This window comes from Agelaius tricolor, unplaced genomic scaffold (assembly GCF_023055355.1).
Source record: "Agelaius tricolor isolate 1412-34295 unplaced genomic scaffold, bAgeTri1.0.p SCAF_17, whole genome shotgun sequence".
Classification (NCBI taxonomy): domain Eukaryota; kingdom Metazoa; phylum Chordata; class Aves; order Passeriformes; family Icteridae; genus Agelaius; species Agelaius tricolor.
Window position 1 is genome coordinate 11,096,551 of NW_027269277.1, and position 129,466 is coordinate 11,226,016.

Sequence of the window (129,466 nt, forward strand, 5' to 3'; positions counted from 1 at the left end):
AAGTGTCATTTCTTGGTACTTCAATATAGATTTATTTAATGGACATCTATAAAAAATTATGAGTTATTTATCAGGTGGTTTTGTTGAATTAGTGAAACTGTAATTCCCAACGGAAACTTAAAACTCAACTAGAAAAAAATTTGTTAAGGGAATGATGATTTCCATTTGTGTGCCAGTGACACTCGTGATTTCTTATTCATTAATCATTCCACTAGCATGTCATTTATTCAATAGAAAGCAAATAAATTACTTATTTTTATATATAGCTAAGGCCCTGATACAGTGAACTACTCAGAACAGCCATGAATTGGAAAGAACTGTAGGCACTGAATCTTATTACAAGGTTCTTATTAATATTACAGCAGCACCTTGAGACCCCACCCAACATCACAGCCCAGCTCACTTAGTGCTGCCATCACCCAGAGATAAATCTCCATCCTACCCCCAAAGGAAATACACATTAACAGACCTTAGCAGAGGAAAGAACAGAGTCTGCAGAGGAAGGAGCTTGCTGCAGTCCCCAAGGCGACAGAACAGCCTGGCAGTGTCCCAGCCCAGAGCCCAGGCTCTGCTCTCCTGCATGGCCTGACCCAAATCCTGCAGGCTCAGCCAGGGACCCCAACAAGCTGCAGTGACACCATTGCATTCTTAGCCACGTCCATCCTTACTTGAGCCCATTGTGTGTGTGAGAACAGAGGCTCTCTGCTGCTTCTCGGTGCTTTTACCCAGCTCAGGGGAACAGGATACCTCACACTTGGAAAAGGAACTGTCAGTCCTACATCAATGTTGATATAACATCTAGACACCATGCCAGTCCTACATCAATGTTGATATAACATCTAGACACCAGAAGCTCAACTCTCTACAGCCACACCAGAGAAATCCTGCTGAATTGGACCAAAGAAATGATTGGAAAGAACAGGAAATCCAAGCCAGTCTTGGTATCTGTCTGTATGCAGAGCTCCAGGGAAGCTGGGCACCAGCCCACCAGCAGTGAGCACAGACAAAATGGGCTGGACTGTGTCACCACACTTCAAAGTAAAATCCTGGGTCCACTGTGAAGTTCTGCTCAACACTCACACCAGTAAAGAGTCTCTCCAGTGCCAGGAAACTGCACACAACACCTCTGACAGCAGCAGGATAATGAAGACTTGACACAGCAGCCAAGGACTTTCCCCAGGGGTCTTGGGTTTTAAGAGTCACTTCTATTCCAAAACACTGATTTTTATGTCATTCTAATGAGATGAATGGCTACTAGGTGACTAGGGAACTGGAAGAGAGTGTTGTCTTCATTTTTCTATTTGGAAAATACAGCAAACCTTAGAGATAACTCCAAAATCTGCCTCAACAGCTTAAACATCTACCAAGCTCCAGCACATCAGTTCATACACACTTTTCCTTCTGATTCCACCGACTCTGACATGATCTCCATATCCATTTCCACCTATATAAGATAGAGATACAAACTACAGGCCCTGCTACAACCTGCAGTTACTGCTGCTGTGAATGATATAAATCCTCTCATGTCCCACAGCAATGCGGTCCCCTTCTGACAAAACCATCTATTTTGTCTTTTATTTTAATCGGTTTCCTGCCAGCTGGGGTCTGTATCCATCTGATCAAGTGAACTATGTCCTCAATCAACCCTTCCTGATTTTTCCCTCTCTATTTTTAAAAGCAATGGCCCAAGACCATGAAAGCAGTAAAAAATATTGCATTTTCTCAACTTTTAGATAATTCCTGATGAGGAAAACAAGCCCTCAAAGCCCTTTAAATTAAAAATAATTTATTAATGCAGAGAAACTGTCATTGCTGCCAGTTGTTGCCAGATCTCAGGTTGTAGGCACCTTTGTTTAACCAAGAGCAAGTCAGAAAAACAAGGTGCATAACCCAGGAGCAGAGTCTGAGCAAGGCTCACTCATCTGCTGAATTTGACCAAAGAAACTCACACTCATCCTGCTGCACTAATCACAGAGGAACCCCTCAGCTCTCACACACACAGGCAGGCTGGGAGTGACACTCATCACTTGTTCTGGCCCACAGCAGAACAGCCAGCTCTGAGCAAGGAATGGCACAGCCACCCCAAACTCTGGGGACAAGTCAGGAATGGCACAGCCACCCCAAACTCTGGGGACAAGTCAGGAATGGCACAGCCACCCCAAACTCTGGGGACAAGTCAGGAATGGCACAGCCACCCCAAACTCTGGGGAGAAGTCAGGAATGGCACAGCCACCCCAAACTCTGGGGAGAAGTCAGGAATGGCACAGCCACCCCAAACTCTGGGAACAGGTCAGGAATGGCACAGCCACCCCAAACTCTGGGGACAGGTCAGGCATGGCACAGCCACCCCAAACTCTGGGGACAGGTCAGGAATGGCAATCAATAGTTTCATTCAGACACAGAAGATTGTACTGATTTGCATGGGGTGTATCAATAGGGTGTTATTGGCTCCATATTATTTTCAGTTTCCTCCAGTGAGGAAGACTTTCCTTCTGCCCCACTCAGTTCCACACTGAACACTGCAAGGAGCCTTCTGTGCAGAGCCATCCATTTCTGCCTGTGTACAACATTCATGGATGGCACTGGGACCTGGCATCAGACAGCAAACCAAACCTTGCACCCCAGGCCTCTAAACAAACTTTTAAACCAGTGGCTGACAGCCAGCATTTTAAGAAAATCCTGCAGCACCCAAGAAATAAATAGGCTTCCATTACTCTTGTGATTCTGATTCTGCCTCAGGTTCACTACAAAGTAACTTGCAGCTCAATAAATTTTGACATGTTTTCATGTTATAAAAACAAAGACAAAAACTTATTTATTCACTTTTTACCTCATACATCCCAAATCAATAATTGCATCTATTGATCGATGACAAATTCAAAACTTTAATTTACATTGAGCACCATAACCTAATAAGATGGCAACAACTGAATTTGTTGAAATCGATTTTCGTTTCCAACAGAAAATCTTCAGGCCCATAGCATAATAAGATGCAGTACATGGAGCAGTTAATTACCAGTGAGTATCACAAAAAGCTAAAATTAAATTTCTTTTTGAATATTGAAAGAAAATGCTGAGTCTCCAAGGCTGACACTTAAGAAAAAGAAATTTCTTGTACCTCTTCCACATGTTCAGTCACGTAACATTAATCAACCCTTTGTAACATAAATAAGTAAAATTATTTCAGAGATATGTATGTATAGGAGCCATAAATTAAGGCTGACACACTTGAAAGAGTAGGGGTTTTTGGTTTGTTTTTTTTTTTTTTAATTACAGTGACATAATTTCAAGTCCCTGAAGAAAAGTCCTGCTTTTGTGGTGCAGACATGCCTGCCTTCAAGCAGCCACTGAATGGGCTCTAACACAAAGCCAACACAGACCGTGCAGGCTGGCTCTGAGCACCACACCGAGTGCCCCATTGGCGATAGCTCAGCTTAAACTTTGAGAGAGGCCTTGTAAGTTGAACATGATGCAACTTCTGGATGGGAAAACCTCCTCAAATCACCTCTTACATGGCAACTAAGCAGCCAGCCAGGCAGTTTGTGTGTGTGTTTGGAAAGGAATGGCAGCTCTGAGGAGACAGCTGCACTGCAGCCCTGTCAACACAGCAAGGGAGGAATTGCACGGAGCTCCTCAGAACTGCCACACCACTGGCCTTGCTCTCAGAGCCTGGAGCTTCTCCAGCTCCACATTCCCTCCTTTCAGATCCAACACCACCACCTGGGGTCCGAACGGGTAACAACAGGGGAGCGCTGCTGGAGGAAAGGCAGAGGAGCAAAGCCCAGGCAGCTGCGAGACACAGGGACAGCTCCAGTGCCTGCCGACCTCCCCTCACTCAGCAGCAAGTTACAGTGGCTGTACCTTCAATTTCCATTTACTAGCAATAAAAATAGACAGATTTAGCCATCAATCTACAGTTAATTACACACAGATTTTCCCAGCCCAGCTCTCACCCCTGCCCAGCACAGCCAATTTTTTCCAGGATTCAGCCTTTTTGCTCCCCATTTCAAATGTTGGATGGGGAGCCTGCTGTGAGAGCAGAGCTTGCACAGGGATGGGGCACTGTGCCAAAGCACCCCATCTGTTAGTCTGGACAGCTTTCCAAGGAGCCATGACAGCATGAAAATACCCATGATGTTAACTGACACAGCAAGACTTGAAATAAGGCCTAGAAGCAAAGGCTTAGTCCCAGCTAAGAGCACATCCCATACCTGTGCATCTTCCTGCTCCTGACTTCATCCCCTTCCATCCCAACACCAGCCAGGACTTAAAGCAGGTTGTAACAACAACTGGCAATCTCTTGTCTTGCTATCTGCAGAGAGCAAAGCCATCTGAAACAACTATAGCTCTTGAGTGAACCCAAAAATTGTTTAGGCTGTTACTGAGGACCAGGTAAGGTGGAACCACACATCTTTTCCCAGCTCCTCCATCCTGGTCTAGGTACCTCACCTGAAAAAGACTGAGGTCTAGCAAAAGTTCACTGTGGAGCAGACAGAACTGCTACCAGCCAAAACCAGAGAAACTGGTCCTCCAGTCTGTCCTTTTTTTTTAGGTTATCCTGAGGAAAAGAACTGAGCAATCATTTAGGGCATGCACCTCCCCAAGCACAGTATCTACCAAGGCTACAACTTGCTTGTGATCAACAACTGCAAGAAAATTCATGGTTCCTACCATTGTGTCAGCTGGACTTAAACTCCAGAGTATTTCATTTTATGAACACACCAGAGGGATGAAAGAAAAGGGAACCAGCAATACACTTTAATATAGGATCAACATACATTGTGTAACACTGTACTAAGAGACAACACAGCAAGACTGTCACAAAAACATAGGCACTACTAGTATTGTTTTAGATTACAAAAAAATATTTGAAAGCAGATGTGGAACAGCCACACACCCCCTTACATTCAGCCACCATGGCCTGAAGGGTATGGGAGGCACAAGAGCAACAAAACCAAATCAAACTATCTTGGAAGTATCTAAGGACCAGAGCCCTGTGTACCAGAACGACCAGAAGACATCAGGTTCATATTAACTTTTATTTCCATGTATGTACAACTTAAGAAACAAATCCCAGATTGAAAAAGTTCAGAAGTCATCTTGAACAACACGACACTGACATACCTTTGAGGCAGCAAATATTACTCCTATTAAGGCTCTCATGAAAGGATGGATACCATGCAAATACAATTAAAGAGTACATTTCAAAATATGCAAACTAAGTTCAACTTTAAGTCTTTCAGAAAAAGAACATATCAAACATTAGAACTATGAGCCACAAACATATTTACATACATGCTTGGAGTATGTGTGAACCAGATAAAATTAAGTGAAATGTAACAATTGTCAACCTCTCTTTAGTCAGATCAGAACTACAGTTGGTGATCAATCCCTTCCAGCATCACAAGTGCCCATGTGTGCACCAACCTCATCATTTTGCATTCACATAAACTGGTACTGACTGCAAAACTCCACCTTTTTTCAACCTGTGCTTTGGCATTTATTCCTCATCACTGAAAGTACTTAATCCCCCTGCTGAACATGGGCAGGAGGCATGTACAGAGTGCCTGTAACACAGCAGCACACAGCAGGCACTGCACAACAAAGTTACTTCCATTGATGCCAAAATAACTTTTGCTTTTATATATCCTCTATATAGCTACAAAGCCACAAATATATATGCATATATAAAAGCTAAAATCAGCTTGACAACACCATCAGGCACTTAGAAAGATTCTGATTAATTTCTGTATACTCCTTGCTCATCATCTCAAAGAGTGATAGCTGCTTTTTTTTTAAACCCTAACCAACATTAGCACTAAATCAAACAGCAATGCTAATCTACAAGAAAAAAATTTTACGTAATATTTTAGTATAGTAACACCACTTGTGCAAACCAGCATCTAAAGATGGTCTAATATTACCAGCAAGAAGACAGTTCATTTCTTCTCTGTGTTATTGTAACAAACTGAAATTAAATACAATGAAGGTGGCTAGCAGCATTAGTTTTTTGGTGTCATCACTAACATAAATCAAAAATAAAAGGACTAATAAGTTGGAAATTATGAATATGTGAAAAGGAAACCACCACAATTGCTGTGACCTCTCCCAGGATGTTATGTGCACTGCTGGGGAGTCAAAGGTGCTAGGTGACTTTCTTCAAGCCTGATGTGTACACAAATTTTACTTGTCCACTGAAAAGGAACTAAACTAGCTTTCAAAATGTTTTATCTTGCAGCATTTTTGGCAACTCTAAAATTGCCTAAAGGCTCAAACTTTTCAGAAGTTTTCTGTCACATTACATTCAGCACTTACTAATTTCTTACAAACAGTATTCCTCGTCTAAGAAAATAGCAGTTAAAAGTAGAAAGATTCTTTCATTTCTGTCACCTAATTTTGAGTCACAGCAGCATATAATTTAAGATACTGCTAGGCACACACTGTGTGGGTATTGGCAACTGGAAGAATGAAAAAGGGAAAAGAAAGATCCATTTTCCTTTAATCCCAACCAGCAGCTGTTAGCAATTTTCTTTAGTTATCACTGTAGGACATGATGGATGGGAAGGCTCAATCTGCTAGGAACTGGTGTACAGTGTCCAAATGCTCTCAAGGACTGTTGTTCAACAGCACATTCAGTTTAACTGGGACTACAGACTGCAAGAGGTAACAGATAGCTCCTGGGAGAATCTATCATTCTTCAGAGCAGCTGTCTGATCAAGGGGTGAAAGAACTTGAAAGAACCATTGCATGATCTTCTGCTATATGGTTTGTGTATCAAGTCATTGAGAAGAAAGAACATTAACTCAAGTGGTAACTCAAACCAAAAAATCTGCATAAAACAACATGTTGAGATATTACCACATTTTAAGACTTTCCATACACTTTGCAACACAGAGAAACTGGATACACAAAAAACGTGCAAGTCAAACAAAGCTAATCTACAATAAACAAAACCAGAATACACTTATTTCAAGACTTAAAACATTAAAATATTCATCCAGTGCTAAATAGGACCAATAGAATAAGCTCTAGACCTAGCCATGTAATTCTATAAACATTTCAATTGGCTCTTTCAGCCTTTATTCCCCATGTCTTTTAAGTTGTTTTTATCATTTCAGGCCATAAACTTAGTGAGTGGCACATGAGCCAAAATTCAAATGCAAATAAGGCATCTTCCTCTCTCTATTCATAGCAATCTCCCAGGATTTGTGGTTACATATGCATGTAGCTGCACAGCCCTTCCATAATGACATGGGACATCCTCCTCCCAAGGATAAAGCAGGATGTTAACTGCTCCAATTGCACATTCTGAGGACACGTGCCCCTTCCTGAGCACACCTATCCCACCTGGGCTGCACACTCATTTAAGAGCATGCTCTGACTCCTATGACCAATCTCCTGCCTGGAAGTTGTGCCCCATCATTATCAGATGTACCTACCAACTCATCAGATGAAGTTTAACAGACAAATACCAAGTCTTACAAATATAAGCCCAGTGAAATAATTAATGTGGTCCCTGGACAAAGGCTACATTCCAAAATACAGAATCTAATATTTTGAATTATCTTTTGAAATGCTCAACCAGTCATCACACCCATTTTGCCCCCAACCTTTAACAGACACTACAAAAAAGCTGGAAATACCTCATCAAACTTAGAGATACAAATCCCAGAAAACTTCAAAGACATACCAATATATTTTAAATGACATAGAAGAATGTGGGCAGAGCTCGAGAACTTTATTTTATAAAGTCCTACGTTTTACAAACACAGAAGAAGGTAGCCAATGCAAAGCACAAAATACAAAGAGTAAAGAGGTTTCTTTATCTAAAAACACCTCAAACCACTGAAGGAAGCAAACTGCACTAGAAGAAGTTTACAAGTAGTCTTCAAGGGAAGTACCATGTAAAGCACACTGCATTAATCTAGACCTGACATTATGAGGGCATGTCTCACTGTAGCAAGGTCTGTACTAAACACCAGATCAGAGACAGAACACTAAAGTAAAACATCAGATGTCACAGCCACTGTTCTACTGATCCGGGAAAGGCAGACTCCAAAGTGAGCAGGAACTGTGAACCTGCTTAATAAAGGCCATTCTTGCAAAGTCAAAAAATCATACATCCAACACTTTCATCCCTTCATTAAAATAGAAATACTAAAAAGGAGCACTCCATAACATATCCCCATTGCTTCTGACTGACATGTTGAATAAAAGGTAAAAGAAGAACTTTCGCAGAGATAATTAGAGCAACGAAGATCTTTCAGCACAGGGCAGCAGAGCTGAGGAGCCTACCAACCAGAGAGTGAACTATTTTGTTTGCTACTTAAACAACCAGAAGCTGTGAGCTGACTACTTCCTTTTATCAGGCATAGAAAAGTTTTCATCTAGAGGCCATTGTGAGAAACACCTCACCCTGTGGTTAAGCATGTAGCCCAGCAGAAATCACTGATAAAGCAAAACAAAAAGTGCGTATTTGCTGGGTTTCCTTCTGAACATTTCAGAGAAAATGTCCATTTAATGCAGAGAGCAAACAAGGATGTCAGTCTAATTAGATTTTGTTCTGTCATGCTCCTGATCCTGTCTAGTACTCCTCTGAAAAAAATCTGATTGATGATGAAGGCACAATTATACAAACCTTAACATTCTCTCTAAATGCAGCTATGCAAAAAAGGGAGAGAGGACAGGGAAAACAAAGGTGAAGTATATTTCTCTTCAAATAATTAAGTCAGTTTATTTTCCAACAGCCATATAAATTTAAAATATGAAACAACAATAATACAGCTATAGAATCTAGGGTTTTTTTCAAAGCAGCAGCATATAAAACATATAAAAGCTAAAACCTCAGCACAAGCTTCAAAAAACCAAGGACTGAGTGAATTTTGCCAAAGACATGAAACTCACAAAATACAGTACACAAAAATACTGGAATGCGTAAGATATAAAGCTACACATTTTAGGTAAAGAAAGGCGTTGTAAAGGATACAAAATTTGCAAAATTAAAGCATGGGACTTGGGGAAGAGTACCATGAATACAAAGAAGTTGGCAATTAATACACATAGATGGAGTGAAGAAAGTGGCAGTTTCATATTTAGCATTCAGTTTTCAGGTTCACGACTTCACTTTCTTAGCATCTTTTTTTCCAGAGTTCTCAGCAGCCAAATCTGCTTTTCTCTTCTGTGACTAAAGAGAAAAAGTAAATATAAATTTTACAAGATAGTGGCATTACAAACAAAAAACTTAAATACATAACTGATTATTCAGGAGGGAATGTACAACGCCAATGCATTCTGGATTTCAGTTCATTTTTGTAGGATATAATGGAAAGGCAAACATTAATCCCTGACATAGACACTTAATTCTCCTACACTTTTTATATCCTTAAAATCATTACATGGTCTCAGTGGTGCAGGCACCACACATACCCTGAATTGCATAAAAAGATCAGGACCTTGACTTATACACAATTCTGCTCTAAAGATGACAACCCTTCAAAACAAAAAAAGCACTTTCATTTCTTCTTCCAGCAACTGCTATGTAGGGGAGGAAAAAATCTCTGAGAAGAAACTGAAGCCACACATGATGTACGAAAGTAGGCAGAAAGTAGGCAGTGCAACTTTCTAAAAAAAGTCTTCCTCTGCTACTTAAACAAAAGACTTCTCAAAAAAAAAAAAAAAGCCCTCAAATCCTATGCATTGGGAATACCTACCTAAGCAAATCTAGGAGAGCTGTGAATAGACAAATATTTCAGTTTAATCTCTCACCTCATGGTTTCTACTAACACAATCACTGCCTACAATTATCTTTTACATTTTTTAAAAAATATGTAATTGAATTCTACCCCACTGGAAGTAAAGTAAGTGCTGCTAAACATACCGCTGTAACTTTTGCTCCTCTTTTCTTCTTTTCAGCTCTTTCTTTTTCCTCAATTTCCATATTTTCTTTTTCTATTAATGATATGAGAGTATTGCAGCGTCTCTGAAACTCCTAAGGAAAGAGAACACATCAAATTTTTAAGCAAATTATACAACTTCTCTTGCTTACATAACTATGTTCATAATCCTTTAACTTCAAAGCACTTACATTTTCCCCAAGTATTCAATAATACTGATCATTAGCTTGGTTACTATTATCTGTCTTTCCCTCAGTGTAACCTTTAGAAACAGGAAAGGATTTACTGTCCTCCTGACAAGGAGTTTTCAGGATTCTGTCTTCCAAACTGACATTCCAAAGACTGATGTGATCTTTCATCTTGGTTAATGAAGCAAATTACAGCCTACCAGCACAGTATGCCAGATTTTAGGAAAGAGGTCTTCAAATATATCTTTAAAGCAGAGAAAAAAGGGAGCAAAGCTATCTTAAGCAACACTTTTCTGTGGCACACAGCCTAGGGAGGTTTTTTTGTGAAGAGACAAAAAGTAGAGCTGCAAATTGGCCAAAAATCTATTCAGTCTTAAATTGTAAACTCACTGTTGTGTTTTTATTCAAACAGGTCCTAAATGCTCTAAATGCTTTTAGCATCAACACTGGCAAGCCATCAGGACTAAATGCCATCAGGTTGTTTACACATTAAGAAGTATTTCCAATACAACTCAAAATATCTGCATTGCAGTTACTAATGGCTGGCTTGCTTAATAGAACTCACTTGACTTGGACAGTTTCTTGTACCCCATTTAAAAGATCTCTTACAAAACACCTAACAGTACCTATTTTTATTATAATTATTCAGTATATTCTATGTATTATTGAGAACAGGATTGCATGGGCTTTTCTTTCCAACTCAAAGCAGGAAGCTCTCTTTTGAGGAAAAAAAAAAAGCCCAAAAAATATGTCTAATCTCTGCTAAACTCAGTGAAGCATTCTTGAAACATAGGCCACCCTAGAATTACCTAGTAGCATGTATCTTAACCTACAATGGGTCCATTTGCAGTGAAGGGAAGAGGTGACCTTTTTGTCCAGAAATTAGTCTCTATCTTCTCAGCATCTGTAAGCTGGATATTCCTTCAGCCATCATGGATATGACAGCCTTGGTGCTTTCCTGATCTGAACCTTCCCAAACAGGCAGGCATGGGACTCATCTTTGAGACATTCAAACCCTCAAGCTTTACCAGTCTTAAAGTTCTACAGTTTCCACAGATTCCTCTACAAAGGATGCTCCATGGCCTTGGGCAAAAGCCATGTAGTTCAGAATGGACACAGAGAATCCTACCACCACCTGAATTCTTTTTATCAGACACACACACATAAAAATCCTCAGGACATTTTTCTTTACAAGTCCCCTCCAGAAATGTTCCAGTGTCATGCTTGTATCTTCACCACAGAGTACTGTAATAAGTGACTTTTATCACATCCCTGGAGCAATAACCCCACTCCCTCCAGTAAAGGTGAAACCATGAATTAGGGTGCCATGCTTGTGCCCTGCTTTGTGACAGTCCTTCTGGAGCTAAAATACTCTCACTTCAATCTTTAAACTCCCTCAAATTCCACCCAAACAACAACGTTTAGATAAAAAAGCAACAACTGAGCAAACTTGAGTTCAAGCCATCCCAATATACACTGCAACCTCAAACAGAACAAAAGAGAGCCTCTGTCCCTAAAAGCTACCCTCTACAGATGAACAGAGATGAAAAAAGACCAAAACAGAACAATGACTGTCAACATGCCACAAGTGTTTTACATCATTTAAATTTGTGAATATTGCACTCAGACTTAGGAGCTGAGGTAAAGAGTGGTGACATCATAATTTGGATTTTTTTCTAGCATATGAGAAATGGGATTGTGTTAAACTCAAAACAAGCAACTGATCTGAAAGGACTAAGAAAGGACTAAGAAATAACCTTGATCCACTTGCCTAAAGCACTCACAGATCTTCCTCTTTCCTGAGGACAAATGCTTGCATAAATATATGCATTATAAAGTGTTTCAGGTTCATGATTAGACTTTCCAGATGGACTACTGCTCCAAAGCATCTGCTGTGGACAGAGGATGGACTCAAAAACAATTTTCTCTGGAGAATCACAGTATCAGTTGACAGCAAGATGTGACATGCACACAGGTTTCTTGTACATCTACCATGAAAATAATCTGAGTGAAAAACTCTGCACTAAGCTATTGAAATTTCAATATGGACTGCTGCATTCCATTCTAGTACACTTATTTAAAATGCCTTGCACTTTCAGATATGACTTTTTATTCTGTGTGGCTTGATACTTTTCTCTTTTGGATGGAAAGAAAGAAGATAGACTTTGTTCACCCCCTCACAGCTCTAAGGACCTGGATTGCAATAAATAAGATGGGAGCACTGAACCATTGCCTTGTGCATGGCTGGAGGCAGAGATGCTGACTTGGGAGCAAGGGCTCCCTCAGCTCTGTCCACAGGCCTGGGCATTCCTGTATTTACTAAGAAGTCATTTCTCTTATGCTGGGGAGTGTTTGCAGAAAGCTAAAAGAGAATATCCATAATTTATGACTTGAGAGAACAGATACATGCTTCACTACTGCCATGATATTTTGCATTCTTCCTGCATGGACAGAAATTTTTTAAAAAACCAACCAAACAAATCTGTGCTCAATACAGAAAGCAAAAAAAAATTACAATCTTAGGCACTCATGGTATCTTTAAGAATTTACATTTTGGGTAAACCATTTGATTTTGAAATAATTTAATGAAGCAGGATTTGCTTTTCGAAATCTTCAGGAGAACAAACAGAAATAGTAAGATGGAAGATAAATTAGCTATTTATGTGGAATTCAAGAGACATCTAGTGGCTAGAACACAAAGCTTTCTCAAAGAGCCTGTTAAACCCTTTTCTGAATTATGCTGCCCTTTTTATCTTGTTTCGTATGAGTTTAAATGACCACATGTGAATTTCAGCATTTCAGGAAGCCTTCTCCACTTTCACTTATTTACTCCTCTATAAATATTTGTATTTATACTCCATTCATTATTACTGTCATGTGATTTTCCAGCACATTTGTTCACAAAAAAAAAAAAATCACCAAACCAGTGCAAAATGGACCCATAGAAATTAAGACTTCCACAAATCTCAAGACAATAGATTATATCAGCTATATAACTACACCACACAGAGCATGATAATTCAGAACATTTCAGAAAATTAAATGCACACTGAAAGTGAAAGATGGGTTTAAGTTTGTATTTCCATAATCTTTTTCAACCATATAGTAGCAGAAAAACTAAAACAAGGGAGAGAATTTTAAAAGAAAACCTAAGCCAAAAGATTCACTATATTCCCAGTGTCTCAGTTTCAACATTAAGACACCACAGAACATATTTCTACACTTGAGCAAATGATTTCTATCCCCTTTAAAAAAAAAGTATACTGAACATAAGGATCTGCAAGACTTAAACTGAACATTTAACTCTACCCCTGACAACTATATATCAACTAATATTAAACGCTGAGCTACATTTTTAATTTCTAGTACCCATTTCTGTGATTTATTTAAATGGATTCCTGCACTGACAACTTAAAGAAACTTCTTAATGTGCTAAATACTGCAGGCTTCTCTCTTTATAGACATCATTTTAAAATGCAGTATTTCTTCAAACAGACATTTTAGTAAGAAACACTTAAAATTCTTTTTAGTTAAGGGCTAACTGCTGCACTATCCAGAAACACTTCAATTGCTGAAATATCAAGTAAAAAGTGTATTGCATAATTATAAGTAGTACTGGGAAAAGCAAATATAGCCACCTATTCAAATACATATTTTAAATATTTTATTTTATGTTTTATTTATTCTTAGTACAGTACCCAGAACACTGAAAGAACATTCTTTCAGACAAACAAATCCTGAGGTCAGCAAATCAAGGCAAACAACAAGTAGAAAGAATTGAGCAAAAATTTTGGGGCAGATCCAACAGCTTTTTATCATTGAAAGAGTCCCATATTCTGATGTTGGTACCTACGTACCTTAATATTTGCAACCACCAAAGCTTCTGTTAGTGTTATCAATTCCTGCTTAATAACTCAATTAAAAATGAATGGCTCTGCTCTAAAATTCTGAGTACTAGACTACTTGCCATTAACCTCGTATTATATTGTCTAAATTCAAACAAAATTGTCAGTAAAGTATACCTCAAGAAATGTAAGCATTTTCATGGGATAATCCACACTCACAAACTACAAAGTGCATTTTAAACCTATTGCTTCAATGATTAATTTCTATGTGAATCACTAACTTTCCTCATGCTGTTAGAAATTAAATACTGCATTAGGAAAGCTGCTCCCTTCTCCAAGTATATTATTCAGATGTCTTCAGTCTTTAATGTTATGCAACAACTCTAAAAGAGTCATATTTTAAGAGACATTGTTTGGTAAAACACTCAGTTTGCAATAAATGTAACAAGGATATTTGTAAGTCTAGTCTACCTCTGCCTTAACGCCTTTGGGTAACATGGGATTTCAGCCTGGCAGGTTTTCTAATCTATGTTTCAGCTGTATTGCATTTTTTTCTGTACTAAGACAAAAGGTTACTATTAAAAAAACAGCAATGAAAATAAACCCCAGGTTATTCTTTCAGCACTTGTTTAAAACAAATTTGATGTGGTGGTGCTTAAAAAAAGAACAAGATGGCTCATGTGAGGCCTGGTCCCTGTGAGTGGTACCTACCATGGCAGTTCTGGATTTGATGAACCAGTCGAACCTGAACTGAGGAGCGTTGCGCACGCACTGCCGCAGCTCCTCGTACACGTTCTCCTTGTCGAAGCCCATCTTGTGTAACATGCAGATCAAAAACCTGTCTTCTTCTTCGGTGTAATTCTTCCCTTTGTTTGTTCCATACTGAATACGCAGCTGATGAAAAGGTGCTTTGTACCTTGCAATCTGAATGCAAAACAAAAATAAAGATTAATAAACGTACAATGCTACATCAAGGAATCATTACATGATACTGCAGAGATGGTATACCACCTATGCTGCATAAAAAGACAGAACTCTCATCCCCAATTATTCCTTTTCTGAAGGAATTTTTGGAAGAAGTCAGCTGCAGAAAACAAAAAACCTGGAATAATTACTTTGGCATCAAGGGCTTTCTTGATGCTGATCCTGCGTTGAATTCTGGCCTCTCCTCGTTCAATCTGAGCCATAATCCTCTCAATGTCCTGTAGTTCATTACAACGTTCCCAGAAAACAGCTAAAAACACAAAACAAAATTGTTCAATATAATATTTTCCTCTGTTCTTATGACTTTACTGTTAAGATACTCTGGCAAAAAAAAAAAAAAAAAGAATTTAGCTTGTGGTTCCATTAATCTTAAATGAGCTAATGCTCTCCAGCTTTCTGTGCTAGCCAAAAATTAAGCTTGCACTGACTCTTTATTCAGAATCTTTAAAAGTTAACTGTAAGTAAAAGCTTAGTAAAAATTCTAACAGAATTTACATGCAACATAATTAATTGTAAAATAAATTCAACACTAAAGGGAACTCTTGTGGAGCGCTTCCTTTTTAACTACAGGAAACAACATTGCAAAGTTGATTTTATGAAGGTGTTTAGTAAAATTACATCCAAAGCTGAAAGAGGAAGAAATCTCAAAAGCACTGTGTAAAAAGATACAGTTGTAAGAGGTAAAATAGCAGAGATACAGCATAAAGAATCACGTTGGCACTATAAGGCAAATGCACAGTTTCACAATTCCATGTTGTCAGTGAGAATTAACTATGTCAAATTCTAAATCTTGACTAAGGAGGGCTAAAGGCAGCTGCAGGTGTTAGTTATATGCTACAAAACCAACCTTTTATAGAATTTAGTCTTCTGAAAAAAAACCCCATGTTGCATACTTTAACAGAAAAAAAATTCTTAAATGCACCCAAATTCTCTACCTTCTAATTTTAAAAGAACATGTGGCAAAAATCATGGTAATACTCTGGTGTTAGGAAATAAATACATTTCAGAATATCACAAACCTGAGTACTCAATGACCTCCTCAGGTGACTTTCCTTCCACCTCACGGGCAATATTGTCTATATCATCACGACCATATTTCTCATTAGCTTTAATAAACTGGTTAAAATCTCTTTTATTCCAGTTTGTAAAACCCTGTAAGCAACAAGAGATCAAGAAGGCATTATCAGGTCAAAGAGAAGCATTTTCCAAGATTCTGATTTATATATGTACTATTTGCTCCTCTGCAACATCACATAATTACAGTGGCTAATGGTCTTTCAGGATTTCCATCAACTTGTGTTATCCAGGGCTTATTACTGAACCTATAACTAAACAGTTACTTTTGGCATGACTCCACGTGCATTAGTACCAGCTTTTTACCCTTTCTTTTTAAAGTTTTTGTGATACTTCTCCAAAAAAACAAGCTCAGTGACAGCTGCACTCCTGCAGATACAAGCACCACACTTCAGAGCAGTACAAAGTGCAGCAATGCCTGTGTCATCACAAGTTCTTAGAGCAGTGCAAGTATCTAAAGCAAGAGCTCATACTTCAGACATTTACAAACCTGGAACCAGACAAACAGCTGGATGAAAGCATAAGTATGTCAAGAAAAGATCTCTAGTCCAAAAAGATGCAATCAAATGGAAACTCTAAAGCACTGTCAAAGAGAGAATTTGTTATGTACCAAAGAAATCAATCCAAAACTGAACAAGCGAGATGCAATGCACAAAAATATTATCCAAGAAAGAGACATTACAATTTAAAGACAGGGAAAGCAGAAAAGGACAAGAACAAACAAGACAATCACATGCCAGGGCAATAATCTATAGTGCACTGAGTTTCTTTCATCACAGAAATGTATTTACAAGGAACTTTGTCAGTTCAGCTAAATAAACTCAGTCCACAATTAGCATGCTCAGAATGAGTCTAACATAGACAATACAACTATTTCTTTTTAATCATTAACAGCAGTACTGATATGCATATCAGCACCAGCTGAAGTATTTCCTCTGCTATACATAAGTGAAATTAATAGTGAAATTGTGACGTTGGAATTTTCTTCCAAGGTACACCAATCCCCAATTATTCTATAGAAAATTTTCTGAATCAAAAAGTCCTGTTACTTTGAACACACCTTTCTCTTTAACAATCAGCTTTTAATAAGTCCACTCAGCAGGATAATCAGCTAAAAGGTCAAGAAACTAGTCAGAGACAGAAATTCAGTCCCAGTGACAGAAATTCAGCCCCAGTATAAAAAGAACATGCCTAACAACTCGACTGGGACAAAAATTAATGGGTGTGACATTCCTTAGACACCTGCATAAACACCATGTATGTTGACACAGGCTTCTCCTGATTCAAACCCTTTTTGATTTAAAATCAACACAGAAGCTTTATGCATGTACAAGGAACCCACTGATTGGATTTCTGCATGTATTGTTGGGTTGTACATCTACTATACAAGCTGTTGCCTCAGAAATGTTCAAGGACTTTCAAGGAAACAGTAGATGACTAAAATGTAAACTTGTTCAAGGACAGGAAAGGTCCCTCAAAGCAAAACCAATCAAAATCATGATGTCTTCTATGCTTTCTTCTTTCAATAACATCAGCATAGCTTTCCTGTGTGTATTTACTATTACTTATATTCCACACCAGCAAAAACATAGGATGAAATACTTCAGCTCATTTTATTTTACCTGTGTTAGAAGCTTTTCTTTCTCTTCACTTTCCTCAGTATTCAGAGGCATAGACTCATCTATCTTCTTTTGTTCCTCCTTTTGTACCTGAGCTGCATTTGGAAGGTCAGGATTCCTGGGGACCTAAAATCAAGGGTATCAAAAAGCAGTAGTGGAGCAATGTTATTTCAAAGACTGCATTTTAAAAGCAGTAATCTGCACAAAATGTGTTCTACCTAGATTCAGATCTTATTGCTTAAACCCCTCCTCTCAAAAATAGGACTGGCTTGGAGTTCTAAGTTTGTCATGCCTGAACCCACCACTCCTGCACACAATGACCTCAGATACTGTGAGAGGCTGAGCTGTCACAGCTCACTGATTCCAGTGGAACTTTTCACCAGCAAAGGATCTGCTTTCCTACATTCACTGGTTTACAATATTTTGTAACTATAGTGAAACACTAAGCTCTGCCAGGTTTACTGTAAAGCCATGCACACTGCCCAAGCAAGGATGAGACACAACACGATGTAAACAAGAACAAGCAACATTTTATCTGTCCCTTCCACACTGACCAATTTAGTATTTGTGACCTTTGAACTGTGCTCCAATTCCACAGCAAACAAGCCAGAAACCAGTCTCCAGTAAAGGTTTAGTATACCTTACTTATTCCTGTAGCAAAAGCCAGTGGAAGATAAGAACTGTTAAGCTGATTTTAAAAATGAGAAATCTTTTGACTTTACTGGTTTAAATTAAGACTGACACAAAGCTTGGTCTCTGCCTATTGGTTATCTTCTGATATAGTTCATGGCCATTTTCAGTATTTATTATAAACTCTCTTCAGATTGGAAGTTATACTTCCATTTCAAAGCAAAACAAATTTAATTATATTTATCACCTTCCCCACCAGTAAACAGTCATACTAACCTTTTAAGATAACAACTATTCATGTTCAAACTTTCCAGGCTGACAGGTTTCCATAACTGGTCTGAAACACCTCTTTTCACATGCATATTGTCAACATTAGCAATTCTCTCATCCTTCTTTGTTGGAGCATTAATTGAATAAATTCTTTCCCTAAACTAATGGCACACTCATCTTAATTCTATCCTGACATCCCCATGAAATTCTTTTGGCTGCAAACAAGATTCTAAAAAAACTTTCTGCTTTTTCTTAAAAAAAACATTTTACTAATATTAATTCTACTCTCACCAATTTTCTATCTGTTGCTTTGTATGACAATTTTATGTTCTCCAACACATTTTTAGGTGATTTTTGTTTTTCTTGCTGCAACCTGTCACAAAACCTGAGGCTTTTTAAAGCAAGTTACAGACATGTCTGGTTGGAAATAGAGAATCCATTTGGTTGACTCAATCAATACTGGTCCAAGTAAGGATAACAGAATTTGTTCATTGTTTGTCCAGTAATGTCAGCAGGGAAAAGGGATGAATTCAGCTAAGGCAAAGTAGGAAGAAAAAAAAAAACGAAATTCCAGAAATGGGTTGTCTGGTTTCCTTTTTGTAGAAGTAATACATTCAGACTTCTCCACACCTTTAAACCTTTTATATCCCACCCAAATCCAAGGAAAACTGATGTCATTTTAATTACCTTCATATCAACACAAAGATATACAAAAAATATCATACTCTGGAAGGTGACTTTATATTAGCCAAATTATTCTCACCTTAGACCACATGTCACACCTTTGGTTTTGAGAATAAGAAGCATCAGAACTATCTTTCCTTTTTCTACTCTATGTTATCATTAGGAATCCACCACAAACAGAAAGCTACACAGATACAGAATTTTTAGTGAAGGAAAGAATGGCAGATTATATTTTTTGCTCCTCAGTAGAACAGAAACAGAAGAATAGAGGCTTTAAGCCATTTCTTTCACAAGAACTGGACAGGTCAAGACTGCAACAAATTTACAAAATGGAATGCAAATACATTTCACTGATCTGAAAAGAAAAAAATGCATTACCTTATATCCTATAGTTTTACGGTAATACAGAATTTCTTTTTCCAGAAGTTCAAATAACCGTGGTGGGAAAAACTGAAAATCTTGAATATTTGGTTGTTTTGGAGGTCGTGGAGCCTTCAAAAATACACAGATAAATCAACATTACAGAAGCTTAACTTTCCTGCAAGTAAACTACCATAATTCAACAGGAGTGGCAACCTTGTAAATACACAGGGGTAGAGCCAGGGATGCAGCATGGGAGAGGAGGAGCAAAAGAACCACCTAAAACCCTTCCACACTTTCCACCTCCTTACCTTGGGGACTTTTGGTTCACTGACACGTAGGGCCTCTCTGAAATAAGCATCCACTGCATAATTGGCTTTGCGTTCTCTTTTTGGAGGCTCAATCCATTCCATCATGCTCAGCTACACACAGAACAGAACAAAAACTACTCAAGTAACTGTTTGCTTCCCTAAAGTCACAAGAATAATGACTAATATGGCACTGCAAAACAGGAATGTATTTCTGCACAGCAAATCTAATGATTGTGCTCAATAATTTGGATACTACAATAGAGCTCAAAATTCAGCTAGAAATTATAGCTGATTATAACAAATATTTAAGCACTTAAAAGATAATACACAAGTAAGGCAGTGCAGTGCCAAGAAGAGATTCTTTTACAGTAGTTTAAGTAATTCAGAAGCCTGAGTAGGGTTATGATTCCATCTACCAAAACACAATGGAAGGGCTGAGGACTTGGGCTCTGAATTCTCTAATTTCTTGAGATATGAATAAATTGCTTCTCCTCTAAATATCACAATGAATAACCTCTATAAAGGCTACAACACAGTCAAAAAAATCCATTAGCAATCAATTAATTTTAACTAAATCCTTAATGTTATTTCATACTATGCAGTATTTAACTCACTTCTTGTAATGGAATCATTAACACAAAGATTTTTATGTGTATATCCACACACTGCACTATATTCTCATCAAACAATTTATTTTTCTAAATGTTTTTTCGAAATCAATAAAAACCTGAGTTAGAAGGGCATTTTGTAGTTAACAAGTAAGAATTCACACATCTGATTCCAGGTAAGACCTTAAGGATATCTTCACTATACACCTTGTACAAAACAGAGATGCAAAGGGAACAGTGTGGGATTGAGTAACACCTCTTTGTATGGATGATCCTTCTATTACTAGGTAAAATCAATGTACAAACTAAAACCTTGTTGGGGGCTAGGTTTCTTTCCTTTTGTTCCCTTTGAATGCTGTGGTTTGTTTGCCTTGTTGTACATACCAGTAAAGAACTGTCAGTCCTATTGTCAGATCTTTGCCTGAGAGCCCCTTAATTTCAAATCATGGTAATTCAGAGGGAAGGGGTTTACATTTTCCATTCCAAGGGAGGCTCCTGACTTCCTTAGCAGACACTTGTCTTTCAAACTAAGATAAACCTTCACTGCAAAAACAGACTCTAGTCCAAGATCCACATAAAAAATTATCAGGCCTGTTTTTTCCCCTTAGTTATGTGACAGCAAAATAATACTGACTGCAGCAGTATAGCAGCATGCAACTCAGTGGTTTTTTGCAGAAGGGATAACATCTGAGCAATGGTATCAGATTTTGCCATAAAAAAAACAGTGGGGCTGAAAGTAGTTTAACAAAAATTCAGAACATTAATGCTTGGGCAGAGCCAGGTGAATTTTTCAATGGTTCCTTACTTCTCTAGGATCTAGGAACCTTCACAGTCATAACATTTATAGTATGGCTTTTATGTTTGCACCTTTAAACTGAAGTCTTAAATACTACAAAAAATTACCTTCTGTTTTTCTCTGTAATCTTCACCTTCAAAGTTGTACAAGCTCATCTCTGTGTCCATAGTGAAATTTCGCAGGGAGCTCTCTCCCATTTTCTGCAATCGTTCATTCATTTCAGCTGTCTAAAATGAAAGGAAGATATTTTTAGGCTCACTCAAGCTATTTAATCTTCTCTGAAAAAAACAGCTTTCATCATTACTACAACATCCTCAATATCTTTTTCTGATTTTAACTTTTACTTACACTTTCTTCTAAAGAGAGATACCCATTGTCCTTTTCAATTTAGAGCAATTTGACTTCAATACTCTCCATTAAACTAAATTTATTATGCTGGGATGTAGTCCTACAACTGTACAATTTAACTTTAAAATTCAAATTAAATTTATGCCCATCTCCTTGGAGCTGAAATGGCAGTTCAGTTTTTCATAGAGCTATCTATTACCTAATGAAGTTCCATAAGGACTTTGTGTCTGTCACAGTTATTGGCATTAAATTTACATTTTACTAAAAGACCACAAAATAAGCAGTGCTTAAGACAGGATGCACACAGCATGAACCTTGAAAATAATTATAATCACTAATTCTACTTCAAAACTTTCATAATATTTAAAATCTGCACAAATAGTAAAGTAACAATAAATTTACATAATCAGATCTCATTCCATTTTGTGCATAGATATTTTGAATTCCATATTAAAAGGTTCTCTAACCTTCTTTTCACCTCTTTCTAAGATAGTGGTTATATCTTCTTCTGTCAGCTCGCTGTCTTTGGAAGCAAACACGTGCGTGGCTCCGTGCCGGATCATCTGCAGCATTTCATCTTTTGCCAGTTTGTTGGACTGCTGGTCTATGAGCCTTCCTACAATCACAAGGAATATGTTGCAAGTTATAATGTGGGAGTTCTAGTAGGACCATGCAAGCAGTGCATTTTTTTACTTCACTGACAGAACGAGAAAGGAAAAACAGAACAACCATACAGAAAAAATACATTTCGCTCAAGATGAGAATTAACAGAAGTCTGGAACTTTGGGGAAAAATAAAAAAAACAACTTTGACTCAAGCCATAACAAAAAACATTTCACATTCATATAATCTGAATTTTACATTTAAGATCTTATTCTTACAAAGTTAGCTGAACTTTTAAGGTCACAATCTTATCTCAAGATGAAAAATTAAGAAGTATTCTATAATAACCACTAAGAAGTGCTTGACATTTTCAACATTCACATCACTGATTTCAACCCAATTTTCTAATTATTCTTCCCAAAATTTAATTGCTGTCCCAAAACTTCTCTTATCCTATCTCTTCTCATGCTATCAAAATTTTGACCATCATCCTTTCAGTAGCCCACCCTGTAGTAAATACAAACAACCCTAAAAACTTAGCTTGAGTACCTTAGTTTTGACAAACTATTCCTCTAAGTGCTTCCAAACAAAAATACACAAAGGTGTTTTATTTTTTTCAGTCAACTCTTCTGTGGTAAGAATCATATCATTATTTCAACTGCCATGGAACATACCTGATTTTTTTCTTTCTATCATATCACAAAACTAAGTAACATCTATTCAGCTGTAGTTTACTTTCCTCATTTAGACTCACTCTAAGTCTATGTCTACATTAATCAGAATTTTAAAATAATTCAGCTGAACAGGTGAATACCTTGCACATCAGGTTGATTTAGTACACTGCTATTATACACAAGGCCTGCTTTCTCTAACACTGTACATTTGTACAGTTATTTAACCATATTTTAAGGGACTGAACAATTCTGTTGCAGACAAACATATATAGCAGTTGATACCTTGTTGTATAACTATAGAGTCCAGTCTCAGTTTTATTTCAGCTCTTTCTACAATCCTCTCTTCAACAGTATTATCAGTGATAAGTCGGAACACCCGTACTGGTTTCTTTTGACCAATACGATGCGCACGATCCTAACAAACATAAATCAATGAGTGTTCAGCAACAAGAACTCACAGGCAATAGACAGTTAGCTTGCAGAAATAGCAGCCTCAAACCAGCATTGCACTTCTTGGTCCCTTGCCTATTCAAAAGCACAGATCACTGTAAAACCAGTATTCTGCTACTTACTTATACCTGGCTATTACATTTTTGAGTCATTCCATAGCAATAAATGCATCTCCCTCATTGTAAATGAAAACAAGTGAGTGTCTGTCCAGACTGCAGCTGGGAAGTGGACACACAACAGTAAATACATGCATACACTTGTATTGCTTTCAATGAATTCTGTCACTTGACACAGGTATTGACATTCTGCATCCCTGGCCTGAGCACATTAATTCCATGTGCAGAGTTCCTGAAGCCACAGCTCCAACACTGTGCTTGTAAGCCAAGCAAACAAGGTTTATGACTTACACACTACACTCATTTGTAACAAAACTTGTGTTTATCCTCTCTAGAAAACATGTCCTTTTAAATCAAAAAAAGTTAAACAGCTGTCCTTCAAGCTGTGGATACCAGGATTTTCTCTTTAAACATAAGGTGTTAAATCTTTTACTCTCCTTCATAATATTCATTTCTTCCTGAAAACCCTACTGAAGTTCACAAATCACACAGTCTCCAGGAAGTTGGTCAACTATTGGCAGCCAACCTGCATATCTAAAGGATGAGCTATTGATATTAAATATTTGATGTGCTGAAGTGCATTAAAAGAAAATTAAAAATTACAAACCACTGAACAAATACCTGCCCTACTAATCATGCAAGAAGGCTCACATGAGTTTTATTCCACATTAAACAAATTACAGACTCTATTTTTTTTACATTCAGCACTGAGAAAGAGAAGATTGGAGTAGGTTTAACCCAAAGGTAACCTCCCCCTCCCAGCATCACCACCAAATGCCTTTAGGCTTATGCAGAAACAAAAAGTAAAACCTTAAACTTCCAAAACGACAGAAATATAAGGCTGCATGCTTTTAGTTATCTGTTACTATTTTGAAAACAGTCCTCTATTATTGACTGTTCTCTTCTGAAAAGACAGAATTAAGAATAATTCTATACTTCTATTAACAATATTGACACAGTATTTTGATAGAAGGAATCTCTCATTATGAAAAGAATTAAGACAAATATTTACAGACGAAAAATCTAAAATTTTCTCCACAAATTCTGTTCAAGACCTTTTATTCAACTCCTTTGGTTTTTGGTATTGTCTTGTGTGAACAAAAAGTAAAGAAAAATAACAAAAGTGCAAGTTCTGAAAATGGTTATACAAAATAGAACATTCACAGCTTAAACAAACAAATGTGTATTAGGGAGTTAACTCACCATGGCTTGCAGATCTACTTGAGGGTTCCAATCCGAATCATAAAGAATAACCACATCAGCAGTTGCCAAATTAATTCCAAGACCTCCAGCTCTGGTACTCAGCATGAAAATGAATTTACTGCTGTTAGGAGCATTAAATGTGTCAATTGCTTCCTGAGAGAAAAAAAAAAAAAAGGTGTCACTAAAGTAAGAAATGTATGTCTGGACAGGTGAGAAAATCTGTACTGACTCCACAATATACTGTATTTTTCACTTAGCTGAGGATCAAATGAAACATACTGTGGACTTAGGCTAGGAAAAACATTCCCTTAGCAGCCTTTTAAAAACTGTAGCATTTCTGCTTTACTTTAAACAATGATGTGGCTACATAGATATATGTAAATAATAACTTATTAACCTAACACAAAGGTTTTTCTTGTTTGCATACAACTTTCCCACCTCTCTTTCCTCATGTGGTGTCTGCCCATCAAGCCTGCAGTACTCATAGCCACGCCACATGCAATAGTCTTCCAAAATATCCAGCAAACGAGTCATCTGACTGAACAGCAGAACTCTGGAACCTGACAGAACACAGAGGGTTTTGACATTCATTTCATGTTTTCACACTGATCTTATCACAGAGCTACTAGAGAGCATGACTGAGAATTTATGTGAAATATTCTGTACTATGCCTAAATTAAATAAGTCTTTCTTCTCAAGTTATTTTTCTGGTAGTGATTAAACCACTCAAGAATATTACTTGATAAATTATAGAGGAGAAATATACAACCAAAGAAGGAGAACACTTAAATCCATTGTAAGGAAATCTGTGCTGACTGATGCACATAGATGAAATAATCCTATCATCATGAATTGTCTTACAGAAAGGAGAAGGGAGGCTCTACTCTTCCTTTCCTTCTGCTTCTCCATATTTTTAGTCTTACTCATCATTCCCATAAAAATTCTTTCCCTTCATGTGTTAAGATCTACAGAAAACTAATTTTCAAGAAAAAACTCAGAGAAAGTGATGAATACATTCACTGCAGGAGAGGCTAAACCTGTGCTGGTTTTGAAAGAGACTTTAACTTAGAAGGAGCATTCAGATCACTGCTGTCCACAAACAGTACTCACCCTGCTCTCTGAGTTTTGCCAGCAGCTTATCCAGAACTAACATTTTCCCACTGTTGGTGATGAGATGAGTGTCAGTGGTGTAAGGAGGGCCGGGCTCAGCACCATCAAACAGGTAAGGATGGTTACAGCACTTCCGCAGCTGCATCAGAATATTCAGCAGGCGCATCTTATCCATCTTGCCAGCTGAATTCAGGATATCAATGTCTTTCATCAGGATCCTGGTGTACCTGAGGTTTGAAGGGCAGTTTTAAACAACTTTCTGGTTTTTAATTCAATGAATGAATTAAACCCTGTAATATCACCATTCTTATTTATGTGGGAGTTGGCTTTGTTTATGTAACAATGAGCTACATCACTAAGAAACATCTGACTGATAAGAAAGATTTCCAAATTCATACCTAAATACGAAAGGGAATCTCTCTGCGAGTGACAACGATCTGCCCTGGATTATTTTACACTTCCATTTTAGTAGTACATAGTAGATTAAAAATATCATTTATTTGACAGAAACTGCTACACTGACCTGGCTCCTTGTCTCATATCTCTTCTGGGTATGTAGCTCCTCAAAGTTTTCTAATTTCAGGTTAAGACATCTTGGTGCATAAATACTTGGATCAAAAGAGGGAGCTTAGGAGGCATTTGTTCTTTCACATAAACTTAAGGAAGGAAAAAATTTTCTCCTTTTTTCCTCCCAGCTCTTTTCATTACCCTTCCTGAGCTCTCTGAAACTTGTGCATTTTTTACAAAAGCCCTAAGACAGCTATAAATAAGTTTCTCTGACTGTCTCAACATGCAAATGTAAGGAAAAAAGTATCAGTGTGAAGAGCTATAGTGTTTATCAGAAAAGAATCTTACTTTGATGTAAATAACTCACCATTCTCTCTGCATTTTGCTGAGCCCAAGATAAATTTTCACTTCTTTCTTTGGAGGCAAACTCTTTTCTACTTCACCTTTTATGCGACGTAAGAGAAATGGCTTCAAAACCTACACAAATTAAGATGTTTTACATAGATAAATGTATAAAACTGACTGCTACAAATACACTAACAGATTCAATTATCTGATATTTATCCAGAACTAATCAGGATCTATTGCTGTCATGGTGACTCCATGAAAAATTCTGCAAAACGTTGTCCAGCAATGACTAAACTCACACATAAATATGTGTATCCCTATATAAGGATTGCCAGAATCATCCCAGTTGTTATCTTAAGAAGGGGCAAAACTCTTAAGTTTATAAAATTTAATCCTTTTTAATATAAGCCCTGCTTCATTTCCACTAGCAGGGACAAAACACACCAACATTTCAAGTATAAGCAATGCACGTTGTAGGCTCTCTGACCTCTTTTGCTACTGCAAAAAATGTCTTATCTCACACACAGTAAAACAAAGGTTAAGGCATGCCTTTATTCAGATTAACATGACATGTATCAGTGTACTATTCACAATAATAAATGGTTTCAAAAAGATCTCAAAATTCTTCATTTCCACATCTTATGTTCAGATTTTGTCTGCTTCAAACAGTAACACACAAACAGTAGTACCTATGACAGGAAGCTTAATTAATGAAAATTCTGATAGGCATTCCTGTAACTAAAAACCTTCATGTTCATTTTTTCAACTTTGAGATGAAGGGGAAACTAATCTGGTTTTCTTCTTTACAGTGTGCATGCTAATGATGACACGTGATTACAGCTTTAATTACTTACAGCATGAAGTCTTTCTACAAGTTTCTGATCACCAAGGCAATTTTTAGTGTCAAACCATGAGTCAAAATCCTGTGATGAGAAACAGCACAATTGGTAAGAACAGTTTATCATTTGCACTTTTAACAGACACATATTGACTCTCTTTCATTCCAGCCAAGAGTGGCATAAATCTTGAGACAAATTACGTCTGTGAAAGAAAAACCAGTCTGCAATTCTGTGCCATCTCCCTAGTACGTTGTAACATTTGAGTCAAGTGCATCACACTGCAGACCAAACACCATTATACTCTGTTAATATACAACAACTTTCCATGCTCATCACTGCAGTGTCTAAGTGCTTCCCTTCAGTGCTCATGTGATGATGGGCCAAAAAGTTAAAAAAACACCAACTTAAATCCTTAAGAAAATGAGATGGACAGCAGAGCAAAAATAACATAATCAAGTAATACAAGCACAAAGAAACATTAACAGTAAAAGAGAAGAAAGATTATTCAAGTTCTAAATTTTAAAAAAAGGCTTATGTCTATTTGGATGCTTCATATTCTTGCTACTTCACTGCTTTCTCAAATTCTGCATAATTCTTGATCTATTTAAGATATTGCATTTGCTGTTAATGGTCTGAGGCCTCATCCACACCAGCAGAATGCACTGTTTCAACTAGGTAGAGTAAGAAAAGCAGTCTACAGTAAGCCACAGAGCTTTCCCTGAACCTGGGTCATGCACAATGTCCATCTCCTACTAGGCTGGTCATTCTTCTACTGACAGCAGCCTGGAAATCAAAATAATAACACTGTACTTCCAAACATCAACTTACATCTGCAGAATTGAAGACATCAGGTAAAAGGAAATTGAGTAATGCCCACAGCTCATGGAGGTTATTCTGTAAAGGAGTTCCTGTAAGCAGCAATCGATTTGTTGTCTTGAACTCACGCACAATCTCTGACAGCTGGAAACACAACGCAGTTATCAACACCATCTACACTACAGCACAGGCAATCGGTTTTTGAAACCTAAAACAATGTCAATTAAACTTAGAGACAGTGAGCTACCTATGAAATTCACATTTACCACCCAATAGCTTATTGCTTTTATTTTAAAAAAACACCACAGCTAACACTTCAAATCTGCTCAAATCAAATGCATCTTTTTTTTTGCAAACTAACTCTCAAGTATGAAACAATTTCAAATTTACCTTAGACTTCTCATTCTTTATTCTGTGGGCTTCATCAATTACCAGGTACCTCCAGTTAAATTTCTTGAAGACTGATTTCTCTTTAATTACCATTTCATATGATGTAACACAAACATCCCATTCACCAGGCATCATAACATCACGGATAAATGCAGCCTAGAGCAGAAGAACTGGATTAGTAAGCATTTATAAATATGAACAAATTTTATGGCATTCAGGGAAAGCTGTCTCCATCACCATCACTGATGCTCTAAACTAGCACACAAAATTCATCTGAAACATCTTCTCAGTAACTGAGAGTTACTGTAAAAAAAGCCTTCAATCCTTTGTACTTCAAGCACAGAGAAAGCCGGAGTTAAGCAAAACACAAATTAGCTCCTACTCAAAATTAGCTATTAGCCCTTCAGCATCATTTCTCTGTAATTCAAATAGAGTATATACAACCAAAAGGGGAAAAAACCCTTCTGAATTAACTTGTCCAAAGATACAATCACAGAAGTGTATCAAACCAACTTACATAGTCCATTCCCAACTATCTCCTCTCTTCCCCAGATAGCTCCCCCCTCTGTCCCATCTCTGTTGTGCAAGGTCCTTTCACATCAAAAAACACCATCCCATAGGCCTGGTGCACCTGAGTGAGGCCATTTCCTCTTGTCCTATCACCTACAAAAACAAGTTCCCTCAGCTGCTCCTCCTAAGCTCTGTTCCCTCCTCTGAACACACTCCAGCCCCTCAGTACAAGGGGACAGTCACTGCCCTGGTCCTGCTGGCCTCACCATGGCTGGTACAAGCCAGGATGCCACTGGCCTTCCTGGCCACATTGCCAGCTCCTATTCCCTTCCTAGAACCTTTCCACCCTCAAGCAGTAACAGGCAGCCATGCAATCCATATGAGCAGCTACAGAATTCACAGAAACATCCAGCTTGTTCATCCCCTTCAGTTAGAAAAACATTCTATATCTATTTTAAGGCCTTCACAATGAAAGATGAAAAGCTCTACAGCACAATCCTAGTTACAAGGCCAGGCAGGCTTATAAAATACAGGAGTGGGAAAAGTCATCTGAAAAAAGGTGAAGGAAGAGGTAACAAAGTGAGTGCAATAAAGAAAAATGAGTACACACTGTCACATTACAAATATGGAAGAGAGATAAAAAATAGGTGCAAAAGTCAAAGAGAAAGACAACAGAAAAACAGACAACTCAAAGGGCTGTACTCAGACCCTAGTCTATTATTTAATCTACTGATTTTCAGTTTTCCCTCCTAGTCACAAGCATAACATTTTGCCTTTTCAACATTAATGCAGTAAAGATTACTAAAATATACTGTAATTAAGGAAATAGCTTAGGGAGAATTCCAAGTACCCAACTGATATTTTTTGCCAAATAATGCATAAATTTCTGAAATGTGAAGCACTTACTCTGGCATCTTTATCTCCAATAAGGCAAACAGCACGTAAGGATGGAACCCAGCGCTTGAATTCATTCATCCAGTTATGCAAAGTTGATTTTGGAACTAGAACCATGTGTGGCCCAGGAATGTTTCTGTAATGCTTCAGATAGCCTAATAAAGCTATTGTCTGTAGAGTCTTACCAAGCCCCTGCATGGACAAAGAGGGGGGAAAGAAACTTGCTGAAGTGAAATAACAAAGAAATACTTTCAAACCATTTTTTTACTATATAATTCTGCCATTTGTTTAAAGCAAACTACACAAAAAATGTTTGCAATGGAATTTCTTTCATTACAATTTCAGATTTGAAAAACCAGACTGCTGTAGAATGAAACATACTACTGCATGTACATGAAATACTATAAGCACTTCAATGTTGTATTTTGTTCAATAATTACTACCAAAAAATCCAGAAGATGACTGCTTACCATTTCGTCTGCCAGAATGCCATTAACTCCATTTTCATACAACGAGATCATCCAGTTCAAACCTCTAACCTGATAATCTCTTAGTGTTCCTCCTTTCACATCTGTAAATGCAAGATTCCTTTAAGTAGAAAAATACTAATTCAAAGTAGAACATTTCAAGTGCAATCTGCTCAGAGTTTTGTTACACCAAATCAGAGAAGTGTTAACCATGCTTACATGAAGGGGACTCCTCAAACCGAATGCACACGTTGGAGCTTTTCCGGCTCTCGGACAAGAGCTCCTCATCCTCCTCCTGCTCCGTGCGCCTGTGGCGGTACCTGAACAAAGAGCCCAACACTGATGTGTGAACAAACCGCTGCAAAACACTGCTACAAACTCCAGCTCACAACAGAAACAATCACTGACCCACACTGGCAGTGTTCTGGTATCCTGACCCATCCTGTTAAAATGTTACTCCTCAGGAGTCATTCCAGCTTTAATCAGAAAGGCTGATATGAAGCCCTCTCTTTCAGAGCCACAGTTATAATCTGACAATATTGTGAGTTCTCTGAGGCACTTTTTAATGAGCAACATGGACATACAAGATACATCAGTGGTGGCCTTAGACTCCATTATCTGATAATGACAAAGTTCAGAAAAATCACATATTCGCATTTTTAAAAAATTAAAATTTCTAAAATAGAATGTAATTTTGAAACATTAAAAAAAAACAGTTGCTTGTTATTTCAAGACCTGTCAGAGGCACTACAGGCAGGCTCTGCTGCAATACTAACACAGACAGAGCAGTGGGGAGAGCCAGCTGGGGCTGAGGATCCAACATCCCCACTACATGGGCACTGCCTTGTCACAACCTGGTCTAGCCCCACCCTGCTCCCACTGACTGGTGCACTACCAGCTGGGTCACATCAGGTGGATTTCTGATGCCCCTTCAGCATCATGCAAAAGAAATTCAATTTGTGTTTTCCAAAGTCACCCCACAATACAGACCAAAGCATTTTACATGGCAAGAATCAGGAAACTTGCTTTAAAAGTGCCTTTCCGATCCAAGGTCCCACTTATGTTGATGGAGCAGATGATGCTTTCAAACCAACCAGCTTTTAAAGAAATTGATACCCCACTAATAGGAAATTGTCTGGATTTACTGAAAGTACAATTTCTATGTACAATCTCTACACAAATTACATTAAAAGTCTAAGTTGTTTGAACAAGTAAGAAGCCAGAAATAAAAATAAAACATACTCCCCAGCTGAAATCAAACTCTGTTTTTCATCTTTCTTCATCCGTGGCCGACCCAGCTTGACTTTCAGTGGAGATGTTGGTGATTTTTGTGCTGCAGGTTGAATGAAATGTGCAAAAAGTTCTGTCTGCTTCAGGAGGAATTCAAACCTTTTTGCTCGATCTGCTTTCTAGTTTCCAAAGTGGAGAAGAGAATAAAAAAAGAAAAAAAGAAAAATAAATAACTTTTCTTCATAAAATTGTATTTTTGTTACAAAACAGAATTCAGACACTCATGAGAACAACTTGTATGAGGAAAGACTGACAAGACCATCTGTCAGACAGCTCAGAGGACTACAAGCATTGTGAAACAGAGCTGGAGCTGCTTCATGGCACACCAGCAGTGGTGAAGGGATGCTTTAATCTTTGCCCACAAAAGATAAAGACAAAACTAAAGTTATGACTTGCAGTAAGGGATGAAATCCTAACCTTGCTCATCAGTGGCAGAACTTTCATCAGCTTCAAGGCTAACAGGATTTGACCAAAAACAACACGGTAGTAGCTCTGCTTTTAGAACTATTTCTGAAGTAATGGTTGAACTGCTTTCACTCAAGTTTGTGAATTTTGCTGTCAGATTTCAAATTTTGAGCATTTCAGTTTTGCCATCTCAATGGGGCACACACACTTTACTATGTCATGCAGGAAAAACATGGTCTTCCTTTTACTTAGAAGGTAACATGTTACATCATTTTAAAGAAAAGTATGAAAAAAAATGCAAATTCTATCTGAGAGAATGCAGGTTCCAAGGAAAAAGCTGTGGAGGAAGCTACATTGTGGCAGTTTTGTGTTGCCCTTGGGATGCCTTTTGCAGCTGCAGTGTGCCTGTGGCTCTTCACGTCCCTGTGATCTCATTCACATCCCATGATATCAGACAAAGACAGAAGTGAATCCGTAGTTCTGCATCGTTTCCAAGGAACACCCGACCCCCAGAACGCCTTTCTGCAGGTGGCTTACAACAAGCAAGAATCAACAGCAGCAGGATCGCCGCCCAGAGGGCAGCAGAGCGCTCCGGGCGTGCAATGCACGATGGTGCCACACGAGGGCACCGCGCTTCTTTAACAGCGCCACAGGAACAGCTTTACCGAGATCTGCGGGGGAAAATGACTGCTTTTTATTATCGGATCGTTTCTGCAAATAACTTGAGAACCGAATACAATGTAAATATCAAGTAAAACCTTTATGAAAAAGAAATTATAGAAGGGGGAAGTAGAGGCATTGATGTTTATGATCATCAGTATAAAAACAAATCCATTCAGAGGATTCGTAGTTAACAAATAACACATGATGGTTTTGGCAAAATAATCACTGTTGGTAAGAACCTATGTTGGATGAAACAAGATAATTTTCTGCCTGCAATATCATAGGCTTAGTATAAACAGTATGTCTTGATAAAACAGTAAAGGTCTAGCTCACAACTGCATAATTGATAAAAGGTAAATTTTTTTGGTATCTAATCCCTTTGCCTTAAGAAAACTGAACTAACACTGTAATTTAGGGAAGTTGTAAAGTCATGGATTACTGTGAAACAAGTTTAGCTGTTTACTCAATTCATTCTCAAGGAACAGATTCACTGTGGCTCTTCAGCTATCAATTAGGTGTTCATACATGTAGGTATCAATTTTTCTATGTCTAACAGTTGTATTCTTCCCTGACTTCTGAAATATCCAGTCCTTTCAGACTCTACTGTAATTATTTTGCATCCATTTAACATTAAAGCCTTTAAAAACAATGCAAGACAGAGGTACCAGCTTAAACCAGGAACTTACTACAAATGTCATCCAGGGTGTCCTGCAGGTTTTTGCCTCTTTGTACCACAGAAGTTACCCTGTTACATGCCCTCTCCAGCATTACAAGCTCCCAGCATTGGTGTCATGGACAAATCCTCTTTTGCATTGTTATGGCACACATATTATGGGGCATTGAAATATTTAAAGCCTTGTTTTTAGATGAGACAAACTGGCAGCTTCAGTGTTTCAATTAAGTAAGAAGCAGCTTAAGGATGCCTCTGACATGACCCAAGGAGTCACCAAATAAAACTGGCAGAGACAATTCAAAACTAAATGGGGAGAGCTGTAAATATAAAATGTCATTGAACAGTAACTCCTTACCACAGATGGGTGTGGATAACTAAAAAAGAAACCACAAAACCAAAAATCCACTGACAACTACTGAGTATAAAAACCACAGGGTACAACTCCAAAAACCATGCAGACAAAAGCAGTTGGAAGAATGGGGCAGTATTTAACAGAACCACCACTACCTGACATGTGTCCCTCACTGTGAGAGACACGACATGGACATCGAAATTAATCTTGATCTGGTTATTTTCTGACACATCCAGGCTGCAGTAACTCCCTGTAACTGTGCAGATCCTGCTCCAACAACCAAGTGCCATAAAAAGCTGCAGGACATTTTCTCATGAAAGCACTTACCATCTTCTCTTCATATTCTGGGTCAACTTCTTTTTCAGGTCTAGCTGCCTTTGGAGGAAGTTTGAGTTGGAATGGGGGATCATTTTTCTGGAATTCAAAAGTTAAACATTTTATAAATACCAGTTTATTTACTTTTTTAGCAAAATGTATCAAACTGAACAAACCTACAATCTGCAAGGCAAGCATGCTACTTTTTAAAAATAATTATTTCAAAATTAAATGAGTGCATTTATCATATCATTTCACCTAAAGCAAAACTTCATGTCCAGAATGAAACTAAAGAGCCCATATTTATCCCTACACACAGGATCCAAATTGAAAGAAATTACTGAAACAGCATGAAGTTTAATCTTTCACAGGGATCTCACTGTAAATGCATAAGGTTTAATATCTTGAAAAGATATTTTAAAAAACTTAAAAGTTTTGGTTTCTAAATGTCAGATTCCTAATTTTAAGTTGCTGACACTTGCATTTTGGTTTTGTCTGTTTCCACTTCTAGATGAATTGTCACAAGTTCAATTGGAAACACAGCTTAACTACACTAAACCATAAACCTAGGAATATACACAACCAACCAATTCAATCCAGGCAGCAACAACTCCATGGTACACTCTCAGACAGCAGAACCACTTCATTTACTATACATGAAAGAAATCTATGAAATTGTAACTAAAATGTAACTTTTGTAGTTTATGAGATTCATGCCTGTCTTCAATTGAGAAGCTCAAAGCAGCTTTTCCACAACTATATTGGTAAAATGATGAAGTGGTAGATTTTTTCCCCTCCTAATTAAGGAAAACTTTCCTAATTGGTCTTTGAAATATGCCAATAAAAAATAAACCTGTTTTGACATGCTTTAAATTCTAAAAATGTTTCTGAGAAGCTCTGATTAAGCTGGAAGGAGCTGCAAGAGTGCATGTCTGCATAAAATATAACAGTGCAGAGCATAAATCTGCTTTAACTATCAGACTACTATTAAATACATTAAAATAATAATTACTCTAAACTATTCAGGGTCCAGTAGCAAAACCAGGCCAAAATGGTACCAAATATTTAAAAATCTGTCAAACAACATTGCATTTAAATTTCAGAAGTGTTACTGATAAATACACATGCCAGCTTCTTCTTTAAGCACAACCATGCAAAAGGGAGGAATATTTTCTGAAGTCAGAGATTCCTCTTTCAAGTTTGGCCCAAAGCCATAATTCTCTGCAGAGGTGAACAGTTCTTAGTGTATAATGAAGCTGCTTGACAGCTTAATGATTTTATAAATGCTCCAGCTCACCTGTGCAAGGCCAAATGTTGCAAATAGGTAATTTAGAAATATTAGAAATATTCTATTCACTTAAATATTCTTCAGTCACACAGATAATCAGCTCATCTTAGAAAGCAAAGTTACTCCAACATGCCAAAGAGAGGTGATACAGATGTGGATATTCACATCTCCATTACATCACTAAACAACACACACTCCAAAAAGAGAGACTGACATTGCTAATATCAGGTCCAGTCCTTCAAGTGAAGTGTTAAATTATTCCTTAAATGAAAACAAATTGACAGTAGGCCATTTCAGGCATCTCCCCCACCTGCCCTAGAAATAAATTAGATAGATTTTGTGTTACTGGAAAAAAGCTGTCTGTCTACCTCATGTAAGAATGAAGTTTCTTCAAGCAGAACAACTCAATATTATGAGAATCCCTTAAAACAAAGTTTTTCAAGTAAATTGCAGTGCAAGATTATTTTTCTAAGCCCCAAGGCAGACAGCTGCAATGTCAGTTCTGTTCTTACTCAGATTATCCCAGAAGGATAAAACTTATGGTGGCATACAAATCAAATTTATTCTGAAAGATATATTCTGGATACATTCTGATTTATTCTGAATAACACACTCTGAGTTAAAACAGTAAATGAGCTGACCTATTGCTGCAGCCACAGCACAATAAAATCCCAGTGTACACCTTGCCCTTAAAGAGAAAACACTGTCCCTGCCTCCCCCCACCTTCTTATTGCAGTGTTTCTGCTGAATATTGATGGACAGGCATCATAGCCAGACTTGCTTCTGCATAATGCTCTGAATTACAAAACTCTACACTTTGACAATTACTAAATTTTGGTATGAGTAACAATACACCCCCCTAACAACTGGACCACGTAGCCTTATACAACAGAGAAACATAAAATATTTCACAAGGTCTGAGGTTTTCCTAGAAACTTTACACGACACATCGTCATCACATAGAGGGCTGACCTGTCAGGAACCAGGACAGCAGAAGCCTCAGTGCAATTTACCACAACAAAAGTAGTTTCATTTTTAGCTCAGGAAATTCATCAGTAACAATTTGTCTCTACTCTAGAATCTATTTCCATTATAGATTTGACAGTCCCCTGAAAACTGCTGTCATTTAAACACCTTACAAGATCCACACAGCACTTTCAAAGGATCCTGAGTATTCCAAAGATACAAAATACTCCCCTTAAAATCTCCAATATTAAACTACACTAAACAGAGTTCCCAAATTCAGGCTGAGAGATTTCTATCCAGAAAGTTTAACAGTGCCAAAGTGAGGAGGCCCCATGAACACCTAAATAAACAACTGGGAACAAGAACTGCTGCTGCTTTAGCTGACTTTACCCTTGCAACTTGTGCTACTGAAAACTCTGAAAAGATGCACTAAGAATAATTAAGATTCCTTCTGTGTTCAACTCACATATACAAGGTGGAAATACAGTTCCAAACAGCCAGTAAGGCAGTTTTGGTATTACAACAAAGACTATTTATGAAGTAAAACACTGACAGGGGAGCAGAGCACAACAGGTTGCACGACTGCCGCTGTTATGCAGATGCTGTGACTGTACAGTTGACATGCATAAAATTTTGCAGAGTAAGTTGCATGAAATAAAGAAATAGCCTTTAAACATTTGCTCTTGAGCAACCAAGTAAAGTGTCCCATAACTGTTTGTATACATAATAATAAAATAAAGCTTCAAACATTCTTTACAGAAAATGGACTGTCAGTAACTGAGACAAAACACCTGAATGTACTCTTATCATTAGTTCCACAATTTTTTCCAGTAACATAAATATATGATGTACGGTCCTCATTCCACTAAGTTTTTTCTAAGATTCATTCGTCGGGTTAAACCTTGTTCTGTTTCCAAGGATACCTGAATACGTCACTTTCTACATGCCTGTGTCTTTCTTCCAAAAACCTAAGGAGAGGCGGCTGGCAGCCATACGTGCTCTCTCGAGGGCTGTATTCTGCACCAGGGCACCATTCGAGCTGTGCAGGGGCAGCGAGAAGCCCCGACCCCAGCCAACTCTCCGGGCCGCCCTCCCGCCATTCCCTCCCCGAGCCCTCGGAGCTCCGGGACAGCGTTCCCCGGGCCGCGGGAAAGGAAACAACAGGGCGGGGGGCTCCGGCAGCCGGACCCCGCAGGCCGCAGGGCTGGAGGGGCTCCGTACGGGCCCCAGGGCTGCAGGGCCGGGCCGCGGGCACGGCAGGGCGGCGGGAACGGCGGCCGCGGCGATGCCGCAGGGCAGGCTCGGGGCCGGGGGTGTGCCCGGCCCGCAGGGCGCCCGCGGGCCGCGGCGGAGGGGCCCGGGCGGCCTCAGGGCCGGGGCGGCGCGGGCCGAGCAGGGGCTGCAGGAGGGGGCGACCGGGGCAGGCTCCACCACCCGCAGGGCCCCCCGGAGCGGAGCGGTACCTCCTCGGGGCCGGGCTCCGGCGCGGCGGCCGTGGCGGAGGACGTGGAGGCGCGGGGCTCCTCGCCCGGGCCCGGCTCCATGTTGAGCTCGGCGGGCACCGGGGGGGCGGGGGCGGCCCCACCGCCCCTCGCGCCGGGCGGCCCCGCCCCTCCGGCCGGCCCGCGCCGCGCGGCTCTCGCGATAACTGCGCGGGTCTCGCCATGGATGTGTGGGCCTGGTGCTGCTGGGCTGGCCCGCCCGCCCCAGTGACACCGCGGCTCCCTCAGAGCTGCACGGAGCCTCAGCCCGCATTGGGGTCCGATGGACCTTAAAGATCATCTTGTTCCACCCACCGGCCATGGGCAGGGACATTTTGCACTATCCCAGGTCGCTCCAAGCTCCATCCAACCTGGCCTTGGACGCCTCCCGGTGTGAAAAACGGCAGTCACTTGTTTTTAAAATTTTAAAAGTGTAATAGTAATAAAATGATTATAAAAATAGTAATACAATTAGAGTAATAATAATTTGGATAAACTGAATTAGGACAGTATGAGACAATAAAGACAAAGAGTTACAGACGTCTAGGTACCTTTTTCTGGGCAGCACGAGCCCGAAAAAGGACACCCGTTAACAAAGGATTAAACCGTAAAACCAATAACCTGTTGCATATTCATACACCTCATACACGATGCATAAATTGCATTCAAATACAGGATTCTGATCATCGTCAACTTCTTCCTCTGAATCCTAACAGCACCTTCGAGGCGGCAAGAAGTTCGTTTCTTCTGATAAGAGGGCAATAAATTCTTTTTCTCTGAAAGATTTAGGTGTCCTGTGGCTGCTACCTCGCTGCGAGTCCTTTCTTTAAAAAAAGTATCCTACATAGCATCGTTTCTATTTTATCATTTTTTATAACCTAAAACTATATTTAACACACTACTTAAGAGAATTAATACAGCATTACTTTCTAACACAGCATATAATATTCATTTTAATATTTGCGAAAAGCCAATCATAAAATACACGCATTTTTCACACCGGGATCCGGGTGCAGCCACAGATTCTCTGGGAAACCTGTGCCAGTGCCTCACCACCCTCACATTAAAGAATTTCTTACTAATAATTAATCCAAATCTCTCCTCGTAGTTTAAAACAGCTCCCCCTTGTGCTATCTGTCCATGTAAAAATTGCTCTCCCTGCATCGTGAGCCCCGTGCAGAACTGAAAGGCTTCAGTGAGATCTCCCCAGAGCTGCTGTTGAGGGGCAGCGCCATCCCAGCCTGTCCCCACAGTGAGCAGAGGTGCTCCAGCCTCCCGCCCTTCTCCTCTGGAATGGCTCCAACACGTCCTGCCATGCTGGGACCGCAGAGCTGGGTGGGGATGTCACCAGAGCCTGACATCCTGTCCCTCAGGCTGCTACCCTCGGTGCTTTGGGTTCATCCCAGCAGCTCCAAACCCTGCTGCAAATGGCAAGTGTGCTTTCCTAAAGTGCCCCAGAGAGAAAGTCATCTGTTAACATCTGCAGGTCTAAGAGGTACCAGTGGAGCTCACAAAGCAAAAATAGCTTACAGGATCTTTTTTTTCCTGAGCGATTTTAAATTCACCACAGTTTGCATATTTCTTTTGAAAATTGCAATAATGAAGCCACTCAGTTTAGTTACTGGCAATGCACATATTTCTGACTGTCCAGGCAAGACATTCAGATTTTCAGCTGCTGAGCTGTAATTTTGCTCATACTGCTAAAGAATCCCAAAACAGTCCTTGAGCTGGTAGACTTAAAAAATATAGCCCCAAATCAGCCATGTTCCCTGGTGGTTACTTACAAAGGCAGTAGCATGAGCATTTTGTCCAGTGGCAGCAATGAAACCTTAGCCCAGTGGGCAGAATGAGCAAAAAATGCTGCTTCAGTCCAGTGAAAAGCTCAGTAACTATCATCAAAATCTTTTTGTATAACTCAACAACTAAGCTGAGCAAATGGGTTATTGCAGATCTCATACACTGCATTCAGAAAAACTTCTGAGACCTCTATTCCATCTATACACTGGTTCCAATGAAGTGCCAGTAACATATGTCTGAAATGTTTCCATGACTGCCTGATTACTCTGAAATTCAGTATCTGCTTTATGGCCCATCATAGACGATCTAAGCTCCAAACTCTCCTTTCTCATGTTCTGAAACAGCTGCAAAGCAGTAACAGTGCTGTTCCAAATTATTTAGCACCTTCTGTGTGTGCTACATCGTCCACAAAAAAGCAAGGCCCACAGCATCTGCAGTAGCCCTTGCACATGACTTATTTTTAAAAGCTTTGGGAAGCACATTTTTCATAGAGCAATTGAGAAGAGTAATGTGACTGGTTTTGAAAGAGTACTCCAAATAGCTTTTCCAAGCAGCACTCTGTAGAAAATGAAGTTTACTGTTAGCTATGACAAAGTCTCTAAGGTGGGAAAATTCCAGTCCATGATGCGGTTGTTCTTAACCCTCAGAGCAAATAGCGCATTAACCACTTTTAATATCTGCCTTTCCTTCTCCACTTTCAAATGCTTGAAGCTTCTGTTTATGCAGAACACTCTCAAGTGTTTGTCACAGCTTGTTTTTTCCTTGAAATTCACAGGAACATTGCATGCTGTACAAAACAATCGAGCTGCTGCTTTTATGAAAGATCTCCTTTGGCTATTTTTTGCTTGTGGCTTCACATTTACATTTGACACTTTGCAGAGATGTTCTTAGCTGCTTCTCTTAGACTATGCTGTGTACTCCTTGTGGACCTACAGCAGTGGCTGAAAAAAATCACTTAGTCACACAACAGTGTTATCGTGTGATAATCTAATTAATTGTTTTTAAAAAGTAGGAAGTGCTTTTTTTGTACTTACTTTGTATACTAGATTTTGTAGTCATATTTGAAAAATTCTACCAAATACATTTTTTTTCATGTGTTGGGCGGGAAGGGGCTAGTTGTCCTGTTAACATTGTAGATTAGCTGTTAGCTCCTTGTTTTCCCAGGTTTCTTACTCTGTATTTTACAGTCTGTTAGATATAATCACCAGAGCTGAATGTGTGGTCTCCAACACCCCAGTTTAGCAGGCCTCCTCTGCCCATCTCAGAAAGATGCACTTAACATACTGTATGATGAGAATTGTGTTTCCTTGTCAGATTTAAAAAGAGAAATTGCAAGCTCACTGTTACCCACTTGTATGTTTTAAACACTGATGAAATATCTAAAGAGCTGATAAGATACAGACCCAGTGACATTTATATACTATCCAGGTAATTCCATAAGATTTTTAAATTTTGGACAGTGATTACTCAGCGTTTTCTAAACTGTAGCAGTTTTCATTTTTCTAGCACAGAAATAACTGGGTTTGGGTAACTTCTTAAATAAATCTTAATATTCTGTGGAATTACTTTCTAGGCCAAGTTGCTGTACAAGCCCCTTTGTGTGAGCTGACAAACGCTGGACCTGTAACCCAGCAGGCTGCTGAATTCACGAGAACAAATAAACTCAACACACCAAGAATCTGCCAAATCCATGCAAGGCCAAGGCTAGCAACGGGTTTGTAAGTCAGACCACAGCTGAAGAGCAGTGGCTACGGCTGCTAACTAGAAGGGGAGTGAGACGATTATGTAGGCACCTGTTGAAAAAAGAGGTGTGGTGTTCAAGGACCTTCTGAGCCCCCTGGTAAGCAGGTGGGGCTGTCACACCAACCAAGAAACTCAGTGTTGGTGAAATGGAACCATGAGAACGCACCGTGGGGATGGCGAGCAGTAAAACCTTGATTCTGTAGAAAGCAGCAGCTTAAATAATAAAACGTGTCTCAGATATCAGTTGCGATGTGTGTCTTTGCTGGCTCGACAGCCCGATTTCCGAGTGCCAGTGCCGCTGTCGTGTGCCACCAGGTGGCAACACCGACCTGTGCTCAGCTGCGGCAGTGCTGGCAAGGGCATCCGACAGCCTGGGGACTGTTTGGTGTGAATGCTGCTCAGTCTTGAAACTATTCTGATCAAGAATAGGAAAAAAATAACAAAATTTACTTTGTAATAATAAATAATAATTTAAAAATTTCAATAATAAAAATTAATTTTACTTGCTGTTGTTTAATTACCTCTATAACTGTATCACATACATATAGGACTTTCCCGTAGAATGGCAAAAGGGTTTTGTCAAGAAGGACCTTGGGAAGGTTGTATCCTGTTACTCTGGGATCTGTTCACTCCCACATGCACATTCAGGAGGTTCTCCATTGAATGCCACGGTCCAAAATTCACTTCTAGGACACTGGTTATTTCTAGCTTAATCCTACCAGCAATTAACTTTACCACAACTGTGCAATGCATGTTACTGTAAGCAATAAACAGCTTTATAATTCAGCTTTATATATAAACAGTAGGACCTGGAAGTAACACAGCTATCTCTGGGGTATTTGCAAGTTGACTTGAATAGTTGCCACCTTTATCTCCATGCCTACATCAGCCTCCAAGTGTGATCAACCACAGTAACCACACATTACCCTGACTGCAGCAGTGCTACCGACTTGCTCAAAATGCTTATATCAAGTGTTGCTCTTTTAATATTGCTGCTAGTAACAGGTTATTTCTCTACAAGTAACCTTGGCTATGTCCAGTAGCAAAGTTCTATGCATTCTTGCACTCACCTGTTTCATTCAGTTCCTTATTTCACAGCTTCCCTTCCAAGTTTACCCCTTCAGGGTTCCAGATTATTTTCTTGTTCATAGGATTAGAAAGAAGCCGAGGATTCCTCCTCTAGAGCTTACAATAAAGAAGGTTCTTCTCCAATGTGCTCTTGGTTTATGTGCCACTCCTTTGTAAGCCAGGTTTTGCTGAAGATGCCATTTCCAGGGTGTCCATGGCTGCAGGGCTTTGCAGCAGCTGAGAGCAGCCCAGTTCATGGCTACAAACAAATGCTCCCTGATTCTGCATCAGTAACAGGCAACAATGTGCCCTCATAGACTTGACACTGAGTATTCTTGTAGAAAAGGGTTTGCATGTTTTTGTTGTAGTTGCTTGGAGGTTTTGTGAGGGGTTTTTTTTTGCTTGTTTTTTTTTTTCTTCTCTTGTTTGTTTGTTGGGTTTTTTTGTGGTGCAGGCTTCATATCAACACATCAATTTTCTGTATCAAGCTTTCATTTCACCCAACAGAGAGTCTCTGGCATTGCCAATAGGGTTTGCAAATGCAAGACCACATTCAGCATTGGGAACTATAACAAAACAGCTAATGTGTCCTTTGTATCTGGTTCAAAGTGTTGATAGCTGTAGAAATACTCTTTGTTTTTACAACTTTATCCCAATACTGCATTTTTAATCCAAGCTTTAGTAGCCAGAGCTTTATTGTGGTACTGGAAAGTCTTCTAATATCCCTGCATTTCCCAACTATGCAGTATTTTACTTAATTTTTTTTTTTTGGCTGTGTGTTCATTGTCGCACTGGGAGAGCCAGGAGCTCTCACAGTTTGTGTTCCTGACCCCTTGCACTGTTACTGGTGTTTCTGCAGGTGAGCAGTGGGTTAGTTCAAGATTCTGAAAAACAAAATTGATCCTAACAAAGAGAGTTACTATTTTTTCCTCAGATCAGCCCAGCAAAACAACTCCACTGCCCACGCACACAGGGGCCAGTGCCAATACAGCAGCAAAACAGATCTACAGCGAGATGAAGGGTGGGATTGCAGCCACACTAATTTGTATCAGTTTAAGCTACCATAAACAGGCTTTAATAAACAGCTTTACAACTGTGTATTCTGTCCTGAATGCCAGATTTTGCCCACTTACAAACAATGATGTCATCCACATATAACAATGATTGGTGATTCCTTTGGAGGTCATAAAATATTTCCTGCTGTAATAAGCTACTACTTTGCCAAAATCTGAGCACTGTCTCAAGAAGACAGTCCCTGACCAGAAGAGCACTTTAAAGAGATTTTAGATCAAAGCAAAAGCTGTCAAAAGTTTCCTCCAACTGCAATGAAGCTGAAGCATAATTTGCTACTCCCTGCAATGGCATCTTTTTCTCCCTAACCTATGAAGTCATTTTGCAATATTGAAAACCTATAAAAACAAACTGCTGTTAACAAAGACAGAGCATTATAAAATTTAGAATATTTGTGAGAATCCAGTGAGCAGGCTAGTGCAGTACAGCCTTTAACTCTCTTAAATGTTGCTTAAGATTCTTTCTTCACAAAGAATTCTCTTACTTCTTTGCCCACAACAAATTATCTCTCTCTTAACCAAAAGCCTGTGGGTTTGATTTCACACAGATTATTTGTAAACTTAACAGTTCTTGTTTAAAGGTTTTAGCATGCACCAGGATTTCCTTTGAATACAGGAAATGCACAAAAGGATGCTGCAAAATACTGCCTGCCTAAGCCTTGCAAACATGGCAGATCCATTCCATAAGCCAAAAGCCATCATTCAGTTACCATAGACTTTACCCTGCTGTGAAAATACTTGTAATCTTGTCCTTTATATCTATTTTTACTTGTAAACATCTACACACTGTGAAAAACTAGACTGAAGCTATTCTGTTTTCCAGAGTACTATCCTCCATTTCTGCTGAGGGGTCTGTTAGACAAATGTATTTTATCCTAGTCCACATAGGATATGTGTCTGCTTTTCCCCTGCTGACCCTTTTTTTTTTTTTTTTTTTTTTTTTTTTTTGCTGCTATTTTGCTTCCCTGACTGCCTGGGCCTGCTTTCTTCCTCATCCTGTACTGATTCTTCCTTTTTTGTAACAGTCTCAAACACACAGCTGCCATCAAAACAATCCCTCCTTTCCTGCATTTGCATTCTTCATACTGAGCAACCTTTTACACATGGAGTTCAGAAATCTGGTCTGTTTGCTGTATTTTGGTGCATTGTTTTATGCTCAATTTGCTGTATTTTGCTCTATTCAATCGTAATTAAACATAGTTAATTGCCTGGAGAGGGAAGGTCTCTCACCCACAGTTCTGCCATCAGCATGAAAACTTCTCCCAAGTGTAACAGGCAGGGTTCCTATTTATTCTCAGGCATTTTGGGGCACTCTAGAGAACAGAGGCAGGCGGTGTCCTCTGTTAATTCTCCTAGGTTCATTTTCTCATCGCTCCAGAGTGTTCTCTGGTCTCAGCAGGACTGTTTGGGGGAAGCTGAGACCCATCCTCCAGCTCGTGGTGAGTCTTCCACATTTATGAGTCTGAAAATAGCTAGACATATTTTTTCATCTAAACGTAAAACTACAGACTTCTTCTTCCATCTGTTTCTTCAGGCCTACCTGGGACCCTTCTTTAAGCTTCCCATCCTAACTTCAGGCTGCTCTAGATAGTCTGGAGTAAACTGGTCTCAGCAAATTCTCACTTTCAGGGTATTAAAATTCAAATTATGATTTGCTATTTCTGATCTGGAAGAGGCCTATCCTAATCTTGATGTCAAATAGAATATTTTGGATTCCTTTAATAAAGTAAAGAAAGTAAACTCCTTGAAATTGCCATATAAAGTAGACCTCGTGTGAGTGGAGTACTGATCATTGTTGTGTATGAAAAATAAATTATATTTTCCTTAACTCATAAAAGTTATTAGTACAATTATAATAGAAATTTTGGATCATTAAAAAAGCCTTTGTATCTCCTCCCTCAACTGCAAGGATTATTTGCTGACCTTGGGAGGCCAGTAATATCATTACCCCATGAGGAGATCCTCACAAAATGTTTCCTACTGATTCACATGTGGAAAAGAACAGCCATGACTTACTTCATCACCTGTGTAGACATCAAAAAATTGTCTAGTCTGCAAAGAGAAGCTGAAAATTAGCAAATCCACAATTTTTAGTGCATGCTTTTGTGGATCACAAAGAAGAGAGAAACCTCTCATCTGGCAAAAGAGCCAGGGCACAGGTTTGAACCAAAGTGAACCTGTTTGTTGCCACTCCCACTTCAGAAAAAGACAGTTTAACATTTGTAAATAAATTCACTATTCAGCAGAACTCCATTCTTCCACCAGCTACTTTCCTAACCAGGGGACTTTGCTATGAGATGCTGGATGTCTGCTGCTGTTCCACAGAGGAGATTAGTGCCAGAGGGCGTTGGTCTGTTTTCTGAAAGGGACTGACAGAGTTCTGCCTATGTGTCATGAGAGCTTTTGGTAAAATTAGATTCTGCCCTGTCCACAACAATAAAGGCCGTCCCCACACACAGCTCACACAGTTCAGAGCTTCCTGGAGCAAAACCACAGCAACGTTTGTCCGCTGTCTTTTTGCTTTTCACAATGGCTCCTGCTCCCAAATCAGGTGTCTGCCCATGGGGTGCCACTGCCACCAAGGTCCTGGGGGTGACAGAGCACAAACCAGGCAGAATGTATTCATCAATCAAACAGCACAGTGCAGAGGGGCCAGCATCACCCTGGGCCTGTGGTCAGGCTCCAGTTCTGGTAGTTAATTGTTTAAACAACAGCAATACATTGTAACTCTGAGGATCTGAGTGCATTCCTCATTTAGACCTGATTTGTATGGTGAGGACAGGCTGTTGAAAGGAAGAGCAGGGGCTGAATTATCCCGTGACTTTGCTAAATTTGTCCTTGTGAATGGAGAGGGAGAGAGTGAAATGCTTGTCTGCAGGGGGGAGCAGAGTGGTAACTGTCAGGAACAGCTGGAACATATATTCTGTGTCATGTCTTTTTGTGGCACTGGGCTTCTCTGCTTGCTGAGAGAACGCTGCAGAGGCATGTTAGCATTCTGCTGAGTAAGTGTGGTGCGAGTTCCATATGTAAACAGGGATCAGTTGCTAGCTGAGAGGAAAAGGCTGTTCTCCCAGGGCTGTGGCTGTCTCTTGCATGCACCTCAACCTTCTCAATGCCTGTATGGTGTTGCAAATTAAATGTGAGGCTAGATTCTCAGAAAATCATCTGCTTGTGGAAATGTCAGTTGAGATAACTCTGGCATCTCTTTCTCCTTTTATACCTATAAATTTGTGAATTAAATAAATCCTTCTGATTTTTTCCATCCTCTCCATCCTGATTATCCATTTGTACACAAGGAAATAAGAGCTATCACTACTCTCAAAATTAATGATAACAGCACCAGTTGCTGTGCAACATAGAAATGGATAAGCTTAAATAGCAGACTTAACTTCTATCTGTCAAGTCATGAAGGAGTTTCCCATCAATGCAAGTAGCCATTTTGTTCTCTTCTGCTTTATTAGTGTTGTTTTCCTGTGAAACATCAGTAGCCTAAGTTAGGAAATGAAAGGAGTACACCAGTACTGCCATGGCAAGCAGAGAATTCTCTTGGGGATCTGGCTGATGGGAATCGCACACGCATCCAGGGTTGCTCTGGTCTTTGCTAGTGGCACATTGAGGTTAGTCTTGGGAGGGCAGTGTTGGTTTGTGTGGCAAGGTTCTGACAGCAGAGGGGCTGCAGGGCTGGCACCTGTGAGAAGCTGGCAGATGCTTCCTCCATGTCCAACAGAGCCATGACCAGCTGGCTCCAAGACAGACATGCCACTGGCCAAGGCCAAGCTGATCCGTGACAGTGGTAGCACCTCTGGATAATGTCCTTGGGAGGGGAAAACAACCTGTTCAGTAGAAGAGAGGATTGAGAACTTTCCATTCTATTTCCAACATCAGTTCACCCTCTACATATGTCTTCAACTGTAAGATTTTTAAAACAAAGACCCCGTTATTCACCATCATGATGATGGATTTAAGAAAACTATTTAATTATTTAAATGTGGCTGAAATATTTGTGCATGGATCAGGAGTGAAAGTGAAATCCCACTTCTTCCATCAGGATGAGAAACCATTAATTTTTAAGCCTGTTATTGTCAAACACGTGTGTGATGATACATTATCAGCACAATGAAAGTTGTCAGTGTAAGAAAATAACTTTATTTGCTCTTTTAATGTTTGGAGCTCAAATACCAAGAAGGCAACAGCAGCTTTCATAACAAACACGTTAACCCCCACATGCTCTGCTTAATTATGGCTTCCTGTATTTCTCCTCAGGCTGCTGGCATCATAAGTAAGCTGGCACAGATTTTATTTATTCAGAATGTGCTGAGTGCAAGTGGCCAGGCAGGTGCTTCACAGGCAGCTGAGCCATCCCAGCAGTTCAGAGGACAGGAGCCTGTGACAGAGGAGTGACACATCGAGCAGGGAACAGAATCACTGCACCCCTCCCTGTCACCATGGCTACCACTCAGCGGGCGGCTTTTGGGCACAAGTGCCAATTTAAGCAACTGCTGATTTCTTCTTATTGCCCCTGCATCACCCCCTCCCTTGATAAGGTACATGCTATTGCAGGCCACAGCATCTATCAGATCAGGAAACTAGTCCTGATACAGCTGGAAAATAATCTCTCTCCCTTTTTTGACTCATTCTTTTCCAAACAGTCAGGTTTGTGATTCAGTTCCTTATGCAGACACAGAAATACACCATGTCTGTGCAGTGCAGCTGATGGCAGAAGTGCAGGGACAAGGACTGCTGGTGATCTAAGCAGCGTTGTCACTGACCACAGCAAAGACAGAGCCAGAGCTCTCCTCAAGGCTGTGGTCTGCTATTCAATGTTTAAATTCATTTGGTAGCCCAGGCTCCTTTTTCCCCTGTCCTGTCCCCTCCCCATTCCCTCTGCTGCCTTTCTGCAAGTGGTTATGCAGCTGCACAAGGAAGCCATCTGTCTGAGCATGATCCAGTAAAAAATGGATATTGCTAGGACAGTGCAGGGATAACACATGAAGTGTATCCCAACTCATTTTATTTTGACATTTGGACGTTTTAAAGCCTTTAGTTCTAAGCTACTGTATCTGTCAGGGTGACACAGGCAAGTCACATATGGAAGGAGAGTGTGACTTTCTTTCCCTAAATAAGTTCCATGGCTGGATATATCTCTCCAAGAAGAAGTGTTGCAAAGCCTTGTTCACAAACCTGCTATTAAACATGTGAAGTTGTTAAAACCTCACCGTGGATAATGGATAAATGGAGCTGAGTGAAGGTGGTGGTAGAATTGAAGGTTGGGAATCAAATAATACTGTAAGACTGCATGAAAGCCATTCTCAAAAACATATCTATAAAAGAGCACATTTGAAATATGTTTGTAGTTTATTCATGACAGTTTTCATTTACTGTAGGATTCTTTTGAGACCAGTGATAATGTAAAGCACTAGCAACAGGAATCTATGAGTTTTTACAGATTTATTTATATTTTATGTGAATTTACATAGGGCCTATATTTATACAGTTATGTAATTTATAGTACATATTATATTAAATATAATAAATACATATTGCAATCACCTTTTTGCTTAAAAACTTGAAAAACACGTTTCTAGTTTGTGAGATTCGAGAAGTGACACTGCAAGCTGTTGTCAGCCTGCCCTGCCAAAGAGCCCCAGCAGAGACCTGAAAAATTCTGTGAAAAGATTAAACTCTGCCATGGGTGTGCTGGAGCTGATCACACCTTGCAGAGCCAGGCTGCTCCGTGAGTGCTGTGCCTGGCCAGGGGCACGAGAGGCTCCTCTAAGTAACAGACTCGTGAAGAACCACTGCGTCCTCTTTAAATCAGTCAGAGTTTAAAACGCCTTCTGAAAAATGAGCACAGATTGCCCTGTCCTTGAAAAGGCAAGAGTTTCCCACCCTGGAAAGAGGCACAAACTACAAGGATATCAGCAATATTATGCACTCTGTGGGCCTGTTTTTTAGTTGTGACAGTGGAGTGGCAGTCTCCTTGAAGTCACTTTCTGAAACAGTATGTTTCTAAAAAAAATCTGTGAGCAGAAAAATCAAGTTTATTCCTATTAAATTCGTACAGGGGGCTAAATGCTAAAGCACTAAATCCACCGACTAACGAAGCTTGTTAGATGTCGGAAGCTGTAGTGCAGGTTTCAGTGGGGACTGGCCCCACCGGCCCTGGTTTTGCCCAGAGCCCTTCTCGTGCCGGGTCCCCACGGGCACCTCCGCGGTCACCGCTGCCTCCGGCGCTCCCACGGCTCAGCCGCGGGGCTCGCCCACCGCGCTCCGCCGGGCCGGGGCTGCCGGCATCCCCGGGGCTCCGAGGAGGGACAGGGACAGGGGGCATCCGCGGGGCTCCGGGCAGGGACCGCCGGTACCCGCAGGGCTCCGGGCAGGGACCGCCGGTACCCGCAGGGCTACGGGCAGGGACAGGGGGCATCCGCAGGGCTCCGGGCAGGGACCGCCGGCATCGGCGGGGCTCCGGGCCGGGCTGGCCGGGGCGATGCGCGGCCGGGCGCGGGAGCCGCCCGCTGCCGCTGCTGCTGCCGCTGCCGGGGGTGTCGCAGGCGGCGGCGGCGAGCCCCGGGCGCCCATCACGTGCTCGGTGTGTTGCATTGTGCTGGCGGCGGAGGGAGGGCTGGCCGTGTCAGTGATCAATGTCATGACTTCTTCCGCGGGCTGGAGCCGCAGCAGAGCGCAGCTGAAGGAAGCTGATTGCTGCGGTGCGAGCTGGCTGGGAACAATACACACACACACACACACACAGACACACAGCCGCACGGACGGACACGGCACGCACACGGGGCACCGCCGGGCACACGCGTCCGCACACACACACACTCACACACAACACACTCACATATCCCAGCAAACACACACTCACATATCCCAGCACACACACACTCGCATCCCAGCACACACACACATACACACATCCCAGCAAACACACACTCACATATCCCAGCACACACACACACACATCCCAGCAAACACACAGACACACTCGCATCCCAGCGCACACGCACTCGCATCCCAGCGCACACACGCACGGACGGACGGACGGACGGACGGACACACACCCGCCCATAACAAGCACACACGCACTGGCAGCCCGCACCCTGGCTCCCGCTCCGCCGCTCCGCGCCCGGGGGGAAGATGAGCTCGGGGGACGTGGTTTGCACTGGCTGGCTCATCAAATCACCCCCCGAGAAGAAACTCAAGAGATACGTAAGTGCAGAGGCTTTGCTGATATTTTTTTCTCGCTAAAGGGATTTCGGCATGTGCTCGCTGACTCTTCCTTTGAAATCTCTCGCCCGTTTCGGCTTCGCCTTGGACCAAAACAAAAAGAATTCCAAGTCCATGCGCTTATGGAGTATTTTAGTTTCCACCGACATTCTTGTGCCCTCTGGAATTAACCTTTCCCGGCTCGTAAGATTACAGTACTTCAGCTGTTATGCAACATATTTTAGGTTAAAAACCACATTTCGGTTTCAGTTAACGTTGCCGTAACTAACAGAATTGTTGTAATAGAATTGCAGATGTCACTTTTCCAGGGACGGACAAGAACATCCTAAAAGGAAAGAGGGAAAAAAAAAACCCAAACCCAAACAGCCAAAATTCTAGTAATTTAAATTCTCAGGCTTGATTTTGTTAAGATGCTCTGTAATTTCTATGGCACTTGCTAAAGGCAACATATGCAATAGTTTTATTTACCAATGCCAGATGCAGTTGTTAGCAGAAAGCTTCAGAAAGCTTTTTGGTCTGTGATAAAGAGGTGCTGGAAGATGCTGTGCTGTAAAGTCCCTGATAGCTGAAAGGTGAAGGGGCTGGGGAGAAGAAGCGAGCCCTGCATGGAGATCTGCAACTGCACTATGGGCCCCTTGTTTCATTCTCTATCTGCTTGCCTGTTTGTCTGGAAAAAAAAAAAAAAAAAAAAAGGATGTGTGTTGCAAACATAGGAAACTGTCTCATTGCAGGGGTGCATGGAAAGCACTCCGTGTAGGAATAAATGACCCCTAAAAATTTGCTCGGGACAGCATTAACAATATAAGCCCCTCATGGGCCATTTTGCATACTCATTTGTGGTGGTTCTTCATCAGGCACGTTGTTATGTTCTGCTGTGACACTTTTGGAGTCGGTGATACCCGTTTGAGTCATGCCCTTCTAACCTGACTTCCCCCGGAGCTCTGCTCCGTACTCGAAGGATGCCCCTGGCCGTGGCTCCGGCGCTCCAGCCCTGGGCACAGCTTACATCATTTGTCGTATTCACTTCTGTTTATCAGCATTTTCCCTGGAGTGCTGATCTTAGCTTTTCCTGGTAATGTGAGGCATAACTGTCTTGTGGAAGAATATGGTGGATATCATTGGGTAGTGTGTTTTTTCCTTTGGCTAAAAACTAGCAGAAAGGATAATTTACTGATGTTGGAATTATTTTTAACTTATGCTTAGCCAGAGTTTCTTCCTGTAGACCACAGTATTGCACTGAAGTGGCTGAATATTTGCTTTGTTCAGTTAGCATTTTCCAATTCTAAAATAACCACTATGATGTGTCTCACGGGAGCTGCAAATAAATTATGGGCATCTCATTTTTGCTATATTTTGTAACGAGTGTACTAATAGCACTGTATGGCAGGCACAGTGTAAGAGCCACTGATTCACCCAGCTGGTATCATTAGTAACTCTGTCAGTGAAGCTATTTTTGATGACTCAATATTCATAAAAGGGCAAAGTAGAGAAAACAGAATGTGATAAAGCTGGGATTTGAAAGCGCCCATTATACAGTGAAGATAATAGTCACAACAGGGGCTCTGATCAGCTCACAAGGCTACTTGCAGTCTGCTCTGCTCAGATTTTGCACTACAAAACCAGGGGAATTTTGGTCTATATTATTCTCCAAACACCATTAGATTAGCCAGATCTCTGCAGATTAAGCTTTGTTTTCTGGTTAGGAGGATAAGGTAGTCCTTTGTCCATAATAAAGCAGAAAGAAATCTGGTGCAAGTACAGCAAAGCTGAAATGTCCTTTCTCACATGACTGGTTACACAGTGGATGCTGCAAACCAAATGGAAATTGTCTCTCACCTGCTGTAAACTACTTCTCCTCTATTTTTCGTAGAATTTCACCAGCATGGCAGCTCATGCATCTTGCACTGGGGCAGCAGATAGCTCGGGCTGAGCCACGGAGACTGCTTAAAAACAACGGAGCTTTAAAACAATGCCTGTTTAAACTGACTTCAGTAGGTGTCAAGTGTCAGCCGCTTACAGGAGAATGGTGTTGGCTCTGGTTCTGAACTGACAACATACATAAAGCCCCGAGCTCAGCACCACCCTTTGTGCTCTGCTGGAAAAGCCAAGGTCTGAGCGGGGCTTCCAGGGAGCTTCAAGCGCCAGCCTGGCCTCCTGCTCATGGCACCTCCACACGCTCCCAGCCTCGTTTGCTCTCACGGGGTTGTCTCCCAGTTTACATTTTCCTGAGTTCAGCATCCGGCCTTTGTAAGGTCTGACCTGAGGGTCCAGTGTTTTACACACAGAAACATTCTTAATCCTACATCTATTACATCTATCATTATGAAAATCCATTTAATTTCAATGGAATATGTGGTTAAAAGATCAGGAAAAGCAATGAATTCAGGTTGTGAGATTGGGAACTGCAAGAGTCCCACTGAAGCCACTGGGAATATTTGCAGTGTTTATAAAATTAAATTATTCTTTCCAAGACTGGAGCCTAAAAACCAAAGTATACCTTCATTTATATTTGTTCCCTGATGAAAGCAATTAGGTTTTCTACGCATAAACAAGTCAGCATTTGCCTCTGGGTAAGCAGAACATTATTTTCAAAACTTTGAAAGTGAAAAGCAGGTGTTAAAGAGTCTATATTTTTCCTGCAATGTCTTACAAAGCCGATGCTCTTAGTAACACTATTCTTAGAAGTGTTTTATCATTCCCTAACAAAGGCTGCTCTCCTGCATGTGCAGGAAACGAACATGAGATTAATTACCCTAGTGTAACTTTCTGTAAAAACAGAGAGCTTAATGCTAAACACAAAGAATTCGTTAGAAAGCACAGGGAGTTTTGCTACATCAGGCAAATACTCTAATAGTGAATTAATGGCATGGGCAATGCTTTTCTCTCAATCTGATACTTGGACCATGAAACCACCATGTCAGGCTGTCTATAGAGGCTGTTGTGCAAGGAGTCTCCCAGGAGAGTACTTGCTGTGTGATGCAGTCCTTTGTCCTCGGAGTGTGACCCGAAGGCTGTGCTGCTTTCATTTCCCCACTTGGTTCCAGGTTTTCTCACCCACCAGGTCTGCGTGGGCCTGAGAGGTGCCAGGGAACAGCCAGAGCTGGGGGAAGCTGGGTATGGGGCAGGAGACAGAGGAAGAAGCTGCTAACAAAAACTAAGAAGTGGTGGTGATGGAGGTGAAGTCCATCCTGCTCTAGACCAAAAATGTTAAATATCAGTCATAGTTTGACATTCAGTCCCACAGGAGGAAAAGCCACTGAAATTTTTTGCTGTTGATGTTAGTGGATCAGTGAATACCAGCCTCTGCAGGAAACTCGATGTAATGGGGGAATCTGCTTCAAATTTGATGGGTTTCACAGCTCCTTATATTGGTGCTGAGCACATCCATCCCAATTCTGTATTGTCGACATTGAATAGCTGGCTCCTTGACAGTTTTCATGTGGAAATTTATCTGATCACTGACTGTTTTATTTGTTGTTTATTTATTGGAGGAGGTGGAAGGAAGGAATGGTTTCATGGCCTTGGAAACAAAGGGCTTAACACAGCCAGTGCAAAAAGTCACAATGAAAGGAAAAACAACATAGAAGAAGGACCTAGAATGTCTAATGAAATAAGAGACCAGTGCTATTGAGAAGACACATTGCTCAGGTGCTGACAAGAAGAAGGAGATGGGAATTTTAACACACAGCTAATTGCAACCTCTCCTCAAATTGCTGTCCCATTGTTTGTCACACTGACAGTGTGGAACAGCAGCAGTAGCTCCTCTGAATGCCCTGCCAGTGTTTACCTGCTGTTAGTGTTGAGTGGTTTGCAGTAGTAAAGGGCCATATCCAGATGCTTGCTTGTTGTGAGTCACTGCAGCTCCATTTGAGTTAACGCTGTGCAGCTGTACCCCAGCTGATGAGCTATTTTTAATCCTCAGTACTATACACATTGATGAGGGAAGACCACTTGCTCAAAAAAGGGCAAGTTTCCCACTTTACTTGAGTGACTGATTTCTTCAAACATTGTTGAAAATCAAAATTCCTTGTCAGCATCTCTAGAACAAGGGTCCCAAATGGAGCTCACATTGGAAAATGTAGCCTTGCACTTCCTACCACGCTTCTTCTTGGAGTGTCTGGTCTGAGAAGACAAAGAGAGGTGTAAATTAATGTACCCTATGGCCAAAGCTGGTGGGGCAGAGTTCTTTGCTGCTGTGCCTGTGTGTGGGGCAGTAGTGCTGCCAGAAGGACAGAGCAGAGCCCAGCCCAGCACCTCTGACCGTTGGGGGATCTGCCAGGGCCCAACCGCAGCACGGCAGGGCTGGGGCTTTAGAAGATAAGAGAATCTAGGCAACTTCTCCATTTTTAGCTGAAGTTCTGGTATTTATCAGGAGAACAAACAGGAAGTTACTAAGAAGAAAAAGTAAAGTAGAATTATGGAAGAGTTTGTTCATGTAATAGGAACAGGAGTCACAGAGCACAGCGAAGGGCAGGTGGGATGGAGAGCATCTGCTCTCTGATCCAGCACTGGGCTGCTGTCACCAGAGGACACTGCCACCCTCCCCTGAAAGAAATCCCCAAGTGCTTTGTGAGGTCAAGTACTTCTGCTGCTTTGGGGTTTGGGGGAAGTTTCTGAAAAACATTCTCAAGAAGAAACCCAAATTTAATTTTTATCCTTAAGCCTTTTTATTTCCCAATGCTCCTTACAAAGCCTCACCTCTTGAGACCTGTCCCTTTTGAACAGAGAATTCTGACCTCCTTTCATACTTTCCTGAATAAATATCCCGAGCTCCCTGAGTTGCTTTAACCAATTTGCGCGGGTTTTGTAACTGTGGTTACCAGGCTGGGTGGAAGTAGGAGTCACGTGGCTGCAGAAAGTTGTCAGAGCCTTTCAGCTCATTCCAGTTGTAAATTTTTTTCTGTTGTTACTTCATTTTAAAATCCAGTGAATATTCTATCTATCTGGTTTGTCTATTAAAAAAGAGCTGAATTTTGAGAACATGAAGGCTTTCAAATAGAAGCTCCTGTGTGGCAGTCTACACGTTCCCTTCTCTGTGAAATCCTGTACAAATTGATCTCACTGGTAAAACAACAGCAGAATATTTATTTTAGGGAGGAGTTTCCATCACTGGAATTAAACATTCGTAATTATGTGCAAATCAGACCTTGTTTTGGAAGGTTAAATGTGGTGTTTATTTTACACCGTTTTCTTCCCTTTTAACGATGTTTTGATAGTTTAAGTGCAATGCTTAATGAGATAGGTTGACTTCTAAGAAAGAAGTAATTTCTAAAAAACACTGCTGTTTTTGGCAACCTGTGTATCAGAATAATTTCCCTTGAACTATTTATTTGGGTGGAGCCATAATAGTCCTGAAGCCCCAGTTTAATCTTTGACTACATGTTTTCAGTGCACAGGAATGTCCAGCTATTGGTTTCTATTCAAAACAGAAACCCACAAGTTATCAGGTCTTTGCATTCAAAAATGGTGCCTTAAAAAAACATGCTAGTTTGAAATAGAGAAGGAAATGTTAACTCCAGTGGTAATTAAATGAGTGATGCAGTCAAACATGGCTCAGAGGAAAATGCATTACAAGCCATACTTTGGTGAAGTCTTTGTTGTAGCATGTAATCTATGGAAATATGGGTAAACACATTACTTCTACCAATGATGCATTAAAATGCTATGAATATTTGTTATGAAAATTTGATAGGTTTTAAGGGAAAGGGACAAGTTTATTCCTGTAATGTTACTTGTTGGAAAAACAGTCATTTTATTTGCTTTTTTGTCCTTTTCATTTGATTTGGAAATGAATTAGCAATGTGATAAGGCAAGGAAAAAATGCTGGTCTTGAAATAAAATTTGCATGTCAAAACATTACATGCAGCCAGATAAAATACTTTTTCTTCTCCCTCATTTAATTGTTAAATAAAATGCAGTACTTTGACTTCTTTTTTCTGCTTTACAATAATATCCTTGACTTGCTTCAGTTTGTGTTGCATCAGAAAAATAAACAAACAAACACATAGCCATGCAAAACTCAATTCTAGAATCTGCTGCAGCTTGGTATTTGTTCAAAATAGACCAAAACTGATGCCTAGTCCTTGTGCCAGAAGAACACTCCCTTTCTGAGGCTAATTCATTCATAGCTTTGTAATTGTTAGAATGAGACAACTGTTCTTGGAGATTTTGTTATTCCCTTCCCTCCTGATGCCAAAAACCCCACCTGACCCCTGCAGTCAAAACTGCATTGTAGCTTTCCACAAAAGCCCTGAACAGCACATTTCAGCTATCCAGGATCCCTTTTCATAGAGCATTTTACAGAAGGGCAGTAAAATGTTGTTATTAGTATGAATTTGAAATTACTTAAATGAGAGCGTTAATTTAAACTGAACTTAGATTGTCATATGAAAGTTTTTGGCTCATTTTTGACAACACTTTTTTTAAAAGACAATGCTTTCTGTGTGGCCTGTTAGTGATAAATATTCATCCTGTGACTCCCAAGTCTTGAGACCGTGGGTTATGTATTCATATTTCTGTTGGACAGAATAATGGCCATGAGGGGACCCTTTCTAACTTTGCAACTGCTGTAATGTCAGCAGAGCACATAGTTTGTGAGCAGTCTGTTTTTACATACCAGATTGCAAACTGTTTGTAGAAGTTCAAGGATTTTACAGTTGTGGAACCATTTTTTTCAAGCTGACACAAACTGGTCGTGCCAAGGAGAAGCCAATAGTTCAGAACAAGCATGAGCTGTGTTTTGCTTGCAGAATTGACAAACAGAGCAGTAAAGCCATGAGCTTTACCAAAGTTCTTCCTGGGGTTGGGAGCGCTGGGGAAGCAGCTTTGGGTGCCTTCCCAAAGGCACCCAAAAGGAAAGTAAAGTAAAGTAAAGTAAAGTAAAGTAAAGTAAAGTAAAGTAAAGTAGCCAAGTAGCAAAGTAAAGCTGCACTTCAGGGGCTGTTGCTGTCCCACAGAAAAGCCCCCAGCCCTCGGAGGTGACTGAGCTGATCAGATCACCGAGGGAGGAGAGGAAACATCCCAAGAGATGCCAGCTGAGTTTACAGTAGCAGTGAGGAAACAGTTTCAGAAGTGATAATGCTCCCTCGCCAAGTGTTCACTGCTGTTCCAGCTACATCATCTGGATTGTTTACTAATATTTATAGTGGAAGCTTTGCAAGCTTAAGAAGTTTTATTTTTAATAAGTTCAACATTTTGAACCCATCCTAAGAAAATAATTGCATTCTCACTGAGGCTTTAGGTTTAAAAATAAGAAGTACTCAAGTAGCTCAGGGAATTGGGGTTTTTGAGATTTTCAAGTGCTTTGCTCCCACTGGAAAAAGGTTTTCAACATGTTTTCCCTGGATCCTCCCCTGACTCCAGGGCTGCTTTTATAGGTCTTCACTGGTTAACTTTCCTGGTAAAACAGTGAGATTTGGACTGTCAGCTGAAAATGGGACTGGTACTCCCATTACTCCTGTTACTGTTACACTTTATACTTTTTCAAATATTCCTTTTTGACAGATAACTGAGTGTCACACCAGCCTTGAGCTATGGATTATAAAATAATGCTGAACTGCTTCTGAAAAGTGATGGAAAACCACCAGCTAAACCCCATCATTATTTCAGAATCCTCCCCAAACTCCTGCTTTTATCTACTCTGAGCCCAATAAATAGTCAAGTTGGAACATCATTAAGACAAACAGAAAGGTTAGGGGACAATCAGATTGGCATAGGAAGAACAGGCTTTGTGGTGTGACACTGCTTTGGTTCCCCTGTGCATCCCTTTCCTTTGGGTTTGTAGACTGGAAGCTTAATAACTCTGGTATTTAAAGTAAAAAAAAATGCATTTATTGAAGTGTTACTAGACTGCAATGCTTTAACAGTTTTAATATGTTCATATGTTCTTTTTTTTGCTTTGCTTTTTCTTCAAATTCACAACTGAAAGTACTGTTGCTATGTTACTGTAATGGTGTGTAGGCTGCTAAATAAATAGAGGGAGTTTAGTCCACGCCAGAAATAGAAAGCCAGGTCAAAGGTGACATTTGGGACATGTTGGAAAAAAAAAAAAAAGAGAGAATATATAATTATTTATTTCCTTCCTATTATTCTCTTCAGTCTCATTAACCCTAGACTACTTAGAAGGAAATTACAACAGAATTTCTGAGCATGTCAGAGTATAAAAAACGACACCTTGGGAGTTGTAAGTCTTTTGGCTTTGTTCTTTGCAAGATCGAATTTGCACAGTAAAACAGTGGCACCTCACACCCCTGTGAATTGGGCAGGTACTTGGAGGTATCAAAGGAGCCAGGGACTGCTGAAAATTCACTCTGCAAAGGTGCACACAGAAGGGAAAACCTGTCAGAGGGAGCAAGCTTTGAGGGAAAAAAACCCCAGGAAATGTGAGTCCATTGTCCTTTCTGGGGTAGTCTGGCAGGTTCCCAAAGCCCAGATACACAAAATGTGCTCGGGCTCTTTGTGAGCAGCCCCAGGTGCCTGAACCTCTTTGTGAGCCTGGCTTGTGAACCTGCACAAGAGCAGGGGCATTTCATCCTGTTCTGCTTTCTCTGTGTGCCCCTGGGCACCAGGAGCTCTGTTCCAGCCCCAGGGCTGACTCAGTGAATGGGGCACTGCATTTCATCCTGCTCTGCTTTCTCTGTGTGCCCCTGGGCACCAGGAGCTCTGTTCCAGCTCCATGGGCTGACTCAGTGAATGGGGCACTGCATTTCATCCTGCTCTGCTTTCTCTGTGTGCCCCTGGGCACCAGGAGCTCTGTTCCAGCTCCATGGGCTGACTCAGTGAATGGGGCACTGCATTTCATCCTGCTCTGCTTTCTCTGTGTGCCCCTGGGCACCAGGAGCTCTGGTTCCAGCCCCAGGGCTGATTCAGTGAATGGGGCACTGCATTTCATCCTGCTCTGCTGCCCCTGTGTGTCCCTGGGCACCAGGAGCTCTGTTCCAGCCCCAGGGCTGACTCAGTGAATGGGGCACTGCATTTCATCCTGCTCTGCTTTCTCTGTGTGTCCCTGGGCACCAGGAGCTCTGTTCCAGCCCCAGGGCTGACTCAGTGAATGGGGCACTGCATTTCATCCTGCTCTGCTTTCTCTGTGTGTCCCTGGGCACCAGGAGCTCTGTTCCAGCCCCAGGGCTGACTCAGTGAATGGGGCACTGCAGAGCTCAGCCCTCCCTCCACAGGGGGCTGAAGCAGAGGCACCCTTAGCCCAGGAATTAGCCCAGCAGCCTCCCTAATTGCAGAGAGAGGCCTCTGGCTTTATTTGCAAGATGCTGAGGCAGGTGTGGAAGCTCAGGGCTGTGTTCCTTGAGCACCAAACCCTTGGCCCCGCTGCTCTGGGAGCATCAGGAGCTCTGAGCCCATGGCAGAGCAGCTGGAAGCTGCCAGAGCTTCCCCTGGCAGGGGGTGGGACATGGAACAGTGCTGAGCAATCAGTTAATTTAGCAGATTTGTAATTAATCTGGAAGATCTTCTCTTTAAATATATATGTTTACTTATAAACAAGTTATTCACCTGACACAATTGAGGCCTCTGATTTCTTTGTGTGTTAGGGAAGAAGTCCACAGCAACAACTTTAACCAGTTCAGTCCATGCAGTCCTGTTAGAGATTTTGTGGTGTTATTTTTGTAATTCCACAAATCTGTTACTTTTCTGCAAACAAACAAGTTCCCCCTATGGAAGAGACCTTTGGATTTGAAGCATTCAAGAAAATCCCACATTTAGCATAAAATTTATGGAAGAGGATTAAATTAGAGGTACAACAAGAGCCAAAGATGCAACAAGTCCTGATCCTAAATAGCACAAGGTTCAAAATTTTCTTTGTTAATGCTCCTTGAATGAAGGGATGGAACTTGAATGACTAGGAGCATTTCCTGATATGATGGATGTGAATGGCTGGTTTAATAGGATATTTTCCTATTTTCAGCCCCACACCAACCCCTAGTGCTTTAGACCTTGGGGTGTGTCTGACTTTCCCTGTCAGAAAACAACAAGAGTTTAGGATCCATCAGGGTTGTTTATTTACTTTCATCACAAGTTTGCTGCTGCAATTGGTTGTTTTCTACCACAACCAGTATTCAGCCTCACTCTGAGAGGGTGTTAGAAGCTTTCTTGTCCCCTGTGGAGTTCAAACCCTCATTTGGACTCTGTCAAATCCTTTACCCTTGCCAGAGACTGCATTTATCTCAAACCCTAAAGTGCAATTACTATGATTTATCTCTCTTTGGAGTGAATAAGATTTTACCAGGCATTTTCTCCACAGCAGTCTGCAGCTGGGAGAAGAGCAGCCTACAGCCTGTCCTTTCCAGGGCTGTGTTGCATATGCTCAGGAAACTGCCCAGTTTTAACCAGCAACAGCAGCACTGATAAGTGGAATGAAGGATGAATTATGCCCTCTGCAGTTCTGTTATGTTGTCCTCCTAAGGGATCTATTTGTTTTCATGATGTTTCCAGGTCCTTGAAATTATTTTCTAAAACTTGTAAGAAAAGTTGTCTTTCTGGTTGGTAGATGAAAGCAGTTACCCATTGGAGCAGTCCAGGTGGGCTGCAGGGGTGTTTGCCTGTGCTCTTTGTTGAACTGGATGAAATTGTGCCAAGGCAGAAGCTGGCAGACATGGGCAGCTTTCAGATAAGCTGTAGTTAGCTGGATGAAGATTAAGCATATTTGCATGGCTGCTCTCAGTCAGTACAAACTCCCCTCCCTGTGGCACTTACCTTGCCATGGGCTCAGAGATGTTCCAGTGGAAGCTGCCATTAGAGAACAGCAGCACAAGTCTGGGAGGTGAAGAGTCCAGGGGAGTTTGAGTGAAGCTGTAGCTGTGCAGTCCCTCCCAGGACACAGGGATGGAGAGGGGCAGTCCTGGAGGTGCTCCACAGTGACAGGTCTGAGGAATGGTGCAGTTCAGCAGCCTCAGCTCTGTGAGCACATCAGCAGTGCTGGCTCTAATTCTGATGTGCTCAGAACTCACTGTGCACCCACAGACAGGTTTCTGTTTGACTTGTTTCTGGGGCTCACTGGATTTCAAAATGGAGCTGGGATCTCTGTATGAGCAAATTGTACGAGGTTTTAGTTCAGAGATTGGGGTTTTTTAAAGAAAGCAGGTATTTTATGTGTCATCTATGCATATGAATAAAAGATAAGGAGCAGAGGAAAGCACTCAGATGTAAGACCTTATACCATTAATGGACATGAATCCTAAGGGCAGTTTGTTGTAGGGCAGCTGGTCACTTCTGCCTTCCAGCTCGAGTTGCTGCAGTCAGAGTCAGTTTGGAGTGGAAACATGGAGCAATATGGTTGTGCAGAATCACTCCAGGTTTAGTTCAAGGTGCACAATCTTCATGGCTCCTTGCTGGGATAACAAGAAAAGGCACATGAGCCTGCACAGAACAGCAGCAAGGAAATGTAGTGTTGTAGCACAACTGAGTCTGTACCATCTAGCACAGAACTTTTCCCTTCCAGAGTCAAGTGCACCCATAAAGAACAGAAAGGCCAAGTAAATACTGGCATTAATAACTGCTGGAATCAGGCAGGTGCAGAGTCAGACTGGAGGGTTGGATGTGAAGCTTTCATTTGCCTTTATGAGTTTGCATGAATCAGCTTGGAATACCTCTTTGTCCTCTCTGAAAAGGTTTCATGTGCAAAGTACTGAGACTCATCAGAAAAAAACCCTTGAAATAGAAATGGTACCTCATGTTCTTTAGCAAAACAGGAGCTTAGAGAGAAAACAGAAGCTAGAAAATGTAGTCTCAAATTCTAACCCATTATGACTATATTTATGGGGAACATTTAAGTGATTGGAACTGTTTTCCTACATATTCCTTACTAGTAACAACAGTACCTTGTGACTGGTGATGTCTCATCACCTTTAAACACTGAACTTGAATGTCAGGTTGAGCTCAAGGTTTTTCTCTTTAGCTTTTCTGTGAATTGGCTGAATGCAGATCAAGCACAGAGCCATGGTCCTCAGCAGCAAGGGAGTGGGAAGAGAAAAGCAGGTAGGAGGATTTTGCATCCCAGTGGAAACCCCCAGATCTGCCATTATTATCAGAGCTCCTGGTAGCTGCAGTGACACTGGGAGAGATGGTGTGGGGTATGGGAACTGCAGCATTTACCAGCTGGTGATGGGAAACAGGAGGCAGTGAATGGATATGAATATGTTCAAATGCACAGTTTCAGTTCATTTTGTGTAACATCTCACTCACACCATTTTCCACAAAAAGATATTTCAGCCAGATAGAGTTATGGTGAGAAATAAAAGCAGAGTTGCAGAGAAATTGGTAACTTCTTAAAAAGAGTGAACTCACTGAAAAATCTCACTTTCTATTTGAGAGATTAAATCTATGCATGGTGCAGCCATTTTTGCTTTGCCTGGCATAAGATTTGCATGACTTATGGCCAACAGTAGACCATGGCACCATCCCCAGCTGGGGACCTAGAAATACAGAATGCAGAAGCAGATGCTGACTGCTGAACTGATGGCCTTGGTGGATGAGGCAGCACACAGAGTGCAGGCAGGTGCCTGTAATGCTTCTCCCCAGGTGAGGGGATTGATCTGAGGGTGAGAGACAATGCAAAGGCTGCCAAACCCCTCCTGTCCTTGCAGCCAGTCCAGCTGATGAGCATGGATGATGTAATGGATCAGGCAGGAGAAGAAGGTTTGCAGTGAGGAGGGTGGAAGATTTGAAAGGCTGCACATAGGAAGGAGGAGCTGCAGTCCTAATTTGAGTGCAGGCAGCTCAGCAGATGGCCCAGCAGACGAGTTGCTATGCACCACAGCATGTGTGAGAACACAGAATCACAGAGTGGCTTGGGTTGGAAGGGACCTTAAAGATCATTCCAGCCCCCTGCCAGGATGCCACCCACTAGATCAGCTTGCTCAGGGCTCCATCCATCCTGGCCTTGAGCACTTCCAGAGAAGAGGCAGCCACAGCTCTCTGAGCTCTGTTCCAGTGCCTCACACCCTCTGAGTGAAGCACTTCTTCCTAACATCTGATGACAACAGGAGAGTGGTGGTGATGCAGCAGCAGGCACAGAGCCCTGCCCTGTGTCTGTACAGGTGCCCTCAGATGCCACATTCCCACCCCAGCTGTGCCCTGCATCCCCACCAGGGTGCTTTCCTGGCTTGCACGCTGTGTTTCATTCTGCTGTTCTGCATTACAGCCATTTCCTCCACCGGGCTTTGTCTTCCCTCTCCAAAGGGAGCAGAGCCCACCTCCAGCAGTGGAAGTCCTTGCCAGTCCCGGTGACACCAGAGTGACATTACTGACTGCTCCTGCCTGAGGCAGCAGCTCTCTGGCTGAGCTGGCACCTCTGGGGGAGGAAAACCTCCTGCTTTGGGCCACAGAACAGCCTTGTTGGCATGTTTTGGGGTTATTTCCTACAATTCCTGTTCTTCCAGCAGTGAAGTCTAGTGACCAGAGATATTTAGATATTTCATGTGCTTCCAATGTGGCTTGCGCCTTCCCTAACAACTTCAACTCTTGGGGAGTTTTAGGAAAAAAACTACAGAAAATCTTGAAAAATCTCTGCATCTCTTTGTTTAAGAACTGGACAATTTGCAGATTTGCAACTGACTTTCTCCAGAGGATCTGTTTTGCTGCTTGCTGTTTGTGAGTCCTTAGGGCTCCGTTTGCAAATCACCCAAGCACTTATGGCTAGATCCAGGAAAAAGCATCTTTACCCTTAATAGCTTAGAATGGCCATTGACACCTCACAGTCACATTGTGATGCCACTCAGCACACCAGTGTTAGAAGCTTCTTTTTTTCCAGGCTGTTAATTCAGAGCAATATATTCCTGTGGGAAATTCCAGTAATCCATGTTTAGTGATTCAGCAAAAATCTGCTTCAGTAACCAGTTTATGTGTAACATTGATGAAATGATTGCCACTGGCTTGTTCCAAGAACCTCCATTTCCAATGAAATCTGCAGGAAACCCACATAGATGTATGGGGATGAGTGAATTCAATCACTATAATTAGGCTGATAAACATCTCGGATATTCTTGGGGTGAGCGACATCTTTTTCCTTTAACTATTTCTGGAGCAATATAAACTAAACTGGGAACAATGTTCTTTTTATCAATATCAGAGTGTTCCCATGGCTTACTCATGCCAGCAGATTCATGGCAGCTCAGCTATGCCAGTAAAAATGCAGACACCCCTTTGATTCCAGCAGCAGCAACACAAGCAGGGGTAATCCCTGCTTTCCCACACTCTGCCCTGTCAGATTCCTTTTGCTATCTCCAAGTCTTAAGAGCATAGTTCAGATTTTGTGTCTCCTTTGCCCTTGATGTATTTACTCAAATTGCAAATAAAATTAATCCCTCCTATTTTTACTATGGTCCCCTGGAGTCTGCACTAAAACATCTCAATTTACTGAGCTCATCCAAGGGTTCTGTTGCCCCATCATTGGGACAGTAATTTTGTGAGTCCCCAGTGAAAATTCTTTGGACCAGATCATGGACTAGGTAGCATGGTTGAGGATATTTCACTACTGGACCTGTAGAAAGTGTTTAGCAAGGAGAATGTTCTGATTTTCCATAATTAAATTCAGTATATATAGAAGCCAACCAACAACAAAAAACCCAGGTCTCCATTCACTGCTTGTACAATCAAACTCTCTGAAGAATCTCTCAGGATAAGGACTCTGAGATAAAGTGGAAAGTTTTAAACTAGTAAAGGGAAAAATGAAACGTCATGATCATCTGTCTTATTGTAAAGAAGCAGAAGGATGTTTATGCTGGCTCTTTTTTTTTTTTTCCAACAAAAATTATTTTTGGGGACATTGTACATGCTTACAATAAAACAGTTAAATAAGAAAAAGTAAAATCCACTATGAGTTTTGCATAACTTTTTTGTTTATAACATGCTTGTGCAATAGAGTAATCAGAATGCAATAATCAAACTGTGTTTCTTCCATGCTTGAACATCAGTGGCTGTCTGGAAAACTGTGTGTTCCTCATATTCCCTCAGATCCAGCCCAGAGCTGCCTCCCTTGTCCAGGGGCTGTGTTCAAATAGGAATGGTGGAAGCAGGCCTGGCCTGTTTCTGCTAAGGACCTTGGAGCAGCCTCCAGAGCAGCAAAGGGAAATGCCAAAGTGCTGGAAAACATCTCAGCCTTTTGTGGAAGGATCTTGTAGGAAGCACAAACTGCTGGTGGCAAGGGCTCTGCCAGTGCAATACCCTTTCTGCCTGCAGCAACTTACCTGAAAAACTCTGTCTCAAGCCACCAATTATCACTGTGCTGGTGCAGAGCTTGCCTCTTCTGTTCCCAGTGTGAGTCTGGGCCTCTGGAACAGGCTACAGGGCTCTCTGTTAGTCAGCAAATACCAGAGCCCCAGGGCAGGGACTCCACACCAGGGGACAGGGAAACAGGGACACATCCAATGGCTGTTGGTAATCCAGGTGTTAAAAATAAACACTGACTTGACAAACTTCTAACCAACACCTGCTATGTCAGAAGGGAACTCTGACATGATGATAATAACACTCAGCTTCTAAGGTCAGGGTATAACTGTGGAAAAGGTTGGGGAAAGAGGAGCTCAGGTAGTTACCCAAATACAGGAGGCCTTGGCAGCTTTGGTCCCTGTTCTTTTGAAACCCGTGTCTCACAATGTTTTACATTTGACTCGCTATTATTGCTGTGTTTGATCAGCTTTTTGCTGAAAATACCATTAATTACTAGTTTAGTTCAGTGGAATGAGTGCAACAGTGTGTGTGTAGTGCATTTAGTGATTTCAGTCCTGAGCCTGTAATTGCTCTTTCCTGTATATAATGCTGTTGGGAAAAATGCTCAGTTTCACAGTGTCAAGCCCTTAATGAATCAAGGACCAAGCCAGAAGCAGAGAACTCTGGAGGAGATTGTTAGGCATGGGATGTCTCTGGCAGTAAATCTCTGTGGAAACAGTGCCCAGCATCAGCTGGGGGACTTCCCTTCCAGTTAGAGCCTCGCATGGCAGTAAATGCAGAGCTGGTGCTTTTTGCCTGTGCAGAGGCAAGGCAGAGCCACCAATCCATGCTGAGGCACCATCCATGCTCAGCTGTGTCTGGCACAGAGCTCTGGAGCTGTCAGGATGGAGGCAGCAGCTTTGTGGTGTGCAAATAAAAACAACCCCAAAAGAGTCTGGCTCTCACTGCAGCCCAGGACTGGAGTGTCTCTTCAGAGGCCCTTGGCTCTCCTGCTTGTGTCTCTCTACAGCCACCTCCACCTCTCCCACATTCCTGCTTTGTTAATCCTCAGCATCCCTGCAGATGCTTCCCTGGCCCCCTTGGGTGGCTGAGGCCCATGCTAGCCCACATAAAAGTGAAGGAGCCACAGGTTTAGAAGATGGCAAACCAATAAAAAGATCTCTCCTTGCTGCTTCTGTCCCCTGAATGGCAGCTTCTTTAATCAGGGGCTGTTAAGGGGCTCTTGGAACACGTTTGCATTCCTGTGAGCAGAGCTGTGGTCCTGGAGCTCTGGAGGGACTGAGCTGTCTCTCTCAGAGGGTTTTTGTGACACACAGAGCACGTGACATCAGTCACATAATGCTGTGAGAAAAGTGTTTCTACCTCAGAGCTGAAGCAATGTGTGAAATTAATCATAGGTGTATGCCATGGGTTCTGATTTAAATGTGGATTAGAAAGCATGCAAGCAACAGGCTGTCTCTAGAGACATGGGTTCTTTGCAGCAAAAGAATGAAAGTGAAAATATCCTGAAAAACACTAAAGAGTGCTATGGCCTGCAAAAATACCAATTTTTCAAACTGGACACAAGAAGTGGTGCAAGGAACAGGCATGGGATGATTTCAGTGCTTCCTTCATCTTCAGCTTTAGTTGTATATTATGGGCCTGATTTTGCATAGGATTTTGTACCCAAGAAAAGCTTTCATTTTCCTTTTAATTGTCAAATAGGAAAAAATACAAAATCAGACATGGAGAAGGAGCCTTGGATTAAACAAACACAAAGTCCTAATCCAGCTGGATTCAAGGCAATTGGATTATTCTGCCTAATTTTTGTAAAAATTGAAATAAACCATTGTGGAGAGGAGACTGAGGTTCAATATTAGTATTCAAAGAGATAGACAGGGATGTCCTATGGCATATTTAATATATTGATTTTGGATTTATTGGAAGATGACTACTCAAATACCCCAAATTCCTAGATAGGCTTAAAATTCCATTTTCTTTATTTTTTCCAATAAATCATTGTTTAAATTATGTATATTATAATCTCATGACGATAGCAATGCAATAATATTAGTGAGCACCATAATTCTCAACTTAAGTTATAAGGAACTGACAGAATAAAATATGGACATCTGTGATGGGTTTAAAAATTAATTCAAACAGTCAGTAAGACTAGAAGCTCTTTAAGTGCCAGTTATCGTTGCAGAAGTATTCTTTTTATCTATGGGTCATCATTTCCAAGAAACAAGTGAAAAATGTAAACACTTCCAAGCATTTGTCCCTTTAGGCACAGGGTGTATTAAAAAACAACAACAAAAAATACTTCAGGGACTGACAAGAAATGCTGGCCAGGGCATTTTGAAACCAATAACAACTAACCTGGTGAACAAGCAAGAAGAAAAACTTGCAAATTTTTTTATTTCCTGATTCATGGAAGTTCTCCATTCAGCTGAGTTTTAAAATTAAGTTCCCTTTAATGTTAAGGAAGCTGATTGGAAACCCTCTTCTGTACCAGAATTCAAAGCAGGAGATGGTTGTGGTAATTACTGGCAAGCAAATAGTAAATAGTCTCAGAGGTGAGAAACCACAGAGCTGGAAATTGTGCCTCTGCTAAGCTGGGTCAGATTCTGTGCTTAATTACACCACATGAATAAATCATTGGAAGACAGTTCAAACTTTTTTCAGAAGAGAAAAGGATAATGTGAGTTCTTACTTTTGCAAAGCAGGGTGAAGGGTGCAAAAGAGCATCATGAGTCTGCTGCATTATTGGTTTAGAGGGGCCCTTTTGAGTAATACAGGCACAAACATCCCATTGCTCCCAGGCTAGACTGTATAAGTCATTTAAGCATCTAAATCCATTTTGTTTCCTATGTGGGTTCTTTGATGGTGGCTTGATTCACAGTAAAAAGGTAGTAGGAGTATCAAAGATAGTCTGAGTATCCATGCTGAGAGGGTGAAAGAAAATCAGCATCACACAGTCTTTCACTGATATGAACATTAAATAATGGCACTGGCACTGTTTCATCTGAAACAAGAAGCACATTGGAATTCCAGAAAAGTTAGCAGGGTTGATTTTTCTTGAAAAGCTCCTGGAACCCAGCTGAGCAAACACTGTAAGTTTGGAGCTGCCTGGCAAAAGTAATGCTTTGTGTTTCTCCTCAAGTCTTCATCTGTCCAACTTCTCCTCTGATTGCACACAGAAATAGCTATGGCAGCACCACAGGGAGGGCCAAAGTCAGAGCAAAATTCTTTGGGTTGTACTTAGCACAGACCATACCCATCAGAAACCACCAATTTCAGACAGTGTTGAGTGTGAAATCAGAAAGTGGCCACTGTCTGAAATTTTTCTGTCTGTTGCAATCCTTGAAATTTCCCCAAGAAAATACGGTTTGCTGGGCAAGGAGTAATGTCATCAAAATCTTCCTTGCCTTCTTTGGAAGCTTTTTCAGTATTCCTCTACATCTTACAGTCAACCCATCAGCTCTCTGGGGTTAGATTGCTTTTCAGCAAATTTCCCTGGTTTGAGACATCTCATTGTATTGCTTATCTGTACCATGCACAGGACGCATGGCTTTGTGTGTGTGTCTGATTATTCTTGTAACCTGCTGAAGTCAGAAAATAAATTTTTCTCCTTGTTTCCCTAAGGCCAGGATGCCCTTCTTAATTTTCCTGTGTGATACTGTTTTCTCTCTCTATGGTCTCCCCTCTAAATCAGAATCTTCACAAATGGCAGAGGCATTTTCCTGGGCATGTCCCTGGACAACAGCTCCCTGGGATTCTGCAATGGCTTTCAACACAAACATCAAGACAGCATCACTATCTGATTCTTTCTGGGCATTTTAAAGTAATAAAAAAATGTATTTTCTGCTGAGAAAAGGCATTTCTATCTGCAGAAGGACTAGATCAATCATAGAACCACCAGTTCTGGGCCAGTGCCCTCTGAATGGGCACATCTGTGCTACAGCCACTCAATTCTCTGGCTGAAAAACCTCTGTAAAGATGGGGTTTGGAATCCACTCACTGCTGGCTGGTTTAGCATCTCTGTTAGTGGAACACAGATTTTTGTCCTCACTGGGTGGTATTTTACCTCCCAGAGGGCTTAATGTAAATCTAGCAATTAGCCTTAGCTGTTAGTCACCACATCAGCAGCAGGCAGCCTGGTGCAGCACACACCGTGCATGGCTCCTGTTGCACTGGACCCTCACAAGGAACATTTACAGTCTGGAAAACGTGGTAAGAAAGAGTCATAAGTGAAGGAGAAGAGTAGGAGTAATTCCGCATTCAGTTCTAAATTTGTGTCAAGTGTGGGATGAGGTTTAAAATAAGAAAAGGTAATAGTTGGGGTTCTGTTGTTTCTTTCCACCTCTTAGTAAAGTCATTTTTGATCCTACTCTTTGCTTCTTTAAGAACGTAAAATCAAGTGATGGATCTTAGCTGAAGTGTTTCATGAGTTAAAATTAAACTGAAAGTTAGCAGGAGGTGTTACTTGCTCTTGAATTTATTTCTAAGGGTTTTTTTTTCTCATGTCTGACCAGAAAAAGGTAACATGCAAATGTCTCTTAGTGGTTTAAACAAATAAGCATGAGGTCTAAAAAAAGGAAAGCAGTTACAGCTTTCTCTGTACAACCACTGCTTTCAGAAGTCTCTTTTATATCTGCTGCCTGCGAGTATGACTCCATTTTTACTCAACAATATTGTGCATTGTTGGGGCAGGAGGGATCAGGGGAAGGGATTTTACTAGCTTGGTTTTCTCCTTGAAGGGAACTCCTGCAGAATTCCTGCCTGGAAACCAAGAATGACACTGGGAATGGCACAAGGGTAAACCTTGTCTTTCCCTATAGAATTCAGAAGATTTGTTATTCAAAATGTCAGTTAATCCCCAGTAGAAAGCTGTAAAGGCTGCACAGTGCCCATCCCTGAATGCTCCTGACAGCACCCATGATTTCCTTTCTGTGCTGTTCCTGCATTGTTGCTGTGAACAGCACCCAGGCAACAAGGGCAACACCTTAAAAAAAAAACAAAACCTCTTTTCTCATTCAGAACCACCCTTTTGGGGTATCATGTGCAAGCATTATCTCAGCCTACGCAGAATTTCTCTCCTCTGTGTAACTCTGGCTTCACGTTTGTAGACAGTATTTTGTACTTGTGTATTTTAATGAAATCCAGAAGAAGAAGCAAAAATTCATTATATTTTCCCTTTTTCTCTTTAGTGTATTCGGGGTTGGGTTGGTTTTTTTTCAAACCTTGAGATGTTGGATTTAATTTAATTTAGATCTTGTTCAGTTAAGGTGAGGCACACAGCTTTAGAGAACTGGGAGCTGTCTGCAAGTTAGCTTGGCTGTTCCTGTTACACATTTTATTGCATCTTGTTCTGCTGGAAGGTGTGATGCTTCCAGACTGGTGGTTTCTTTCTCATGGTTTACTAGTGAATCATAAAGGTCTTGCTCCATTCTATTCTGATCTTTTTTATTTACTGATAATACACACCTCATGGCCCTCTAGTTTAGCAAAATTGATTTTATAAAAAATAAATAAGAAGCACAGCTGAAGGATCAATGACCATTGTCTATCTTTAAAATATGTATTATCTGCTATCATACATTTGTTTATTATTTGTGATTAATCTGGTTTCTCACATTACACTTCAGCTTTTGGATTATGTACTTGAAAAATGTTTGGCTACTGAGCCATCTGTCTTTACAATACCCTAAATAATCAAATTATCCTAAATAATCAAATTAGATAGTAAATTTTGACTTGTTTTAGAGAGGGAGAGGAGCAGAAGAACCCATTGTGGTGAAGCAGGCAACACAGTGCAGCCTTGCATCAGCAAATTTTGGTTAAAAATAAAATGTGACATTTTTGAGATGCAAGGTACTTAATTTAACTACATAATGGCTTCTTCTAGAAGGCCCTACCCCTTCCAACATGAAGCTGCAAATTACTGACACAGCTGAGAGGGAGCTGACCACTGTTGCAGGAGCCCGAAGAACTGAAAGTGTAAAGGAGGTCTGGAGCTTGAGCAGTCTTTTGACTTCAGAGCTCTCTGAAACAGACAGATCATGAATACCCAGGAAAAGAAAGATCCTGCATTCAGTCCATCAGCCTCCAGTGCATTTACAAAGTGTGTCTGATGAACTTCTGTGCAGCACCCACCTCTCTACATCTCCCGTGGAGGGGGTGAGCAGTCACAGCATCTCTGCTGAGCTGCTCTGGCTGAGCACCTCTGGGGTGCCTAGGAAATGAACTGCCCTGCTGTCCAGCTTAAATTCCTTTTCATAACTATAGGTAAAAAATAAGTGTGTGATTCAGAGTTTGGCTTCAGCTGACCCATGGGTCGAACTGCTGTTGTTTGTTTTTGTAATTGCTATAGTTACCCTGGAAGCACTCTGGGCATTCAGGTATTTTAACTGCCAAAAGCCAGAAATAACTAGTTGGAATAAAAGTGTTAATAGTCTGATGGCTGTGTGTGAGTCACAGCCACAGTGGCCTTTAGACAAAAGAGAGATTGCTCTGAGTGCAGCAGCAGAGAAAGCCCTTCCTCTCTGCAGCCTTACACACTCTCTGCAGGTCAAATTCAAACGTCCTTACTCAGAGCACAAACAGCTCTTCCATTTCCACAGTTTGAGCTCCCATAGGCCAAGATCCCTTATCACAGAATCACAGAATCATTTAGGTTGGATAAAAACCTTCAAAATCATGGAGTCCAACCAGTTAACCCAGCACTGCCAAGCCCACCACTAAACCATGGCTCCAAGTACCACATCTACATGTCTTTTAAGTACCTCCTGGGATGATGACTCCACCACTTCCAAATAATTAAGGAATTATTGCAAGACTTGAAGAAGCAAACCTTGCCTCACTCTCTCTGCTGAACCAGGGGAAGAGCTTCTTCCCATGCAGAAAGAGGTTAATTGTGCTGCTGGTTTTATATGGCATATTTGCAAATCAAAATTATTAGATGTCAACCATTCAACACCCCAGAAGATTTCCATGTCCCTCTCATGCACATGTTCATGGTGCTTGCTGGCCTCTTGGTGCATGGCTTTTGCTTTAGAAGAGGAAGTGTCCCTTCAGTTTTGTGCCATACCAATGTGTATGTGTTAAATACACACTGTGAAACAGCATTCTTCTGAAAGAAAATCTTCACTGTCTCTGAAGCAAGAAGATGGTTAAATAGGAGCACTTCACTTAGTCAGAGTCAAAATTCTCCTTTAATCTTGCCAGATGCTGCTCACACTTTGGGCAGTGAAAATGGCAGGGAAAACTTGGACACTGGCAAAAAAATAAGCAGGCTCAATTCTTTAAATTTTAGTTTAAATGAGGTCAAAACTGCTCCTGAGCTTGCTGTGAAGCATGTGCTTAAGAACTTTCTGGAACTGGGACCTAAGCTTGACGGGCAAATTATTCGGTCATGAACGATTGGGCATTTTTTGATACCCTCAGGAAACAGCCTTTGACAGAAAAATTCCTGTCAGGCTGAATTTCAGAAATTTCCTTTTGGACATGAGAGACAGAGACTCTCTAACTGTGCTAAGCTCACTGGAGTCTCAGGATCTGTGTAGAGTGTTTGTTTGCTCTGTGCTCACACAGCCTTTATCTCACATCACTTTTTATGGGATTCACTTAGCAAAACCAGCCACTGTGAAGTTCATGCTTCTGCTTCCAGCTCCTGCCACCATCCCTGCTCTGCAGGCAGGGCAGATCAGGTGGAGTTGGGGTGTCAGAAGTGACAATACAGTACCACAGCTTCCTGCTCCTGGAACTGGGTCAGACAATGACAGCAAGAGGTTGCTGAGGAATGAACCTTCACCAACCTTCAAGACTGGGACAGGAAGTTCTTGTCTCTGTAGCCAACTTGCCTTTTGCAGAGAATTTCAGAAACTTTATGAGAATGCACACAGACCTTCAGGATGATGTAACATCTTTGCTGATGTGAAATTGGTTGCTGTGAGAGAGCCTCTCAGTGTAGAAGAGCCATGGTTGGGGTGCCTACCTGGGTTTGTGTTGTAGGGCACAGGATTGCTGTCACTGGCCCAAGAGCAGTGGATGGAAAAACACTGGCATGCTTTGTGATGGGTTATGAAACTGTAAGGAAAAAGATCTGCAGTCTGAAGGAGCCTGAGTAACAGGTATTCTGTTCTGGGCTTTCTTTTCCTGGTGTAGTAGAGAAAAGCCTAAGTTTACAGGGAGCTGAGCTGCAGTGTTTGACATCTGTATGTGGTGGTGTTTATTTGGGGTTTTTTTGGTGTTGTTTTGGTCATGGTAAGCTCTCACACCTACACACTCCATTAGTTGTGCCTGGAAGAGTCCCTCAGTGCTGGCCTGCTTCACACGTGCTCACCAAAGTGTGAGCTACTGCATGTGTACACGACCTGGTCTTTTTAAGTGGTATCAGCCATATCTGCATGTTTGCTCTTTGATCAAACTCCAGCTGTGATTGAGTTGTGGCTGTAGCCACCAGCTCAGAGTCTGTGGACACTGAGAGCCCAGGGAAATCCCACGTGCATGAGAAGCTCCAGAGATTCTGTTAATGTGCATTATTCTCAGAGTCCTTGGGAAAACATCTGGTAGCTGCCTGCTGTACCACAAGTAAAATACCTGAGTTCAACTGCTGGAAATAAGGTGTGGTGATAAAGATTAATGATTTATCCCTTGGATACCTTTTAATCTGTGGGTTAACAGATGCCCTGTGTTGTGACAGTCCATGACTGAGGGTAGAAAAAGAGCATTGCATGCAGCACCATTGATCACAGGCTGCAAGTTCTGTTCAGTCTGAGAGCACTAGTAGTTTTATTTTTAATTTCAACAGCTCCCCCTCATGATACTTCCCCAGTCTAGTCCAGTCATCCTGAGGAAATCTCCCTATAAAGAGCATTAATTCACATACTGTTAACACAGATTTTTATGATATTAAATGAGAAGGTATAAATCTTTGAAATGAATTGGGATTTCTTAGTCTCATTTTTTGCCACAGGTACTTTTCCTTTTATTTCCTTGAAATACAGTTTCATTAGCTGATGTGCAATGATTTACCATTAAGTGAAGTTTTTAGGATAAATGTAGTGCTTATTTCTGCTAACAGGCATACTTTATCTCCATCCATAAGTATCAAGGCATTGCTGTAGTTTAATATACAATTACTCATGTTCTTTATGCTACAATTTTTTTGTTAAAGAGGTATCACTGTGAAAAGCTTGCTTTCCCCCAGCAAGGATTATTTAGTGTGATTTGAAGCAAGTTACATTTAAATAGAATTGGAAAAATATACAAAAGCATTTAAACACTTTTAAAAGGGATTTTAAATTAATGAATTCTATTAAATTACCTAGGTGGGTTTTCTTTGTTAATTTTTCACTGTTGGGGTTGCAGATTTCTTTTTATAAAAACTTATTCAAAATTCCAGTTTGTTTGACACTTCCTATGTAGAAAGCAGTAAGTGAAATATATGTTGGAGCCAGAACTTGATGCAAACAGATAAACAGTGTAGTCCAGCACTGCTTCCTTCTGCTGCCTGCTGTGCACTGGGGCTCACAGGCTCAAGTGTTACCCTCTTACTGTATTATACAATTACATTATAAATCACATTTGCTGATACATATCACTAACACCCTGAATTCCCCTGAGGCTGAAAACCTGTGAATGGTGTCTTTGCACAGAAGTGTTAAGTATGTTGAACTTTTGTGTTAGGACTTGTTTGCAACAGAAACGTGACTTGGCTTTGGGACAGCTCTGCTTTTGCTGGGCAGAAGATCCAAATTTTTATTTCTTACTCGTTATGAAACTCACTCGTGCTGGGAACAGCCCAGCTCCAGCTCCAGCTGCAGCCCTGGGAGAGCTGTTTTCCCTGTCCTGTCCAAGCAGTGCCAAGGAGGGAGGGCTGACACCTCCAGGAAGGTGACCCAGCCCCGGAGGGTCAGGGGCTGATAGCTGGGCTGGGCTGGATATAGCCTGAGTATTCCTTGGTGTGTGCCAGGGGATCTCCAGCTGGCACTGCTGGTGGCCAGAAGAGTACAAAATTACCATTTTCAGTCAAGGATCCTGCCCACGAGGTGCTCTGTGTTCAGTTGTTCAAAGGAGTATCAGTAAACGGCCAAGATCATCCCTACTCCAGACTTCAAGAAAGGAGAGTCAGAGGCAGCCAGGCTGTGAGTGAGTCACACAGGAATACACTAGCACACATGTTGTACATAGTGATTTTGAGTGCTGATGAGTAAAATACAAGAAACAACTAAAAGCTTGCTTAGAAAAGGCTTTGTTTGAAGTACATTTCCTTAATACTTTGGGAGATCCCAACAGATCTGTTGAACATTGTGCTGAAAATGTCTAATCTGTCAATGTCACCTTTAAAGGCTGCTACAAGTCAATTTAAGATGGAACAAAAGAGATGCAGAAGGGCATCAAAAGATGCACCTCAGCCTCAGTGGCTGCCCAGTGTCACTGGCTGTGCTGGAGCAGGGGCAGAGGAATGGTGGAGGAGGAGGGGGAGGCTTGCACAACCATTGCCTGCTCTCATCATCCCAAAGGATCCATTTTCAGACCATTACCTACTTTCCCACACACGCAGACACACACACATCACTGATGCAGAGAGGATTTATAAGTTGCCATCTGAGGAATCACTATCAAAACACAGACACCATTTGCTTCAGGGTTGTTTGTGGTTCTGCAGTAATGGCTAATGCCCAAACCCAGAAACAGCCCCAGCCCAGTTGTCCGACTGGGGACAATGTTTAATGCTCTCAGCTTATTTTTCTCTAAGGCACAGCTGTGTCTTTGGGCTCCTTTAAATCTGTCTCCAGCTCAGTCAGGAGCAGAGGCTTTCTCCGTGCCTGAGCCAGCCCGACAGACACAGCTATCTAGCAAGCCAGACTAGCCCTCTCCAGCACAATCACAGGAAGTTATTCCAAGCCTCAGACAAATCCCATTTCTATCTCTGGAAGAGTAAAAGGTCAAAAAACACGAGGCTGTAGCTGTGCCAGCAGCAGCAGCCCCAGCCCACGGCGGGGCTGAGCAGAGGGGACGCGAGCCCAGCGGCTGCTGCCACCCAAGCTCTGCCCTCCTGCCAGGACCAGGGGCTCCTGCCCATGTGCCTCCAGGAGCCCCTCCAGGGCTCTGAAAAGGCTTCACGGGCTGTATCATTCCACAAGCAACCCCAGCAGAGGGAAGAAAATGCACAAGGACCGGGTGACCAAAGCAGACTTTCCCTGGGAGCCAGCGAAGCCCTCTGGTCCCGCCCCCCATATTACTGTTGGCATCCAGCCACATCCCCATCCTCTCCCAGCAGCAGACAGCTTAATTAGCACAACTCCTGATTAGCTCTTGCCCTCTGCTTGCAGTGCACTAGCAAAACAGGAGGTTTCTAGGGTTCTCTGCAGTTCTTTAGCAGCAGCCAGGGGTGCCAGCTGTGAGCTGCCCAGGCCAGCCGTGCCCGTCACGCCGTGCTTTGGGCACTGCGCTGTGGCACTGGCAGCTCCTGCAGGGACAGCAGGGATGTGAGGCATTGTCTGTCATCATTCCTCACTGTTCTCATAGGATTCCAGTAACGGCCTCTTCCCTCCTGTTGCTTTGCTGGCTTCTCTGCTTGGCTTTAGCTGAGGAGACACCTCATAACAATGCATACAATGGCCAGCCCACGGCCGATGATTCACAGTGCGATGGGGCTACTCCACCCCTAGTAAAAACGAGGTCTGATTTTGAGAAGTCCTTGCTGGAGGAGCTGTGCCTTCCTCATGCTGGAACCAGGGGTTTACAGTCAGCTTTCTGCAGGTTGTGCTGTGTGTGAGCTGCTGGGGATGAAGCTGCTCCTCTGTGACATCCTCCCCTCCGTTCTCTGTATGGTCCCCACAGTTCTTTTTTAATTTGTCCTTCTTCCTTCAGCTTTCCTGCTCCTCCCATTCTTGTCTTTCCAATATTCTTGCCCATTTGGGACTCCCCTACTGTCTCTTTTTAGCTCTTACTTTAATTCTGCCTTTGAAAACACTTACTATTCTGTAGTCTTGCTTTGCTCCTAGAACATAAACACCCTTGAAGTGACCTCTCTCAAGAAAGCCTGCATCCCTTCTCCCATCACTACCTACAAGCACCAACAGGCCTGTTGATACCCACATGCTGTCACTCCTAAAATAACATCAGGCAGGAGCCTAAATGGCAGAGCCAGGGAGCAAAACATTGCCTGCTAAAACAGAAGTGGATTTGAGACCTGTTATAAAAAGACTAATCTGCATGGCTCCCAAGCACCACATTTCAGCTGAAGGCTGAATTTCCACAGGGAAATTCTGCTTTGCTTTTGTCTACCAGGCTGAGCACTGCAGCTCCAGGGCAGAGCTGAGGATGTTGCACGTGGTTTCTTTGTTGTGATGTGTCTGTCTCCACACCCTCCCTAAGATAAATGCTCTGAGCAGGGCTTTCCTGGCCAGTGTGAAGGCACTGACTGTCCAGGATTTGCACTCTTTGAAATGAGCTGGAAGCACATTGCTGGGCACAAACCTTCAGGTATTTAACCATTCTGTGGCTGGGGCATCATTGGTGAGAGGAAGAGGAGAACTCAGCAGTGACTGGGAGGGGAGTGCAGTGTCCTCAACACAGGAGGAGAGCCCTGTGGATCAACTCTGCTTGCACATTCAGCTGATAGAAAATGGTCATATCTGTGGAGAGCTTTGAATTTTTATGTGTCTGCATTTTGGTTGGAGCAGATCTTAGTGTGTAATGCTGTCTTGGCATTTCTGCTGCTGGTTTCTCTGTCTTCATTAATCATTCCTATAGGATTAGAAGCAATAAAACCCACTTCAAAACTGAAAATTATTTAAAGATTCAGCAGAGGAACTCCAAGGCAGCTGGAATTTCACTTCAACTCCTGTTTTGCAATTCAAGTTGACAGCATTCAAGCAGTTCAAGTATTAGCATCAGCCACACTTGCATTTGCTTCCTTCAGAAGCATGTGCAAGTACTGCAGACTAGGCAGATGACTGTACACTTTTGGCTTTGAAGATCTATAGAATTTGGGCTGGCTGAGGTATGGCTTTAAAGCCAATTGACCAACTCTTCCCATCAGAGGAAAGCAGAGCACACCTTGGTCATGGCCAAGGGGACATGGGCCTTTCACCCCAGCACAGCAGCCTGGCCTCAGCAGCTGGTTGGGATGGCATCATCCTGGGCAGCCCTCACTGCAGCCTGCTGGGGCTGGAGTCACATGTGCTTCAGATGCCCTGGATGTGCTCCAGGGTGTCCCCAGACATCAGGACACAGGGGGAACAAGTGCACAGGCATTCCCCTCAGGGCAGAAGGTGTGTAGGTGACCCTGCACAAAGGTGGTGGCACTGTCCTGCCATGACTGGCTGGGAGGGGCTGGGAGGGCACAGGTCACACTAAGGTGAGGCAGGGGAACGGGCAGGAAAGGGGATGGCCAAAGAGCTTGTGCAGTTCTTCATATTCCCCATTTGCCTGCAGCCTCGGCATAGGAGAGGGTGGCTGGGTGAGGCATGACAGACCCTTACAGCCCTCACCCTTCATGGGATGCAGCAGCCTGGGTGTGAAGGATCCCTCATGGTTTAGCTGCAGACACCAGGAGGGCACAAGAAAGCTCTCCCTGAAGCACATCCCATCTGTCTGTGTTTTTCCCCAGTGCCTGTTCAAACAGCACCAGCAGCAGAGGCAGTGGCACAGCATCACACAGAAGCAATCCAGTTTCAATGCCTTCTCCTCCTTCCTGGTCCCTTCTCTGGCTGCTTCCAGGGAGCCCTGGGGAGAGAAGGCAGCCAGCAGCATGCACAGAGCAAATGATGCAGTCACAGTCTGCATCCACATCCTTACTGCTCCCTGGTGACCTCATTTTCTGGGTGTAGCTCAGAGTGTATAAACCACAAAAAAAAAAAAAAAAAAAAAAAAAAAAAAAAAAAAAAAAAAAAGAGGATAGGGAAGGGAGGAGAAGAGATAGAGAAGAAGTTGCAGAAAAGCAGAAATAAACGCTGTAGTTTTGAAAATGTCTGTGGAAAAACCCAGCTGGCTCATTGTCCTCACTTTTGTAACAGTAACATTGATCCTATTTCACCATCCCACAAGCACATACTCTTCTGATAGCTTTACTGTTTAAAAAAGACATAGATCCAGATAGGCTGCACAATATCACTGCCTTCAACCACGTTTACCAGTTTACATTACTAAGAATCTGGATTTTGGTGTTTCATAGATTAGTGTGCTGACAGGTTGAAAAATGATAGAAAGGGAGCTATTACCCTTCTCCCACATTGCTCATATTTAAGACATTGCTGAGCACATTAATTGCACGTTGTTCCTAATACATCAAGCTGAACTTTCATTTCTGAAATCTGTCTTTACTCCCAAACTGTTCCACTATTTGTGGAGTTTGGCAGGGAGTTTTACTCCTGCTGTACTCACAAAAAAAATCTGCATTACAAATCCCTGTCAACTGACTGAACATAACCCCAAAGAGAAGGCACCTGCTCAGGAAAGCTGGCCTTTCTTCTTGCAGGCTGCATCTTCATCAGCCTGCAGCAATGAACCCTTCTGGGTGTGAAATCCATGGGGTTCTGCAGAAATTAGCACTTTTATTTTTCATTCTTTCTCTCCCTTCTGTTGGGGAGGGTGTTGCTGCTCTCCCTGGCATCAGCAGCCCTCCCAGGATTCCCCATGTGGGACCTGGCCTTTCCCAGCACAGGGAGGACGTGAGGAGCAGCCCCACTCTGCCCTTCCCTTTGCCCATGGCCAGCGTGGGGAAGCTCAGGTAGGCACAGGTGGGTGCCCAGCCAGGCAGGGCAGTCCTTGCATTACCCCTCATCCTTTCAGTGCCACAAAGAATTGGAGCCTTCTGCACCACAGGGACAGCAGGGCAGTACCCAGTGCTGGCTTAGGCACATTCCTGAGTGGCACCAGTCTGCTGCCCACGGGCCAGCAGGAGGAAGCTGGTTTGGGGCATCCTCAAGTTTCTGCCTGCATGTGCACTGTGTGGTCTGAAATCCTCAATGTCCAGGCAAAGCTGGGTTCAGCAAGTCTGGGGCATTTCCTATGAAATAAATCATGGTCCACAGTTGTTTTAATGGTGCGGTGATCAGAGTGCAAGCCTGTAAATATGCTGGGATACCAGAATCCAGAGTGTTAAAGTGTGCAGCATGCCAGAAGTAATTGTTTTCCTTCTGCAGCCTGTTGTATTCAGATGTTGAGGAAATGATTTAATATTTCTGAACATGTTGTGATTTCATCATTTGGTTCAGCAAGGGAAGTTTGAGAAGTCATGGAAGTGAAGATAAACTTTACATGTACTCTTAGGACCCTATTTGCCATGCTGAGTTTTTTCAGTATACAGAGCTATAGCATATGCCAGCCCTGGCCACATTCATGTCTCCACATCCAGGCAAAAGCTGCAGCAGTAACAAGGGGCTGAAGAAGGTGAAAGATGAAATTAACCTACCTGTGATCTGCAATGGGAAGAACTAGTCTCAGGAGGTGAGAAGAGAAAGGGCTGATGATGAGTATGCTTCCTCGTGAGGGTAAAAAGAGATGCAGACACTGATCTCCTGTCTGGTGACCAGTACGAGAACCTAAGAACAACATGAAGCTGTGTCAGGGTAGGTTTAAGCTGGGTATCAGGGAAACCTTCTTCACCCAGAGGGTGGCTGGGCACTGGACCAGGCTCCCTAGGGAAGTGCTCACAGCACCAAGGCTGACAGAGCTCAGGAAATGTTGGGACAATGCTCTCAGGCACGTGGTGGCTCTTGGGGACGGTGCTGTGCAGGGCCAGGAGCTGGACTTGCTGAGCCTGTGGGTGTTGTGTGGTTCTGGGAGCAGCACAGCTCAGGACCAGGTGTGGGAGCAGCAGAGCCCCAGGTCCAGAGGCCAGGTTTGTGCCCTGCTGCCCCTTCCCAGCTCCTCAGGCTGCTGTGCAGAAGGCAGAGCCCCGAGGCAAGCAGCACAGGCTGCAGAGTTTCACAGGCAGCAGCAGCAGCAGCGCCTTCCCAGAGCTCAGCAGTGATCTCCTGAGCATGGGAAGTTTACACAAGCAGTGTTTGCATGCTCGAGCTGACTTTAACCAGCTGACTTTGTGAAACACACCTAAAACATAAAGGAAAGCAAAGCTCACAGGGTGCTATTTTTTCAAACCCTTCGTCCTGAAACCCTCTTTCCTTGGATGACACACAGGGCCCAACATCAACAGAAAAAGTACTGACAACTCAGAGAGAATTCTTAAACAAAAAAAAGAAAACCTGGCAAAAGGAGCATTGTTTATATGTTTCCTAACATTTATGTATTTTAAAATAAAAAGTGACAGCCAGTGAATGCTGTATATTATGAGCCATGTGAGTGATGACCGCTTTTACACAAACTAAGGAGAACAAAAAAATAAGTCTAAAAATATTTAAAAACTAGCTCTGCCTCCTGTCAAGTATAAAGCAGAGACTATTTTAAGACAGCTTTTAAAGAAGTAAACCCAGGTCTGGAGATGTAACATTGCTTAGAGAATAATTAAAGGTTAAGCATCACAATTTAGTTGATGAGAAGACAGGTGAAAACTGCAGAAGTGCAATCAAAATAGAATTATAAATTCCATCGAGTAGCTGGTTTTCTAATAATGTACTTTGAAATGAACAAATGGGTGCAAAAAGCAGCTACTGAGCACTTTCAGCCACCTTCAGTGTTTTGAGGTTCAACTCAACTCACTTTAAAGGAAGCATGGGCCACCTAAATATGCCCCCTTTAAAAACATCAGTACTCGCATATATGCAATGTAGAGACTTCATCCAGCACATTCCACCGTCTGTTTTGGTTTGTGCCTTGCCCACACACTTGGTGTGCTCTTAAATACAATTATAATATTTACTAAATAGGTCTGACAAATAACTCTTAGTTTATAATCTGGTTTGTTTTCTGTAAATATTCACCAAGGGAATCTGGCCAGTGATGACTGGCTTTGGCTGAGCATCTGAATCACACAGCACTGCTTCTAGTTGGAGGCTGTAGAGACCTGATTGCTCAAACCACATTTCTGGGACAAATACAGACCCTTCCAAACTTCACTTTATTTCACCATAATTCGTTTGTTTTCTGGTTGCATTCCAGCAGCTTTCCCAGTGCAGCAGACACCCTCTGCTCCTGAAGGAGCCCTGGCAGCTCATCGTGGTGCCTGGCTTGCCACTCTGCCCGTGTGGCTGTAAGAGCTGGGTGTTTGTGCTGCACTAACCCTGCCCTGACCAGGTATGGCCAGGGTAAAACCTATGGGGGCAGCCTGCCTTCCCCCTAACAGGGCTTTTATCATGCCTGAAGTCACCAGCAGATATTTGCTCTTTGGCTGGAGAAAAATCAATTGTAGGCAGCCTGTGTGCAACCCGCATAACCCAGGCTAGAGCCACGAAGGGAGAGTTCATCCTCTGATGTGGTTGCTAGAAATGCTCCTCATAAGTCCAGAGGCAGATTTCCTTTATTCAGATAATTTTTTCATATCATGTTTCCATTTTTGGGAATCTCTGAATTTCTCAAAGCTTCCTGTCAAGAGGAGGACCTGGCCCCCTCAGAGCAAACGGGAGCTTTGCCATTTGCATCAGTGCAGTTTAAATGTCACTGCAAAGGCCGGGTGGTTCCCACGGGACTGATTTCAGGCCAATACACAGATCCCAGAGGAGATCTCTGAGTCAGTGTACCTTGGAGCCTGCAATTCAATCAGTGCCCTGCTCCTCATGCTTAAAACCAGAGCTCATCTGGATACTATAGAGCTGCTGTTGTGAGATTGGATCTATTCCTATTTTTCTTTCTATCTCTGTCCATATGTGCAGAAAGGTTGATTCTTATTTTCAACAGAAGTGACCTGTTCTCCACAGCAAGTCCTCCCACACATGTGTGCCTCCTCCCTGTTTTGCTGCCTGCCTCCCTCACACTTCCTTTCTCCAGGCAATTTTAGGAGTGAAATGAAGTGCAAAGGTCAAAGTCTTTGCAGCCGTGAAGTCAATAAGGATGTAAAAGAGAGCAGCCCAGATTTGTCCTGAAGGGGATGTGGAGGATACAGCTCTTTACTCCATGTGCACCCAGATCAGCTGAGCAGGACACTGAACGTGGGGGCGTTTCCTGAACCTCATTGTTATGATCAGGCAAAAGTGCTACAGCCTAAACATTTGCAGCTTTTATTCTGCTCCTGCTGGCTACTCTGCTTTTCTTCATTAGGTCTGACAGCGTGTTGCTGCACACTTAAAAAAAAAAAAAAAAAAAAAAAAAAAAAAAAAAAAAAAAAAAAAAAATTGGTGGTGTTGTCCCTTACTAAAAGAGTCACTTTGCCCAATTTCCTGTTTATGCTGGAGCTGCAGCATCATGTGAGCACGGACAGTTGTAGATAGGCTGGCGACTGTTGCTGACCTCACACCACATGTTCAGTTAACAAGGTGAAACAGCAAAATTTGTTCTGTTTGTGTAAAGAATACTGAGAAAACTGCCAGTTCCAAGTAAAACAGAGGGAGAGGGACTCCCGATAGCCTGAGGCAGGGCGCAGTCTTCAGGCAGTTTTTTCTGCTCTTTAACTGCTTTGCACATCTGTATTCACACTGTGCTGCAAGTGACAAGAAAGGGGATTAGCCCCTACTCCTTTCCTTAGCAAAGCAGGTTTGGAGTCCTTCCATAAAAGCTATTAGTTTAGCAAATTTGCTCAAAATTTGTCCAAACTTCAGTCCCTTTGGTATATACATTTTCCTATACTCGTTTCCAAAACTGACTGAAGACTCCTGTGACTTAGTTATTATTCAGTTATTCAGCAGATGCTTATATCCGGCATTTGTATTTCAGAGCTGTTGTTTCTTAAACAACCTGGGAGCAACCTATTTTTCATTAAGATCTCAAAGATCCATGCAGAGTCTTCCAAAAATCCTATAAGACTGTGCAAGACTTTTGGATTAAAGCCATTCTAAGAAATCAGAATTTACTTCTACTCAAGATTTCATCTTATTCCTTAAGTTAGTATTTAAGAATTTATCGTGAACAAGTCAGGGGGATCTTAAGAGTTTCCAGACCATTTTACACAAGTACTTTTTATGTAAAAGTAGGAATTCCTATCAGGCAACTTAAAGCTTCAGCAGAATTTTTTCCACTTAGAACAAAGTTAATGGTTAAATCCAGGAAGACCTGCCAGTGTATTTTTTCCTTTCTCTCTGTTTTCAACTTGTGTCTGTAAAAGACCCAATCCTGCATCCTGAGAAATCCAAATTTTGGTTTTTAACTGACCAGAGAAGTGGTGCCAGGCCAGACCAGCAGTTCTGTGTCCACCAACCTCTGCCACCTTATGCAGCTAATGAAGGGTTTCAGATGCAAAGGTGTCACTGCAGATTGGCTGAGGCTGCACACACAGATGGGAGTGCACCCCTGTGGGTGTGTGGAGAAGCAGTCCGAGTGTCAGGAACCCAGCACACCTTCAGAGGCAGGTGTATCCTGTGACAGGTGAACAAATCTCAACATATGGAGGCTGTAACCATGAGGTACTGGTTGTCAAGTGCTTTAGGATTCAAAGGTGAAAAAAAGCACTCCAGAAACTTAAACTGCATTCAGGATGATAACAATGTCATTTTAAATGCTACGTACAAACATGCTGTGAGGGAATATGGAACTAAAACTCTTGGCTAGCAGGCGAGGCTGTAAACATCCTCATGTAAAGAGTCCTGCCTGTAAGTCTTCACTGTCAGGGAGCTTAAATGCTTGCAAAAATGTGGCAGCAGTCAGAAGGTGTCATTTGAGGGGCAGCTTAAAGGAATTAGTGTGTCACAGTGCCAGTACTTGGGAAGGAAAATTGTCCTGGAGGATCAGAGGGCTCTGTGTGGGAGGAGGTCCTTGAGTGGCAATAATCACTGCAGTGCTGTCTTCTGCTGCTGGGAACTCTGCTCTAAGCTGTGACCTATTTTACATCCCCACTAAAAGTGAAAAAGGAAGATAAAATGAAACAGAAGGTATGAGGCTGCTCATGAGGGTGCTCATGATGTGAGTCAAATCCAGCCCTGGTGCCCAGTGCTTTGGTACCTCCTGCCTGGCATCACAGCAGGCAGGGATACAGGTGGGACAGGCTCCTCCTGCCTGCCCAGGCAAGGTCTGCTGGCCAAAATCAGCTTCCCTCCACCCAGGGCTTTTGTTCATCCATTGCATCCTCTTGATCCTCTTGATGAGAGCTGGTGGTCCACGAGAAGTGCTGGCAGCCCAGATGGAAGGTGGCCACCCTGGGGCCAAGGCTGTCCCCAGACCTGTGCAGATATCACACACAGCTGGCTTTCTTTTCCTTAGCCTGATTTTACATCAGTTCTGCAGATCACTTTGGGCACAGCTTTACAGTGATGCTGAGTCACAAGAATTCCAGTTGTTTCCTGAAAGCGAGTGAGATTCTTTTTACCATTTTGTTAGTCCCAATGAGCCACAGCCAAGTGCAGCTGGGGAGTTACTTCATTTTTTATTAATACCAACTGTGTCTCTTCCTGGTGCCCCACAGGTGCTGTCAGGTTTGTTGGCTGGCCCTGGTCCCTCGGTGCTCCTGACAAAGCCCCCTTGGCCACAAGGGGAGGTGGAGCCCTTGGGGCACAGCTGGGCTCCTGCCCTGGCGTGGCAGGCAGCACTAATTTCATATCCATGGATCCTTATGCTTTCTGCACATGAGCTCAAAGAGGTCTGCATGTATTTGCAGGGCAGCTGTTCACAAGGAGAGCTCCCAGCTTTCAGCACCACTGCTGCCAAAATAGGAGGAAGAATAGAGGTGTGATGCCCTGGGCTGGCAGTGGGGAGGGCACTCATTGGCTCCGTGCCTGCTGCAGGATGTCAGTGTTGAAGAAATACATTGAAAATGGATTGCCATCCTGCCACCACTCCTTGGGTGTTTTGCTGCTGTGTATTTCACAGGCAAGGCTTTATCAGCCTAGAGCCATCTCCATAGCCTGGGACAGTGGTGGGCAGTGAGCTCTGTCACTCTGGGGTGACAGTGAGGTCCTGCCTGCCCTACAGACTCAGGACAGGACCCTGTGAGGCCATTTGACATATATCAAACGAGGTGGAGCTGTGTGGTTTTCCGCTGTGGCAGTGTTTGTTGTAGCTGGTATCAGTCAGTGAGCTCTTCCCCACAGCAAGATCTTGTGGGATAAGATGCTCCATCAGCACCCTCCCCTGTGAACTCCAGGGACCCATGTGGGCAGCACGACCACAGCACCCACATTTATTCTCTGTGGGAGAGCCCCTTGACATCCACCCACCAGGAGCCATGGGGAAAGCAAGGAGGGCACAGCACTGCTGCTCCCCTGCAGCCCACAGAGTCCTGTGAGCAATTCCTACCTGCATGAGGAGCAGAGGGATGCTGTATCACCGTGCCAGTGTCCTCAGGGGAAACCTCTCATCAAAATGACTGTGAGGAGCACAGTTCTTTATTGCCCTTACTAAAGGACAGGGCACGTGAGTAAAATTATATTTGTTCATCCAAATGTCTGGCTCCTTTCTCCCTCCCCAAAATGAAGTGGTTTCATTATTGATTTTACCTTCAGAAATTTTCTTATCTTCTGCAAATATTTTAAGAACATAAAGTTCTCAAGTTTTTGGGTCCCTATGACTTTGACCCTCCATGCCCAAACAAACCCATTAGAGTAACAAAGAATCTTCGTGTTTATTAAATAGCAGTGACTCACTCAGATGCAGATGTTTGTTTATGTAAGGCACCATAAATATTATGGATTAGGGTGTAGAGCAGGCAATGGGAATGTGTGTAGGTTAGCAGGCAACATATGACTGCAGGATTCTTTTCTACTTTTTTTTAAAGTGTGTCAGCTTTTCTTCACAAACCACAGATTCCTTTATGTAAAGAAACAGAAACAAAGGACACGTCTCTGCTTCTACAGGATGTCCTCTAAGGTGCTTTATTACAAAGCTCTCATTGCACTTAAAGTGCAGGAAATTTTCAGACTGGTGTTTTTAGTCAATTAACATAGCTGTATCACCTTGAAAGGAAGAAGGTATTTCCCCCTGTACTACGTACCCATCACATCTCCTCCGAGGGCTCACGGTGACTTTCTTGAAACGGGGTTCATTTAGAGTCATTCTGAAACTACACACTCAGAACGTGGCAGATGGAAATCCATTGTGAGGCTGTAGCCTGTCCTGAACTCACTGTGTGACAGCCCTTTGCACAGGGTGAGCCAGAGCATTTGTGCCAGTCTGTGTGGAAAGTTGTTTTATATGGAAACACTGGTTAGCTCTGAGCCTTTTCCCACCAGAGCTGAGCCCCAGCCTTGAGAAAGCAGAGCTGCAGTGGGCAGGAACAGGCAGGGAGAGGGAGAGCCAATGCCTTTCCAGCACAATGGAGAATGCCCCTCAACTTCCAGGCACCCAAGCAAAGGGAGAAAAACTACTGCAAAAAAATCTTATTTTATTCTCCAGATTAAATAGAATTACATGCCTGTGGAGGCAAAGGAAGGGTCTAAGGGAGAAGTATGCCTCTCTGAAATGGAGTATTTATTGATTTTTCTTTCCGAGTCATAAACCATGAGTTTCAGCCTCTCACTACTGAAGACATTTGTGAGAGCTTAGTGGAAAATACAGGAGACAAAATCCAAGAGAAGCATTAAACCAGTAAGTGATGGGCAGTGAGCTCGTCTGCTCCCAGAGTGCTCCACGGGGACACAGTGGAAGGGACAAGCAGGCAGCCTCATCAGCGAGAGATTAACTATGCAGAGCTGATAGGTGCTGCAGACCAACAGCCACAACTGAAACAGCAAAACCATAACTCCAGCTGGGGGACAGGCTGGGTGGTTTAAGAGTGGTGGTCTTTTTCATCTGATTTCTGAGAGTGAGTAAATCAAGTGTTACAGCCAAGCACTGCAGGCTGCCAGGGTGTGAGCCCTTCTGCAAGGGTCTCACATTCTGAGGAGCATGTGCTGCATGGAACTGACCCTTTGCTCTGGGAAGAGTGGCACAAAGAGCTCCCAACAACGTCCTCTTTGAACACGAGGATGTTTGCTGGGAACTGGTCCTGAGTCCTTGCCAGTGCACAGATTCCTCTTGCAGGGACCGCTCTCTGCAGCCCCACTCTGCAGGCAGGGAACCTCTGTTAACATACATGGTCTCAGTGGGCTTAGAATCAGCTACTTACAAACCTGACTACATATGAATTTTAACTTCCTCTTTTGGGCTTTTTATAGGAAATGCTATAAAGTTCCGCTTAACTTCTTTTTTCCACAGGAATATGTTTAAAAACTGTTCTTTAAAAAAGACAAGCTTTGAAAACTTGTCTCAAGTGCTGGCACTCCCATGGGACTGTCATCCTGCAGCTCTGCTGGTTCTCTTGCCCCAAGGGTGGTGGCTTAAGCTGTGGGCCCACTGGGAGTGGCAGGAGGAGCACTGTGCACTGAAGCTCCCAGCCCTCACGCAGCTGTGGGAGAGAAGCCATGCCAAGCCCTTCTCTGCTGGGATTTGCTGCTTTCCCCTCTCCAAGGGATGTTGCAGGATGAGAGCAATTCCCAATACTCAAGCCTTGTGCAGTCATCCCTATCAGTGAGTCTCAAACTCTTCTTTGAGTGCCAGAGGCCCTGCAGCAGGTGTGGGGATCAGCACATGTCCTGTGCCACGTCCTTGCAGCCTGTCCTAGCTGCAAGGCCACCAGGCAGGCAAGGAACCAGCACACAGCCACCTTTCTTTCTGCTTCACCCTGCCATCCCCTTTGCTGCATTCTGTAAAATGAAGATTATCCTCATGGGGGAGTTGTAAGCATTAATATAGCTGGTCAGGAATTTCACGTTTGATTTGTTGGTTGTTCTGTGTTTTGTTTTTAAAACCAGAAAAAATCAAAACTGAAAGGGCAAATTAGATTTCAAATTGGCAAATTAGGCCAATTTACCTCACTGAGCTTGTATGTCCTCAAATTATTTAGATCTCAAATACTGGATATGTTGTACAAACAAATGAGAACATGGTCCTCAGGCAGAAGGCAAGTGATGAAGGTCCTTGGCTAAACCTTTTCAGCTTTCATTCTGCCCTGTTCACTAGCCAGCTGTTTTTCAGCTCAGAACAGGTTTGCTCGTGGCTTTTGTCAGACAGTGCTGAGGTAGAGCAAATGCTCACATGTAAGAGCAGCCCTCTAAACCTCACACCACTCATGCAGCAGAAGCAGATGTCAGATTGTGGAAGGAGCAATCTCTTTCTTGGAAACCCTACTGAAATGGAAACAGAGCTGTTCCTCTTTCTTTTAGATGTGACTCTGGAATTCCCAAAGTCAAAAATTCAGGAGCAAGATGAAAACACTGATAGCTTGTGTTACACAAAGGAATGTGCTGGCAGCCAACCAATGCTGCTGCAAATTCTTTCTTTCTTTTGGCATTGAACTGTTTCACTTACGAAGGGCAGATGAAAATTGTTCTAGATTGATGTTGGCTCTTGTGGTAGTTGTGTTTCTCTGACACAGCCTTCTCTCTAGTGCCCACAAAGCTTTTGAGGATGTGTAAACTTCTAATCATCCTATCACTCCTTCATCAAGAAAATAATAATTTCAGGAGACCCCAAAATAAATGTAATAGTTTGGATGGAATAGCCTGGATAGATAGAACCTTTCCATAGTGTGACTGAGGAGTTTAAGCTGAGTGCCAGGAATCAGTACCTATTGAAGTATGTGCTTCATCTCAGCCATGGGAGCACAGTCTTTCACCTTAAATTGATCCACATTCTCCTGTAAATTTGGCAGCATGTGCAGCTCTAGAGTAAATATTGGCAGATATTATTGGCTCTGACCAGCTGAAATAAATCCCTCCTCACCACAGCCCAGCCACCCTGGCCCTGCTGCCTCCTTGGGTGTCCCCACTGGCCTCAAGCCACTGCAGGGGCTCCCAGGGTTTCTCTTAGCCTGGTACCAACACCCTCAGCAGACACAGGGACAGTCCTGTAACAGGGAAAGGAGGAGGCAGCCTTGTGACTGGAAAATGGTAAAAAGGAAACTACCAAGGATGTACAGCTGTGTAAAACCCACCCTACCCTGGGGCTGGGGACTGGAGAGAGGGACAAGTGCCTGTCCCGTGGACAGGGACTGTGAGGGGCCAAGCAGCCTCTGCACAGGGTGTGTGAGCTGCTGAGGCCCTGAGAGATTAAACAGCTGCTGCTAACTTGTCTGGCCAGGGCTTGTCACTGCTGGGCTCCCAGTGACCCCAGTGTGCTGCATCCCTTACCCTGGGGGAGGGAGGTGTACAGCAGATTGCAGGCAAATGCCAGGAAAATGAGGAGAGGATATTTGACTCAGAGATAAGAGCCTCCTGCTGCAAGGTGTGCCAGAACCAAAACCCCTGCTTTGCTTGTGCCACAGAACAGGGCAAGTCCTGTGTATTGGCAATGGCAAACCTGCTCCTGTCCAAAACCCCTGTGCACTGTCACTCAGCATTGTAGAATAAGCAAAAGGGTTTTGGAACCAACATTTTGTGAGTAAAGGCACATACTGGGGAAAGTTTCAGAATGGAAATTAGTCTGAGGAGGCAGTGATGGGACTGGATAGGTCAAATGTGAGAGGATGTGCAAAAGATGGTCCTTCAACCCCACCCACGCACGTAACTGTGTCATGTCAGCTGCTGATGCTACTTTTCCTTAGAAAGTGGAGGACAGAAAAAGGAGCCCAGAGAGCTGGGGTGTGTGCAGATGCAATTTGGTACAATGAAGGTACAATGAAGCTGATATTAAGAGCAAGCACCCAGGGAAGAGGTGTTCTTATTTCCTCCCACCCTTCTGCGCCCTCCCTGGTGCTGGGTCCCTGTGTCCAGCCAAGGCTGTGGGCTGGCAGCACTCCCCATTTCCCAGTGTTGGGTGAAGCAGTGTCTGCTGCTTTTGCTCCCTCAGACAGCTCTTTGGTGTCAGTCATAGAACATCCCTGGCACATGGCAGCAGGTGAGCTCACCAGGTGGTTCCAGCAGACTCCCCATTGTCCCAGGCCACTGCCACTCTGCCATGGCACCTGATTTCAAGAGGGCTTGAGTGCTTTAAAGTGTGCAAATGTTGATTCACCTGCGCTGCTGGCTCCGGCTGCCATCCCTCTGTGCCTCTCCCTGCCCTGTGCTCCAGGCTCAGCAGGGGTTGGCAGCACAGGCAATATTTGCTTTGGTCCCTGTAGTAGGATAGAATATAAGAAAATAAAGATAGTGTAGAAAGTAATCTCACCCCTAAGGAGTTGCAGCTGGGCCAATTATCAAAGATTAGGAGCAGGCCTGACTTTACCAGGCCACAGCTGTAACCAATGAGAAGAATAGTGCTATAAAGGAGTGGGGTAGCTGGATAAGAGGGCAACTGGAGTCAGTGGCTGCTTTGTGAGGAAGAAAGAGGCAGTGCTCTGAGGAGCTGCCCATGAGACACACCAAGGAGGTATGAAACTTTTGTGATAAGGAGACAACAGTATAGAACCCTTGCAATAAGATGACAATGGGTCCCTGCAGCTCTGTGAGGCTGAGAGCACAGTAATGTTTGGGACACTCCATGGTGGCACCCAAGGGCTGTTGGCTTGCCTGAGCTTGTGGTAACACCAAAGGGCAGTTCCTCTGTCTCACTGCACCCCTCCTTTCCTGCATGTGTCTGTAGTCCCTGTGTAACCCCCACAAGAACAATCTGTTTGTTCTGTTTGTTTTTCAGCTGGCCAGGGCGGCCTGGCTGCCTGGGCCCCACTGCTGGCCTGGGGAAGGTGCTGAGGCTGCCCTGTGGGAGAGCAGCGGGGCCCACCCTGCCCACGGGCTGCAGATCTGGGCAGCCATCTGCCATTGTTTCCCTTCAGCCCTGCTCTCACGGCTGCTCAGCTGCGATAGCCGCTGTTTTCTCCCAAAGACCCAGCCCTGCTCTCCTTTCCCATCATGAGCTCTCTGACAGGGCACCTCTCCATGTCCAGCCCTGCAGGACCAGCATGATGACAAAGCTGCTCAGGCTGTGTGTCCCCAGGTGAGTCTCCTGAGGGACAGAGCCAAGCCATGGCCCTCACACACACCCCAGCCAGCCTTGCTGCCTCATGGAGGCACCCTGGGCTTCCTCCCCCCAAGCACAGCAGCAGTGTTCTCTGCTCTCTCACCAGCTGCTGGGTGCTAAATGCAGCCTACACACTTATTTAGAATCATGAAAACCAAAGTGCTTGGAAGTGAAATCAGGTACTGGGTTGTCCTGCCTCGGGGTAGCAGGCAGCAGCAGGGAGCCCTGAGCTCCCACCTTTCCCCAGCTGGGTGCCAGGCAGCAGCTGCTCCTGTATCACTTCCCTCCTCAGCTTGCTCAGATGCAGGGCATTTCTATCCCATTTCCCTCAGCAGGAGCCAGGTGTATTTAAGCTGCAAGGCTGGCAGCTTTGGGAGGGGGAAAAAATAGGAGGTGGTTTTGTGGTAAAGCTGGTGGGGGTTTTCACCTTACTGCCTTAGCACTCTGCTTCTCTGGGAGGTAAAGGAGTGGTTCTTGTTTGTTTGTCTCACATCTTCTGAAACCTTTCCCTTTGGTTGTTTAGGGGTGAGGTGTGTTAGGAGATGTCACCTTTCTGTCCTGAGCCATCTGTGGGGGGTGCATTGAGCCTGTGCAGGACTTGGATTGCAGGTGACAAGATGTGGGCTCCTTTTGGTACCATACATGACGTACCTGCTGGCCCATGTTCCAGTGTGGCATCTGGCTAGTCTAGAAAGTTCCTACTTCCAGCAGAGAACAAATCACTTTCAAACTTTAATAGGTCAGTAGGGGCAAGACTTAATTTTCTTTGTGCAATACACTTTGCACCTCATCTCTTTCTCCTGTTTATTCCCGATGTGATGCCCCAGTCTGTATGCTCCTCCCATACACAGGCTTGTTAAGCCTTGCAAGAGCTTTTTCCATGATATTTTGTTCTCTGTATTTGAAGAATTATTTGCTTTCAAAAAAGATTGAGGTACTGCCAGGCTGAACAGACTTACTAAGATACATTTTTGGGTGAATATTGACAGCTGTGAAAAGCTGGCTGCACTGCAAAAAACCCAAAAAATTATTTAGGGTACAAAAAGAAATGCTTTTTCCTGACATAACAATTGTTAATATTCTTTTGTTGCTCGTTTTTACTATCACCATGCTTATGGGACCTCAGCATCAGCAAAATCTGTAGTGCCTAGATTATCTTAAACTGTGCCAGTAAGGACTCTTACATCTTACTGAAAACAGCCTGAACTCAGGCATTTTGTCTTAAAATTGAATGGTTGCCTGTCTTTAACCTGACAGATCCACTCTTTGCAAAATGAGTGGGATTTTTAACTCAAACCCAAGCTACCACCCAGATTTACATCATTGTGACAAAGTCCTTTCTCAGGGTTCTTGGTTAAGTTTCAGGTAGGGAGGTTGTGGTAGTGGTTGTTCAGATGTTCCTTTCAATGAACTTTTAACTCCAGTGAAGGCAGGTGGAGCAGCCAGTGTCTGTGCAGTTGTTGGAGATCCCTGGCAGTCCCTGCACCTTCCCCAGGTTTCCATCAGAGCTGAGGCAGCTGCAGCCTTAGCTTTGGCTGCTCCCTGGCCTGGCTGGTTTGGGCATGACACATCCAACAGTTTTTATGGAGTTTGGCAAGGGTGAATGTCCTGATGTCTTATTTTGGCTTTTCCCTGTAGGACAGAGATCAGGATTGATTTCTTCTAGCCCAGAGTAGGTGCTGGTGACAGCTGTAATCAACACAGAGGTGCTTACACTGTTGATGAACAAAAGCAGCTGCTGGATGAAAAAGGGGGAAAGTATATTAATTTGTGCCTAGAAACAGGCATGTAGCTTTATAGAGTGATCCTGCAGGACTTCATTTAAGCCTGTATGTGACCCATACATTCAGTCACAAGGGTTAGAAAACATCATTGCTTGCCAGGTTTCCTTCAGCTTGACAGTGCCTGTGTAAATAATTGTCCTTTTGTAAGATGAAGTTTTCTGGTTTTAGCACTACAACTCACTCAGGGGTTTGTTCTGAGCTTTCAGAAGTAATTGGCAGCTCATAAAAAGCTTTGTAATAGCACTGAGAACCATAGGAGGGAAGCTGCACAGGGTATCTGGAGCTCTGGGCTTTGCTGGGCAAAAGGCACCTGTTTCCAGGTGTGTGCGGTTCTTGGTATTTTCGTTTTACAAAAAAAAATTGTGTTCTCTCTTCTGTGGATGAGATGGTGATGTATTGGATCACTTTGATTGCATCATGTTGGTGGGGTGAGGAGAAGGGAAAATATTCATCTTGATCTTCCAGGGACAGCCCTCTGCCTGTTTTCCAATCTCCAATGCAAGCTGATAGCAAGTGCATCAAATAAAAATCATAATTTGGCCAGCTTATCAAAACAACTATAAAACCTGAAAGAAAGTAAGCATGGAGCACAAGTCCTGTGAGGAGCAGCTAAAGGAACTCAGGTTGTTGGGCCTGGAGAAGAGAGGCCTGATGGAGGCCTGACCTTATTGCTCTAGAACTACCTGAAGGAAGGTTGTGGCCAGGTAATGAGGAGCAGGACAAGACAAAACAGCCTCAGGTTGTTTCAGGGGAAGTTTAGTTGAACATTAGGAAAAATTTCTTCACTGAAAAGGTGGTTAAGCATTGGAACAGGCTGCCCAGGGAATTGGTGGAGTCACCATCCCTGGAATTCTGGAAAGCGCATGCAGGTGTGGCGTTCAGGAGCACGGTTCAGTGACGGGCTTGGCAGCGCTGGGTTGGTGCCTGGTTCCCTGAGCTGAGGGCTCTTGTGAAGCCCTGCAGGTGCTGTGTGGGGTGGCTGCTGCAGTGGCGTTTGGCACTGACGCTGTTTGTGCCCCTGCAGGCCTGGCGGAAGCGCTGGTTCGTGCTGCGCAGGGGCCGCATGAGCGGGAACCCCGACGTGCTGGAGTACTACAGGAACAGCCACTCCAGAAAGCCCATCCGCACCATCGACCTCAACGAGTGCCAAGTGCTCAAGCACTCGGGGCCCAACTTCATCAGGAAGGAATTCCAGAACAACTTTGTCTTCATCGTGAGGACCACCTACCGCACCTTCTACCTGGTAGCCAAGACTGAGGAGGAGATGCAGATCTGGGTGCGCAACATCAGCCAGATCTGTAACTTCGGACATCTGGCAGATGGCACAGGTAGGGTCACGCTCATCTTGGAGGCTGGGACAATGCCCAGGGGTGACAGGCATGGACCTTGCTGTCAGGCTGGGCTGGTGCAAGAGGACTGGTTCCTGTAGCCCCACACAGACTGAGATGCTGCTTAACCCTGATCTCAAAGTTCTCACTGCTGCTGGGTGGAAATACTCACTGGCTGCCTGGCCTCACTTTGATGAAGCAATTCTTCCTTAATATAAGAAAAGGTGCTGTTTATGTGAAAAGCTGCCTGAGTGTTATCTTCTGGGGCCATTTATTTCATTATGTGTCCTGTATTTATTTAGTTAGGCATAATGTAAGACACCTGTTTCAGGAAAGCATCCTGCACAACTCCCATTTTCTCAGGCTTTGCTGGGTGTGGAATGTGCACAGACTTGGGTGTATATGCCTGCACATAAATCAATGACAGAAATACTAAGCTGCCTTAGTCTGTTAATAAGAGAAAACAAAGAAAAGGCAGAGGATAGGAGTGTTAGAAGTGTGTGTATAGACTTAAGAGACAATCCTGCCAATGAAGAATCAAGGCAGCTCTTTTGCCAGGCCCTACACCTGTATATACTCAGCAGAGTGAATTTCTTGAAAAGCTGCCAAGAATTAACCACTCCAAGATGGATGTAGCCAGTAATTAAAGTGGGGACCTGTACCATCATTAACTTACCTTTTAAATGAGACAATCAGGCTCAGATAACAGCAATCTGTTTTTCCCTTGACAATTCCAAGGGGCAGATAGAGCAGCAATTTGAGAGTTGCAGAGGAAGTGAGTCAGAATGAAGCCTTCAACGGTGATAAAAGGCAATGCAGGAGTAGAAGAGGGGGCCATGGAGGGCCAGGAGCCCTGGGGCAGTAATGTGTTTGGGGGTATCATGTGTGGCCAGGCAGTTTATCCTTCCATGATCTTTGTGCTGCTGCACTCAGAGTGCTGCTGGTGCCTGCAAGTGCTGCATGGCCACACCATTACCAAGCAACTTGATAAGAAACAAAAGGCTATGGGAAAGGTTTTATTTTAATTTATCATGGTTCCTGGCATTGCTTAGCTGCCTTTTGAGTAGTGTCTTCTGAGGGAAATGGGAGTGGCAAGAACACTGCAGTGGTCCTGTTACAAATGTGATGTCTGTTCTTTTCCCATTCACTTCAGAAACCACCATGAAAACTTGCTGACAGATTATGTGTCAGTACAAGCTGCCCATGAATACAAATTTCAAAGTAGCTCTGGTAGGGATTGGATTTTACTGCCCTTTGGAGGCTGGATGGAATTAGGGATATTCAGTAACCACCTCAGTAACCTGAGTTGTTGCTCTTGGATTGTTATTTCTGGTGCAGGTTTGAGATACAATTTTACCAATTACTCTGAAATTAAGGTAAACCCTTCTATGCAAAAGAGAAAAATATTTTTTGTCTCTAAATGTGTAAGCAGCCTTCTCTTGGGCACTTTGTGAGGATGTTCATGGGGGATGTGATCTGTGGCAGAGGAGCTGAGACAGTGGCTGTCCCAGACAGATGCATTTACACTGGGAAATGCCTTCTCTGTTTTGCTGGTGCAGTGCACTATTGCTTGTAAGACTTACACATGGACAACACTCAGAGTGTTGCACATTGGTGTTTCTCTCTGAGCAAAGAGTGCCAGTGTGGGCACTGATGGATGAGAAATGACAGCTCCTGCAGCAGCAGTTGGGAAAGCTGACACTCCAGCTTTCCAAGGCAGATATTACCCCCCAAGAAGTTCAGCACTGCTGAGCATTTGCCTTGGTTCAGTACAAAGTCTGGCACTTGAACTTGCAGCCCTCATCAAGGATGGTGTGAGCTAAGCCCCCAGACATGCACTTACTGTGTCTCTAATGCCAAATAGCTCCTAAGAGCTTCTATTTATCCTGCCAGTGAGCTCAGGTCTGGGGTGTATCCAGGTCAGGCTGCCAAGCACATCCAGATCCTCTGATTTAAATCTGCACAGCTCCAAAAATTGCACATCACATTTCAAACAGTTGCTAATTGCTTCAGCTTTTCAGGATCTCCTAAATTCTCCAAAAGCCTGTAGGTTTAAACAAATTACCCTTTAAAATTAACATTAGAAAAGAAAAGTCCTATTAAATGCCACATGATTTTTTAAACTTAAATGCTAATGCTTTAAAAAATACTAGTCCCTGCTATGAGTCATATCACTCTTAATCCGTGCATCACTGAAAATTTGCTGTGACTGAGGCCAAAACACAATCTGCTGCTCTCTCTGCTTAATGCCCAAAGTGTAGCCACAGGTTTATGCAGTGACTCAGCTTTAAGGGCTGTCCTGTTGTTCTCAGTCCCTTCCAGCAGCAAAGGATGGACAGCCAGGCCCCCAGTCCAGAGGTGTTGGCAGCCAGATGCAGAGTGAAGTTACAAAAGCTCCTGTGAGCACAGCTCTGTAGTCAACAAGAGAGGGGACAGCTGGGAGGCAGAGATGACATGGCAGCTCCAGGCAGATGTCAGGAAGCACCTGGGAGGGTGGCTGTCAGGAAGGACTTGCCAGCAGCACTCACACACTGCTGCCACCAGAAAGTGCTGCTGGCTGGGCTGGAAATGACAGGGAGCTGGCACCTTTGGGGAGTCAGCTGGAGGAGAGAGGAAGAGGCCTTGCTCCTGGTTTTCCTACCCTATCTCAGCAAAATCCTGCTTCCATCTTTGCTGAAACCTCCCAATAGAACCTTCATTCCCCAGCCCTACAGGATCCATGGCCATGCAGGGGACTGAGAGGATGCTTGGCCCAAGTGTCTGGGGCAGGGGAGGGGTGAAATGAAGTGGCTGTGGGGCACCAGGGGCACAGCTTATCCCATGTGCAAGCTGAAGCTGTGACTAATTGACCCAATCCAATGTGCCAACTTTTCACTGGAGAAACTAGTGGGAAGGTTGTTTAAGCAGTTTCATTAGGAAGCCTTGCTGTTATTATTTCTACCTTGGCATGTCAGTGCAGCCTTGGGGGTGGTTGATGTGAGAGGAACACCCCTATTCCACTGTGTCCCTTCATGGCTGTTGCACCACAGCAATTCTTGGGGAGGGGGGTTGGGTCCATAGCAGGAGGGAAAAGCCCTCTGTTTCTCCAAGCAATGGCCCTTCATTGATGGGAGAAGTCACTGGGGAAGATGCTGTGCAGCCTCTGTGGTGTCTTTCTCCATAATTGCAGGGCAGAAATGTTTGGTGTTAGTAGCCACCAAAGCAGTTATTTTGTCAGCTGGAGCTTGCTGTCTCTGGCAAAAGGGATGGCAGGCACCAAACCTATTCTCTGCCTTCTCACTGTTGAAAGTAGCCATGCATAATTTATTCTGCCCAGCTGCTGCCGTGGTAGTTTTAATGCAGACGATTCGGTTACCAGCAGAGCTGGCAGGGACAGGAACAGTCTGTGAGGAGCTGGCTGCAGGTCCCTGAGCCCCTGAAGGTCAGGAAAGGGCAGGTCTGTGCTGTCCCCACCCCTCCCTCCTGCTCACAACCGTTGCCATGTGGTCTGCAGCTCACAGCCTTTCCTGATGGGATAATCCATGGCTAAGCCCTGTGAGTACCAGATGGAGTTCAGGCCTGTTCGTTCTCTGTGTTAATAACTCAGAATGTCATTAATTTCTTTCTTATGTGTTGTGGCAGTTTTAGTTGTTGGTTTGTTGGAGTTTTTTAAATGTAGTCAGATGGTGAAGTGAACATGCTTTTCTGAGATCCCATGGGAGTTAGCCCAGTGTGTGTTTGATCATTGTCAGCTTGCAAGACAGCTCTGAGTCCTAGATTGAAAAGCAGAGTTGCTGTCTGAGCCAGCACGATGAACAAAAGTTATTTTTCAGATGGGAAGGCTGCAGCCCTCAGCTCTGCTTTGCAAATGTGAAACCCTGTAAAAGCCAGATGATCACTGATGAAACCCTGCTGCTATAAGCACCTGCTCAAAATTAAAGCAAATCCTTTGCTTACATTTGAATTTAAGCATGTTCTTACATGCTTTGCTGACCTGAGGCCCACCACTGCCCAGATCTCTGAAGCTAACTGGAGGAAGCAGCAGGGAGTCCATAGTGGGAGACGGGAAGGAAAGAGGCAGCTCCCTCCCAAGTTGAAAGGGATGAGATGTAGGATAGTGCAGGGAGGGAAGATCAGCTGTTTTATTCTTCTTCTGCTATCAGGAAGGTGAGGGGTGAAGCCTGCTGTGGTTGGTATGGGATCCTGCATCGCTGGAATCATGAACTATCCTCAGTTGGAAGGGACCTGCAAGGATCACCAAGCCAAACTCCTGGCCCTGTACAGGATGGCCCCAAGAGTTGCACCATGTGCCTGAGAGGGTTCAGTTTGTGTTTAGTCATGTGCTGTCGAACCACCCAAGCCCTGGCAGTCCTCTCCATCCCCCTGGTCTGCTTGCATGTGTAGCCAGCACCTCCCAGGCTGAGAAGTGACTACAGCAGCCCGGTGCAGTGCCAAGGCTTGTGCCTCTGTTGAGGCTGGGACTAGATTGGACCTGCTGGAAGGTCTCAGGACCTCATCACAGAGTGCAGGATCTGGGGCCAGGACACATGCGGCTGGTCAGGGGCTGGTTCCCAGCATTTCCATCAAGTTCTGGATATCAGCATTACAGAAATCTGCCATCTTGCTGCACGTTGAAGGCACGTTAATTCTCAGTGTGGTTTTATCAGCAGTTCCTGGTTTCTTGTGTTTGTTTCTGCTGTGGGGTTTTTCATTTTGGAGAAGGGTTTGGCAGCTTTGCTTCAGGCAGTGTGTGAGCCAGAGAGATGGGCATCCACTGCCAAGCCCTGCAGGTGCCAGGGACCCAGTGAGCACTGCCCCATCCCCACACAGCTCTGGCCAAGGAACTGCCATGCAGCCACCTGAAACTTCATTAGAGAAATCATATTCCCTAACTGAGGACTTGTGCTCTTGGTGCCACTGTTTGAGCTTGCTGCCAGGAGCAGCTGCTTTGTAAAGACACCCTTCCTACTCCACAGCTGCCCCTTGTGGGAGGTCTCGATTGCACTTGATTTTTTGAGTTGGAATGCCCCAAAAGCTTTGTTTATTTTGACTCTGTGTGGCTCAGCCATTGCAGGGACAGAGTCTGGGAGAGGAACAGAACCAGACTTCTCTGCTGCCAGGCAGTGCTCAGGCCAGATGAGTGTTTCAGCCACAGGCTGCCACTGAAGGATGTTCCTGGTGGTGTGAGTGGGCAGCCAGCTCTGGGCCAGCCCCACTGCCTGCAGCCCAGACCCCCTCCTGTCCCACTGCCATCCCACTCTGTGCTGGGGACACTGGAGTGTTATGCCCAGAGAAGGTGGCACTGAGCTCAGGCTCTCATGCTTTGTGACCTCCAGAAACGTAGTGTCACTTTTCCCAGCAGAGCCAAGAGGCCTCCAGCTGGGCAGTTACAGCCACAGCACTGCTCTTGTGGTTTGGTGGCCAGCTGAGAGAGGCACAAAAAGCTTGCAGACAAGTTCAGAGTTTGTCTGGCTACTGCATGAGCTGGAAAGCTCAGCTTTGTCTACTGAGATCTAGAAAGTGGCAAGAAACCAATCCCTTTCCTTGTCACCATTAAGTTGAAGTGTTGAAGATGGATAATTAATTATTTGCATTAGATACTAAAAAAATACTTGATAAAACAAGCTGCTGTGCCTCAGCTCTTTCTTCAGCAGAGTCTGTTCTTCATTGCTGGCTGCAGGAGGGGAGAGAGGGACTTCAGACCAAGCAGCCTGCAGGACATTGATAGCCTGGGGCAGGGGGAGCCAAATCAGGCTCCCCTCTACCCAGAACCAGTGTTTGCCTTGACTCTCTGCTGCTCTGGCATAAAACATCCCTGGTGCAAAAGCAGGGTGGTGGAAGCCAGGACAGTCAGAGTTGTGCCTCAGCCAGGCCATCCATGTCCATTGCAGGTTCTGTGGAGAGCCTGTCTCACACGACCTCGTCCCCACAGCCCTCGCCGGCCGCCTCCACCCACGCGTCCCGCATCGCCGACCCCTCCTTCTCAGTGGAGCCCGCGGCTGCTGCTGATGCTGCTGCTGAGGAGACCCCCAGCGAGTCGGGCTCTGTCTTCCTCCCTGACTACCTCTTCCTGTCCAACTGCGAGTCGGGCAAGCTCAGCCACAACAGGTGAGTCTGGGCTCTGCCACATGTGTGGGGCTGGAGCCCCCCTCTGTCTGTCCAGGCATGAAACACAGCCCCAGGGAGCCCTGCCACTCAGAGCTGGCTCCCAAACACAACAGGGGACCACCAGCCTAATCCAATTTACAGGGTGCTTTTCATAGCACAGATTAGTGGTTGAGCATCATACATTGGTCTTGTCCCTTTCCAAGATGAGTGGCTGAGGATCTGACATGCAGCCTCCCCCCAGACACCTGCTGCTGCCCAAGGTGCCCCAGCCTCCAGTCCAGCTCAGAGGAGAGGGACAGATCTTGTCCCAAACTGGGTGGTTGGGTGTTGTGTTTGCTGTATTCTTACAGCCAGGAGAAAAGGAAAGCTCAGGTCCTGACCTCTGTCTCCTTGCAGGTGTGACAGCTGGTCAAATTCAGACAGATCTCTGGAGCAAACATCATCAGACGATGTTTTTGTTGACTCCTTGCAATCCCAGCCCTCCCTGTACCTTGTACAGCCAACCAGCGCCGTGCAGCAGGTCGGAGCCCCAGTGGCAAATCCCAGCGTGGTGTCCAGGAACACAGACATTAGTGGCCCATGCAGTGACTTTTCCTCCTCTTCCCCGCTGCTGGGGACGCCGCTGAGCCCCGAGTTTCAGGCTGACAAGAGCCAGAAGGCGCTGCCCTTCGGGGTGACGCAGCTGGACGTGCTGTCCAACACGCCGCCGCCGCGGCCGCCCAAGCCCACGCACTTCTCAGACCGGAGGGGAGAGGAGCTGGGGGCCCTGCAGAACGGCCACGCAGGGATCTGCCGGGGCCAGGTCGCTCTGGTGCCCAGAAGGATCTCCTTGTCCAGCCTGGACAACATGAGGAACTGGAAAGGTGAGTGCACTTCCAAGAGCAGCAAAGCAGCACCAGTGTGATGGAGCTGCCCACATGCACAGAGTGGTTTTGACTTCCTGTTGTGCCTCGCTGTCCTCCCCTCTGTGAAATCTTACACCACCAATGTAACACCAAGTGCTCTTTCAAATGAATTAGCAAGCAGGATTCAGTCCCTTAGGTTTGCTCCTGCTGTGTAGAAGCCTCTCAGTATGTGTGCAGATGGGCAGCAGTTTGGCTCTGATCCCTTCAGGGTGCCTCATGCCTTGCTAATTTTCCCCCTTCCTCCTCAGAAGAGAAAGCAGTAGAAAAACCAAAATGAGAAGTCAGCCACTGAGTTGGGCAATGCCAGACTCTGTTAATACAGGTCAAAATGTGAGTTTGCATATGGGAAATGCCTCTGGAGCTGTGCTGCTTTGCTACACCCAGTCTGTTCTGTGAGAGCTGTGTGTCTTTTCACAGCTTAGAGTAAAGACCAGGAAGTCAGGGAGACACTGGGGATGGGATGTAATCCTGGCTGAACCAGAGACTTTGCGTGTCCTTGAACAAATCCCACTCTGTCCTTGCACTTGGGTCAGGGCAGTCTGAAAACCTGCTGCTACAGAGCAAGGCAAGGCTGCAAATTCCACTCTGAGCTGAGCTGGCTTTTCCACTTGCTCCTGAAATACCTTTATCACAAACAGGAACAACAGTCAAAAGCCAGAACATCATGGTGTCATAAACCAGCATATGCAGTATGAGAAAACTTAATTACATGGAGCCACAGAACAGAGGGAAGCAGCTGGAATACCTGGCTGGAAATCATCAAGTATATTGTAGTGATGTGAAAACCTTCATTTTTGATGGGGAAAGAAGTGTAGGTTTTTAAGGGCAAGCATCGTTTAGACTCCTGCAGTTTGAATGACCAGAGAATGTGTGGGGCTGTTAGATCTTGCTCTTAAAGATGAGAAACTAAAGCAAGGAGATATCTGCTCAGTCTGTGTACAGACAATTCTTGGAAGGTTTCTGGAGAAACACCCATCAGTGGAATTGCTATTCTTAATTATCAGCTACATTTGGTTGCTCCCTGAGAGGTGCTGCTCCAACACAGCTGGGTTATGATCCTCCAACCCAATTTACACCAAAATGTCTCTAAGAAGATTATGTGGCCAAATGTCATGTTGTGCTGCTGTGCTGCAGGGTTGTCTCTGCCTGATGGGGGCAGCAATGAATTAATAAGTGCTGCCACCTTTTCTTACCCTAAGTGTAGCTGAAACCGTTTTGAAGGTTAAACTCTGAATTAAAATGTGTTTAACAAGAAAGATCAGAAAAATAGAGGGAGAAAGCAGGAGCTCCTCACCAGCTTACCCAGTGAGTGCACTCAAGTTATTAACTTAATTTTTTGCCCTGCTAACCTGCAAAAGGTGCACAGATGTAATTAGCCCAGGGAGAAAGCAGCCTGAGCTAGTGGAAGTGCCATGAAAGGAGGATGAGCTGTGAGGCCCCTGTATCCTGGCACCTGCCACAGCCTTGTGCCTCAATGTCTTTTTGCCAAAATAAATAAATGTAGCTGTCCCAGGACAGTGACTGTGTCTATCTGAAGATGTATCTGCACTAACAGAATTGCTTTGTTCTTGTTTAGCCCTTTTGGCTGGTACCACAAAAATGCCCCCAGTTGCAGTACTGACATTTCTACCATAAGAGCAGGGAATGGATTAACATGGTTGCAGGGATTTGAGGCACTCCCACAGAAAAGCCATTTTCTGCACAGAAAATCCCTTTTCAGAAAAGGATGGTGGTTGTAAGCATCTCCCACAGCTGAATTTCTATGTGCTGAATGCTGGATTTTAGTTTCTTTTGGCTTTTGTTTGGAAAATAAAATTGACCAAGACCAAGGCCCACCTGCACAAGAAGACTGGTGATTGTCTCCATGATCTGGCTGTTCATTCCCCATCACCTTGAGCCCCTTGCACCACATCAGCCCTTCTGGATGAAAAAACAAAGAATTTTTCTCCTACCATTAAGTTCCCCCACACACCACTTTCTGTACAATAACAATTGCTTCCCTGGCACCTTAAAAGGCTTTGAAATAAATATCCAAGAAAAAAATATCTATAATAGCCCCTTTTCATATAATTTCCCCAGTTTGACAGATGGGAAAACAGAGAACAAATAGAGCAGGAGCTGCATTTAAATTCTTGCTTGCTTGCTCCCACACCAGCCTTTTTTCCCAACTGTTTGTGATACAGGAGGCATAAGTTGCAGCTGGATTATACATGAACAGGTTCCTTGGTTTCATACTTAAAATAGATGTAATCACTCTTGAAATGCTGCTGAGTTGGATCTGGTCTTAATTGTCATTGTATTTCCTCATTTAGGAGTTATGGAATCTTTATAAAACTCCAATTATTTTAGAGCCATATGTTTTTCTCCAGAATTATCTCTGTAAGGTTGCACTGCCTTATCCCATTTTTAATCACTTTTTTTTTCCTCACAGCAGACATGGAAGGCAGTTCCCTAAGAAGTCGAGATAAGAGGCTTAGCTTGAATTTGGTAAGTACTCTGTTTGCACAAATTTAAAACAGAAACTTCCCACTGAATCATTTCACATCTGATACTCAATCATTCCTCTCCTCTGTTCAGCAGAAGAATTTAAAAAATGGAAAAAGTGCCTAGCTTTGGGCAACTTCAGTGCTGGCTGCTTTGTGGCTTCAGTCAGCCTTTGAGAGAAGAGGGAGGGAGAGGCCTCAACCCTGAGCGCCCCGATTTTAAAGCAGATGAAGCTGGGTCTGTTATGCCAAGGGTTCCCAGTAGCCTCAAGAATTAAACTGTTGACCAGTAGCACCAGGGCAAATGGCTTATTCCTTGAAAAGGGGGTCTAAAGAAGCCTATCCCTCTGTGGTCCTGAGGGATATCTCTTCTTTAGGACATGGGAAAATGCCTGCTCTCACAGTGCCTGGGATTGAAGGCTCTATCAGTCCACAGCTTCCTGCCTCAGCCTGTGACAGGCACAGCTCTAAGCAGCACCATCTCACCTCACATAGCCAGTCTTCAGCCTGGGGCTGGATGTTGTCTTCTGCGGCAGATCCTTTGCTGGTGCTGGGCAACTTTTATTTTTCTACTTTTTGAAAGCTTGCAAGGATTGTAATCGCTCCCTCTCACCAGTCAGCCAGCACTAACCTGCACAAAGCGATTTCCTAATGCTAATTCTCAGTGATCAAAAATGAGCTGTAGGTCTGGGTTTGCTCTCTTAGGTTCCACATTTGCCAAAGTCTTGTTCATCAGGTGTTCTCCTTTCAGACTTTTTTTTATATTCAGGATCTTGCCTCTCACAGCAGTAATTCTGACCTCATTCTATAGGTCAGAACTGCTGCTGTGAGAGGCAAGTGCAGCCTCGCTGAAGTTGGATGATTTAACCAATGAACTCCCCAGTCAGTTCGGTTCTAGTTTCCAGCAGTGACTCGTGAAGCTCAGTGTGGACTGCTCCAGAGCTCTGGAGGGTTCACCTGAACGCACACGTTTGTGTCCTGTCCCATCAGAGCAGTGCTGGGCTCAGCTCAGGCTGGGAGGTGGGGGGCTGGCTGTGCTTTAATGGAGCCCTTTCTGTGTGTCCCTGCTGTGCCCTGTGTTCCCAGCAGCTCCCGGCTGGGAGGTGGGGGCTGGCTGTGCATTAATGGAGCCCTTTCTGTGTGTCCCCGCTGTGCCCCGCAGCCGTGCCGCTTCTCCCCGCTGTGCTCGGCGGACAGCTCCGAGGACAGCTACGTGCCCATGCGCCCCAGCGCCTCGCCCTCCGCGCCCGCCTCCGACTGCTCCCCCGACGGCTACATCCCCATGAGCCCCGGCTCCGCCACCTTCACCTTCCCCGTGGTCAGCACTGAAAAACTCACCAGCCCCTTGCCTGAGCTCCCCTCCGACGTGGAGCCCCCTCCGGTGAACCGGGACCTCAAGCCTCGGAGGAAGTGTAAGCCCTGACCTGAAGCGCAGAGCCTGGGGGTGCTGCTGGTGGGGACATGGGTGACCTCCTTGGACAGTGTCCTTGGCATGTCTGAAAGCAATTCTCCCTCTAGAGGATGGGTTGAAATGCTGCACGGGTGACTTAGAGCGCTGTAGCCTGGGATGTGCTTGCAGGGTGGTTTGTGAGTGAGGAAGAGCTTCCACGGCTGCTTCTGCAGTCCCAGCCCAGGGGGCTGTGTAAGAACAGTGCCTGGCTCTCACTGTGACTGCAAACAGCCAAGAGGACCTAGCCTGGGAGAGACAGCAGGCTGCATCCTACCACTCTGAGGAATATGCACTCCTGTCTCACCAGCTCTCTGACCTGCCAGGAATGGGACATCCAAACACTCAAGTACTCAAACTTGGTGTGTTGGCTGTGGGTAAACCTCTTGGGCAGGCACAGCTGTCTTAGTTTAATCAGGAATTTTCTGCAGATGCTTTTGCTGATGGTAATTTTCCACTCCTGGTTTTCATGGCATGTCCAAAATCTGGGTTGCACTTTTAGAGAATATGCTGGGTAAAATTCAGCTTTGAAGTGGGGAAATTGCCTAAACCTAGCCTACAATAAAGCTCTTGGGGTTGCAGAACTACAGGGTTACTCAGAAATTGGTTCAGGCAGTGGTACTATAAAGTGGGGACGGATATTTAGACCATTACCATGAAGAAAAGCAAATTCATATCCTTTCTTAAAGGGCCTTGAGAATGGTGGGCACATGTACATTGAGTGGTGGCAGGGATGGCCCTGATCCCCATGGATAGGACCTTTTTTTTGAGAACACAATCCAAAACCTGTTATCACCTGTAGGCTGAACCAGCCTCTCCAAGGCAGCGTATACAGAGCATATTTGGGGCAAGTGTATGTATCTTGTGTGGCATTTGGTCTCTTTATGCCCACTATATTTATTTTAGGGGGATTGGAGGACTTTGCTTTCCAGCACTGACCGAAGAGGTCACTTGTTACTGATTTCCTTCTTGGTTATGTTCTGTGAAATACTCTGTTAGTTTCTTTCTGTTAATACAAAACTGCATTTTTCTAAACAGTCTGTACTTTTCATTGAAAACATAGTTATTTTCTTCTTTCTTACAGCACGACCACCTCCTCTGGACTTGAGGAACCTCTCCACGATCCGGGAGCATGCTGCTGTGACCAGGATGTGGACTGTGCCTTAGTAAGTCAACAAGCAACCTGCCATTCCAATCTTCTGAGCATCAGCATGGAATAGAGTTAAAAATAACTTACCCCATCCCACAAGAAAGATTCCTGGCAAAGTCCACAAACAGAAGTTCCCCAAGGTTCCTTCAGTATCCCCCAGGCTTTTGCTCTGAAAAGCAGGGCTCCCTTTCACAATGGGCAGCTCCAGAGAATTCAGTGTTGTGATTTGAAGGTTCCTTTTAACCTGGAGCTGGTCTGCACTCTGGTGTGGCTGCTATGATGTCTAAAAGCTTGGCATGCCTAAACTATGATAGAGCCATTTTTGCTTCTTAAAATTATTATGGCAAAGTAGAACCAGATCAGATGAAGAGCTCCCTGAACTGTAGACTGGGTGTAGAATTCTGCACTGCCACACAGCAGTCCAGACTTGAACTTTTGGCATGATCTTTTGTCACTAGAAATTAGTTATTGGTAAAACAAATGCTTTTGATCCCGAAGCCCAGGTAGTATGAACAGATGATACTGTTGGGCTCCAAGGGCAGCAGAAGACTCATCTTCAGGGAACTTGTGAGCAGGAGAGGCCTTCAGCCTGCTGGCTGGGGTGTCTTGGCACAAAAAAAAAAAGCAGCTGTACTGAAGTGTGTGTGTAAAAGCCAGAAATTCCCACCAACCTCCTCTGCACACCCTGGGCACTCCAGAAAATGTGGGGTTTTGCTGGCATGAGTGCCAGACAGGGCATTTCCACTCCCCCATTTCAGGTTGTCACGTGAAGGGCAAAAGAGACACAAGATGAGCAGTTTCTCAGTTGCAGAGCCCTCTCTCACATCCAGCCCAAGGCTGGTTAAGCCCCTTGGCAGTGCCTGTTAGGGAAAGCCAATACCCTGCCTCCCCAGCACCCCTGCCAGAGCACTGAGGTTAATCAGTGCTGACACAGTGCAGAGTCCTGAAAGATAATGAGCTTAGAGTGAGTTTGCATGTTTTACACTAACAAAAATAAAAAAGAAGTTATGCCCAAAACTAATACAGCAAAAGGAATTATGCTGTTCATGCACAGAGAGGCCATCTAATTTCCTATTAACCAAGCCCATTGTGCTTGCCTGTGGTAATTTATTCACCATGCACCTCTGAGAGTTGTGTTCATGGGAGAGATTGCCTTGTGCAAGAGCTGAGTCACAGCCATCTCCACAGCACGGGTGGCAGGTGTTGACACTGTGCAAAGCCAAACCGAGTTCCTTTGCATGTGCCTCCAGCAGCTGATTAATTCACATCAGTCTCCAAAATGTAGATACCTGCACAGCCAAGTAGCTGCCCCCATCATTACCCAAATGAATGATAGCTCTGTGCCTCTTGGTAGAGAATTGCTTCAATGTTTTATGGTTTGTTGTACCAGATAGCAAACTTTCATAAATCCCAGAGGAAAAAATCAACAAAATCAGTCAGCAATATAGCACACTATTTCTAGAACTAAGGAGTGGCTTTGGACATCCTCTCCACAAAGGCTGCAGCCTTAGTGTGAGTTTATTCACCATATGGACTGTGTCAGGCTTTGGCTTCATTTCAGTGCATCTGTAAGATGCTTCCTTAACCTCTCCTGTGTTTTTCTTCATAGCAATCGAATGAGCTTTATCTCACCAGAAAGAGACAGTATTAATTCAGCAAGAATATTTGCCAATTCAGTTTCCGGAGAAGAGGAAGAAAGTTACATTCATATGGTAATGTCATTTTCACACAGCCATCCTTTGCTTTATTCTGCTCTGTCACATTGATGGAGAATGCAGAAGTTTGTTTTCTAAGAAAAAAAACGTTGAGGAGGTTTGTCCTTTGCCTTCTGGTTTGTTTCTTTTTTTTTTCAAATGATGAAATGGTTTTAAACCAAAGACACTGGGACCAATTTACAGAGAGATAAGGGAAGCCCTTTTCCTGCTCTGCAGAACTCAGCTGTTCGCCCACGAATGTTGCTGAACAGTTCCAAGAGATCACAGGGATCAGCCATATTTACATGAGAACTCATTAAGACAAAAGAAAATTAAATCTTTTCACCTTTTTAAAGTGTGCCTTGCAAAATCTCCTAGGAAATAACAGAAAGCCGTTAGTGCACTTCCTAAAGAAACACACCAAATATTGTGCAGAAACAGAACTCCCATTAAAGTCTCATTGCTTCTGCTTTGGCTGGTGGCACTAACCCCACTTCCCATCCCATGAAAGAAGAACATCTGGCTTTGTGGCTTCCTTTTTTTCATTTACTCTTTAGCCATATCTTGCAAAAGATCAGAATCTTGTTTTACTTTGAATTTTAGGTGGAAATGGATCTCAAATCCGTTCATCTGAACCAATGTCTACAGATCTGCTTCATAGCCAAAGCCCAATACCAATAGCTATAAAATATATATTGCAAAACTGACAACAGTCTCCATAAATCATAGTTTCAAATTTTAACCCACATCTCTACCAGACTGAAATCTGCTCAAGAGGGCACTTCCAGTTGTAACCGTTCCCTATTTGGTTTTTCTAGTCTAGAAAAACCTGACATATGTTTGTGGTTATTTGTGATTTTAGGAGAATAATTGTCAGTTCCTGGATTTTAACTGAATTTTCACCATTTCTTCAAATTCATTGAATGATGATGTTCAAGTGGGCACCTCTGCAAATCTGAGCATTCTGAGGGCTTGGATCGAGAAGCTGGGCACAAGCCCTTCTTGATAAAATTGAGTGTAAATCAGCCTGTTTTGACTTTTTTGCCAGAATTATCAGAAGAAAAATGTTCTCACGATTTCTTTATCCCACAATTATCAGTGTTATGCTGTGGTTAGTAACCAAATGCACCCTTGGCTTAGACAGAGGGCCCTGACTGTTCTCATTCACATTCTGCCAGGTGAATCTCCCAGCTGTGATCCTGTTTCCTTCTAGGATCATGTTTTTAGAGCATTAAATGTTTTTCTTCTTTCCTGACAGGAACACAGACAGGCCACCTCTCCATACAGTGGTGCTTTTCCATGGACAAGGAAATCTAACCTTGATTACTTAGCACTGGATTTTAACTCTGCTTCCCCATCCCCTGTGCAGAAGGTAGGAGTCATCAGAAAAACCCCACAGCCTCCTGCCTTTTTGTCTGCTGGGAAGAAATCCAGACGCAGGGTTGCATTCTGCTAGGTGCCCCGAGTGCCATGATGAAGCCAGTCCTGTTTCCAGCTGACTGTGTTTGTGTCAGGCCCAAGATTAACGTGACAAAAGCATGGTGAGGGTGCTGAGGTGTCCTTAGTGTGGCTCACAGGGATGCTGCTAACATGAGCTCAGCCCAGGGTATGAGACTGCTCTGGGAAGTGCAGCCATGAGGGCTCGTGGGCCAGCAGGTTGATGCTTGCAGGATGTCTGCATGCTCCTTCATTTTCATCAAGTCTCCACAAAGCCTTTCCTGCTAGTTTTCCAAAAAATCTCTTTGTAGTAACAAGTTTGCAGCCTGTGATAAATCCAAGGGGTAAAACTGTACCATCTCTTATAATCTGGCAAAATGTGCATCTTTATTCTTACATCACCAAAACCATTTCAATTTCTTTTGCAATGCTGAGAAAATGCATTCCTTGTTCCAAAGAACTTCTAAGCTGCCCAAGTGGTGGGTAGGTATGACTGCAAAGCAATGAAGTGTTGTCAGTTCGGATCATTTTATGTCCTGTGTATCATTTTCCCCATACTCCCAGATGAAAAAGACTCAAGACTCTTAAGCTTTCTTATTTAAACCCTCCCTGTATCTAAAATCAGTTAGGTTATCCCTGCAGCAGCATCTCTCAGATGAGGAGAGAATGATTATCTGCGTGGAACTAGCCAGTACAGCATGTTTCCCTCACTTGCTGGGCTGAGTGACAGGGTGACAGATGGATAATTGTAGCTAAAGCAGGCTGTAAAGCAATGCTTTTGTCAGCTGATGTCACTGTGAGCTTCAAGGTGAAGGGAAGCAGTCAAGGAATGAGGGAAAGGGAAAACAGAAAATCAAGCTAAGTTTTACTAGCAACCCTTTTCAACCTGAAAATTAAAACATTGTTTTTTTCCTCTCTGTCCCATAGAAACCTTTTCTGTCTGAGGAACAGAGAGTGGACTATGTCCAGGTAGATGAACAGAAGACTCAAGCTTTACAGAACACTAAGCAGGAATGGACAGATGAACGACAATCAAAAGTATAAAGGAAGAAGATTTGGGATCTGGAGGGGTTTTTTTTTTGCACTGGAACCACAATGTTAATGAAGCAGCTATCACAGGAGAGCTCAAAGGAAGAGAGAGTTCTAAGATGCTTACAGTCTGTAGAGGCATTTTTACTGGAAACCTTGGATTTCAGCTGGAAGAAGTATGTTGAGCGAGTGAGTGGTTCACTGATGACTCAAGTAATGCATTAGCCTTTTACTGCCCTTGCCAGTGTGCTCCATGGTACCATTTCCTGGCATGATTCTGCAACGAGTCATACACTTAATGTTAACAAATCCACTACAAGTTGTATTAATCTAGTTCGTCCTGCCTTCTCCCTCTGTTGCATAATTCCTAGTTGCTAAAGCTATTTTTTGATATTCCTACAAATGCTGCAGGTGCTCGGAGTGCTTTTGTGGCAACAGGCATCTGACAGGTTTTGGTGACTAATCAACTAAGGGCTAAAATACTGAAACAATAATAATAACTTTTTGAATATATAGTGCTTAAGCAAAGAGAATTTTGAAAAATATTTTTCCCCTGGGTTTAAAAGGTCTGGCTGTGAGCTGAAGCTGTCAGAACTCAAAACAGAACTACGTGCCCATGCGACTGAAATGCGTGGTCTGTGACCCTCTGGATGGTGGTCCTTGTACTCAGCTTCTTCTCTCCATTGTGGCTCATACCTGTCACTTTTCTGTCTGATTCCTACTGATGTTTCCTCCCCTGTCTTGGGAAGTGTCTTCAGCACAGCACAGCTGCTCTTCTTGTAGGAGGCTGCAGCCACACAGCTCTTGGCTGGCCAAAAAATAGAAAGGGAAGCTGTGAGCCTGTTTCTGCAAGCCTTGAGAGAACTGGCAAAGGATCAAGACTGCTTTCATCTGAACAGCAGAAGGAATGCCATTGGAATGCTGGTAGCAGTCGTCAATCTGATTGTTTCACTAGACCCACCCCAAAATAAAAAAGAGCATTAGGAAGTGCAGTGTGCTCTGGGAGGCCAGGAGCCTGCCAAAACAGGACAACAATGTGCTCACACAGCATGAGGACCTCTGGGCTCAGGAAGCTTATCTACCTTGGGACTTGTTACAGGCACTATCTCAGGATGACATGTGTGTGTAGTTTATAAGATATTTAACTTTAAACACTTGGCTGTGGTCTTTATTTTACAGTGGCACACAGCCACTTGACTCATGGAAGTGGGCAGTGGTGCTGAGTGACCCACGCTGGGTTTGGTCTCACAGGCTTTGCTCCTGTAGGTGAGTCCCAGTAGCCATAAGAGGTCTGATCCTATCAACAGGGACAGACAGACAGGACCCTTACAAAAGATTTCTTCTCTGACAGTGCCAATTCCCTGGCCTCCCTTCATGTGCCTGTTGTTACCACTCAGTTCATTGCTGTAACCTGACATCCTAAAAATTCTAATCTACAAACAGAGGTCATAGAAATGCCATTTCAGAAACCACTGGCATGTCAAGGCTCCTACTCAGCTTGTTCCTTACCCCCTGTGTGCTCCAATCATTCTGGCACTCTGGGAGGCCATCGCTCATCCCATGGCATAGGCAGCATAGCTAACAGAAACACAGTTTTCCTCCTACCTCAAGAGAGCTGAAGGGCTTGCAGGTCTCACTGCTTCTTTAGCCCAGCCCCTGGGGATCTGTGGTGACCAGGATCTCACTGGGTTACCCTGCAAGAACAAGGTTCACCAGCACCTTCACTGCCTGGGGCAAACGGGGCACCCAGGCCTGCAGTGTGAAGTGTCCTGGACCAGAGCTGCTTGGAAATTGGGGTGAGTCCTGCAGGTAGCTGACCTGCTGTTCCCTCCTGCCCCACTCCTCCCCCCTCACCAAAGCTCTCAAATTGAAGTTGATGTTCATAAAAATTTTGAAAGTAATTCCTACTTTTCCACATGCATCTTGTCTGTCTGGTGTGAAATTTAGTTTGTTAAACGCAGCTGTTTTCTTCTCTAACTGACTTAGCAGAGCTGGGAGCACCCGTGCCCTGGGAGTGGTGTTGTGACAGGGGAGAGGCAGTGGAGATCTGCACCTGCACAGAGGTGTCAGAGAGAGGGAAGCAGGGGAGGGCCACGGGTACTGAGACCTTTGCCTTTCTGCTCAAAAGAATTGCCTTTCTTTCAAAGTGTGCAGATAACATGTGTCACTGAAAGCTCTTGGTATGTGCTGATGCACTGAAAGGGTTAAAAGACGAGCTAAAAGGCATTTTAAATTACAGACAGACAACCTCCACAAGGGGTGAGTGAAGTTATGTTCTGCTACTGCAGATCCCAGGTTGTGGAGTGATGGAGCAGCCTCTGATGCAGATCAGAATCTCATACAGATCAGCTCATGTTTGACTGGAGTGTTTCCTTTCATGCTGTCAGAAAATCTTCTGAAGTGGAAAAACACCAAGTTATTGGAGACAACTGACTCACTTGTTATTCTAGTTTATTGTAAAAATATTTAAACTTCAACAAACCTGGCTAACAGATCATTCAGAAGTTTAGAGAAGAAAGAGCTGTATCTGGATTTCTACTCCCCTAAAAGGACATAAGCATATAGCTTGGCAGGGACTGTCCTTAGAGGAGAACGGCCCCTTTCAACTTCCTGTGTCCCCTGCTTGCCCTCACAACACTCTTATCTTGATCAAATGCTGCTCACCGGTTTCTAACTTTTAACTTAGAGCTAAGTTTGAGGGTTTATTCTGATTTTTCATGTGATGTCCATTTTTACCAGCTGCTACAGGGCCCATGACCTTCTTTGCAGGTACAACACATGAAACAGGAGCAATTAAAAAATACTGGGGAAAAAATTTAAAAGCAGAGCAGTCCTTCTCAAAGGCTTTTTTTCCTTTTTTTTTTTTTGGTCAAATTCCTCAATACTTCAAAGAGGGTAAAGAGGAGCAGGATGGTGAGAGGATGGCAAAGCCAAATCTGCTGTGGCCACCTCACCACTGAGGATTTGGGTGTGAGGGGAGCTGCAGCAGCCACGACTGACAAACCTGTGGGCCAGTACCCATAGAGCAAACTGCTGGCAGTGGAGGAGTGTTACAGAGCAAAAAGGAGTTGCTGTTCAGTTAAGGCTGTTCTTAAATCCTAATCCCTTGGCCAAGAAGGAAAGAAAACATGAAAACTGAGTCAGCTCTTGACAGTGTCATGACTGAAAATATAACCCAGGCCAGAGCCCTTGGTTAGTACTGGCCCTGGGGCCAGCCAGGCACACTCCTGATGATGATCTCTTTTTGCCATGGGTCTGTTACTTGTGTGTGTATTTTTTGCAAAAGTGTGGTGAGAGCTGATGCAGAGAGATGCTCTGCACCTGAATGAGCACAGAGTGGCCAGTGGTCCCTCAGCAAACTCTGCTGAGGGAATTGGCACTGCCCAGCCCAGGTATTGTAGTGCCTTCTCCAGCACTGCTGGGGCCTCTCATTAAAAATAGGGAGAGCACTAAATGAGCAGAACTGTTTTGGTTTAATTGGAAATGTCACCTTGTGGAGTTGCTGCATGAAGCTTGGTTGCAGAATTACATGGAAAACAACCAAGCTCAATGGTTTGAGTCCTGTGGTTATTGCTGGGTTCCCCCCACTGAGGTGTTTAATATGGCCTTACTCTCTCCTTCAATGACTGCACATTTGACCAAGGCATAGCAGGTCCACAACTCATTTGCTTTTTGGACATTTCCCATATAAATGTCACATTTCTAATTCCTTTATGACAGGAGGCAGCATTAATTTCCTTACTGGCAGAAATGAACACTTAACCTGAGAAATGCCAGCAGCCATGTAACTGGAGCAAGGTGTTTTCAGCCAGCTCACTTTGCCAGTGGTAGCACCTGCTTTCTTCATTGTCACTAACTACATCCTCGATGTAGATTTTGGAGTTGCATTCACTTGCAGTAATTCAGAAGTTCAGTAATTCAAAGACCATCAGATGCTGTGATGAGAACGAAGTACAGGGCAATGCCTTCCCTTTGTCCCCCCGTTCTGCAAAACTTGCTCAGGTTTAAAAAAAAATGAAAGCCACCAAAATAGCAGACATTTGCCATGTCAAAGCCAGGATATTTTTTGTTTTCAAATAAAAATAAACTTTTTCTTGTGCAAATGAAGCATTATACTTTTTTTGTATTTGTAAATCTGTGGGGAAGCATTAAACAGTCATCTCTGTTACGAAGGGACAAGTCATTGCTAGAGGGAAGGGGCTCACCTTCCTCATGTTTCATTGTAATGTTTGGTGTATATATTTGTACATTAAACTGTATCTTTTTTTCTAATAAATTAATATAAAAGGTAGTTGTGATCTTTAATTATTTTGGTAAGTGAAGGTGCTTATGGGATAAGCTCCCACATCTTTCCAGTTTTACATTCTCTTATTAGGCAGTGACTGGTTCATATAAAATATTTGGATGCAAGTTGAAACAAATTTGCAAACAAATGTCATATGCCTGTGTATCAGGGAGATTATCTGCAGAGTAACAAAGAACTGTGAAGTTGTGACTTGGACTCGTGTCTGTGTCCTCCTGGGACAGGAAGAGCTGCAGTCCCCCAGTCCCAACCACAGCCAAAGGGCAGGAAGGGGCCACAGCTCCTGACCAACCATGTAGAGCACGAGCACAAATTTATTCAGCACATGCTCCAGGCTTGGATTCCAAGGCTGGTTGTTATTTAACCTGGTCTTTTAATTGCTCTGTGCTGGGCAGTGTAGTTGCTGGTAATACAATTTCCACATGCAGCAAGCTAGGGGATCCTTTCAATGTGCTCATCCTGGGATTTGGAAGTTGAAACAAGGCAGTCCATGGGAGCAGAGCTGAGCAAGCCTTGCTGCTAACAAGCCAGGTAGTGTGGAAATAGTTTATTTATTGCTTCAGGCAAGTGCCACTTTTGGATCTGCATGCGTTGTAATCTGGCTGGAGACGCAGCGTGGGGATGGAGGGAGGTGGAGCACTTGGAGAGCCCTGATGGAAACTTGGCTGCTCAGCTCAAGACACACAGACACGTGTGGCTCAGATAAGCCCTCGCCTGCAGGCTTGATAGAAGGGAACTCCGTGACATTTTGTGTTTGGTCTTCAAGGGAGGGCAGGTCAGACAAATAAAAGGTCAGATAAAGTCTGACTGACGTTTCACTGCTCTTCCATGTGCTCTGCCCAGCAGAAATGGCAACGACCCTTTCACCAGGGAGCACTTCCCAGAAATGAGCCCTCCCTCAATGCCCCTCCTCCCAGAGCCTCGGGGGGAAACAACTGTGTCAAAAAACAACCGCATCAGCCCTGCCACCGTGGGGTGAGCCAGGAAGCTCTCACACTTCCACACCTCCATGCAAAGTGCTTTACTGATTGGATAATAATAACAACAATAATAACAATAATATGAAAAAACTGACAGCAAAATGTCTGGATATGTAAGCACTTGGCTCTATAGAGGCTGGCCTCTCTAGTTACATCTGCGTTTTCAAACCACATCCAATATTTCCCTGAAGCAAAAAGCCACAGAGCAGCCAGCCAGGTAGCAAATCCAGGTTATCTTCGTGGGGTGTGAAAAACAAACCTCTCCAAAAAGGCAGTAATTCTCCATCATAGAATCAGAGAATATACCTTGAGTTGGAAAAGATCCACAACAAACACTGAAGTCCAGCTCCAGGTCCTGCACAGCACAGCCCCAAGGATCACATCATGTGCCTGAGAGCCTTGTCCAAACTGCTCTTGAGCTCTGGCAGGCTGAGTGCTGTGACCACTTCCTTACAGAGGCTGTTCCAGTGCTCACCCTCTGGGTGAGGAAGCTTTTTCTCATATCCACCCTCTCAGCCCAGCACTTTTTTGTCTCCTCAACTCTTCTGGTTAAAGTGCAATTGCTTTGGTCTTTTTTAGCCAGAGCTGCCCAGGAGAGCATCTGCCTTGGAAACAGGCATTCCTTCATAGTCCTTGGGCTCTGTATCAGCTCAACACAACAGTGGTGATTGCTCATTTCTCTCCAGGAGATCTCCGTGATTTTTGGCAACAGAGCCATACTTTACTTCCAGTTTTTCATGTGGCTTTTGCAGGACAGTGACTTCCCCCAAGCCAGTGGCAGTAGCAGAAACAACACTGAATTTGTGGGGTCTTGGTCCTGCACTTTTGCTAGCAACTTATGCAGGCTTCACACTGTGTTTTGACAGGTCTTAAGATCTGCATTTCCCCATCAAACAGCATCCAAAGCTCCTCTTCCAGTTGTTTAGGGCACAGAGTGCAGAGGGACTCAGGGGTTATACATATTTATGGGAGCACACTGGGAGCCAGGGGTACCACATCCAGCACAAACAAAGGATGCACTGGCAGAGGCTCAGCCCATTCCCACCTGGGGAGCTGATCCCAGGCCCTGTTGTAAATGCAGGAGGGAGCAGGGAGCAACCCAACCTTTCATTCACTGTCCTGTTTTGTTCTACTTTGATTTTCCTTTCACATCCAATTTTAGCATAAGCTCATTGTTAAACAGCCCCAGCATCCTGCTCTGACAGCTTTGGGATCTTGGCATATCCATCACTGTGTAAGAGCCTGAAAAGCCCTTGCTCTCTGGTGGGCTCACACTGAGGGCCTTAAAGCTTGGAGCAATTTGAGGGGGTGTTTTCATGGCATGTGTTTGTGGTGGTTGTTGCACTTCAGTTTTCTCCTTCGTTCAGAAATTCCATTCTTTGTCAGGAGCTCAGCTTCTTGGAATTGCCTCTGACTGCTGCTATCTTCACATGGCTGGCTTTGCCACTGCTGCTGTCATTTCTTAGCATCCTTCCCAGCACGAGCAGCATGGGGGAGACCTGCTCTGTATTTTCCCCCAGAAGAGGAAAACCACAGACCCCTCCCATGAAGCATCCTTTCTGCTTCTGTCACTCTGCCAGCACCTTGGTTTTCTCTGGGAAGCCACAGAGTGTTTTGTAGAGTTACACAACAGTGAAAAGGACAAGACATCAAATACAGACAGCACTGGCAGGTGTCTGCAAGCACTTGAGGAGGTGCCAGAAGGCAAATAGAGCTTTTTCCCTTACATTTCCAGATCAAAATTCAGAACAAGCTTTAAATGCAACCTTTTATACAGCCTGAAAGTGAGAATTCCTCTACAGAAAGACATGGAGCACTGAGCAACAAAGGAATTCATTAAATCCCCAAGGTCTCCATAACTCTTCCATGTCTCTGTTTAGCATTAATGTGGCTTTCAGGAAGCAGCCAGGCTTATCAGGCAAAGGGAGACAAAGTTTACAGGAGGAGTCCCAGTGGGGCTTGTGTGTCCCTACTGCAGTGGCATCCAGCTGATTTCCCTGCCACCAGCCCCAATGGACACTGAGCTGTTCCCCTTCCCACCTGAGCTGCCTGAGGACGTGCCCAGCCAGGGGCTGTGACAGCTGTGCCCACGAGGGCTGCAGGGACAGACTGACCCTCTCCTGCCTCCTGCTGCTGCTGCTCCCCCTGACAAACAGCCTCACACCCACAGGGCTGTGTCCAGGCCCCTTGGGGCCAAAAATCCAGAGGCTGAGAGATTTGCCCTTGGCCACAGGAGCAGGTGACTCAGTCATATCTTAGGGTATGTTCATTTAGACTATGAGGAAATTATTTTAAAGCCTTGAGCAAGCCCAGAGTACTGACCCTGGCAAATGAAGTTCCCCCATAATGGTAAGGGCTTCCCAGAAGAAAATTTATCTGGCTTTTGGTGTAAATTTCATGCATGAAGATGAGGCAGGCAGCAGAACAGCAAGGCGGGCTGTTTACAGTTCAAAACAATAGATGTCTTTTTAAAAGTGTTTTTAAAATAAAAAATAGAAGATTCATCATTTCTTTGGTTTAACTTCCTCCACAGTTAGTCAGAAATCATCAGGAAATGGCACCAAAGGAAATCCGTCCCGTTCTGCCTGCTCAGCACAAGGAATGTGCTCACCCCAGGACAGGGGAGGGGGGGCTCTGCCCTTCAGAGCTGAGCAACTCACCAGAGACAGCTCAGGAGGGAACTTGCATGACATGTAAAGACAAAATGACAGGGAGAAAAAATAAAGATGGGTTTCCACAATCAGCACGCTCAGAATCTGACTTTTGCACCAAATTAAAATTTGGAATAGCCAGAAATGTCAGTAATTCTTTTTTCCATGTTTATATATGGGGGAAAAAAACCCCAAGATGAATAGCCCTTAGCTATGGACATTATCTGTCTTCACAGAACCCAAAAGCACCTCAGCCACCACTGGTGGCTATTGCTTAAGCAGAAAATGGGGGAGCTCATCACCATGGTTGGTTATTAGGAAAAAGCAATCACAGCACAAATTATATTCCATGACTACTGAAAGTCTTTGCCAGCACCAAGTGCTTTCTTCACCAAAGTATTCTCCTTTTTATCTCCCCTCTGCTGTTGGGGTGACGGCCACCAGGCCACACATGATTTGAACAGCAGATAAGGATTCTCTCTAGACCTTTTGAAGGACAGATATTTGCATGCTTTCCGAGCCAAAATAAAAGGTGATGGCTTGGGATGTGGAAGTTTTGTTCCCCTGAGCTCCTACCCACTGAAGCCTTGGGCAAAGCTGAGGGGAAATCCAGGACTCAGGCCCTCAAGTTAAAGCAATTCACCTGGATTTGTTCTCATAAAGGGCATTTTTCATCAACTGCTTGGTAACAAAATCAGTCAACATGCTGTTCTGGCTGATGTTAAATTGGCTGTAGAATCATTGCTGCCCTTGCCTGTTCCCAGCCCCACAGTGTCCACTGCTAAGGTCCACGATGTCCAGTCTGCTTCTACCAAGGCTGAGCAACCCAACTTGGATTTATCAAAGCCAGAATTTCTGGTATGGGTTGTTGTTTGTGCCACCAAGTTAGACACACAGGACAGAGCTCAAGGACACCCTTCAGGCAGGGCTCACCTCCTCCTCCCCATGTCTCAGGCTGTCAGACACCTTCCTTATGTGCTTCTTCCTCACTTCACAGCCCATCTGAAAGACTCCCAGCCCTGAGGGCCTGCCAGTGGAACAGTACATGCTGGAACTGAAAAGCAAGCAGACCTCTATCTGTATAAAAGATTTTTATCTCTGTAATGGTATCTATATATAGCTTGAGGACACATCTATGTATCTAGTCTCAGAAGCAGAAGGCATCTGTCTCTTACGCTGGGACACAGAGGCATGTGGGGGCTGGCCTGGAGCTGCACTGTTCCTCAGGGAAGAGCAGAGTTTGCATTTCTGTGTCTGCCTGGCTGCTCAGGGCCTGCTCTGCCATGCCTGTGCACACCAAGACCTTGGAGGCCGTGCCCACCCCAGCAGGTCCCTGCACTGCCTGGGAAAGGGACAGGAAAATGCCATTTTTCCCTGTCACCTTCCCTGTGCAGAGCTGCCCGGGGGCAGTGTGACCACCAGCAGCAGCTTGGGCTGTGACAGGGATGGTGCAGAACTCCAGCCATGGTGACTGCAGTTTCCAATTGCATTTATTGCCATGGGAAATGTGCTCTCTCTGCTCTCAGTGCCGTGTGGCTCTGAGCCCATGCTGTGGCTCCCGGGGTCAGGCTTTTAAGGGACAGTTAAGACAAATAAGGTGCAGCCACCTGTAACAACTCTGCTCCTGATCAGGTCAGTGAGGGATGGCTACAGCCAGGTTCACTCCTAGCAGTTCCCATGCTGTCTGTGAGACCCATTGCAATATTGGTCATGGGTTTTGGTTTGCTAGCAGTGGCCACTACTGCAGAACTGGGATGGCACTGGTGACACCAACTCTGCAGCTCCTCAGTGCCAGTGCTGCTGTCACAGGGTTCTGGCACACAGCAAGGCAGAGGTGTGAGCACTGCATTAGCTGGAAATGCCTTGGTACAAACATCTCCCCTCCAGTGCTTGGGCTCCTTGTCCCAGGGAGATAACCAGCAGTATCAGGCTGTGCCCAGGCAGAGCAGGGTGCACCAGCCACGGGTGGGAACCTGCCAACACCCAGAGCCTTTAGGGTGGAAGGGCCCCAAGCCACACCATGGCTGTCCAGTCCATGACAGTTTTGCATGCAGGAATCTTTGCAGTCCCTGTTTTTGTAATTTTTGCCATGTTTTACCTTCTGAAGCAGGCAGAAAGCTGTCCATGTTAATGTAGTTGCTTTTACCCTGTGACATGGGCACTTGTGTGGTTGCTGGATGGTTCCCCAGACACCCCATGGTGGGTGGTGTTCCTAGACCAGACTCAGAGACATCTGAGCCCCAGGAACAGCCACCACAGTTAATCCTGCTCTGATGCTGGCCCATTGCCCCCCACTCCAAACCCACGACCTCCAGGGGTGGGTGGCACCCTGGTGAAGGATGGCCCAGCTGATGGTGTTTGCAATGAACTCCCTCTCTGGCTGCCTCTGCAGCCTCACAGCCCCAGGCCCTTCTCAGCTGGTGCCTCAAGAACAAAGTGATGCCATTTCCTTCACAAGCTCAATTCACAGGCAGCCCTGCTGTGGCCACACTGCCACTATCAGTTCTCAAGTGGGGTTTTGCTGCTCCCCCCTTGCAGGGACACAGAAGCTACCATCACCTTCTCTGTGCACTTTCTGCTGGGTGCAGAAAAAGACTCTTTCCATGACACTGCAGAGCCCAGTGCCTGTGACTGCATTGCCCTGAAACACCAACCCCACCACTGTGTGAGGAATGGAAGGCTCATCCATCACTAAGATGCTGTGTGTGCTTGCAAACTAAACCCCACACTTGCATTCATCAGAGAAAAACCTGCCAGAATTGGGGATTCATGGGGGATTGCCTGTACTCCCTTTCTGGTTTTGCTGATTAATTTTATACACAGAAGGAGAATTCTTGCAAAAAACAAGACTGAGGTTGTGCTGTGATGTTTAAGGGTGTAGGGATGATGAAACCCAGGGGAAGAGGGGATATTGTTGAATAGGCATGATGGAAACCAAGCAAATGGCTTTTCAGCAAACAAATGTCTCTGTCACTGCCTGCACACTCTCAGCCTGCAAAACCTTAACACTTCAAAAAACAATAGGAGCCAAAGCAACTGATTATAATGCAAAGGCCACTTCATAGCTGTGAAAGTAATAGCAATAGGCAGCTAATAAACATTTTCATTTTAGCTGATCACAAAGAAAGGTGAAATAAGCTGAGAGCAAAGCATGTGCACAGGCTTGTGCTGTTAACATGTGTGTGTTCCACACTTTGGAAATGTGCATGAAATTTGGCCACAGGGCTTTCAGCAGTAGCCAGAGCATCCTTGTTCCAGCTGCCTATGGAGCACAGGGCACTGTCCTGTGCTCAGCATTCTTGTGCCCTGAAACATGTCCAGCCCTTGACATTTTTTTCCCTCCCAGGCAATGTGGTGGACAACAAAACTTCACCTCCCTAGCCATGCTACCTAGTGAAACCAGCTGTTTTATAGCTGATACTTGGAACACCCATTCTCACCTCTGGGATGATGATGGCTTGTGTAAAAAGAAGGGAAGAGCACAGAAAGGAACGTGGCACTCTCTGCTTGGCTGACTTTCTACAAATACCGTGCTCAGCTCTCTCATCTGCATGCTCAGCACAGCAGCTTCTCCCGACCCTGCCAGGCTGATGGGATCTGATTTTCAACATTTTCCTGGAAGATCACTCTCCATCCATCCTCTCCCCAGTAATTCTTGAGCCCACTGCCCACCTTATTTTCAAATAAGTAAATGTCTTGCTTGCAAATTTTGTGAGAGCAGGTAATCAGGCTGAAAAAAACCAAAAGAGGCAAGAGAATTAATGAAACCCTGGGAAAAAAAAAAAACTTGATTGGGAGTTGGTGGCTATTAGAGAACAGAAAATCCACTCTTCACTTAAGGTTTCTCTCTCATGTGGATTCACTGGTGCCTAGTAAAGCATGAACTTCCATTTGACTTTTTCCTGTGGTTAGAACATTTGCAGTGTGTGGCTTCTCTGATGTCTTTTAAGCAACAGAGTTGTGCTGCAGCCTTGGAGAACTCAGTCTGCCAGTCCCCCAGCATAAACCATAAACCCATAGAAAACTATCCCTTCGTTTACCTAGTAGTTCTGTGGCACATGGGGCTGCTTGCAAGATGCAGCATTTCCCACAAAAATGGAAATTTTTGGCAAAAGGACAAGTGGCAAAGGCAGGTTGTGTATGGTGGGAGCCACTCCATCTGACAGTACCAGCTCAGGCTCCCTCCTCCACTGTGACCAGCCTCTCATCTGTCTCTAGAGCCTCTCAGTTACCTCTGTGAAGGCCCAGTTTTGGTTAAATTCTTAGTGCTTGTGCTAAATTCTAAACTCAAGTATCTTTTTTGGTTTATTTCACTTTGTATAAAAAAAATTAGTCCCACATTCAAAAAAAATCCATCTCTTGGACAATTTTGAAACCACCCTATTTCAATGTCATTGATTTGGTGCTTCTTCTATCAGCAAGGTATTGAAAACAAGCATTTCAATTTCAAAATACTTGTAATACTACTGTTTGCATCTAATTCTGTGTCTCCCTTTCAGGATCAGCTTTTCAGAGGCTTGTGAGCACTCAGTAACACAGTGAGATGCCTTGATGGCATCTCACAAGTGCCTAAGCTCATTTGTCCAAGCCTTTTTCTGGTTTGTTCTGGTTTTTTTGCAACTCTAGATAAAAGGTATGTGCTGCCCTTATCTTCCATTTCACTGACACACTTAAGGAACTGAAATGGAAGATTTTCCTTTATAAGCATCTGTAGCTTTGTCCCTCTTTATTCCTGCTTAGCCAAATGTCTCATTTTATTGTTATTTTTTGTCCCCATTTATTTCTTTGGTATGAAACTAATGCCTGATGGGCTGTAATTTCCAGGAGTACTTTAAACTGATTTTAAGACAAGATTGATTTCCATTGGCAGTGTTATATTTTTTTGGAGGCTGTGCTGCTAGCTCCTTCCTCTGTTGCCATGGCACAGCCCCCCCCACACACACCCAGATCCTTTTTCCCCAAGCCAGGTATGCTCCTTTTCCTTGGCAGGGACAGAAACATTGGGAATCTGCTTTGGTCCCCAATTTGTATAATTTGATTAGGCTGATGATTTTAGCTTTCTTGCTTCTACAGGTTTTATTTGTTCTATAGTTAAAATGATGAGTGTAAGGGCAGGGAATGGCTCTCGTGGTCCTGACCAAGGGTTCTCCAAGCTGCAGCCTCTGAGGTTTCTAAAACAGCTCCAGCACCTGCCTCACACCTTGTCTTATCACCCTGAGTCCCCTGTCACAGACAGGCCCCAGGAATGAACCCCGAGGTGATGGAAACAATGAATCAATGCATTGGTCACCGGTCAACCCAAACCCTCTGAAGTGTTTGGAGCAGGGCAGCCATGCCATTTCCTCAGGTGACAATTACACCTCCTTAAGTGTCTGCTAATGCCAGCAGAGACTGAATCAGAATTGCCCAGTGTACACACACACACACACACACATATGGTACATATGGTTCTGGAAAATAAAAAAGGTTTGTCCTGGGACAGTCCCAAAGCCAAAACTGAGCCCTCCCCCCTCAAACCAAGACTAATCTTCCAAGCCTAAGCCTCGATCCTGAATTTGTATGAGATACCGTACTCAGTTCCTGCTTTTCAAAACCCTTCTCATAAACCTACTCAGGAAGTAACAGACCAAACCAAGAATAATTCTATTACACCAATTGCATCATATTGTAGTATTTATTTTGTTTTCCCTTAAAATAAACCATTGAATGGTAATGTTAAACAGAGAAGTCAGGCAACGGAGACTTCCATGAACCTTGGTCAATTGCTCAGTAGATGGAACCAGAACAGCTTCTTCACCAAACAGAAACTCTTTCACAGGGAAGTACTTCAGAAATCTTCTCAAATCTGTTGTTATTGAGAGCCTTACACCTGCAAAGAACACGAGGAGCCTAAGGGCAGGAACAGCAACCAGCTGCTGCAATGGGAGCCACGGGAGTTCTGCCTTTCTGCCTCCCAGCAATTTTTGCAACTGTGGCATAACTCCAGATTAGTTTTTCCTTCCCTTTCTTTCTTTTCCTCTTTCTTTTCTCTCTTCTCTATACAAAGCCAGCAATTTAAAAGTTCAAATTTCACCAGCATTCAAGTTTGAGAGGCAGAAGCTGGATATGGCTGGGAAGAGGAGAGACAGCTCCCAGGCCAAGTCCTGCCCCAGTCCCTGCTCCTCGGCAGGGGCTGAATGGGAGGGACAGGGGAAGTGACACCTTCTTCCCTCATGTGACAGGAGAGGTGACAACCAGTCTGTGGCTTTAGCACTCCTACACTGTTCAGCATAAATATCACATCTGCAGGGTGCTTGGAAAAGGGGCTTAAAGTCCCAGGTTTTGTGTACAATTTTTGCATCTTGTGGGCTCCAAAACCAGCCCTGAGACAAACCCGGTCACTACTCAGGGTCTCTTGAGGTGTGGTCCTGGAGAAAGGGGCTTGTGATCTGATTTTCTTACATTCTGTAGTTTTGCAAGGTTTGAATGAATCCAGCTATAGAGGGTCCCAGTTCTGGAGCCCAATTTCTTATCAACATTTTACAACTCAGAGAGAGGGAAACAAAGATCGTTAAAAGAGACTGGCAGAATATGGTACCCTTAAATCCAAGCTGGACAACAGTGGGTGGAGTTTTTCCTGTCATGTCTCTGTTCAGGTAAGAATTAGTTAAATAACATTGAAACTCCTTCTGGTATTAGGCTTTTTAGATGATGCTGATGCCTTGTTTCTCTCCCAGAAACCTCCTCACCCAATTTTAACCACACCTGACAGCAGCAAAGATCCCCAAAGCACTCTGCTTTGGCAAAGCTCATGGAAAACTGGGAGTCAAGGAGAACTCTTGGTGCCCTTGTATGGAAAAAGGCTGGGTCAAGGATTGACTCATTGTTATGACTGGAGTGCTGGATCAGGAAATCAGCCTCAAGCCCCATCTCAGCCCCCTGGAATCCCATCTCTGCTGCTGCCATGGTTTGTTTCCTTCCCTTGCAGGCAGCATGGAATCGAGGTGTTTCTCAGACACTTCAGTGCCTGAACTGTGAAAGAAGCAGCCTTGTTTACTGCTCACTCCCCCATGCAGATAGATGTCTTACTGGCCACCAGGAAAAATGCTAATGACAGCATTTTAACTCTCCTGGGTTTAAACTGGGATTGAACAAGCCTGAATAAATTTAGATTTTATAATTTCAGATCACAATCACAGTATTAAAAAAAATAGTTGAGTTGTGATTTTTATCTCAACTTTATCAGCAAAACAACAGCCTCCAGTAAGGTAGGTTGTGCTCTATTTTGGATTCAGTGCTACTGAGCAGATGGTATTTATTGACAAACCTGCTGCTAAACTGTTTGCATTCCCGGGGCTGTAGGTAGAGTCAGCCCACAGCACACTCACTACTCATTGGTAAAATACTCATTTCCCTGGAAAACCATCTGAGTCATTCAGCCATGGCAGGAGCCCAGAACCATCCATTCCCTCCACTGCCACTATCCCCAAGCACTATTTATATGCATCCAAGCCTGGACCACATTTCCTGTCTGATGCCTTCACTACCTGCCCTATAGTAAACAGAAGGCAGCAAAATGAATGAGATGTAAATTGTACATATAAATTTCCACTTTTCATCTTTACTAAAATGAACTAAAGCATAGGTGCAGGAGAGTGGCCATGAGCAAGGCTTTTGCATGAGCCTGGGCAGACATCAGGGCCTGAAGGGCAGATTCTTCCTCCAAGGGACAGGACAAGAGGAAATAGCCTCAAGTTGTGCCAGAGGAGGTTCAGGCTTGATATTAGGAAAAATTTCTTTACCAAAAGGTTGTCAAGCATTGACAAAAGGTAGCCCAGGGCAGTGGTGGAGGCACCATTCCTGGAGATATTTAAAAGCTGTGTAGATGTGGTACTTGGAGACATGGTTTAGTGGTAGCCGTGGCAATACTGGGTTAATGGCTGGACTTAATGATCTTAAAGGTCATTTCCAACCTAAATGATTCTGTGATTCTACCTGCAGACAACCAGGGGGTGCACAGGATGGCCTGAACCCAGGCCAAGTCAATGCACTGACTGAAGAGGGAGATTTGAACTCAGATTTGGGCCTGACCAGCACATGGAGTAAAGACAGAACCATGGCTAAGGGAAAACACTCAACTCAGGCACTTTTATGTGGAATTTAGCCTTTCTGAAACAGAACAAAATAAGTGAGTCCCTGCTGGGGAAGGAGGTACTACAGAATGGCTGCTGTGCTTCAGCTCACACCCTCCTTTATTGCAAAAGAACTTCCCTGTTTAGACAGGCCCAAAGAGATGTAGACATTTTTAATGTGTATTTAATCTTTCCATTTCTTCTTTTCTTACTGTTTTGATGTTCCCTCAGGCTTTGAAGATTCAAGATCACTTTTTTCCTCAGAAACTACAAGCCTTAAAACAAAAATAAGGCAGCTGGAAATTGCCTGCTGCCAGTGAGACTGAAGAGGTTGTAACTTTTCCCAGCACAGGAAATGTTCAATAATTTAATATCAGTGACCATGTATTAATGCATTTATGCCCTTAGGTCTATAGAAATCCTTCCTTCATGATATTACACACCCCAGTTCATTCACTAATATTTGTTCACTGTTATTGTGCTTTTCAATGGTATCAAAAGAGACATCTCTGCTGCTGACCCTGCTCCCCTTTGTTGTTCTCTTTACATTTATTGGGTCTGGCTGGAATGGAGCTGATCTTCCCCACAGCAGCCCTCATAGGGTTGTGCTGTGTACTGGCATTCAAGTTTAATTTTCTCCCCATCCCTCCAGCTGAGTATAGAGATGGGCTCATGGTCAAGGAGGGGACCTGACCATGGAGACCATCACACCGGTCATTCATGGCTGTGAAACGTGCTGCAGTCAAGTTAAATCCACCTGGAAGAGAGAGGGTTTGATACAGCAGGTCCTGGCAATGTTCTGTTCTGGACACAGCCACCAAGATGGCAAGGTGAGCACTGCATACTCACCACAGTGGGAGCAACCACCAGGAATGAAGTGGGCTGAAAAAGAGTGAGTTTCACAAGGCATTGAGTGACTGCAATGATGACACAAACCAAGCTGGTGTTGGTGCCCAAGAACTTCACATGCTGCTTCTCCTGCCCTGAGCACCCATCCTGAAAGATGGGCTCAAACTGTAGCCTGTTCTTATGAACATTTGTTAATGGGAATGTATAAACCTTTGTGTTCGGTACAAAGATGGTTTAAGTGTGCAGCATAAGTTGGTAAGAAGATATTT

The 129,466-nt window shown here is 43.6% G+C and overlaps 2 protein-coding genes across 4 annotated transcripts; one reads left to right on the plus strand and one right to left on the minus strand.

The window, feature by feature from the left end:
* Positions 1-5,020: 5,020 nt before the first annotated feature.
* SMARCA1 (SNF2 related chromatin remodeling ATPase 1) lies at positions 5,021-38,112 on the minus strand. The gene is made up of 24 exons (XM_071442436.1): positions 37,953-38,112; positions 34,248-34,334; positions 31,780-31,946; positions 30,757-30,857; positions 30,541-30,641; positions 30,083-30,262; positions 28,667-28,822; positions 28,289-28,420; positions 27,476-27,544; positions 26,641-26,750; positions 25,767-25,993; positions 25,095-25,216; positions 24,657-24,809; positions 23,170-23,302; positions 22,078-22,226; positions 21,370-21,489; positions 19,859-19,969; positions 19,566-19,679; positions 17,607-17,729; positions 15,930-16,062; positions 15,042-15,160; positions 14,638-14,850; positions 9,878-9,988; positions 5,021-9,184 (listed from the first exon to the last, which is right to left on the minus strand). The coding sequence occupies exons 1-24, from the start codon at positions 38,031-38,033 to the stop codon at positions 9,113-9,115; spliced, it is 3,084 nt and encodes a 1,027-aa protein (XP_071298537.1). The 5' UTR covers positions 38,034-38,112; the 3' UTR covers positions 5,021-9,112.
* Positions 38,113-50,646: 12,534 nt separating this feature from the next.
* GAB3 (GRB2 associated binding protein 3) lies at positions 50,647-116,594 on the plus strand. Of its 3 annotated transcripts, XR_011681573.1 has the most exons (11): positions 50,647-50,860; positions 95,768-96,071; positions 101,942-102,158; positions 102,555-103,021; positions 105,495-105,550; positions 106,709-106,958; positions 108,078-108,159; positions 109,753-109,855; positions 111,096-111,209; positions 112,202-112,479; positions 112,870-116,594. XR_011681573.1 is itself a non-coding variant. In XM_071442437.1 (10 exons), exons 1-10 carry the CDS (start codon positions 50,789-50,791, stop codon positions 112,316-112,318), a joined length of 1,782 nt encoding a protein of 593 aa, XP_071298538.1. In that variant the 5' UTR covers positions 50,647-50,788; the 3' UTR covers positions 112,319-116,594. The 3 variants fall into 3 exon arrangements, 2 of the variants coding, with proteins under 2 accessions (XP_071298538.1, XP_071298539.1); XM_071442437.1 differs by having other exon boundaries at positions 112,202-116,594; XM_071442438.1 differs by having other exon boundaries at positions 105,498-105,550; positions 112,202-116,594.
* The last annotated feature ends 12,872 nt before the right edge of the window (positions 116,595-129,466 follow it).

Bases quoted from the DNA above. Each gene is read 5' to 3' on its own strand.
- GAB3 (XM_071442437.1), top strand. From the start codon at position 50,789: ATGAGCTCGGGGGACGTGGTTTGCACTGGCTGGCTCATCAAATCACCC. The intron at 105,551-106,708 runs GTAAGTACTCTG...TGTGCCCCGCAG, and splicing joins AGAGGCTTAGCTTGAATTTG to CCGTGCCGCTTCTCCCCGCT. The intron at 111,210-112,201 runs GTAGGAGTCATC...TCTGTCCCATAG, and splicing joins CCCCATCCCCTGTGCAGAAG to AAACCTTTTCTGTCTGAGGA.
- SMARCA1 (XM_071442436.1), bottom strand. From the start codon at position 38,033: ATGGAGCCGGGCCCGGGCGAGGAGCCCCGCGCCTCCACGTCCTCCGCC. The intron at 19,680-19,858 runs GTAAGGAGGTGG...GTATTTTTGAAG, and splicing joins GTGAACCAAAAGTCCCCAAG to GCTCCACGACCTCCAAAACA. The intron at 9,185-9,877 runs GTATGTTTAGCA...TTTTCTCTTTAG, and splicing joins GAGGAGCAAAAGTTACAGCG to TCACAGAAGAGAAAAGCAGA.